Source organism: Spinacia oleracea, chromosome 5 (assembly GCF_020520425.1).
Source record: "Spinacia oleracea cultivar Varoflay chromosome 5, BTI_SOV_V1, whole genome shotgun sequence".
NCBI lineage: Eukaryota > Viridiplantae > Streptophyta > Magnoliopsida > Caryophyllales > Amaranthaceae > Spinacia > Spinacia oleracea.
This window is the reverse complement of record NC_079491.1, coordinates 2,988,159-3,116,235: the sequence shown is the minus strand read 5'-3', so window position 1 is coordinate 3,116,235 and position 128,077 is coordinate 2,988,159. Positions and strand designations below refer to the sequence as shown.

The 128,077-nt window shown below is 34.5% G+C and overlaps 13 protein-coding genes, 1 long non-coding RNA gene and 1 other non-coding gene across 21 annotated transcripts; 5 read left to right on the top strand and 10 right to left on the bottom strand.

Moving 5' to 3' along the window:
- The first annotated feature begins 13,408 nt into the window (after positions 1-13,408).
- On the top strand, positions 13,409-17,845 carry LOC110783788 (auxin-responsive protein IAA14). Its single transcript, XM_021988159.2, has 5 exons — positions 13,409-13,916; positions 15,027-15,268; positions 15,861-15,996; positions 16,138-16,199; positions 17,454-17,845. Exons 1-5 carry the CDS (start codon positions 13,609-13,611, stop codon positions 17,489-17,491), a joined length of 786 nt encoding a protein of 261 aa, XP_021843851.2. The 5' UTR covers positions 13,409-13,608; the 3' UTR covers positions 17,492-17,845.
- A 3,170-nt stretch (positions 17,846-21,015) lies between these two features.
- Positions 21,016-30,451, bottom strand: LOC110783794 (putative uridine kinase C227.14). Of its 2 annotated transcripts, none has more exons than XM_021988171.2 (12): positions 30,300-30,451; positions 29,040-29,167; positions 28,884-28,948; positions 25,095-25,172; positions 24,435-24,627; positions 23,911-23,941; positions 23,768-23,826; positions 23,164-23,237; positions 22,673-22,759; positions 22,093-22,154; positions 21,971-22,002; positions 21,016-21,455 (listed from the first exon to the last, which is right to left on the bottom strand). In XM_021988171.2, the coding sequence occupies exons 1-12, from the start codon at positions 30,361-30,363 to the stop codon at positions 21,366-21,368; spliced, it is 963 nt and encodes a 320-aa protein (XP_021843863.2). In that variant the 5' UTR covers positions 30,364-30,451; the 3' UTR covers positions 21,016-21,365. The 2 variants fall into 2 exon arrangements, with proteins under 2 accessions (XP_021843863.2, XP_056684970.1); XM_056828992.1 differs by having other exon boundaries at positions 28,884-28,927.
- Positions 30,452-31,530: 1,079 nt separating this feature from the next.
- Positions 31,531-43,147, bottom strand: LOC110783805 (DNA-directed RNA polymerase 1B, mitochondrial-like). The gene is made up of 19 exons (XM_021988189.2): positions 42,165-43,147; positions 40,586-40,786; positions 40,346-40,479; positions 39,521-39,590; positions 39,334-39,392; positions 38,896-39,013; positions 38,661-38,774; positions 38,443-38,574; positions 37,921-38,337; positions 37,762-37,812; positions 35,642-35,712; positions 35,060-35,144; positions 34,619-34,771; positions 33,781-33,855; positions 33,467-33,556; positions 33,330-33,377; positions 33,042-33,156; positions 32,843-32,946; positions 31,531-32,395 (listed from the first exon to the last, which is right to left on the bottom strand). Exons 1-19 carry the CDS (start codon positions 42,975-42,977, stop codon positions 32,285-32,287), a joined length of 2,961 nt encoding a protein of 986 aa, XP_021843881.2. The 5' UTR covers positions 42,978-43,147; the 3' UTR covers positions 31,531-32,284.
- A 2,958-nt stretch (positions 43,148-46,105) lies between these two features.
- Positions 46,106-48,135, top strand: LOC110783811 (protein ASPARTIC PROTEASE IN GUARD CELL 1). The gene has a single exon (XM_021988201.2). The coding sequence runs from the start codon at positions 46,273-46,275 to the stop codon at positions 47,803-47,805; it is 1,533 nt and encodes a 510-aa protein (XP_021843893.2). The 5' UTR covers positions 46,106-46,272; the 3' UTR covers positions 47,806-48,135.
- An 8,220-nt stretch (positions 48,136-56,355) lies between these two features.
- LOC110783822 (F-box/LRR-repeat protein 17) lies at positions 56,356-62,135 on the bottom strand. The gene is made up of 11 exons (XM_021988209.2): positions 61,479-62,135; positions 60,232-60,333; positions 59,444-59,588; positions 59,147-59,331; positions 58,905-59,009; positions 58,716-58,813; positions 58,384-58,598; positions 58,230-58,296; positions 58,054-58,139; positions 57,546-57,638; positions 56,356-56,692 (listed from the first exon to the last, which is right to left on the bottom strand). Exons 1-11 carry the CDS (start codon positions 62,060-62,062, stop codon positions 56,627-56,629), a joined length of 1,746 nt encoding a protein of 581 aa, XP_021843901.1. The 5' UTR covers positions 62,063-62,135; the 3' UTR covers positions 56,356-56,626.
- A 2,605-nt stretch (positions 62,136-64,740) lies between these two features.
- Positions 64,741-68,122, bottom strand: LOC110781796 (sugar transport protein 1-like). Of its 2 annotated transcripts, XM_056828659.1 has the most exons (5): positions 67,753-68,122; positions 67,680-67,701; positions 66,836-67,158; positions 65,455-66,084; positions 64,741-65,359 (listed from the first exon to the last, which is right to left on the bottom strand). In XM_056828659.1, the coding sequence occupies exons 1-5, from the start codon at positions 67,813-67,815 to the stop codon at positions 64,904-64,906; spliced, it is 1,494 nt and encodes a 497-aa protein (XP_056684637.1). In that variant the 5' UTR covers positions 67,816-68,122; the 3' UTR covers positions 64,741-64,903. The 2 variants fall into 2 exon arrangements, with proteins under 2 accessions (XP_056684637.1, XP_021841542.1); XM_021985850.2 differs by having other exon boundaries at positions 64,745-65,359; positions 67,680-68,105.
- Positions 68,123-70,742: 2,620 nt separating this feature from the next.
- On the bottom strand, positions 70,743-74,114 carry LOC110781806 (sugar transport protein 1-like). The gene is made up of 4 exons (XM_056828652.1): positions 73,701-74,114; positions 72,857-73,179; positions 71,476-72,105; positions 70,743-71,379 (listed from the first exon to the last, which is right to left on the bottom strand). The coding sequence occupies exons 1-4, from the start codon at positions 73,834-73,836 to the stop codon at positions 70,924-70,926; spliced, it is 1,545 nt and encodes a 514-aa protein (XP_056684630.1). The 5' UTR covers positions 73,837-74,114; the 3' UTR covers positions 70,743-70,923.
- A 2,655-nt stretch (positions 74,115-76,769) lies between these two features.
- On the bottom strand, positions 76,770-79,654 carry LOC110781814 (sugar transport protein 1-like). The gene is made up of 4 exons (XM_021985866.2): positions 79,417-79,654; positions 78,758-79,080; positions 77,503-78,132; positions 76,770-77,406 (listed from the first exon to the last, which is right to left on the bottom strand). The coding sequence occupies exons 1-4, from the start codon at positions 79,550-79,552 to the stop codon at positions 76,951-76,953; spliced, it is 1,545 nt and encodes a 514-aa protein (XP_021841558.2). The 5' UTR covers positions 79,553-79,654; the 3' UTR covers positions 76,770-76,950.
- A 2,810-nt stretch (positions 79,655-82,464) lies between these two features.
- On the top strand, positions 82,465-83,639 carry LOC110782243 (uncharacterized). The gene is made up of 2 exons (XR_002531904.2): positions 82,465-82,977; positions 83,458-83,639. It is a non-coding gene; the product is annotated as an uncharacterized lncRNA (long non-coding RNA).
- Positions 83,640-88,430: 4,791 nt separating this feature from the next.
- LOC110782251 (phospholipase A1-Igamma2, chloroplastic) lies at positions 88,431-97,373 on the top strand. The gene is made up of 2 exons (XM_021986370.2): positions 88,431-89,969; positions 96,752-97,373. The coding sequence occupies exons 1-2, from the start codon at positions 88,636-88,638 to the stop codon at positions 96,987-96,989; spliced, it is 1,572 nt and encodes a 523-aa protein (XP_021842062.2). The 5' UTR covers positions 88,431-88,635; the 3' UTR covers positions 96,990-97,373.
- Positions 97,374-97,572: 199 nt separating this feature from the next.
- LOC110783828 (glutathione reductase, chloroplastic) lies at positions 97,573-106,913 on the bottom strand. Of its 4 annotated transcripts, none has more exons than XM_021988214.2 (11): positions 106,472-106,913; positions 104,329-104,554; positions 103,943-104,221; positions 103,673-103,849; positions 103,453-103,506; positions 103,226-103,374; positions 100,367-100,430; positions 100,125-100,295; positions 99,903-100,037; positions 99,220-99,309; positions 97,573-98,013 (listed from the first exon to the last, which is right to left on the bottom strand). In XM_021988214.2, the coding sequence occupies exons 1-10, from the start codon at positions 106,849-106,851 to the stop codon at positions 99,268-99,270; spliced, it is 1,677 nt and encodes a 558-aa protein (XP_021843906.1). In that variant the 5' UTR covers positions 106,852-106,913; the 3' UTR covers positions 97,573-98,013; positions 99,220-99,267. The 4 variants fall into 4 exon arrangements, with proteins under 4 accessions (XP_021843906.1, XP_021843910.1, XP_021843918.1 ...); XM_021988218.2 differs by having other exon boundaries at positions 97,573-97,959; XM_021988226.2 differs by having other exon boundaries at positions 99,220-99,300.
- Positions 106,914-108,563: 1,650 nt separating this feature from the next.
- On the bottom strand, positions 108,564-111,190 carry LOC110783846 (60S ribosomal protein L35a-3). Its single transcript, XM_021988238.2, has 4 exons — positions 111,027-111,190; positions 110,655-110,883; positions 110,516-110,566; positions 108,564-108,811 (listed from the first exon to the last, which is right to left on the bottom strand). Exons 1-3 carry the CDS (start codon positions 111,092-111,094, stop codon positions 110,525-110,527), a joined length of 339 nt encoding a protein of 112 aa, XP_021843930.1. The 5' UTR covers positions 111,095-111,190; the 3' UTR covers positions 108,564-108,811; positions 110,516-110,524.
- Positions 111,191-111,341: 151 nt separating this feature from the next.
- TRNAG-GCC (transfer RNA glycine (anticodon GCC)) lies at positions 111,342-111,412 on the top strand. The gene has a single exon. It is a non-coding gene; the product is annotated as a tRNA-Gly (tRNA).
- Positions 111,413-111,932: 520 nt separating this feature from the next.
- On the bottom strand, positions 111,933-114,102 carry LOC110783856 (photosystem II reaction center W protein, chloroplastic-like). Its single transcript, NM_001426355.1, has 2 exons — positions 113,745-114,102; positions 111,933-112,620 (listed from the first exon to the last, which is right to left on the bottom strand). The coding sequence occupies exons 1-2, from the start codon at positions 113,839-113,841 to the stop codon at positions 112,304-112,306; spliced, it is 414 nt and encodes a 137-aa protein (NP_001413284.1). The 5' UTR covers positions 113,842-114,102; the 3' UTR covers positions 111,933-112,303.
- A 959-nt stretch (positions 114,103-115,061) lies between these two features.
- Positions 115,062-122,092, bottom strand: LOC110783866 (probable galacturonosyltransferase 6). 2 transcript variants are annotated; one of them, XM_021988252.2, is made up of 9 exons: positions 121,675-122,092; positions 121,561-121,595; positions 121,410-121,457; positions 121,108-121,261; positions 120,917-120,990; positions 119,368-119,639; positions 118,717-119,074; positions 116,761-117,279; positions 115,062-115,858 (listed from the first exon to the last, which is right to left on the bottom strand). In XM_021988252.2, exons 1-9 carry the CDS (start codon positions 121,784-121,786, stop codon positions 115,583-115,585), a joined length of 1,848 nt encoding a protein of 615 aa, XP_021843944.1. In that variant the 5' UTR covers positions 121,787-122,092; the 3' UTR covers positions 115,062-115,582. The 2 variants fall into 2 exon arrangements, with proteins under 2 accessions (XP_021843944.1, XP_021843951.1); XM_021988259.2 differs by having other exon boundaries at positions 121,108-121,156.
- Between the last annotated feature and the right edge of the window lie 5,985 nt (positions 122,093-128,077).

Below are 128,077 nucleotides of genomic sequence, written 5' to 3'. Positions count from 1 at the left end.
GGTTTCAAAAAATGAAAACCGAATTAGTTCGGTTTGGATTCGGTTTCAAAAAATGAAAACCGAATTAGTTCGGTTTGGGCCTTAATCCAAACCGAAAACCGAACTTTCACCCCTAGATATAATCGCGTAAGACTTTGTTCTATTCGTCTTATTTCCTGTTATTTCAGGAAAAACAAGTCCAAATAAGATAAGTTCATGAAAAATGAGGGTAGATCAAGTACATATGATATGATTAGATCAGACCAGTAAATCAGAACAAACCAGACCAAACAAAATAAAAAGCAATGAAAACTCATAGAAATTAAACATTTAGATCAGACAAGACCATACCATATCAAGTGAAAAGAACAAGGTTGTATACAATATGCATGGGGATCAATATTCAATAATTACTTAAAACCAGCAAGCATGCATGCATGCATGCTTAATCCTGTAATTAAGTTATAGGCTGGGTGGTAGTTTATTAAATAAAACTTGCCTAATCACTTACATTAACGAAAATGTGATCACATATGAGCTAGTCATTATCATTATCTATAAGATGTGACTCTTGTATATTGTAATAGAGCTATATGTTCTATTTGACTTATTTTAAACAAAATAAGTTCAGATAATATAAATTCAGGAAAAAAATGTTGAGATATTTTCACATATAAAATAAGTTTTTTTTTTTCAGATAAAATAAGTTCAGAATATGTTCAGATAATATAATTAATTAAGTTTAAACTAAATAAGTCGAATAGAACGCAACCGAAATACTCCGTATATGAATAACATTAAAAGTTGATCGATATACGAACGGAAACTATCTATAAGGCCAGTCATTTTTTTTTTTTTTGATCAATATAAGGCCAGTCATCGAACTAATTTGATTATTTAATAGAATCAGTTGTAGCTTATTGAGTAACACGTATTTTTAATAGTTATTAGTATTCGGGTTCGGGCGATGCCCTAGATTGTTATGTGTATAAGAAATTAACAATTAACTATTACTTCCTCCGTTTCTGAAAGTTCTTTACACTTTGAAATATGTGTCCAAAATATAAAAATTTTGACCGTAAATTCTTACTATTATATACATCAAAACGTTACATGTAAGATCTTGTTAGATTGGTCTCGGTATGTATTTTCAGAATATCAAGTTTTTATAATTTTTCACATACGAATTAAATTAGATATATTAGTAGTTAAATATTGTTTTGGAGTCCGTGCAAATAGTAACTGTAAACAACTTTCTGAAATGGAGGTAGTATATTCTTTAGTGAAATTATGTTTGAATTCTTTTTCACCAGATAATTATTTAATATTATATTAATAATAATTTTACAAAGATAACATGAAAAAGGTTAAAGCTCAATTGAATAAAGCTCTATGTAAACATTTGTAAAAACGCTTTTTAATATAAAGTATAGATATTAATAAAATCAGTTGTAGCGTATTGAGTAACAAGTAGATAACTTAATTTAATTATCAGAACCATTAATACATGGAGTTCTACGTATTTAACTATTTATTAAGTTGAAGTCGTAGAAGCAAGATAACGTACTAGACCTAATTAAGCCGATTTAGCCGACATGATCGCGATTATAAGCTAGCTAATGATAGTTTGAGTTTGTCGTTTTGATGTTAATATTAATGTTTTAACCTAATGTGATTTTAGATTTGGTTATTAACATGAAATCAATCTTGGTAATTACGTTGTTAAATTAAAACTCTTATCGGGATTTCCTTCATTGACATTTGGATAATGGTCCCTATCTATCTAATTATAGACTAGCATTGACAAGCCAACTTTAATTAATTAGCTTAATTACATGATAACTTAATTATATATACCACTCAACTAGTCCACTGTCGATCTTTTGCATATATTATTGAGGATAACGCAGTTATCCTATATGATAGAATATCGAATATACTAGAGTTAGCTTATAACTAAGCTATATGCTATAAGATATAAGTCTATATGAATTAGGAAACCTATGAAGAGTAGGAGATCTAGTTTGTGTTATAAATAGAGGCGTATGCCCACGTTTAACAGAAAATAAACATTTTATTTTCTGTTAAACGTGGGCATACGCCTCTATTTATAACACAAACTAGATCTCCTACTCTTCATAGGTTTCCTAATTCATATAGACTTATATCTTATATCATATAGCCTAATTATAAACTTATAACATAACTCGAGTATATTCGATATTCTATCATATAGGATAACTGCGTTATCCTCAATATATAGAGAAAGAACTGAGCGGTGTAGTGGTTAAGACGCTAGCTTAGCTAAATACGTAGTAGCTAGATTTGAATCACAATTACAACTAATTCATCATTTAATTATAATCATCTCTAACGTACTGTGAAACGATTTTAACAAAATCTCACATTACTATATTGTTTTTTATAGTTAGATTAGTCTATATTGGTAGTCTAAGTTTTTAAAGTATAACCCCAAAAATTACTCCGTACAAATTAATAGGGCAATCTTTAACAGATACGTAGTAGATGAAATATAAAATTTTTGTTTGTCCGCGATCTACTGTATTTTACTGTACATCCAACCTAGCACATAAAAATTGAAAAATAAAACACATTCAAGGTTAAAGTGGCTCAAACCAAAGATAAAAGTGAACTCGACCAACGATATGATATAAGTGACCTTATTCGAAGACTAAAATTACATTTTTTAGGGATAAATGTGACCCTAACCAATGAAAAATGTGACCCTAACAATAAACAATGAAGTGACTGGTACTCTGATCAAGAGTGTTGTGCTTGTTTTTTAACAGAACAAAATACTAAGTTGGATATAAGTGACCAAAGATATGATATAAGCGACCTTATTCGAAGGCTAAAGTTACCTTTTTTTAGGGATAAATATGACCCTAACCAATGAAAAATGTGACCCTAACAATAAATAATGAAGTGACTGGTACCCTGATCAAGAGTGATGTGCTTGCTTTTTAACAGAACAAAATACTCCGTACAAATTAATAGGGCAATCTTTAAAAGACATATGAAATATATACGAAGTATACTGTAGGGGGAATCATGTAATGTGAACAACCACTACTATATACTACTCCCTCCATTTCTTTTTGATGTATCCATTTGGAATTTGGTGTGGTTTTTAAGAAAATTGGAATATTGGTTTGTATGGGTATAAGTGTAATGATTGGGTGGAAGAGAAATGATTGGGTGTAAGAGATTATAATAAATAAAGGAGTGAGAAAATAATAAAAAAAATAAGGTAAGAGAGATGAGTGATAATAATGGGTGATAAAGGAGGTGAGAGAGTGGGTATATGGAAAAGGGAAAAGAATTAAATATTGTGCGTGGGGAAAATTAAGTGAGAATATGGGTAGAATCTTTAGGTATTTTGGTAATTAGATAGAAATGTAAGGGTATTTTAGGATAAAATGTATGTCCAAAAATAGAATAGATTCTAAATGGATACAACAATATGAAACGCTTAAAATGGAAACGGGTACAACAATAAGAAACGGAGGGAGTACTAATTCCGTTTCAAAATGTTTTAATATGTTTCATAATGTTTTTTACATTATGCTCTATTTATTTTTGACATGAAAATTACTTTTTTATCCCCATACTCCACAACATTTACAATTTTTCATTCACTTTTTCTTACATTCACCACGTTTTTACACATTTTTTTTTACTGTATCCATATTCTATTATATTCACCCTTTTAACACACTTCCCTTTTTTTTGTATTAATATTTATACAAATAGTAATTGTAAATATCGATCATTATGAAACGGAGGTGGTAATCTTTAACGAACATATGGAATATATACTTATAATTTATTTGACTACGATACTCGGGTAGTTGGAATTTATTAAAATGTTTTAACTCTATCCAACAAATTAAGTAGATCTTGATTTGCAATAATACCCTTCCCTAACGTTTTCCTTAATTTTTATAAATAAAGTAAAAACAAATTAATTCAATTATTTAACATCATTTCAAGACCATTCATATAAACTTGGAAGTGATAATACATAATTAATTAGTGAAGGAATCTTTGGACCAATGAAATAATGAATAGTATGTGATTAGACATAGTTTTGGTATAAACATAAGAAGTCAAGCACCCTAGTTTAATTAGAAGGTCTACTAGTAGTATAATTAAAGATAAATATAATAATAATAAATTAAAGTAGTATGATTAATAATTAACCTTGTCTAGCAAGTACACAAAAAGGCATGTGAAATTGTGAAAGCCCTTAATTATGTTAACAGCTTGGTGCTCCTCTACTTGAAGCATTGCCCATAATTTGTGTTAGTACTAATAAGTGTCCTTAAATTTTAAGTATATACCCTAAGAATTAACATAGCATGTAAAACATAAGCTAGGTAGGGTCATTACCCAACATCTCACTTTAATTTCATAATTTGCCCTTGTTTTTCCTTAGCTCCTTTTGTACGTAATGGTTTACTAGAGACTCGATCTGTTTCTTTTCCCACTTGAGGTGGTGAAGAAACTTCTAATTGATGGGTACTGGTCATTGGGCCGGGCCGGGTTAGTTGAAAATACATGCCGGGAATCCGGTGGTGCATACCGGATTCCCCAACACCTCGATCTATATAGGGCCGGAACCTAGCCGAACATGCTATATATAAATTGATAATTAATGCGAATTATTGAAAGAACAAAAGTACAAAATTAATTACATGTTACTCCAATGGCTATGTATAGGGACCTAGTCGTGGAAAATACATGTCGAGGAATCGATCAAAGCGTGCATACACGAGACAAATTCCCCAATAAATATACAACTAGAAATATAAATGACCTGTTATATTATATATACACTCTGTATAATGTGTACATTCTCTATCAACCACGGACCATTTAAGATTGACCCTAGCTTTAGCCTTGTTTATTGAAAATACAATATGGGAATCTCGTGGTGCTTACCGAATTCCCCAACACCTCGATCTACATGGGTTTGAAACCTGGCCGACCTTGCTATATATAAATGATTATTAATTATATGCGCGTTGAAAGAACAAAAGTATACAAAATTAATTATATATGTTTCTCCTATGGCCATGTACTGGGACCTAGTCGTTGAAAATACATGTCGAGGAATCCAATCGTGCATACACGAGCCAAATTCTCCAGTTAAGTATATAGATAGAAATATTCATATGACCTATATATTATATATAATCTATGTATTCTCTATCAACCACAAATTAAACCATTTAAGATTGACCCTAGCTAGCTTTATCCTGGATGATAGTCATTGGATTGGGCCTTGTTCGTTGGAAATACATGTCAGAAATCCGATGGTGCAAACCGAATTCCCCAACACCTCGATCTACATGGGTTTGAAACTTGGCCGACCATGCTATATATATAAATTGATAATTCGAATTGAAAGAACAAAAGTACAAAATCAATTAATTATATGTTCTCCAATATCCATGTATCAGGACCTAGTCGATGAAAATACATGTCGAGGAATCCAATCGTGCATACACAAGCCAAATTCTCCGATAAAGTGTACATATAGATAGAAATATAAAATGACTTGTTATATTACATACATATAATACGTATATTCTCTATCAACCACGAACCATAAAAAATGGACCCTTTATTGAATTGTATCATGAAATCTAATCCATAGGAAATAGGATCATGCATGCATGTTGGTGCATGCATTACTACTTGAGAAGACCCACCAATTAAGATGATGTTGAAAGACTAGACTAGTTAAATTGGCATTAACTTAGTTAGTCAATAGCAAGGTATAAGTGAAAGGCACATAGCATGGTATGTTCTTTCTATGTTTAAGTGGTTTGGGAAATATAGATGTGTAAAAGGATGAAAATGAAGTTCCCCATATATGTCATTATATTTTATAAACTTACACAAGAAAAAACAAACCAAAAGTTTGGTGTTGTAAATTGTGACTCCATTGATCTATTATTGTTTTACTTTTGGGTCCATGTCATATTGCCAATTTTATGTGAACCGGTTAGCTAATATTGACATTGTACTTTCGTTATTTCCTTGGTTGAACTCACTAAAAGACAATTTTACCCTTAATTGATGACCTAATCAAATGAAATACTTCACATGATGTTTCTCCTTGCATGCATGCCCTATGAATACGACTATGGACTTAGCTAGGTTTGCTAGGTTATAGACATTGTAACGAATTAAGGCCGTTGCGAGGAAGTTGGTTTGGCGTATGATCTACGTTAAATAATGTACCATGATATTTTTACAAATTTATTTTATGAAAGTAGTTTGCAATTTATTTTTATATAAGTTAAGAATGTATCATGATCTATTTTTTCAAACTAGCTAAATGTTGCATAACTCCTAAAACAACAATTATTTAAAAAACGAAGGGGCGATATGCGTGCCACTATCATGCTCCCTATAACATCTTCACAAATATGAGAAAGATACACACACATCTTATTTAGTATGTACTCCTGTAACAAATAATAGTCAGGTAGGGTCTTGTTAGATACGGTTCGATGTATATGTTTTTGAATTTTTACCTTTTTATAGAATTGGAGATATTTACGTTTTAACGTGTCTTGGAAACCTTGAAAAGTTAAATGAAGCAAACAAAAGGTAGATCGTACATGGTACATTACACAAGCTAATTAAGGCCATAAACTATAAAATTATAAAATATAAAATATAAAATTACTATCTCGATAGATCGTCACAACAAAATTATGCATCAATTAGTGATGGATTATGAGACGGATACAAATATACAATAAACGTCTCAAACTTGAGATGGATACTAAAATTTCGTCTCTAAAATTAAAATTGAGATGGAATTGTATATAGAGACGCCATATTTCCGTCTCAAATCCGACTCTAAGCATCATTTTGAGATGGATTTGGACTATATAGAAACGAAATTACTCGTCTCTATAAAATGATTATTTTGTAGTGCGTACATGGTACATTAAACAAGCTAATTAAAACCTTAAACTTTTAGTAATTTAAGAAGACCAATCAATTCTACAATTTTCTATTGCATTTTAAGTAGCATGTGTATAAAGAGAAGATTACATTTTGAAACTACCCTTGAACAAAATAGAATTAGCATGTAATTAAAGCAGCTAATTAACATGATTATAAGAAACCACAATGTTTATCAATTATCATGATTTAGTAATACAATCAATTAATTACCAGTTAAACCAATGATGTCTTGGCCTAGTGATTAAGACTGAGGGCCTGTGTACAATAGGTCTCAGGTTCGAATCCCCCCGCCCCCATTTGTAATTTATATTGCCCTTGTGGCTCATTCGCACCAAAAAAAAAAAAAAAAAATTAATTACCAGTTAAAAGAGGGGGGAATTTTATGATTAATCTCTTCACAATTATAGATTGAGTATATGTACGTACGGAGTAATAGTTAGTCAATGAATTGAAGAACTTTAGGTGAGTAGCCATGCATGCTGGTAAATGTCCATAGGACTAAATAATTAAATCCTTTATACGCATGTTAAATTTATCATTATAAATCATTCCTCCAAAAATATTTATCATTATAATGATGTGATGCTCATATACTATTATTCATTATTCATCTTGGTTTATACTTCCTTTTGTGATTTGTACATAAGAAAAAATATAGTCGTGTGGGATTTTATTAGATTCGTCTCAATAAATATTTTTTAAATATCAACTTTTTATAAAAATAAATTATCTCTAATAGAAGATATTAATGTTTAAAATCGTGCATTGACAAACGTGCCTATATAATTGTGTCATTTAAAAAAGAATAGAGGAAATATATGCCTTTGTATGTATTCCATTTCCATCACTATGTACGTTACACTAGCTAGTAATTTATTCCTTAAACTAATACGAGTATAGTACTAATCCTTTCTCAGGAATATCTAAGAGCAATTTAGTAAAACAAACGTGAAAAGGTGAAATGTCAGGGGTTTGTTTGGTAAGTTGTACAAACGTTTTCATGGAAAATTATTTTTCCCCTTTTCAATGATTTTATGTTGTTTGGTTTGCGAAGAGAGGGAAAATAATATTCCATAGTTACCTCAAAGGTGGAAAAACATTTTACATTTTACATTTGAAGGAAGGGAAATCACTTTATTTCCATTTGTCCTCCTAACCATATAATCTTCCTTTTTTCCATCAATCTTCACCTATATTCTCCCATTTTTCTTTTTCTATTAATTTTCTTTTAAGAAGCCAAATAATGGAAAGCTAGTTGAAATTGTGTTTTTTCCTTGAAAAAAGTTTTCAATGGAAAATCATTTTTCACCAAAAACGTTTTACGCTAAACCAAACAGAACATAAGCGTTATAATGAAATCAAGAAAAAGATTATAAATAACGTAAATAAAGAACACATAGATTTAACGTGGTTCACTAACAATGTGTTAGCTACGTCCACAGGCAGAGTATATGATATTTTATTGGTCGTGAAGAGTACAAATTACAGAGTACAACTAGGTTATGACTTAGAGAGTTTATAATATAGTACTCCGTAATCTCTAAACAAATGTGAAAAAGCCCAGAAAATCAGCCCAAAGACTTGACCGATTCAAGTCATATTCTAACATTAAAAATAATGTGTAACAAATAAATATACAATTTATACACCCGAGTGCACAGTTAGCAGGCCTCAATCAAAATTGGACTTCTAAAAGCGAAAAAATCACATACGAACGAAGTATTTAGAGTTGAGTGAGTAGTTTAAATCACAATTATTTACATGATGAGACGATGGGTCGCTATCGGATAATTAATAAACTATTTACAAGGCATTACATATATAAAGGTGCATGTTTTTAGAGCATCAATTGTGGCTTACTCTTAGCCCATTCTTAAAGAGAGAGAAAATTTAAGAGTTATCTCTTAAAAAATACTTCCTCCGTCTTTTAATACTTGCAACGTTTGAACTTTTGCCACTATTCATATAATCTACTTTGACTATTCGTAGTGTTTTTTATATAAGATAAAACATAGTCATGTGGGATCTTGTTAGATTCGTCTCAATGTGTATTTTCAAAATATCAACTTTTTATAATTTTTGCATAAAGAGAACTTAAGATATAAATAATCCAAGTTGTGCATCGGCATGCGTGAAACTAACAAACGTTGCGAGTATTAAAAGACGGAGGAAGTAAGAGCTAACTCTTAACTACCTCTTATTTAGAGGTTGATTGTGACTTCCTCTAAATAAGAGGTAGCTCTTAAAAATAAGAGTGGGGTGAGGTGGAAGAATTTGATGTATTTTGGTTGCATTTTATAATAAAAATAAAATTAAAAATATTAAAAATAAAATTAAAAATATTAAAAAACTATATAAGAGGTAGTGTTTAAGAGATAGTCTATTTCTTGGTGTTTTTGGTAATTAACTCTTGTTAAGAGGGAGTGATGAGGTGTACAAGGAGAGATACTAAAAGGGGACAAATTAAGAGTAAGCTTACAATTGATGTTCTTAGTAATTTAGAGCTAATATAACATTGTGAGATACTTCATCTTCCACGTCCTAAACGTACTACAAGTACCAATTAAGTAATTTGGAGTTTCTATGATCTATCCCACATCATGTCCCATCTAATCCAAATCTAACCTAATCTATTAAATCATTTTAGCTCGATGAATCGAGGTCACACAATTAAAGCTATATTATTGATAGCAAAATTAGAATTATTTGAACATTACATGACATTTTTGTATGTGGTATACAAATGACGAATCCTAGCTATATTTATTGTACGGAGTATTAATTACTAATTGTGTTCCATCTCAACTATATTCACATAGTTATAAGTTTTTAAATCAAAAAGTATTATCTTGAGGATATTTTGTCAAACACTACCCCGTCGATCTTAGGCATTGTTTCAGCTGGTTTGATCTGATTTATCTAGTTTCTAGCCTGATACGTTATAATTATAAGAATTTGTATCTTTAACGACAACCTAATTACGACGGGTCAAAAATCCCCCCGACGCAAATTTTTTTTTGCGACGGGGCTAACAACCAAACAAAGACGGGAACAACCGCCGCAAATGTCTTTTACGGCGGGTTAACGACGAGATTTTCCATTAACGATGGCCCCCCTGTTATGACAGGTTTGCGACAGGAAATCCCGTCATTAATCAACGATTATTAACTTTTAGCGACTGGATTTTCCGACGTTAATGGTACAACTTTTTTGTAGTGATATGTCCTGGTCTGATCTGATCTGGTCTGATTTGGTTGCTTCATGTGAGTGCTTTTTGTTTTTTCTGGTCTGATATGATATGATCTAATAAGCAATAAGAATAAGGTGGTAGATTACTTTTCAAATTTAATACGTACGTACTACCTCTGTTTCATAAAGATGTTTGCAGTTACTATTTGCACAAAGATTAAGACAACAATAGAAATGTTGGTTGAATATAATAGAATATAGATAAAGTAAGATAAATATGTAAAAAGGTGGTTGGGTGTAAGAAAAAATGAATTAAGTAAGAGAAAGTGAGTGAAAAATTGTACTTCCTCCGTTTCATAAATATTGCAACACTTTTAATTTTGCTACTATTCATACACCAACTTTGACTATATATTTTTACTAATTTATTCAAAGCAAATGTTATCAAGTAAAATATTGTTGAATTAATTTCATTATTTACTTTCATAATATTAAATTTTAAGATTTTTTTTGACAACGATAATTAGAGATAATTATGGTCAAATTTGTATTTTGGCAAACGTGATATTCAAAGTGTTGCAATTTTTGTGAAACAGAGAAAGTAAATATTGTGGGGTAAGAAGAGTAAGATAATAAATTTTCATGTCAAAAAATAGAATAAAATAAAATATAAAAAATATTATAAAACGGACTAAAACGAAAAGTGTAAAGATCATTTCGAAACGGATGTAGTACTTGTATAAAGTGGAAATTATATCGAATGCATGCACTTACGTAATCAAGCTATGAAAAATGCAAAGTATATTTCTAGAAGCCAAGAGGATCGAGTTGGTTATTGTAAGGCTTAGAAGCACTCAATCGCAAATCCCATGAAATTAAACCATATTGTATAATTTATACACACATCAATTAATTTATTATACTCGAATAATGTAATTTGGAAAGGAAATATACATGAAAAGTGATAAAATTAGAATTACTAATTACGTGTTAAAGAATGGAAAATTCATCCCAAGGTAGAATTGTTAATCCCGTGAATGACAATGAACTTTGTACGAGGATTATAAAAGAAATTCCATATCCCAAAGTCTAACTCTTTATGCACCCTCTAAAATGGCACTAGCCTCCTAATATGGTAACCAATGCCACGTAGATATCGTTTCCACTTAATATGTTAGAAGTATTATTATCCAACTCTTTTTAGTTTTGGCAAAATTTATTATTGCATTGTTTTATTATTAAAGCTAATATTATGCTCCATTCTCTTTACTTTATTAACCCTGATTATATCTGATTGATCTGATCACTATAATAAATTGTACCATTAATGACGAGAAATCTCGTCGCTAAAGGCCAATAATCGTTGATTAATGACAGGATTTTTTGTCGTGAACTCGTCATAAAAGGGGGCCGTTGTTAACCCCTCGGAAAAGACATTTGCGACGGTTGTTCCCGTCTTTGTTTGGTTGTTATCCGTCGCAAAAGCCAAAATTGTACCATTAATGACGGAAAATTCCGTCGCTAAAGGCCAGTAATTGTTGATTAATGACATGACTTTTTGTCGAGAACACGTCATAAAAGAGGGCCGTTGTTAACCGTAAAAGACATTTGCGACGGTTGTTCCCGTTTTTGTTTGGATGTTACCCATCGCAAAAGACTTTTGCGACATGATTTTTGACCCGTTGTTATTAGGTTGTCATAGATACAAATTATTATAGTGGATAAGACCTTAACTGAAATTTTTTCGATCTAATCAGACCTGATTATAAGAGAGTAAATTTATTAGAATAAGCTTATTGAACTTAATTGTAACTTATTAGACATGGTTAAAATTTATTAAAAGCTGGTTGAAAATTAATTAAACCTTATTGCCTAATTGGAAGATTAAAGAGAACCTCTCATAAGTCAAAGTCAAATTGATGTATAAATTTAAAGGTTACATCACTAATTTATACATAAACCATCAAAGTAAGAGTCAAAACTCTAAACATAAATAATTAATTAGATAAATGAAACTTTTTCATTTCAGTGGAAAAGTTGAAGAATTAATAATTCTATGGAGTTGAATCTTTTTAAGTTATTGAATTAAAAAAATGTAGAATATTTGTAATAGCAGACAATGCACCAATCAGGCTATTTATTGCCCACATGGCCCAAAACCCTCACCCTTTCCCTTTTTCCCACAGCTTCCTGTTACATTCTCAATTTAATTATTTTTTTTGTGACACTTATAAGTTAAAACTGTAATAATAAGTAACATTTCAAAACAATATAATCCATAAATTCTTATAAAATAATGAAGTATATTAAAAAGCATATGTAACAACAATCTTATACTTCATCTGTTCCGAAAATATCGCACCATTTGTTTTTTTACACTATTCACACTACGACTTTGGCCATTTTTTGTGATTCGTACGTAATGAAATTTAAGTCACGTGGAGTCATGTTAGATTCGTATCGATATATATTTTCTAAATATTAATTTTTTATAATTTTTACTTGCATACAATTTGAGATAATAAGGGTCAAAGTAATGGTTAGAGGAGTAAAAGTCAACTATGGTGCGATATTTCCGGAACTGAGGAAGTAATAGGATTCGGATATGGAACCTGTCACATGCAAAGTAGATGTCTAATTAACAATTACCATCTTAGCCAACCATGAGATGTTCTCTTTTTTGCACATAAATATGTAAACTTGAAACATCAAATTAAGTAGTCTATTATAACATTTTACGTAATGTTCCTCATGTTTACTATTCATATGCTCAAAGTTTAAAAACTTTGTCACATGCAAATTAATAGTATGATTAAGAGCATAAATGTTAACTTGTGGAATGTGGATATCATTGAATTCGTTTCCATATAAATTTTCTAAATGTCAATTTTTTATAATTTTTACTAATACGATATTAAAATTATTTTAACGGTCAAAGTAGTGCATTGGAGATCGCGCATAATGGAAAAGTGAGGAACATTATAGAATGGAGAGAGTATTACACACCACAGTATGATAATCAAATTCGTAACCCGAATATCACCCGATCCTAAGTAACACTATTTTTTTTTTTTTTTAAAAAAAAAAAAAAAAAAAAACTCCTACAAAACTGGTAGTATAATAATTGTAGGAGCATTATTATCATCCCCTTCCCCCACAATCTATTATCATAATATAGTATTTATATTTATATATTTATACAAATATTATCAAATTACTCTCATAAAAAGAACCAACCAGGAAACAGCATATACAACCCCAACTATAGAGGAGAGAGAAACAGAGTATTATTATACACATCCATTTCATATAAATATAGAGAGAGACCTCACAAAAAAGGGAGTAAACTAAACAAAACAAAACAAAACAAAACTAAACTAAACAAAAAACCCATCAAAATTTATTAATCAAAGAAAGATTTGAGAGAATATGGAAGTTGGTCTGATGAAAATGGAGGAAACAGAGCTGAACCTCGGGCTCGGGCTTGGGCTCGGGCTTCGTGAGAAATTGGCTGATACTAAGAGTAGTATTAGTGGTGTTGGAAATAAAAGAGGATTTTCTGAAACTGTTGAATTGAAACTCAACAATAATTCTGCAACAAAAAAGGAACAATCTGCAACTTCAACTCCTTTGGATCTGATGAAGAACAATACTGATAAATCTGCTGCTAATGCTGTTTCTTCTGCTAATGAGATTTCTTCTAAAGTTGTTGTTGATCCTGTTAAGCCTCCTGCCAAGTAAGTTTTTAAATTTTTTTTTTTAAATAATTTTTTATGAATATAATAATTATCAATGATGATTATGGGTAATGGAAACCAGCACTAATAATTTACTTGTTGTCCCCCCCCCCCCCAAAAAAAATATATTGATCAAGATGAGTGTTATTGAATATTGATCACTCAAAAAAAATCTGAGTTATAACCAACAAAGTCTTGGCGTAGTGGTTAAAATTGGCGTAGTTCTCAGGTCAAATTCCATGTCTCTATTTTATTTATAGCTTATTTGCACCAAAAAAAATTACGTTTAAAATAAAATAAAATCGAGTTACAGTAACATATATGGCGTGGTGATGATCTATAGGTTACGAGTTACGACTAATTGATAAAATTATTATACAAAAAGTATTTCCTCTTTTGGAAAAAATACGCGAGGAGGTAGCCATGTGGTGTTATTCTAAGGAGAAAATGCCTTAAATGATTGTATTCGGTTTAAGTTAATGATAGAGTGAGATAAACTTATATGAATTGCGATATTTTTTTTTTTTAACACAAACTGTCGATATATATTAATTAATTAGGGAAAAATGTACAGATTGACCTTAAATGATACGGAGTACTTTGTATATATTAATTAATTATATATGTGAATTGCGATATTATGTGTAGAATTCATGCATCGATCTTAGATTTATTGAGATATTTGATCATATACTCACGTATATATTAATTAAATCGATATTAATGAACCGAGAAAATAAGAATGATTAAATTACTATATGCACCAAATTAAGGTCTAGGGAAGAAGCAAAATTTCCCTTATCATCCTCCACCAAAAGGGCTGTTTGGTGCTAGAAAATAAATTAATATTATTTCCATATGATTTCTTTTTCATTTTTCCATTTTTATGTTAAGGATTAAAGAAAAACTAATTAAGGTGATCAGTATCATATGCGTAAGTTAGCTCTAGCTAGCTTCGTTAATTACTCATTGTAATCCTGAAATTAATCACGTAATTAATATTGTAATTTTTTTCGCATTAGAAAATAAATACGGAGTAATTACATAACATAATCTAGCTAGATTATATTGTATTGTAACGTAAATTTAATAATAATAATAATAATGTAGGACACAAGTTGTGGGATGGCCACCAGTGCGAGCATACAGAAAGAACATGCTGGCTGTCCAAAAGACCACCGGCGGACCAGATTCCGAGACTGAGAAGCCGATGAACGGCGGCACCGGCGGGGCCCTCGTGAAGGTTAGCATGGATGGTGCACCTTACCTACGTAAGGTGGACTTGAAAATGTACAACAGTTACCAACAACTCTCTGATGCTTTGGGCAAGATGTTCAGTTCTTTCACCATAGGTAACAAATTAATCCAAATTTTATCATAATATTCATTTGTTTTAACTAAAAAGAACAGAGGAAGTATATAATACTGTAATATTAAATTCACAAACTTTTACGCGCTTTCACTTTGAAAGGAGGGGTATGTAGATGAGATTGAACCCGTGACTTTCGTGTCACGTTAGCTCTGATACCATGACAAATGACAGATTTCCACCAAAAGTTTAAGCTGATGGTCAAAGCTAGAGGTGATTAAAATTCGGGACGAGTCGGGCTTTAACACAAAAAGTCATGCCCAAACCCATTTATTTGGTGCGAGCTTTACGGGCCGAAACGGGCTTCTTGGGATGGGCTCGGATTTTGGTATAAAATGCATATTTTAGGCTACCCAAACCCGTATTTTTTCTGGCCGAGCCGGGTCGGGCTATAGTTGGTCAGGTCTAGTCAAAGCTCTAGATGAGAATTGAACCCGTGACTTTCGTTCATACTAGCTCTGATACCATGTAAAAGGACCAACTCGATCAAAAGTTTAAGCTGATGGTCAAAGTCATAAGATTAGTTTAATTTATACTTTATCAGTAATTCACAAAGTTTTTATTAATTAATTTAGGAAACTATGGAGCTCAAGGTATGATTGATTTCATGAATGAGAGCAAGCTGATGGATCTCCTTAATGATTCTGATTACGTTCCAACGTATGAAGACAAGGATGGAGATTGGATGCTCGTTGGTGATGTCCCATGGGAGTAAGTTCTTTAATTATCATAATTAATCCTTAATTACTTAATTGAGTAATTAACATTATATTGCTAGGGTTGAGATTAATTAATTTAAGTAATACTATTGATTATAATTTAATTATGTTTAAATTATTATTAATTAACCAGGATGTTTGTGGGTTCATGCAAACGACTTCGCATTATGAAAGGAAAGGAGGCTGCTGGACTTGGTTAGTAATTACTCCCTCCTAATTAATTATTTTATTCTCTTATCAATTATCAACAATTGATTGCTCAAATTACAAATCATTCACATACATAAATGCATAAAATAATTTATATTATTAAGAATATTAACTAATCAATTAATATCCAAGTTATAATAATAATTATATGTTGCTTGCATAATTGATAAATCAAGTTGTTTTATAGTTTAAGACTTTGAGCATTAATTGAACACCCTAATAGCATGAAATCAAACAAGTCGTAAAATGTTATCTGTATCTGTCTTAATTATCTCATTACTAGTTTAAATTACATTATTAATATGAGTTCGAATAAATTTACTTCAAGTAATGCATCCAATTTAAGTCGGGTCAGATTCTTGAATCGACCGACGTTGATATTGAAACCAACAAGTATGCATCAATATCATCCTACTTTAAACACTGTAGTACTATACCCACTTATTGGGCTTGTAACAATAGGAGTAGGGCCCGATTGAAAATTTATGACATTAAACATCATGGGCTCATGGCCCTAGCACCAATTCATCATATAGTGCAATTTTGTATTATTATGGTAATAAAGCATGTTTAATCTCAATTAAGTACGAATTGTGCTTTAAGATGCAGAATAGTAACAATTCTAATTGTAAAATTTATATTTGTTTTCCTCTAAATTTGTGGTTTACCTATTTATTTTATGACATTAAACACCATGGCCTAGCACCAATTCACTCACCTAGTGCAATTTTGCATATTATGGTAATAAAACATGTTTAATATCAATTCAGTACGAACTGTGATTCGGGAAGCAGAATAATAACAATTTTATTTGTAAAAAATTTGTTTTTTTCTCTAAATTTGTGGTTTAGCTCTCTATTTTATCAATATAGATGTCGTATGACCGGTTATTAATGATATTTTTCTTAAAAATCTTGTTCGGGTCAATGGGTCAGGTTTGGGTTGTGACAAAAATATCAGAAATATTGTAAAACTTAATATTACTACCAAAGTATAATAAATCATGTTTAATCTCAATTCAGTACGAACTGTGTTTCATGAAGCAGAATAATAACAGTTTTGATTGTAAAAGCTATATACGAAGTATATTTTTCTCTGTACTTTATATATATATATATCTATTTTATCGGTATAAATATCGTATGACTGATTATTAATGATATCATTCTTAAAAGTGTTAAGGATTTTTTTTATACATGAATACAAGTTAAGTAAGTTAATGGTGGATGTTTTTTTCAGCTCCAAGAGCTATGGAGAAGTGCAAGAACAGGAGCTAAGCTAGAAAAAAGAATGGTACAGCAGCCTGCTCTTTTGATCTCAAGGGCCACCACCAACAGATGGATTGAGCAGGGTGAATTTGTAATTTCATGTGTACTTGTTTTCTTTTCACCCCTTTTTTTTTTATTTCTTTTATTTTTTGAATTTTCTTGTATTATGATTTTTATATAGAATTATGGATATTATTATTACTACTTTTAAAAGGGAGTTATGTGAGTTGTATTAATTATGGTGCTGAAATTTATGACTAGACATAGAAAAACAGTAACTAAGACCATGTTTGGCCCAAAATGTTTTTAATTGTGTTTATGTTTTTACTTTGTATTAATAATAATTAATTATTTTTGCTTTAATTTAAGAGAAACAATAATTATAGTTTTAATTTAAATCATGATAATGCTTGATATATAAATATTCCTTTTGTTTGTTTAAATTAATAAATTAATTAAAATTATTGTGATTAATTATTTTCATTGGATTCTTTGAACCAAACAATCCCCCCATATTATATGGGGTTTTTATTTAAAATAATTGTTTGTCTGAATAAAAAAATGAAAAAGTGGGGACTGAAATAATGTGCATGTTCCATTAGTTGGCTGAATGAGGGAGCAAGATCATGTGGATGTTGAATGTTTAAATGTTGATGGGAAAGTTGGCATTTATATTTTCTTTGCCTATCTGTTTAATTAGCCCACTCTATATTCTTCAATTATCATGGGAATTGGAAATTATTCCTGATTTCTATTTAATACGGGTTCACGCGATGCGTACGTATATTCATTATCGGGTTCTATATATATAACCAGTGTTCTAACTTTTAATGATTTTTTAAAACAATTTAAGTATTAAGCATTTGTTCATATTTTAGAAGTACACCAAAGTGTTTAAAATTTACTTATATATTAATATTACTACATAACAAAAATAATGTTAATTATGCTTTTGTGTGATCATACTTTTTCTTCTCTATAATTATGTGGAATCACCGTGTTCCTCTTCATTCTCTCTTGGAGAATTTTGCCGTATAACCGGTTATATCCTACAATGTACAACCACTACAAGATAGAAAGAATAGTTACGTACGCTCTTCTTTTATAAGTAGTAAAGAGTTGTGTTTTTGCAAAGAACTACTAGAATTAGTAATGTTTGAGATAATGTTTTGATCATGAAGATTACCAAAAGTAGGTTATAGGTTTGATAATACAAAAAGACTTTATTATACAACTTATACTTAATTTATTAATTTCAATAGCTAGTTTTATCATCGCACACGGCACACTTATTTTGACACCTATCCATTAATAGGCTATACAACTAACAATTATTTCAACAGGTAACAACTATTACAATAGCTAGTCTTTCAAAACATACCTTAAAAGACAGTGAATTCTCATAAGTTTTTCTAAATTGAATTCTCATACTTACGTACGTTTTTATTTTTATTTTTTTATTTTTACAATGTGATAAGTATAGTGTCTACAAAAGAAAAAGAAATGCCTTAATTCATGAATATAGTAGTAAAAAAAAGTCTTGATTTGTACAATCTTCGTACCATCAACTCCAACAAAAATAACCATGTAAGATTCATTAGTAAATCAACAACATCATTGATAATGCTAAGAAAGTTTTAGCTCTTTTCTATTAAGTCAACTTTCACCATTGTTTTTGTAAGGCAAATTTAAGACACAATAATATATTTGACTACGATGTCCGTACTCCTCTTACAACGAAATTATTTCTCGTCGTCTGCAAACACGTTTTTCTTTAAACAGTTTTAACTTTCAATTATCTAACATACTACCTCCGTTCCTAAATGATTTTTACGGTTACTATTTGCACGGTAATTAAGGAATTTTGGTGAACATGTGATGGTGGGGTAACAAATGGAAAATGAGTGGCTATAAATTGTCCAACAATGTGAGTGGGTGGAAACTAATATTAAAGTATTGTGAGTGGGTAAGTTATGGTGGGCCAAATAAGAGTAAAAATGGAATAAAGTAGGAGTGTAAAGAACTTTTAGGAACGGACTAAAACGGAAAGCGTAAAGAACTTTTAGGAACGGAGGTAGTAGAAGATATTTTGGACAAAAGTGGCAAACTAATTGTACCTTAAAGTAACAAAACCATGTACAATTTGCATGCATCAAGGTAATATAAACATGTCATTATCATACAACATTAATAATGGAAGCTTACATCATTATGTTTGGCTTTGACACCAAGTAATAATGCAATCAATTGCACATTTCTATCAATTTGTTCAAACACCGGCAATTTCTGCCAAACAATTTGTACCTTCTTTTTTACTATTTTAGAGATCTCTTAATTACTCTCTAATTCTTAATTAATTAATTAATCTAATTCTTAATTAGTTAACTTAAAAATATATTTAAAAAAATCCAAAGAAACCGACTTTCCGAGACATTGGTTCCATGTTCATAGATCCATCTTTGGGTGGAAGTTTAATTTTCACTCAAATGGCTTTTAAGGTACATTTATTTTGCCAGACGTAGAGGCAACTAGGCAAGAGTTTGTTTAGATCTCTTTATGACTATCAACATCTCCCATTCTAGTATCCAGCTAGACTGGCTAGATACGTGCGGCGGATTCGTTGGCTAACTAGATTGACATTCAAGACTTCTGTCAGTCTGATTTTCTAGTTTTTGATCTAATGCGATTTGGTCTAAATATTTATTCAGGAGTATTTTTTTTCTTTTTCTGATCTGATATATAACAAGAATAAGAATAAGCTAAAGAGAACAAAGTCTTATTCGTATACTTGTATCTTAGAAAAAGAAAAGGATTCTGGAGGTGTGGGCCCATGTGGCACTGTCACGCTTAATTCCTCGCTCATTTGAATTCGAAAGAAAACCAAACTAGCCAAAATTGACTCGTACCTGATAATATATATGATCCAAATCCGAGGCGTATCCAAGACCTTTTTGAGCCTCCAAGTAAAGAGAGCCCGGTCCAAAACAAACTGACTCGAAAACTAATGTGAACCAATCTTTTCATAACAAGCCTAATTAGCCCAATCCATCATAACATGTTAAATAATTAAGAATATACGTGAAAGGGCTGTCAAATCGGGTCATCACCCGTTACACGTCAAGTATAATCTTTTCAGATATAATCGGATGATGTTTTGTACGGGAACATTGTGCACATGCAAATTGAATGTGAGAACATTTTTTCGTGTCACTTCGGTGTTTCTCGGATGTCGGTATGGTCGGAACAGTTTTTGTCAGCCCTAATTTCACCCGACTAGAAACAATGTTTCCGAAAGGCGTACACGGGCTTTTAAGACTATAGAGCAGTGAATAAGTGATGAACTAATATCTGTCCAAGTTTAGTGAATGTCTTCTATGAGTTGATGATAAAAGAGAGACAAAAGACCCTAAATTACAATACATAATCACAATTAACGAGGAGAAATTAAGTGATCCTGCCATGTACGGTTGATCTACTCACTCAGGGAACTGAGTTCAGTGAATCACTGAAAGAGTTCTGTTGACCAAAAAATATCTTGGATCACACATAGCTCAATTTCCCACTTTACCCTTTATGGAAACTATCAAAAGTGTGACATTTTTATGACATATTTATAGCATTTATATTTAGAAATGTTACAATTTTCTACAAATATGACAACTTGACATTTTGAACTTTCTTAGAGAGATCCAAGGATTTAGGAGGAGCAACTTCTAAGTCAAAGTCAAACGCAAAGTCAAAGTCAAAATAGTGGCTACATTTCTAAGTAAACTAGAGCAAAGAACTTATTTCAACCCCTATATGACTTTTTCCCGTGTCTCCGTTTTATTTCCCTGAGTTTATCGAGTGAAGGTCAAAATTATGCTCATGATTGATGATGAGCTTACGAGGTTTCGATTGACCTTATAACCAAGTCTGCGTTTTTCTTCGACTTCATAATCATCTCGGCGTTGGGACGGTCGTTGTACTCGATCTGGAACGCAGATATTGGTTCGCAAGTTAGTAATCAGCGCTAAAAACCATTTCAAATCTTTTTTTTCCTATTTTTTTTGTTTAAATTTAAATGTTCTTAGGCCCTATTCTTTTTGGTTGAATTTCATGAAAATTTAGTTCAGTTCAGTTCAGCTTAGCTCAAAAAGAACAGTGCCTCATAGATGTATCATGTATGTCACCGTTAATCCCCGGTCACTTGTCTGGAAAACGAGTGGCAAAGTGGGATTAGAGGTGATCAAAATTCGGGCCGGGTCGGGTTTTAACACAAAAAAACAATGTCCAAATTTATAAATTTGGTGCGGGCCAAAACAGGATTTCGGGCCGGGCTCGGGTTTTGGTGTAAAAAAATTTAGGCTACCCAAACCCGCACTTTTTGGATCGGGCCAGCGGGCCGGGCTGTATTTGATCAAGTCTAAGTGGGATAGAGGATTTGGTTTTGCTAGAAACAGTCCAACAAAGAACGGAAAAGAAAGAAATGTCGTTCATAAGACTTACCCGCCATTTCGCTTCATCAAGAGACCTCCCAGCTGTAATAATATACAATGAACCAACAGGAAAAATCAGAACTGATGGAAGCAGTTAATCATTGAACCATTTTGTAAAACAAGAATACATACACTTTGACATATGCCGCTTCAGAACCCGTTGCATAGATGAATCAAGGTCAACATCGATGAACCTTCACACATTCACAACAGAAAATTCACTTGAAACTGTCAAAACCTTTGTTATAGTTTTGAGTGCAGATTACTAGAACAATGCAAGCATGTAATAACCATTTGAATTTGCTAAAACCCAATGTTAATATGATTTTTCTTGACTAAACAGAACAGATTTGTGAATTTCTCAGTTTAATTACTTGTTGTTACGGAACCTTTGGTAGAGTTTTACTATCACCCTTCAAAACATCCTGATCAGTTACAGAACTGTGTTTGACAGAAGATTTTTATTTATCTTTTAAGTACACATTGCAGATAAATCTTATGGCTTCATCGATTTCATAATACATCGTGGCCACTGTGATCTTTCAGTATTATTGAACTAAACAAACTGTTTTTTTGGCATGCTAGTTCATTTTTAATCAACAATCAAATAAGAACTTCATCTGAGTGATAAGATGCTGTATGAAATTCTTACTTCACGATAACAGCTTAAACAGAAGCATCATAAGAAAAAAAATCAAACAAGCAGATTTACCATTTTTCGTCAAAGACAGAAGAAATATCGCTCCAAACCCCTTCATCTAGGAGCAAGTAATTTCCTTCTACAATCACAACTTTGTGCCTGCATACAAGAAATTCAAACAGAATTACATAAAAAACAAAATTTAAAGTTGACCTGAAAACAGTCGCCTATCAGGCGCAGATCCAGATAGTTCCATCACGAGTTTATTAAAATTAATCTCAAAGGTTTTTTTAAGTAGAATGAGGACAATACATAAGAAATTCCAAAAAGACCATCGGAACTTGTAGCCCTAACTATATTTGGTGGTCGAAACGCTGAAGGCAGAAAATTGTTGGAATGGAGATAAAACCGTTAAGAAAGCCGAATTATATTGGTAAGCACAATTGGTTAAGTGAGCTTGAATATCTTGAGTCATATGGTAAGGGTTCAATACCAGAAAACATCAGTATCACCAGCAATTTACAAGGGACGTATATAATCTTGTGCAAAGAGCATTTACTTACTGAAGGGAGACGAAGATGTCATCTTCAACAGGATCTCCCACGCCATGATCAAATGATGGTGCACAAACGGATCCCTGGTAAATTGATCATGTATCAGAAGAATAGTGCAAAAACACTAAAATAGTTATACTATCCAACTATTAAGACCCGTCCTCCTTTAGGCTCCATTTGGTAGGGTGTAAAACGTTTTCATGGAAAATGATTTCCCCCTTTTCAATCATTTTACATTGTTTGGTTTGGCAAGGGATGAAAAACAATTTTCCATAACTCACTCAAAGTTAGAAAAACCTTTTCCATTTGAAAGGGAGGGAAACCACTTTTCCACTTTTCCACATTTCCTCCTTACTTCTCATTTCTTCCCCTCAATGTTCACCATCTTCTCCCATTTTCTTTTAAGGAATCAAACAAAGGAAAACTAGTTTGAAATTGTGTTTTCCCTTGGAAAATGTTTTCCATGGAAAATTATTTTACACTGAAAACGTTTTACACCCAACTAAACGGAGCCTTAGTATCCATCTTTTTTCATCATAGTATGTGCTAGCATCATGTTAAGAACTAAAAACAATAATTATCATCTTTCTAAATCAATAGCAGCAGAAGTTACCTGACTCCTCAAACTTTGGAGGCATTTAAGTAACCTTGCCGGATCAAATGTCCACGGAGCTAATGTTACAAAAGGTGAGACTCTATCAGCATTTCAAAGATCAGAATAAACGGCACCGGACTGAAAAAAGTAAAGAGCCTTACCTCCTCTTCTTGCATGAGCCTCTTTGGGATCCTAATAACGATGGTGAAAAAGATAATTGGATTATAAATTAATTTTTTTAAGTAATTGGATAATAAACTTAGCAAAACAAAGTCAACATAGTATTCATCATGTTTCGGACAGGCTAGCTATATTTCTCCTATAGTGAATGACTGAATTTTCTCGTATTTTCTCCTATAAGGCTCTGTTCTGTTCACCTTATTTCCACTTATTCAGGAAAAATAAGTTCAGATAAGATAAGTTTAAGAAAAATAGGGGTTGACCAAGTACAATTTACAACTAAAATAAGTTTTGATAAGTTCAGTTAAGTTCAGATAAAATAAGTTCAGAAAAAGCATGTGAAAATAAGGTGAATAAAACGCACCCTAAGACTTTATCTAACGCTAATTACATGATACCAAATAAAGTATTCATGAAATAACGTGGAGTTGATATATTCTTTCAAATTAAATTCAACATATGCGGTGCAAGCAATGAAATAGAACATCTCAGAGAAAAGACAAACCTCCATCGCATCTAGTTGACTACGATAAAGATGAAATCCATCCATGGGGAGAACAGTAGCAATATCTGGTGATCCTACTTGTTCGTCCATGGAAGGTGATTTTTGGGGCCATAACTTGTTTATCCGCTGAACCACTTCGTGGGCCACCGTACTTTTTCCGGCACCAGGAGGACCAGCCAAGCCGACTATATACCTGCATTTTACTCAACAATCAGCGTATATAGTTTGTTTAGATCTTTTTTTTATATAAAGCAAACACAGCACATAACAGCACTCCCTCTACTCTAAAAACAGCACGGAGTAGACTCCATAAAAAATTTGGTGGTCAAAATTGACCAAGTTTTAGGTTTTGACAGTTAATTGTCAAAAACATAAGAACACCATTGCTAGATTTGTCTTAAAAAGTACATAAGAACACCATTGCTATACATTATGATTTTGCAACTTCATTATAACAGTAAACGAATACAATAGTCAAAGTCAATAAACAACGGGTTGCAGCACATATTGTTCCTAAGAACAAACATTTTCCAAAGAACTATAGGTATAACATAAACTAACAGGAGATCTTCCAAAACTCTGCCAGTTGCACCAGAAGACTTGCGCAATGGTAAGGCAGAAAAAAGAAAAAGAAAAAAAGATAAATGGAACCAAGCTTACTTAAAGTTGGGGTTTGCTGTCACGGCTGCAGTAGGAAGAAGACGGTCCGCCAGAGAATCATACACCTCATCCATAGATCTTAAAATAAAATGTATCAATAATCATGAAAAAACAATGAACACTGTAAATAAATAAGGTTTTAAGCATTATGCATTCACAGCAAAAATCAAGAGACTACATAAACGAGTAATATTCAACAGAATTGTGGTGGATAAGAAAAGTTTTGAGCCTTAGCTTAGACATGTTAACAAAACATATTTCAGAAAGCTTAAAGCCAAGATTGAGAGTTACTTCGTAACACAAGTAAGAATCCCTGACTCCCAAACAGCAACCAAAGATTCCCAAACAACATAATGCTACCTATATCACATAAAGATCATACATGACATCAAACTCCCAATTTGCTCCCAGCAAGTGTTTAAAGGCTCCGAATCTTGTTTGAAATCCAGTCCAAACAACTAATATAGAGTAGTAATAGTAAACATCAATAGGAATAGGAGGGAAGCCTCTTAGAATTGACCAACTTTCATAGAATGTATTACACTAGATCCAACACTGGCTGATAGGAAAAACACCCACCTAAGACGTATAGATGAAATGTGCTAAATTTTTTGGCAGTTTATTAGGTGTCCCAGGGTAATACATCATATGAAGATCTCCAGGGTTACCTAATACGTAGTACGAATATGGAATACGAGGGTTGGTCGAATTGTAATAAGTTTTGAATTATTTTGAAATACGATTTTTGATAACATAATACGAGACTTCATTTAAATTGGAAAAAAAAAATACATAATTACGTTTAATCAAAGTCCTATGTCATCAAAATTCCTTAAAGATATACTTAAAAGAGAAGAGAAAATATAGAAACAAAATACATGATATAGATTAAATACTCCTAGAACATCAGTTCCTCCTTTCTCGTTGCAACATTTCCCTCTTTGAGCTTCGTGACAGATTCTCACACTCAACAACATTCTCACCAGCGTTCTGACCTTCAACAACAGGATCTAGACCAACCCATCTTATACTTCAAGTGATAAGGGTGATTCCTCCAAACAAGAGCTTTTAGGATTGATATCCCACTTTCTCGATGGCCCTTTCTTATCGTTCTTAGTAAACCGAGATATAAGACGAAAGTGAGAGTGTATATAAAACAACTTATCGACTCTTGCGTTTGTTAGTCTATTCCTCTTCAAAGGACGAACTAAGCCATCAGTACTCCAAGTTCTCTCTGCCGATGAACTACTTATTGGTTGAGTTGAGTCAACACTTACTTAGCAACCTCTGCCAAATCAGGAGTTTGTGACCCATAAACTGACCACCAATCAATAGAATCCATAGTGGCAGCATCAGCTTGAGCTTGTACCATAGAGTAAATCCCCTTTTTCAACTGAAATTAAGTAAATAGATCTCGTAATTTGTTTTCTCCATTAGAATCTTATGCTGCTTTTGCAAATACTTCCATACAACCGACAACAACCTCTTTGACTTGATTTGGAGTTCTTCTAGTAAAATACCAAGAGCAGGACCTTCACATAATTTTTGTCATAGAGGTGATAACACAAAGCCTAAACAGTGAAGGGGAATAGTCATTTTATCCCACCTTGTTACGAGTAAGGTTTCCATTCGAGGGAACTCGTGTTTAACTATCATCCATTAAATCGTTTATTTCACCGAACATATTGTCCATTCTTTCATAAATCTCCCCCATCACAATACTTTGGCAATTCGTAAATTGGATAAGTAACTTTAACAATTTCCTAGACTTCAATTCAAAAAAGTATCATAATGAATACTTTCAACCATAAAAAAAAACTCAGAGTTTTAGTAGCTGCATCTTTCTTTGCAACCCAATCTTTATAAACCCTTTAAACAATTGTAGTTTCAAGTGCCTCACTACAGGATAGTAACCTACTCTAGAGACAATAATGTGACCAAACCTTGAATTTGTTATCATTAACAACATTCTAGCTTTCTTTAAACAGTGATAACACTTACTTGTTTACCAAACTTGTATGTGATTTCACTGTTTAAAGAAAACTCAACTAGCTCAACTAGAATGTTTTAATGGTAGCAAAGACAAGGTTTGGTTCACATTATTGCCTCTTGAGTAGGCTACTATCTTGTAAAGAAACACTTAAAACCAAAGTCGTTTTAAGGGCTTATAAAGATAGTATTGCAAAGCAGGATACATATACTAAAACTCTCTCTGAGTTCTTTGGTGGTTAAAAGTATTCATGATGATAATTTTTGGAATGAAGTCGGAGAAATTGTTAGTGTCACTTATATGATTTACTAATTGCTGAAGTATTATGATTGGGATGGGCCGATGGCCATAGGATAGGGGAGATTTATGAAAGAATGGACAATATGCTTGATGAAATAGAAGATGTAATAGATGATAGCAAGTATAAAAACGAATTCCCTCAAATGGAAACCATACTTGTAACTAGGTGGGATAAAATGATTATTCCTCTTCACTGTTTAGGCTTTGCGTTATCACCTTGTTTCTATGATAAACATTATCTTGAAGCACCTACTCCCAGGGGATTTTACTAGAAGAGCTCCAAATCTAGACAGAGAGGTTGGTGTGGGTTGTATGTAAACATTTGCAAAAGTAGCAGAAGACGCTGACGAAGAAAAAAAAATACGAGATCAATTTGCTGATTTTTGGTTGAATAAGGGGATTTACTCTATGGTACAAGCTCAGACTGATTCTGACACTATGTATGTTATAGATTGGTGGTCAGTTTATGGGTCACAAACTCCTGATTTGGCAGAGGTGGCTAAGTAAGTGTTGGTTCAACCAATAAGTAGTTCATCGGCAGAGAAAGCTTGGAGTACTTATGGCTTAGTTCATACTTTGAAGAGGAACAAACTAACAAGAGCAAGAGCAATTAAGTTGTTTTATATACACTCTAACCTTCGTCTTATATTTCGGTTTGCTAAGAACTATAAGAAAGGGCCATCGAGAAAGTGGGATATTAATACTGAAAGCTCCAGGAATCACCCGTAGCACTTGAAGATGTAAGATGGGTTGGTCTAGATCCTGCTATTGAAGGTCAAAACATTGGTGAGAATGTTGTTGAGCGTGATAATCTTCCACAAAACTCAAAGAGGGCAAGGGTGGAAGATATATGTGTTGCGTCAAGAAAAGGAAAGGAAAAAAGGAGGAACTGATGTTCTAGGACTCTAGGAGTATTTAATCTATATTGTGTATTTTTTTTATAGTATTTTCTCTTCTTTTTTAAGTCAGTCTTCAAGGTATTTTGATGATATATAACTTTTGATTAAACGTAATTATGTACTCTTTTTTTTTCAATTTAAATGAAGTACCGTATTCCATATTATGTTATCAAAATTCGTATTTCAAAATACCTCAAAACATATTACAATTCGACTAACCCTTGTATTCAATATTCGTAGCGTATTTGTGCTAAATCATACTACACATTAGGTAACCCTGCCAATGACCAAAAACCTATACGAACTTGCAAAAGTTCAAGACTCCTCTCCTGGTGCGTCTCAGCTCTCGACTCCTTAAAATATTAAGTGTCCAAACTTCAAAATCATGACTAAGCTGACCCTCTAAGTTTCTTTAGCTTCAAATCCCCACTTCCATTACGCAACTCATTTAAAGGAAAACTTTCAGATTTTACAACTGTAACTTAAGCTACTAAACAACAAATTCAAGTCTGTGTGATTCACTTCTCATTAACATGCAGCGATCTTACCATACCTTACTAAACACACTAAGTTGTCTTATATTATATGACTTCATCATACCTGGCTTCCAGTAGAGAAGCTTCATTCTTGCGGCTACATGATACTTGAAACAGGTGGGAAGCAACCTTGAATAAAACTCAAATATTACTCATTTAGTCTACTACATAGTGCATACTACACCAGAGAAGTAAATCATTACCAGTTCAATAGCTGTACCTTTAGAGTGCCTTTATTTTGAAAGTTAGATGTGACGGCATAAAGCAACGGCTGTTTTCTTTTACTAGTCAACGCTACGGATACATAAGCTTGATGCCATGGAGATATCCTTACCCCCTTTAGCAATTCTGAAGAAATTAGCAAAAATAATTGTTATGACTTAAGACACAAATCGGCTATGCTCAAACAATGAGCACGAATTATGAATATAAAGTCAAAGGAAGATTGTTAGATGGCCATATAAGAGTGTGAAGATAGTGATAAAATCGAAATGGTGCGACTATTAAAAAACACTGAGGAAGTACTACGTAAGAGATGGTGGATAGAATAACTCAAATTACTTATGACTTATGAGGCCGAATTGATTGTTCAATCTACTACTTATGATGTATTATGATTAGCATATACTCCATCCATCTCTAATAGATTTTTCATGTTAATTCTTTTACAAATTACAAAGGACTTAATTAATGAAAATACCAACTACAAATCAAACCTTCTAACACAATCTACTAAAATCATGGGATCCGTGTCTTTATAAAACATTTACAACTAAATATCAATCACTCTTATCAAATTGGCCAACTGCACTTTGCTGGTCATACATGCTGATACAATCAGCAAGTAACTATTTTCTTGCTCTTGATAAATGCTAGACAAGATCATAAGATTTATTACTAACATTGAACCAGAAAAATATATCAAATTCCATCCTAGCCCCCATCCCTGTCGTCAACAACAGTGTAAGCGCCTGGGACGGGCCGGGCTGGGCCAGGGCCAAGGTGTATAGATGATCTAGAACCTAGTTTTAGACCTTTGATCTGATTACCATTGCCATGCCATTATAACCACATATTTACCACAAATTTACATTCTTTAATGAATTACACAAATTAAAGCAACCTACTGTTAGCATTATACTAAGAAAAACACAAAGCTGAACACAAACTAACAATCAAATTAGTGAATTATTGTAAACCCATCAATTTTTCCAAAGCCTTAATCTTTAAAAACCATTAATTCCAAGTGAATTCAAGGAAAGCTTCCAACTTTCATACTCTAAAAACCCATTAAGTATGATCGCAATTCACCAACCGATGAAAAGAAACAAAACAATCCGAAAATTAATGTGGAAGAACAATACGAAAGATAAGTTAATGGTTAAAAATCGAAACTTTGAAATACACAAAGAAATTGCAAAAGGCAATAACTTAATACAGAAAGAAAGCAACGGGATGGGAGGAGAGAGAAAGAGAGAACCTGATGAAGAAGGGAAAAGGGAGTGAGTTCCTTTTGATGTGGCTGGAAAACATGAAACCTCCATTGTTGTTTTAACTGAAACAACCTTTGTTTTGTTTGTTCAATTGTTTGTCTTCTCAAATCAGAAAATCTACGGAGTACTTAAAAGAAAGATGCCACGTGTTACCATGTACTCGCGTCTGTTGTTTATTTGATTTATTTTATCTGAATTTATATTATCTAATACGTTAATAACGGTAGTATTAATGTACAATTAGGAATCATTTTGAAACTTATTTTACAGGAGTTTATTTTTTCTTAACAAACTTAAACTTGTTTCCTCAAAGTAAACTAAAATAATACTCGTAACATACTAGAAATTGTTTCAATATTCAACCAAAATAAATTTAGATAAATAATACGAAGTATCATAACTTGTTTTTGTCATAATGTCGTAATTAAAAGAGAATTGGTGAAGCATTAAATAATGAGACTAGGGGTGTTACCATGGTCGATTAACCAGGTCGTTCTATTAAACTAAGCGGTTCGATTACCAATCCATGTTATCCATCAGCAAAAGAAACAAAGAAAATGCATCATCATTTTTATAATTGCACTATTTGGAGTTTTACGTTTGTCAATGCACATCTTTAACCATTAATAGTATTCCCTCCGTTTCTTTTTGTTTGTTACGTTTAGACTTTTGCACGTTTATTAACGTATAATAAAGATTCTTTATCTTTTTTATTAAAAAAATAAACCCAAGCAAAACCTCAATCCATTAATCATTACAACAACCAATAAGATTGTTTTATTTATCAAAATGAACCAAAGCACACAAATTGTTAACTTAACATACTTGGGAAATTATAAAGAAATTTAATGAATTGAAAAAATTGGACCAATTAAAATTAAAAGTTGGCACAAAAAATGACAATATAATAAGTTTATAAAATGAAATATTCTCCCATGTAATAAACATTGTGAAACACCCTAAAAGGAATACGTAACAAACAAAAAGAAACGGAGGGAGTATCAAATTGCAAGTGAAAAACAGAGAAAGTACAAAGCACATTGTCCAATGAATTCATCCTTACACAAAACAAAGTAATATAACACAGGATTTGCAACAAATCAATGAAAGTTCAGACAACCTTCACATTCTTTATTACAGTATACTTCATACAATGTTCATATTCATCCTTGCACTATACAATGTAATAACACAGGATTTGCTATAAATCAATGAAAGTTCAGACAAGACAAACTTCACATTCTTATAACAGGACACTTCTGTGTCAAAAAATGTGTTCCTACAACTTCATTCTACACAATTCATAAGTGCTCAAAGAAGAGAAAAGAACACACGTATACATTAATAACAGTAACGCGTATATGAATCTATGCAGATAACACTCCATATCAATGGATATGCTCGCACTTTGTTCTGTTTTTACTGTCCGAAAAATAAGTAATCACTAATCAATTACAAAAATGCCCCCTCACCATCTTGTTGCTGCTTCTGCATCACCATCATGTACAGCTGCTGTAGAATCTGCTTACTGCAACTGCCATAGAGGATTCGATCCTGTTTCCTTCACAAACTTCTCTCTCTATTTCAATTCTTCGAGGATTCAAGTTCATAAATTTCTCTCTATTTCTCTTCTTTTTCTTCGAGGGTTCAAGTTCACAAATTTCTCTCTATTTCTCTTCTTCTTCGAGGGTTCAAGTTCATAAAGGCAGGTATCCCAACCAATAAAACACGGAGGGAACTCTGATCCAATGTGCAGGCAAATGGCTATGTATTTGCATCATCATAAAATGTGCAGGCAGATGGTCCACACAGAAATTTTTCCTGTTTGCCATCTCCACTTTCGGGAGGGGTAGGAATCCAATGCTTTTCTCACATGCTAATGAACCATGGATACCGAGAAATTATCTTATTGGATCATCTTCTTCTTTTGTGTATGATTAAGTGAAGGCTATATACTAATAATGCAGTCAAACTAATTGAAGAAATAGGTAGACTGCAGAACATCTCGTAAGTCAAAATCTCCACGTTCAGGGAGAGGAGGAAATTGTAATGTCGGGAATGATTCTTGAAAGCTTTCCAACAACTGCACATGTATATCCCGTGTAAGTTAGAGATATGTCACGAATGCAAATAAACTACAGTAAGCTGCAATGAACCAAAGGTGCGTTCTATTCACCTGATTTTCACTTATTTTTCCTGAACTTATCAAAACTTTAGTTATAAATTGTACTTGGTCAACCCTTATTTTTCCTAAACTTATTTTTCCTGAAATAAGTGAAATAAGGTGAGCAAAATAGAGCCTAAAGCTCGGCCTAAGCTCAATTTCAAGGGGTTCATGTGTGTTGAACCCTAATTGTGTAGAGTTTATATTTAGTACAGTACTAAGGCAAGGAAAAAGTTGAGTCTCCAAAAAAGAGACTTTTCCAGCTCAAACAGACCCAAAATAAACGGAGAAAAAGAAACAAAAGGTTTTAGTGGATAAACAAAACTTCATGGACCAAAAGAGTACTCATCATATAAAAATACTTACATTCTCAAGTATTGGTTGTTCATAGAGCTCAACAAACTTCACCCTTAATATCCGGTTCATTTCGTCAACATCACATGCATGTGTCCAATATGAATCATGAACACCTATAGAAGTCAAGTGAGCGGACCAAATAGTTAGAATGAGATAAGCAACAATCCCCTGGAGATAGGATGATCCAAGTTGAGCATACAAAACAGACCTGCAAAGTACATGCCAGCTTGTTTGCAGGCAACGGCAGTCATCATCATGTGGGAACCATCAAGAGAGTGGACAAAATTTGGAGGAAATGCTGTTCTCTGGCGCTTAACCATGATCTGCCACATACACAAAATAAAATCTCAGCCTTGTAACAAAATTTAGAGGAAATGTTGTTTATTATTTATGATTTATGATTTATCAATTTATCATTTACTATAATTCAGTTCAGTTCAGTTCAGCTCAAAAGAATTTGGCCTAAGTTTGCTTCTATAAAGTGGGTAAGGTTTACCTTATCTGTATCACAACGAAGGGTTAAAACCTGAAGAGAAGTCTTGATCTGCAATTATATCAACTGCTTGTTAGGGGAAGAGAAGAAAAACCTTCAGAAAAAGTACAAGCCAAAAGTCTATGAGCTTAGAATGTTACAAGGCGTCTTCCATAATTGCGATAAGGTTGAACAACAGGGAGTCCAAGAGGTGTTGTCCATCGCACGGGCTGGTTTTCGGATGCTATGATCTGTTTTACAGACAAATTTAGACGAACTGCGAGTAAAGAATTTTAAACTACCTACTGCATGCCAAACACTACATATTACAGTGACTTCACATTCTACACATTAACTATTGAAAAGGAAATATTTTTGTTAGTCAGGAAATCAGCAGAATCAAACTTGACGCTCAAAATTACATTAACTTGCATACATGAAATTGTAGCGGACAGGTAGGTCAAAGATCACAAACCTTTGCGCAGTCACCGAGCCAACCCATTATGCGACGTGCTGCTTCAAACATTTCTTCAAGTGCAGTCATGGTGATCTGCTCATGCAAAATAACCAAAGCAAAACAACATGGAAAAAATGTGTAAAAGAATAAGAAAATTACTTACAAACACCATTTTGGTGGTTCGCTGAAAGTATCACATAATAGCAAATAACAATTCAAACATAGTTATACTACTATAAACTGAACAAAGTGTATGTGCAGACTTTAGATGGTAAACCATACTAGAATAAATCTCGACAAAATGTAAAGACCGGTGTAAAAATTGTCTATCAGTGTTTTATACAACTCTTAACTATTTACTCACTTATGACTTGACATACTCTATCTCAGCTTCCTCGGTTATGATAACTGTCGTACAATACTTGGCTTCCTCATTTTTTGATACTTATATTATCTTGCAAAAGGTTGAACAAAAAAAAACAAAAAAAAGTGGCTGAATTCAAACAATATCTACAAGACCCAGAACGAAATTCAAATTCTTGAGCATGGAGGAATTTTACAGGCAACATAATTCTTGAAGTGTTGAAAGAATTAAAACGTCTCAACCATCCCTAAGTCCTTCCTAAGTTCAGAGGAAGATAAGAACGACATAAAGGCGTAGAAAACCTTCTAGGTACTTCTAGATAATTGGATGAACACACTAGGTACCACAGAGGCATAACATCCCCATAAAGAGGTCAAAGTAATGAACAAAAGACACAATGTTCCTGCAAATTAGTTATAGATGACATGTTGCCATCCGTTGACGAAACTTAAAACACAAGAAATATGAAACAAACATGCTGCCAAGACTTACTTTGGCAGCATAGCACGCTGCAGAAAACATCTCATTTTCATCTATAATGATTTCACGTTCTTTCAGTCTCTTCTTAATTTGATCTCGAGCGCCAATGTAAGTGACACCATACACCGAAGTCATTACAGTCTGCTTGACCAGCTTCCTATCCACCTAGATTTTAGCATCAATTTCAGCCAAGTGTTATTCCCAGGCTATCAGCTATGGAAAACAAAATTGACAGGAAGCTATGAAATTAAAAGAAAGAGCAGAACACAAATAATCAGCTCAACTATAAAAAATATATCTACCATAAAACATCAAACATATATTGTCTATAATTGTCATAATCAAACCAAAGATTTAAATATCTAATGGAAAAAACAAAGTTTCACAATAGTCTAACTGACTCCTTTGCTCAAAAAGCCCTTTACCGGAGTAAGAAGTAGAAGAACGAGATACCTGATTCAACAGAAGCTTTGCGTGGAGTGCATTAGGTTCAGTTGAAGGATCTTTCTCAGCATCGCTACGCATAATTTCAGAAACCCTGCATGGAAGCAATTGGGTGGCAATGATGAGAAAAGATGTGACATCTTTACAGAAGTTCACACGACTATAAGGATTAATCAAGCTTGTAATACAGTGAAATCAGATAAATCAATTATTTCCTTTTAAGTTTTAACATCTAAAAAACGAACAAGAACCTAAGACGCATTATGCCAAATATGAAGCACAAACCCTCAACCCAAATACTTGTAAAAAGTCCACTAAATGTTTAATGAACTTGAAAAAATGATCTGTCAGCCACAACAGAGAAAATAACAATTGATTTTGAAGCACGGTAGAAGTCACAACTCGCAACTAGTTTTTAGTTCAGCATAGTTGCACTTACAACATCTCTGGATAGCACCTCATGATGTCTCGTAACACACATTCATTTGACTAAGATTTTTTTTCACTCTTATGAAAGGCCAGTCCACAAAACTTTCCATTTTTCTTTTTTTAAAAATAAAAATGCATTCGTTTGTCAGGAGTTTTGCTTACCGGGCAGCAATGCCAGAGTAAACATCAGCTGGTTTATCCCCTGCAACAAGATTCACGGCCTCTGCTCCAATCTGAACAAATAATGATCATCATTAAGTAGAAAAATACACTAGGTTCGCAGGCATTGCAGTTCCTGGATGTCAAATTGTTTAAAGATAATTGCCTACCCCACTAAGTTAACTACCCAATAATTGGTAGCGACTGAAGAGTGGAGACAGGCCCCATATGATTTAGATGATGAAAGTGTATGCCACAAGGCCCATTCGTCGTCTTTTTGTTCTTCCCTAGTTTATTTTTCTTTTTACTAACTTACCTTACTAATAAAAACATAACAATTAATTCACACTTGAATTATTCCACCATGATTCTGCCTGCTACTTTTTCAGAGCTCTCAGACCTAAATGTAATTTTACTAAACAGTTATAACTTTGCTGTTTGAACACTCAAAAGAAAATTAGAGAAGTAACATTAAATGTCTAATTGCATATCATCAACACATCATAGCAAGGGGTGCTAATCGAGTAGAGAAACTCGAGCCCGGCTCGGACAACGCTTGGTCAAAACTTGATTCAAGTTGGCTCTACTGATACTCGACTCAAAAGCTTAGCAGGCACGAGCTGAGCAAGCTTGTGAGCAAGTCAACAAAAAAATACTTCCTTTGTTCTTATTTATATGACACAATGGAGTTTTAGACACTATTTACACAAACATCTTTGACTTCCTTTTGTGCTTTATACATAAGAAAAAACATAGTCGTGTGGGGTCTTATTAGATTTGTATCAGTAAATATTATTTAAATATCAACCTTTTATAATTTTTTCCGATCCACAATTAGAGATATTAATGTTTGAAATCGTGCATTGGCAAACTTGCCTAAATAATTGTGTCATTTAAAAAAGAACGGAGGAAGTATTAATTATTCTTTTCAATGTCCTAGAAACTTTACAAATACCAAATTGAAACTTAATACTTAAGAGTAGATTAATCCTAACAAGAAATAAAAGAATACCCTACAATGAAAAGAAAAGAAAATATCAAAGAAAAGAAATCTTGTTCTAGAAGCACAAGCAAGTTACTCTTACTCACTAATCTACTGGATGACTAGATATATTTTGCATTGTTTGACAAACTCACCAATAATGATTTACTAATGAACAAAGAAAAACAAGATTATCCCTTCAAAATCACATTTTCAACAATCCTTTATTCGTCCCCTAGCTATTATAATCAGGGTAATAAGGAAGAAGATAAGGAGCATCTCAGAATTGAATCGCCGGTACAATAGAAGACCCTCAGCTTATATTGGGTTTTTAATTTCTTCAATTAATTGTGTATGAAAAAATAGTGAAGGTTCTTGGAGGGAGATTTTCGCTTTCTGGGACATGGCTTGGGAATGAAACTTTTGCCACATATTATAGTGGTACAAGGTGTATGGTAACTTCAATAGTTTGTCCAAGATAGAGAGACGATCGTGAGTTAACTTTGACGGAGTTGAAGAGATAGTTCACCGACAGCTAGAGAGCAGGGATGAAGTGGGAGGAAGTGTAAACTTCAAGTCCAATATCGGACAAAAAGAGAGAGAGTATACAAAGGAGGGAGGCTATAAAACAAAACACATACATAGTCAAGAACTCAAGACTGTCATCCATAAATAACTTAAGCACATTTAAGGCTTGAGTTAGTTTAAATACTCACCCTCTTTTGGGGTTTAAATTAAAAATGGGCTTGAACTCTACAATAGAGCAATAGTTTTACGTATTTTGGGCTGTCATTGGGTTTTAATTAATAAAACCAAATTTAAACGAGCTTTAAGTTGAGTTTTGAGTTGAACAGCAATTTAAATTAGCGAGCACGAGAGGAGCTTAGGCTTAAGTCACGAGTCGAGCAACAATTTAAATTAACGAGCACCAGTTGAGCAACCCTTAACTCGTGATCAACTCACTCGATTAGCACCCCTAATTATATCAAGAAAGATGGTCTTGTGTGCACCTGACCAGCTAAACAAAGATAAACAATCTCCTGATTTTTTTTCTCATAACCTAGCATAAAGTTCATCTATGTTCTGTGCGAAAGCATCCATAAAACAAAATATGAAGACAGGGTAACAGGAGGCACGTTACCTTGTCTCTTCCGATGGCAGCATAATGTTGTAAACCATTACATGAACCATCCTTGCAAAAGAGAAAAAACAAAATACCGGAAAAAGGATGTCAAGTTCTCAATATGTTTTAACCTAAAAAGATTAAAGCAAAATCTTGATATTATATAACATGAAGTACCTGATGGACGGGAATATGTGACAGATAGTCTTCTGGGGATGAGCTTCTTAATGCCTCAGTAAGATTTATACATGCTGCCAGGCACTGGAAAGGATCTTCGGCAGTCAACCACCAGCGTCTACCTTCCAAAGGCCTATCCGCTGAATCGAAAATATCATCTAGACGACTCTCCGTAAATGCTATGCGACTCTCATGGGACAATTTATCAACACCACCAGCATATAAATTTGCCAGATGAATTTTGAGCCAGCAAAGTCCGGACTCTCGAAGTGGGCGTCCCTCTGCAAACTCTAAGATTCCCCGACATACATCATTACCAAGATGATTCAAATGAGGGTGCATGGGGTATGCACGGCCTCGGAAATCCAGATTGTGTGGATAGTAAAACCACTTCTCATCCTTCATCTTTCTGGCCACCTATTTCCACCACACAAAAAAAAAAAAAAAGGCATGAATAATCAAGTAACTACCCATGCTAATATTCAGCATGTCACAAAATCATATCCAAAGAAAGTGCCTCACAGCTAACTTGAGTTCTGTATCACACCGTTGAGAGTGCCTTTCTGCATTTTCTTTCTTGATACCTCTAACTGTCCACCTCCATTTCTTAATTTCCGCTGGATCATCTGTATCTGGTTCTTCTGGTATTGGAATCTGCAACATGACAAACATAAGCAATAATAAAAGCAAACCACCTTCCTTAAAACTTTAAAAGAAAACTTTTTGCCGGATAAACGTACATCTTCGCGGTCAACTAAGTCGGCAATGCACCCACCGCTTGCCCATATTCTGTCTATGACACTAAGCACCTTTGTATTTACCCTCCATTTAGTGCTACCAAGTGTATCAAGAGCCTGAACCACAGTCACATAAACTATAGTTACTTTATAGACGCAAAAAAGATAACAAAGTTGGAATAAACAAGAAAGAACATTCCTTGAAAAAAATAAAGCAACAAATATTAAATATTCAAACCTCATAAACGGTATTTAAATTGTTCTTTGCAACCCTTTTAATCGCTTCTCTTTGCTGTTTAACCCCATGAGTTCGCATAATATAAGATGGAAGAAACAAGTATGCTCCTTTGTCGTACCTAAATTAGCACAAAGGTTCAAAAGGCGGACCAATATGTATGTTCCAAGAAGACAAATCAAGGATGCATTAATCTGAAATTAATCAAAATCCTGCATGATATCCATTTCCTTTCCTCAGGAAACAATTTAGCTATCTACAATAAAAAATCCCTATTCTTGCACATGAAAAAATGGACCTCCTGGCTTAATTAGCAGATGCCATTATCAGCGAAGGAATGCAGGAAAGCTCAAAACAGGTACAGGATTGAGAGAATGGAAAAATAAATAAGAAGGGGTTGCTAATCAAATAATGTACACCACAATTCTAAAAAACGCATACCCAGTCCAGTTCAACGGAGGAACCAACATTGGCATATAAGGAATCACCATGTGCCTAGCCTGATTGAACAGTAAAAAAGTACAGTTATTTTTAAGTACGACAATATAAACAAGGTACAAGTTCAGCCTGTCATATACCAACAAGGCAGAGTGGCAAAGCCAACACTTGGGAACAAGAATATACTCACAGATTTTTCCAAACCCTTGCGGACCAAAGGATCACATTGTATTACTCCATATCTCCTGCGGATTCCTTTTCTGTTCAATAAAAAACCAAAACAATAACTTAGGCTCCATTTGGCATTACTACAGTTTCATAGTGTTCCCATTTTTTATATGAAGATATTCGAAATTATCTAAAAATAAATAAATATTTCGAATTTTCAGTTTGAGTGTCATATACCCAAATAACTCTTTATTTCGAACTTCCGACCTGGTCCTTATTTAATATGAAGATAATCCAAATAATCTAAAAAAAAACATATTTGTAATAATTCTTTCATCCTTTTCATTTTCGATCTAATATGTGGTTGTAGTTTCATGTGAAAACCAAATATTGGGATCATGGTATTATAAAGATTATACTTCGAATACAATTTGAGGTGCCTTTGGGGGTTTGCAATAAGATTTGACATGGATCTATGGAGTTATTGATTTGATGAAAGAGAATAATGAAGGAAATGATGTTGGAAATGGAGCCCTCTGCTTTTGTATACCCTTATTTTCAGATTATGTGCTTTTAATTGTTTGTGAAAGCTTTTTTTTAACTTTTGAATTAAGTGAATCTGCCATTCTCTTTACTTTTTTTAAAAAAATACGGAGTATTAAATCGGCAAAGAAGTTGTTTTGCATTCAAAAAAATAAATGTTTTGATATTAGTTTCGAAAAAATACGAAACCAAAACAAAAATATGTTTTAAGTTTTTTAATAACATAGAACTCAAAATATAAATTGTTACTGAATGAGATTGGAGGGGCATAACATGTTAGAAAATCTTTAAAACTAAATCTTACTGTGCATCTTTACAAATAGTTTGTTGAGTGTGGATAAATGCAGGGCGAATGTCCGGTGGACCATCTGCTAATTGATTTACTGGAGGTTGTATATATGCAGTTTCCATCAGTAGTTGAATTAATTTGCAGCCAACCTGAAACAATAATGCACAAATATGCGGCAAAATCAATAGAAAAGGTAGTCATGATTAAAGTCAACACTTCAACCTCATCAAATAGTCTGTAGGAGGAACTACATACCTTTACTTGGTTGTCCTGGCCCCAAGGTTTTGCATCATCTTGCCCCCTCACTATTTCTCGAACCTGCTGAACTTTTTGCTTCTTCATCAAAGAAGTCACCTTCTTCGCAAGCCTCTGTTGTACTTTTGCTGCATCATCCTCATCCATGTTCTTAGTTGCAGGTTTTTTCTTTGATTTTTCCAAGAATCTTCGAATTTTAGCCTGATACTCAGACATAAAATTTGAGTTAGCCAGATCTAGTTATGTCACATACTCTCACACAAGGAGACCACATATATAACCTGAAAAAGTACTTTTATGAAAACACATATCTATAAGAGCTATACCTGCAGCTACTAGCTTAAGGAAAGAAAATGTGGATTGGCTTATATACATAATACATGAAAAAAACTGCGAGTAGTTTTGCTTAAAATTCACCAAATGGAAGAGTGCAAGTATGCAAAAGGTCACTATACGACCCCTATAAGCTAACTGTAAGACCCGACAACTCAGTTTTGACAGATAATATAGAAGAACCTTCACAATAATAGACCACTTATAGAAGTGGCAACATACACTATAAAGGGACCGTGATATCAGGCTGCAACCATCCTTTAGACCAGCAAATTGCATAAGGCAATTTACAGAAACCTACTTATGCTAGTCAACAAAAAATATAACCACATGTTCAAAATACAATTTGACATTTTTCTCTCTTTAGTAAACATTGCTCTTATGCTAAGTCACTCTACCTCGCAGATACCACGGCTGCCATCATCGCGTTTCAAGACAACCAATAGGCAGCAGGCTTACTATTGCACATCTGATAATGTTTTCCACATAACTTACACTTCAATAGTTTTCCACATTGTTCATCCAAACAATTGAAAGGTGCTAATTTCCACTGATTGCTTTTCTTTAAGGTTTCAATGGTTTTCCACATTGTTCATCCAAAAAATTGAAAAGTACTAATTTCCACTGATTGCTTTTCTTTAGTTATCCTTCATTTAAGGTTTCAATTGATTTCCACATTAAACTAATCCCAAAAACACAGTGTGATGCTCATGCTATGAAATAAATAAACTTGCATTCTTCAAAAGCATTCGAAAAAATATAACAGGATTATGATTTAATAAGTACACCAATAGATGTAAGCTGATCATTACCTCATGTTCAATGGTTTTCCACATTGTTCATCCAAACAATTGAAAAGTACTAATCTCCACTGTTCTCCTTTCTTTAGTTATAGGTTTCAAATGATTTCCACATTAAACTAATCCCAAACACAGTGTGATGCTCATGCTATGAAATAAACAAACTTGCATTCTTCAGAATCATTTGAAAAATGTAACAGGATTATGATTCATTAAAAACACCAATAGATGTGAGCTGATCATTACCTCCTGTTCACTGGTTTTCCACATTGTTCATCCAAACAATTGAAAAGTACTAATTTCCTATCCTTCATTTAAGTTTTCAATTGATTTCCACATTAAACTAATTCCAAACACAATGTGATGCTCATGCTATGAAATAAACAAACTTGCATTCTTCAGAAGCAGTCGAAAAATGTAACAGGATTATGATTTAAAAAGTATACCTCTTGTTCAATAGCTTCACCAACTTGGGACGCAGCTTGGATCACAGTAGTAGTACCATTCATCAACAGAGCAGTCAACTTATGCATAGTGATAACCGCCATCATATCCGCCGGCAATTCATCGAGACAAGGACCATAAATCGGCCTGTTCTTCCCCACCTTTGACATTTCCTGCTCTTTCTTAATTGCATCCCTAAAAGGCTCAAACCAACCCAGAAACAAAGACTTCATGTATGGCAAATTAGGGGCAAGCTTCTGTTCACACATATCAGATAACAACTCCTGATACTCTCTCGCAGCCTCTATCCAAGCTTCAGTCTCCCCCTTCACTTGCCGTTTTCTAAGTGCCTTGTATCTCCCTGCGCTCATTCCGGCAATCACATTACTCGCCGCCTTTTGCGGTGTCGGCTGCGGCGGCGGCGGCAGCTTCACTCCCTGTGGTTTTTTAATTTCTTCCACCAATTCGCGGACTTCGTCGTCTTCTTCAGACGAAGCTGTCACGGTCTCTTCCGCCGCCGCGGTTGCGTAAGAACAACACATGGGTTGGGTGTAGAACCCAGAAATACCAAAAGGGTTTGCTGAGAACATGGAATTAGAACCACCAGTTTCACTCTTTCTACACAATTTATCCCCTTTTCGCCCAATACCGATCAATTGAAACCTGGGATTAACACTGTTTTGCCCTAAAAATTGCTTGCTTTTGGTACAATCTCGTGATGATTCATTCCATCTCGTGACATTTGAGTAAGGTTTTAGCTCACCTGAGCTTTTGATCTTCCTCAAAATCTCCAATTTTGAGGCCTTTCTCCACATTTTTTTTGTTTTTTTCGTAAGATCAAACAGAAGTTGTGCATAAAATTTAAACCCAGAATTAAAAGGAGGAAAAATTAATAATGTATGCTGTAATTGAAATGAGAAAATCGAAGGATGGAGAAAGAATGAAGAAGAAGAAGACCGGCGTTTGGCCGTCAAAAACCCTGCTTAAACCTAAGGTTCTACAATTTACACATCTTTGCACATATTTTCTTCACCGCGACAAAATATTCGACCCGATTCTAAGATAACCCGACCCATTGACCCTAGTTAATACGAATAATACCAACTAGTATTGGACTATTTGATGAGAGTATGAGACCAATGGGCCAATGGCCCAAAACAAATTTGGCATTTGTAAAGGGAAAAAACTGACCACATTATAACATTGGTATAACATAATGGACTTGGAAATACTGGTCCGACTCAAATTATTTGATTCGTGTTAACAATTGGATGACTCAAATTAAGAGTCGGGTTTAACCAATTGTTTGTTGGTTCAGTGATGATTGAGGCTGAACTTGGTAGGGAGAACTCGTGTTCGATCCCCCGTAATAAAATTGGGATGGGACTGGAACATATCCACCCAAAACTCGCCCCGAATCCGGATTAGCCTTAAAGGTGAACCGGGGGCTACACCAAAATAGATTAGGAGTCGGGTTTAAGTTGATCATATCGTATTAGTATTCGTATTAGTAAATACTAATACGGAGTTTGGTTGGGATGACCCGAGTCATCCAACAAGTATCAGGTGAGACTCACCTGAAAATGGCATGTCCGAAAGTGACTCACACCCAGCCTGAACATGTTAAAACAGATACAATAAATAATACGGAGTAATCTATAAACAATACAAAGAACATGAAATTTGGCGTAGTTTGCTAATAATGAGTTAGCTAGGTCTAAAAGTAGAGAAGGGGAAAACTTTATTGGTCTAGATGAAGACATATTATTTAATGCTGCTAGGTTATGGCCAGGAGATATTTTTGTTATTATTAAACGTCGGGCGGTAATATGACTAAAGTATCAAGACCCGCCCAAAGTTGTGGAACTTTGCGGGAAGTTGTCTAACCAAAGAAATTCAAAGCCACTAGCATTCCATCTCGCTACAAGATGTGTCAATGTATTATTTGCCCTCCGAACACGGGGAAACTAAAAGAAATAAACCCTACTTTCATACGAAGTATTAGTTATATTGTCATAAAACAACATTAATAGGGTAAAACCTTTCTACCATTTAAATAATGTGAAAATAAGCATGAAAAATAGGCTCAAATAAACGACCACAACCTCATATCTGTAAGTTTTGAAAGAGACTTAACTAACTAAAGCATTTTCTAACATCTCACTCTTTTTTGAAAGGGACTCGTGCTATATTGTTCGAAGATGACATAGTCAATTAAAGGCATATTCTAACAAAAATATGATGAATTTCCCCATCTTTTAATTGGTGTATGAAGATTGCTTTTGCATATCAACTCAAAATATTGTGTCAAAACTATTGAATTCAAACCATTAAAAAGAAAGCATGTTAGATGTTACCCAACCAAGGGCCCACTTTTAGCACTAGACCAAGAGAAAAACCAAACTAAGACTAAATGTTTGATTCAACTTATTGTGATTGAAATTATTTTGTAAGAAAGCACTTATATTTGTTTTACTAGAACCAATTGTTTTGAACTCATTTTGTGTATAAAAATATCTAAAAAAATAATTTTGTCGTCCGAACTTATTTAAACTTTTGTCTCAAATCAAATTATACTTTATACTAATAGATAGACCATAACACAAAAACCAACCGATTAGCATTTTAATTCTCCAAAATACTTCATCTTTTAAACCCGTTAATTTCAATTAAATCTCCCACATTTCGTAAAAAAAAAAACTAACTAAAAATTAATGTTATTAATGTAGTAACCTGAAACATCGCCCGGGCACAAAAATTAGCAACTAATTAAATAGATGTGGAATGGGCATAAAAAGGTCAAAATAAAAGCCCACAATAATATACTTCGTACTTCGTATCCGGTAGGTTTCAAAAGGGACTTAACTAATTAAAGCATCTGCTAACATCTCACTCGTTACAAAGGGATCGCGTGCTATGTTATTTATAGAGGACTTAATCAATTCAAGACATATTCTAACAGAAACGTAATGAGTTTTTTTTTATCTTTTAATTGGTATATGAGGATTGCTTTTGCAAATCAAATCAAAATATTGTAGCAAAACTATTGAATTCAAACCATTAAAAGAAAGCTAGTACTCGTAAATAGTAACCCATGTTACCCATCTAAGGCCCCACTATTAACACTAAACTAAGAAAAAAACCAAACTAACACTATGTTTGATTTAACTTATGTTGATTGACATCATTTTTTGTATAAAAGTACTTATATTTATTTTATTAGAATTAGGAGTGATCGTTTTGAACTTATTTCGTTTGAAATATCTAAAAACAATAATTTTATTGTCCGAATTTATTTAAAATTTTCCTTCTCAAAATAAAGTATAATAAATTGACCATAACACAAAAATCAATCAATTTAACATTTGAAGTCTTCAAATACTTCATCTTCTAAATACGTTAATTTTAATTAAGTCTCCTACATTTCATTACTCTATCGCCATATAAAATAATAATCCCAATAACATCTTGGCCTATATTTTTTTTGGTGTATTACCCGGTTCACCCTTAGGGTTAATCCGGATTCGGGGAGAGTTTTGAGTGGATGTGTTCCAGGCCCCTCCCAGTTGTTGTTGTGGACTTGTGGGGTATCGAACACAGGTCCTCCCTACCAAGTTCATCCTCAATCACCACTAAACCAACAAGCAATTTGTAACATCTTGACCTATATTAATTAAAACTGAAGGTTTATATACGATAATTTATATTGTTGCGTGTAATTTATTTACACCATTTTTTTAATAATAATAATCCTTTTTTTTTTTTTTTGACGGGAATAATAATCCTTAATACTATAGAAAAACACTAATTTATTATGATTTGATAAGAAAAGAAACTACAATAATTTCTTCCAACCGATAGACTTTGAAAAGGGACCTACTTTGCATTTTAGTTTTCCAAAATAAATAAATAAATAAATTGTTTCTTTCTTTCTTTTCATTTCTTTCTTTCTTTGCATTCATCTCCACCTTCCCCTCTTTTTTGTATTCTTCCCCAACAATTATGACGTGACTTTCTCCCTCCTCCTTCAATATAATCTTCCTCACTCACTACTCTCTTCCTCACTCTTTTTCTTTCTTTTCTGTAAAAAGAAAAAAGAAAGAAACAAAAATGGCTGAAAATACCAAATTTTCCAGAATTCTTCATCTTCTTCACTACACTATCTTCACACTCTCTCTCTTTCTCTTCTTCATCTTCCCATCTCTTTCTATTTCCATTTCCAGTTCCACCCCTTTTACTTACAACTCTCTCGACATCTCCTCCTCTATTCAGTCAACTCTCAGCCTCTTCTCCGCCGACAACCACCAACTCCCACCCCAGCACCACCACCACCACCACAAACACAGCAACCATGTCTCTGTCTCTGGTTCAGGTTCACTCTCTGTTGAAGTTCACCCGCGTATCTCCCTCCACGCGGCGCACCACTACACTAACTACAAAGCCATGACCGAGTCCCGCCTTGCTCGTGACTCAGCCCGAGTCAAATCGCTCATTTCCAAGGCGGAGCTAAAACTCCGAGGAATCTCACGGGCGGACCTTATGCCGAAAGTAAACGACGACACCATCCTCACGGCGGAGGATTTAGAAGCGCCGGTGTCTTCCGGGACCAGCCAAGGCTCCGGCGAGTACTTCTCACGCGTTGGTGTGGGGTCCCCTTCGAAGGAGTACTACATGGTTATCGACACAGGAAGTGACGTCAGCTGGCTCCAATGTCAGCCTTGCTCCGACTGTTACCAGCAGACTGACCCGCTCTACACTCCGTCGTCTTCCGCCACCTACTCCCCGCTCACGTGCAGCGCACGTGAATGCTCCACCCTCGAAGTCAGCGCGTGCCGTAACAGCGCGTGTCTTTACCAGGTTTCCTACGGGGATGGGTCCTACACGGTGGGGGAGTTCGTCACCGAAACGGTGTCGTTTGGTTCCTCCGGTAGTGTTCCGAAAGTTGCTATTGGTTGTGGGCATGATAATGAAGGGCTTTTCGTCGGTGCTGCCGGGCTTCTCGGGCTTGGCGGCGGGCCCTTATCGTTACCGTCGCAAATAAAAGCGAGTTCGTTTTCATACTGTTTAGTAGACCGTGACTCGCCTAAATCGTCGTCGCTTGAGTTCAACTCAGTCCAACCCGCCGCCGGGTACGTCACCGCTCCCCTCTTAAAAAACAACAAGCTCAACACGTTCTACTACGTCGGTCTCGCCGGATTCAGCGTCGGCGGCCAACAAATCTCCATCCCACCCACCCTCTTCGAAATGGACGAGTCAGGTTCCGGCGGAGTAATCGTCGACTCAGGAACCGCCGTAACTCGCCTCCCAACTCAAGCCTACAACTCCCTCCGAAACGCCTTCACTCGGTTAACCCCACACCTAAAGTCAACCACAGGGGTCGCCCTCTTCGACACGTGTTACGATTTCTCATCAATGAGCAGTGTCAAAGTCCCTACGGTGGCGTTCCACTTCGCCGGCGGCCAATCCCTCGATTTACCGGCGAAAAACTACCTAATCCCGGTAGACTCATCGGGAACTTACTGCTTTGCATTCGCTGAAACGACGTCGTCTATGTCGATTATAGGGAATGTGCAACAACAAGGGATACGTGTCCACTACGATCTTGCTAGATCTCAACTTGCTTTTTCGCCGAATAATTGCTAACGTCTTTATTTATAAAAATTTAGAAAATGTAATGTAATGTAATAATAATATTAATTTTTATTTAATAATTTGAAAAGGAAAATGAAGATGTACAATTACGATTGTATCCTTTGTACTAGTAGTAGTAATAGTGGGGAGTGTTGAAATTACAAATATAGGGTTAGATTTTGAAAGAATTAGATTCCCTTGTGGTTGGGTAAGTGTTGTAAAAGTAGTGTGGGCCCACTTGAAATAAGTTTATTTTTTTCGTAGTTATGTTTGTGGGTCCCACTCCCTTGCATGGATTTTGACGGGTTTGTTGTTAATGTTGATTTAACAAGTACTGTACCACTCGTGTAGTAATTGTCCATTATACTATCTAGGGTTATTTTTTTGCTATTTAGTTTTTTATTGTTGTAATACTTTACTAGTAATTTGAATGATTTATTAAAAAGATTTGGTACTAACTTTCATGTGATTTTCCCATGGTTTCGTGTTAGTCATTTGGGATCTTGTTTTGAAAATATGCAAATTATAACAAATACTCTCTCTAATTTTTTTATAGCCGCAACATACTCATCTATACGGTATTTAAAAAGTGGTACTTGAGTGAGATCACAATCATTTTAATCACATAACCAACATAAGTTGGTGGAGTTGGTGGAGAACTCACCTTGTGACTTGGAGGTCACAAGTTCGAGCCCCATCAACTGCAAAATGCTTGGGAGTGGCTCAAGCGATGACATGCGGAGGTGGACTGGTTAACCTGTGTTAGGCGCTGGTTCAGTTAGGGTCCCTTCTTCTTACCTATTAAAAAAAAAATCATTTTAATCACATAACTTATTTCTTAGGTGTAAAATTGTAACTTTCGGTGAGAAATGTTTACATTTTAGGTGTGTTGCAACTATTGTGAAATTTCCATTTTAGGGAAGTATTGCAACTATATAGAAATGGAAGAAGTATATTAGTATCTATTTGATTACTTTTCATAACAAATTATAACTCCTTTTGTGATGTAGTTACGAAATACAATCAAAGTTGACAAGTTTGACTATATAAAGTCAAATGCGGTACTTAAAATTAATTGAAGAAGTGTAAATTATGTAACGAGTTAGGTGAAAGTTACTCCCTCAGTTTCTTTTTGTTGGTTACTTTTGAACTTTTGCACGTTTATTAACGTATAATAAAGATTCTTTTACTTTTTTATTAAAAAATAAACTCAACTAAAACCCCAATCCACTAATCATTACAACAACCAATAAGATTGTTTTATTTATCAAAATGAACCAGTAATGCAAAAACACATAGATTGCTAACTTAACATACTTGGAAATTGTAAAGAAATTTAATGAGTTGAAAAAATTGGACCAATTAAAATTAAAAGTTGGCACAAAAAATGATAGTATAATAAGTTTATAAAATAAAATATTCTCCCACATAACAAACATTGTGAAACACCCTAAAAAGAATACGTAACAAACAAAAAGAAACGGAAAAAGTAATTGGCAGAGATATATGAAAGCCTGTCATTTTCTAGCATTTAAAAGAACCAACTAATCGAACTAATTAATGATGTACTCTTTTCACTGGTCAATTAAATATAGATTTATCAGAACTCAGAAGTGCACTTATATGAGTTTATAAGACTCGCTTGAAGTTAAAAGACCTCGTATAAATTTGGTACTAACTTTCATGTGATTCTTCCACGGTTTAGTGTAAGTTATTTGGTATATTATTTTGAAAATATGCAAATTATAACAAATAAAGAGTACGAATTAGTATATCAGTATATATTTGATGACTTTTCTGATGTAGTTATAAAATACAATCAAAGTTGACAAGTTTTGACTGTAGAAAGTCAAATACGTTACTTAAATTTTGGACGGAATTGAAGAAGTATTTTCATTTAGGACTATAAGCTATAAATTATGTAACGATTTAGGCAAAAGTTAATCGTCAAATATATATAGAAACATGTCATTTTCTAGCATTTAAAAGAACCAACTAATCGAACTAATTAATGATGTACTCTCTTCACTAGTAAATGAGATTTGGACTTATCAGAAATGTATACAATTATATGAATTTTCGAGACCTGATAGAAACTTATTAAACCTTTAAATTTATATTTTAAGACGAGAGAATCTAGATGTTATATTTTTGAAAGCCGTGATTAATGCAAGGGTAATCACATTAGCTTGACGTAAATAATCGAAAGCAAAAAGAGATTGATTGTTGTAAAACTTTTACTCCGTACTTAAGAAGGTAGTTTGCAATTAAAAAAGGCATAAAATGATATTCCCAACAAAGTACTTTATATGCCAAACATAATGGGGCATTCCCTCTCTTTTTACTGATTAAATTGAAGTAGTAATTGATTTTTATTTTTTTTGGACTCAAAAGTAGTACGAAGTACGGAGTACTATCTTTGTTTCAAAAGCAGTACTATCCAATTCTGTACGATAAAAATTTTATAAAAATTTGATATTTATAAAATAAATTTTGAGACGAATCTAACAAGATATCTCATGAAATTTTTTGATAGATATAATAGTGAGAATTTACGGTCAAAATTTTAATTATTGGACACATTTTTCAAAGTGTAAGAACTTAATGAAACAGAGGTAGTAATTGATTAAAAAAAGAGTCCATTATTAAATGTTACTCGTACTTTTCTTTTCATATAGAGTTACTTTTTTGTTAGTCCCTTTTGAAAAAAAATCTTATTTGTCCAATATTTATTACCATGATACCCTATAAATATCTAAATGATTCACTTGTTACTACTTACTAGTCCAAATAAACCTTTATCTCTATTAAACCGTTTAACTATTTCTTTTTCTTACCCACATGGGTTAAATTCTAATGAGATTGGAGTATGTTTAAGTGTACTTATGTTGGATTGTTTTAGATTTTAAAAGAGACAAAGATTTATTCTCATCGACTTATTCTTATTCTTATTAAATCGGATCAGAAAAATCAGATCAGAGTAGAACAACAAAAAGCAAAAAATACTCCCATAAACCAATCTGACAAGTTTTGTGTAAGACCGCCTTACCGAAAAGACCGTTTTGATTGCTTAACTAATTGATTCCATTTACAAAATACCAATGTAATCTTTTGTATATATATGAACACCTTATATAAAAATTTATAAAAATAATCAGACCAGACCAGACCAAACTAGGAAAAAATTATACTAAGAAATTTCAAAACAATCCCCTTGATTGGCATATTAAGTGGCATTCTCGTAATTATAATAAAAAAATATACAATCTAAAAAGTGCGATGTGCAATATATTTGATATTTTATAAAAATAAAAATAAAAGAAAATAATTTTAATAATAGAAAGAGATTGTATATTTAAATATATAAATTGTATATTTTGATAATTTATTTACGAAAATAATTTTTAATATATTTCACTCGCCAATTATGGAGATTGACTAGGCGGAGCTCAAAGTGGTTAGAACTTAGAACCTAACATTAAGAAGATAGTGTAAAATGGTTGGACCTAGAAAAGTTAATTTGTTGACAAAATAAGCACAATGTAAAAAGTAAAAGAGAGTGGTGGGAAGTTATCTTGGGCTCCAGGCTACCAGCCCTAAAAGGTCCACACTCACCCAATTTATTACATTGATTGGCGGAGACTACATTTACTCCATTGGCCAGCCTGTGATCAGATAAGGATCATTGATTCATTTATCTTGAAATAAGGTGTGATTTTTATAACTTATCACTTGGTTGTAGATTTTTATATTACTCTCTCGTCCCACATTACTTGTTATAACGTATCTTTATATAAAGTTTTATGTGATAAATAGTTATTTGATTGCGATTCTTGAAATTTTGACAGGGTACTTGTTGTGCTCACTCTTACTTAAAACTGAAGTCTATGACAATAATGAAAGTAAGCGATTAAGAAACCGTTTTGTTTGGTGTAAAACTTTTCAATGAAAAATAATTTTCCAATGGAAAACATTTTTCATAAGAAAACACAATTTTAAAATATATAATTTTCCTTTGGAAATTTTGGTATTTACTACCTTTAAAATACACCACTTTTGTATTTACTACCTTATTAAATTTTTATTTTAAATTACTACCTTAAACTTCCAGATTTTTTTTATTTACTACCACTTTACAGTTTTTTCATTTTAAAATTAAGATATCTCTTTCGTTTCTTAATCGTTTAAAGTAATTCGAAGTTCATTATTTTCCTTTTTCTATAGGGATTTCATTGAGAATGTCATTTCAAAAAAATTCGTTTGATAATTCATAAACATTTTAAAATTTTAAAAATAATATTTAATTTGTTTAAACTTTTACGAAATGTTAAAAGGTAAGATCCCTATGGAATCCTTACATATAAATGAGAAGAATGGGCTTTGAATCACTTAAAATGATTAAGAAACGAAAGAGATATCTCAATTTTAAAATGGAAAAATTGTAAAATGGTAGTGAATACAAAAAAAATGGAACTTAAAGGTAGTAATTTAAAATAAAATTTTCATAAGGAAGTAAATACAAAATTGGTGTATTTTTAAGGTAGTAAATACCAAAAAATCATTTTCCTTTGTTTGGTTCCTTACAAGAAAAGTAATAGAAAAAGGAAAATGGGTGAAAATTGATGGGAAAAAGAAAGATGGATGTAAGGAGGAAATATGGCAAAGTGGTTTCCATTACTTTCAGATGGAAAATGTTATTCCTCTTATGAGAGAGTTATAGAAAATTATTTTTCATCCTTTGTCAAACCAAACAACGTAAAAGATTTAAAAGGGGAAAATCGTTTTCTATGTAAACGTTTTACACCCTATCATACGTAGCCTAACTACTTATTCAATTACGCGGACATCGATCTCTCTTCTTTTATCAATGTGAAGTACTCACACGTGTTGTTTTGTTTGACAAGGAAAAATCAATTTCCATAAAAACGTTTTACACCCTACTAGCCTAACTGCTTAGCCAATTACACGAACATCTATCTGTTTTCTTTTATCAATGTGAGATACTCACACGTGTTATTTAGAAAACAATTTAGGAAGACAATGGTTTAACGCGCGAGTAACCTTGGCCCTCAAATGCATAATATCATCTTGGCATGACTGCTGAAAGCCTAAAATGCCGAAGATTAAAAAAAGTTAATGAACCAAATTAGCACTTTAGTTGGTTAAATAATTAGGTTAAAGTTAGTGGTAGACGACTGGTTATGTTGCCATCAATCACGGCCTAATAATGCATGCCACTCTTCTTCTAACCTTTCTTCTTTCTTTTGTTTGGTAGGTAACTGGTTTTTAATAACAAGTCTACTGTCTACATTACAAACGGGGGGAGAAGAGATAATTAATACTTCCTCCGTCTTTTAATACTCGCAACGTTTGTTATTTTCACGCATGTCGATGCACAACTTTGATTATTTATATCTTAAATTATCTTTATGCAAAAATTATAAAAAGTTGATATTTTGAAAATACACATTGAGACGAATCTAACAAGATCCCATATGACTATGTTTTATCTTATATAGCAAACACTACGAATAGTCAAAGTAGATTATATGAATAGTGACAAAACTCCAAACGTTGCGAGTATTAAAAGACGGAGGAAGTACAAACTTAGCTATTGTGACCTATTATACACATTCCCTCGATTTTAATCATGTCAATTAGGAAATCAAATCACTGGTGAATAAATGAGTTTGTACTTTAGAGTTTTGATTTTATTTAAAGAGTAAGGAGAAAAGAAAAAGAGGTACGAGACTCTCTTCGATCACGAGGGAAACTCCCGTTGTTGGTTTTGTTTTATGTCATCTTTAACTTTTACAAGGATCAGTCCATCGATTTCTGTAGAATAGCGTTGAAGTTCCTAAATATTTCGCCAATCCAATTGGTTGTTTACTTAACCGTCAATTCAATTGATGGTTTATAAATTATGTGATGAACATTATTTCCACTTTACTTGCCATGCGTAGTATTTGTGAAAACCAAGGAAAACCGTCAACCGAATTGGTGGTTTTGTCATAGACCGCCTATTCAGTTGACGTCTCAATTTTGAATCTGGGGGAAATTTTATTTTTTTAAGACAACTAATGACGTGTATGATAGATTGAGAATTATGTTAAAAAAAATACTTGTATATTGAAAATATCGACAATTTTAAACATTTTCTACGAAAATCGTTGCGATTAGTCCGTATTTATAAGCAAATTAAAAACGGTAACTTTCGTGTAAGACCGTCTTACCGGAAAGACCACTTTTATTGCTTAACTAATTGGTTTCATTGCTTAACTAATTGGTTTCAGTGCTTAACTAATTAGTTCTAGTGCTTTACTAATTAGTTTCATTGATTAACTAATTGGTTTCAGTGTTTAACTAATTAGTCCCAGTACCAATTGCATGTTGGTTCATTGGTGATTGGGCCTGAACTTGGTAGGGAGAACTCGTGTTCGATCCTCCGCAACAACAATTGGGAGGGGACTGAAATCTATCCACCCAGAACTCGCCCCGAATTCTGATTAGCCCTAAGGGTGAACCGGGTGCTAACACACACAAAAAGAAAAACTAATTAGTTCCAGTGGTTTAAGTAATTGATTTCACTGCTTAATTTGTATGACACCAATGTGATTTTATTGTGTAAGACCGGATTATATAAAAGTTTGTAAATTAAAAAACAAAGAAGAGTACAAGAGTCCGTGAATGAAATCATGTGGACGGACATTCTTCCCTGTTTGATCCGTGTATATAACAAGAGTACACTCTCAATTTTTGTTTTTATTTTTATTTTTATTTTTGTTTTTATGTTTATTTTTGTTTTTATATTTATTTTTGTTTTGTACGGAGGAGTGTGAACTCAAGTGATGGTGAGGAATCGAATGAATTCTATACTCCTTCAATTGTGTGTCCAATTCAAACACGACAACATTACACATAATTGTTATTTGTTACCAACAAAGTATTAATAAGTATTGTCTTATTATATTGTAACTAGTTATTCAATAAATAATATCTTACGAGATTCTATAATGATCCAATAGTTTATAAATGTTCCCTAAAAAAAAAAAAAGTTTATAAATGTAATTAACCATTTAAATATTAAGTAGTATTATAATCATTTTAGGTGGATACTAAAATATTCAAGAATTGGCTTTTAATAGAGAAAATATTAGATGGATTTTCAATTATCTGATTAATTCGGTCTTATTAACTGAGTATGTAATTTCATCAATTTCTTTTTAAACTTTACCTTGTTTAAAGTGATTTTATTGCTATACGTAAATAAAAGAATTAATATGGACTATACACTGAGACAAATTATTAAGATCCGACACGATATTATTTTCCATAGTACGGAGTATAAATCATAAAAATAGTCAAATTAGAGTATGCAACTAGCTGGTGTTGAAGTGCAACTGAAAAAATCCGAGGTAATACTCATATATGTTCAGTTTTAGTGTGAATTTTTAATATATAATATTCATCTATAGATCCACTTGTGTCATCTGTGGATAAGCATATCAACATATGGATGCGGGTAAAGAGTTAGATCCCCTTAAAAGTGAAGTACCAATGAGGTTTTGGCCTAGTGGTTAAGACCGAGAGTCTTTGTACTATATGTTTCAGGTTCGATTCCCCGCCCCATTTGTAATTTGTATTGCCCTTGTGGCTCATTATATAAGTTGAAGACTTCACATTTCCTGGATTAATGAGCCTTTTACAGTAATTTAGCACGACAATTGTAGTGTTTCGGGTGTAAACTATTCCTATGTAGGTATTATGCAGAAGATCACAAACTTGGGCTTCAGATTCAGACGTGGACTTGCGGTAAAAAAGAGAGGTGAACTTGTCCTGGGTGTTTTCTAGGAAAACCGCTCTGATGCCTAAGTTAGTCGATATAGAATAGATAATCAATCTTTAATATTGTAGGTGAGTGTGACTAATATAATGAAGGATGGTTTGTATATAAAGTGGCATTAATTGCCCTCAATCTGACCGTTGGGCCATAGGCTTGACCCATCCATAATCCTTGTGGAGCTTTATCTAAGCAAACCGAATTCTCTACTGGTGGTGGGCCGTTGTGCTAGCAGGGCCCAAGGAGCCAATAAGCCCAAAGTGGGGGAGCTACAAACACATTGGGCCTGTTTGACAATTGACTGTTGGCCAGTAGCTGTTCCACTTGCTTGTTTTTCCGGCGATTTGTGTTAGCTTTTTATGTTGGCTGTTTGACTGTATATTTTCTAAAAACATGTTCGGTAAATTTGGATGTTGGCTACTAGCTGTTTCATACAAAAGAGATAAAGATGTAATTACTAAATGAAAAGCCAACAACCAATCCAAAAAGCTACTCTTACTGTAGCTTTTGAGTTTTGGCGGAAAAACTGGTTTTTTAACCAAGAAAAGTCATTTACCAAACATGTATATTGGCCGCTTGACCACATAACAAAAGCCAAAAACCAATGAAAAAGGCAACAAAAAGTCAGTTACCAAACAGACCATAGCACTAATGAAAAAATCATTCTATGCAGAGAGATACAGCTTCAAATTTCCAGTTATCAGATCTGAGAAACTGGAGAATAACACACTAATGGAATTTTCATTAAACAATTTGTCACTTAACTTACAATTTCTGTTTTATTAGTAAAGAATTACAGAGTAACTTCAACACCTTTGTTCATACAATGCTTTCCTCCTACACTAGAATCTAACTTAGAGAACAACAGAAGGTGTTTTGTCAACAAAGGGGATAAGGAGCCAATTACTCCCCAGATCAAACAATGATCTGTGACCCCAGTATGTAATACAAGGAACCTTCAATGATTTACATATATAATCACAATTTTAGGGTTCATCCCATAAATACAACACATCTTCGTTTGGGAGCTCGGTATTGCTTGGAATCATCAGAAGAAGGCTGCATCAACCAAAATTAAACATTTAGCTCAATTTTAACAGCCAAGAAAAAGATATGGTAACAAAAGTTGACTCTGGTGTAGTAGTGTTTAGGGTTTAGGGTGCATCATCAACCAAAATTAAACATTTAGTTCACTTTCTTGTGACATGTTAATGCATGAAATATCATGGGCAGAATTGGTAGCTCGAGAGCAACAAACACCAGCTTACTTAAAAGACTAGGGCAAGGATAGGGAGATCATATTATCAGAACAAGCAGATATTTTGGAAGTATCATACATAAGGCATTCTTATGTCAAACATAGCCAAACCGGACTAAGGCTTCGTTTGGTTTAGCTTAAGACATTTTCAGTGAAAAATGATTTTCCATGGACTAGTTTTCCTTTTTTTGGTTCCTTTTTCATTGGTAATAGACAAAGGAAAATGGGAGAATATGGGTGAATATTCATGGGAAGAAGGGAGAAGGAAGTAAGGAGGAAAGGTGGAAAAGTGGGTTTCCCTTCCATTCAAATGGAAAATGTTTTTCCACCTTTGAGGGAGTTAAGGAAATAGTTTTTCATCCCTTGCCAAACCAAACAACTGAAAAGGGGAAAATCCTTTTCCATGAAAAGGGTTTACACCCTACCAAACAGAGCCTGAGACGAATAGTCTAGAAAACGAATCATAGGAAATCAAATTTGAGATTTATGACAAATGGGGAAAAGACAGTGTGCTAGTTCTGGTCTGTGCTCAAAGTTCAGTGATCAAAGTTTAAGGCAACATTGAACAGAAGGACTTTAGGAACCAATGCACCAGTAATTTAAACATAAAATCACCAAGTAATTTAGTATGTTCTGCAAGAGTATAATATGTACCTGTTGGCTGAGAATGTGAGGAACTCTAACTCTCTTGGATCCATCAGCCATGCGCTTGCTTAGATATTGGCTTTCTAGTGGAGCATTTTCAATCTGCGAGAATTTCATAATGAATGTCAAACAGGTTGATTTTTTCAATTCCAGGGTTCTTTTGAACACAATACTAACTTCATTTAAGTATATCCCACATAATTAATGAACTCCCAAAATCACTTTCATAAGTTTCACTCTTGAGTCTTGAGTATGATTTTGCTTTTGATGATTGTGTAACTTCAGACCAAATTATCCACTAAAGTTCTTTAATAAGGGCTACTAAGGCATTGATCATTCAGCTTAAACTTTACAGGCAGAATTCTTAATGCATAAAGTTTCAATGGAATTCTATATTGAAACACTATAATAAAAGTTTAATGCTAAACTTCATAATCAACAAGATGAAACAACACTGAGATGAGCATGGTCAGGGGAATGTTTATCATTGAACTTGTACGAGGGAATTGATATATACCTGAGTTTCAATAACCTCACGTAGCGAATTTTCACAGTCAGCAGCATGAACACTTTCCAAATTGGAACACTGAAGTAGCAACCTCTCTAAATAAAGCAAAGAACCTCATTAGAAACCTTAACTAACAGTATTTACCAAAATCATCAATTGTAAATTAGACATTCCAAAATACAAACCTGGCTGCAAATTTTTACAGGAAGTAAGGTTCAGGTCTCTGAGTTCTGGACAGTTTAAGCAAATAGCCTGCATTTTGTTTAACTTCCCAAGTCAGAAACAAGTTCACATATAAAAAGTCTATTAAGCCTATCTGTGCATAGCAAAGGGACTCACATCTAAGCCAGAACAACCCCACAAGCTAAGTTTCTTCAGTCGATTATGCTTAATGATAAGCTTCTGATACATATGATGCAACTTGCTACTTTTCTGTGGTTCATTATCATTGCTTTCTTTCACAGAAACATCATCCACGTTTGGATCACAAATTGACATACCACAGTCCATTAGCTCCAGACAAGGCAATTGTGCTGTGGCAAATTGAATCCCACCTAATCATAAACAGGAAGGAAGTTAGTTCCTTTAAAATCAATATAGATCTTCCAAATGAAACCCAAATAGAGATAGTGGTGAAATACTTGAAAAAAAGGTAGGAAATAGGAAATTACTTGAAGTGATATTAGGGCAAAGAGCTAGCAACAATCTTGACAAAGTTCGGGAGAACACGTTACATATCATTCCAATGCCACTATCAGTGATGCCAGACCTGAATCAACAATAAAAACAATATAAGATTCATGCAGAAAAACAGTATACTGGAAACAAAGCAATAAAAACAACTGAAGCTGAGGCATTACCCACTCAAGTCAAGGAGCTCTAACTTTGAAAAGCTGTAGGCAATGGCAGCAACAGAAGCATCTGTGATGCCAGAACCCAACACTAATGAGAGCATTCTCAATCCCCTGAATATGAAGAAACATCAACCATTAGAGTTTATTAAACCTCATCATCATCATATCTAATTGTAGGCTTGATTAAAAAAGAGTATAATGCTTTCTCTTCTTGTAATAAGAAACAAAAACCAACACAGCTTACTGACCTCAAATTTGCTGATGAGAGAGCAAGAACAGTAGCATGAGACAATTTAGGTGATGCAACATGAATGTTCTGCAATTTTGGGCAGAATCTTCCCAAGTTGTCCATCATGGTTGTGAGATCAGTAATATCATTTTCTTGATGAGAAAAGTTCAAAGAAACCTCCTTCAAATTAGGGCAGTTGATAATCTGCGATAATGAGACCCAAATAAGCACAAACAGAAAAAGGGAAGGCAAAAAGATACAACAGGTATAAGTTAAGACCTAAAAAAAATTCAATGAAAAGGATAAGAGTAATCACCGTCTTAGATAGAGAATGAAGATCAGAAAGCCAGAGAGTAGAAAGACTACTTGAAGAAATAACAATTGATCCTAGATTAGAGCACCCTTCAATCTTAAGGCTAGTGAGACACCGTCTATCAGCAACAAAACGACCAAGTTCATCTCTACAGTACAAGTAAAACAGTGTCAATGACTACTTGAGTATTAGCAGAGCTAAGAAAAAGCACATTCAACAATTCAAGACTTGCACTATGGGATTCATACTAAAATTAATGAACTTCTATAAAACAAACAATCCACTCCCCAAAAGTTTATCAGACATCATTGTTTACAATTTGGCAAGTGACATGTTGATGCTACCATAAAACAATCAATAACCAGTTATTTTTCCAGTAGAGCAAAGCAATCAATTTACCAGTTGGTGTGCTGAAACCATTACAAACAATAACCAGCCTTACAAAGTCATTTGAAATGAAGAGTGGCATGAATTGTTCCCTGCATTACATGATCGAGTTCCCCAAACACTAGGATTTATCTAGAGTTTGAATCAACTATCCTTTTACATATTTAACACAATCCCCAAAATTTTGGTGTCAAATGTTTAAAACCATGTTCATATCCAATAATCCATTTCCACAAAGATAATGACAGGAAAAAGGGGAGCTCATTTCACAAATAAGTCATAAGTGAGCCGCGTTCTTAAATATCAAAGCATTATGGTTTTGTATGTGACGATACTGAAGACCTTAATTGGAGAATTTCCCAATAAAATGTTAGAAAAACAAAGAGGGAGCATAATATGTATACCCAGTTATCCGGTTAACTGACAACTCTGAGGTAGAGATCTCCATGGACTCCAGATTCGGGCAAGAGAACGCAATGCAAGCTAGTAGTGTCGCATCCACATCACTGCAACAAATAAAAAAGTTGATGAATATAATTCAACAATAGAAATGCCAGTAAAACAAACACATTATGTTTTAAATGTAACACAAAGTAAAACCATTTATCTCCTTTTCATTGTAGATTTACAGCCACAACAATGCTGAAGTTATGTCAACTAAGATTCCTCTCATACATAGCAACACAGCAAAGTCTTGAACTAGAAATATTACTTGAACTTCACATTTAAACTTGGAGTCTTGTACCAAAGAAATCACAACAATGTAGGTCCATAAACAATTTCATTTCATTCATAGATCAAAACCCCTATATTCATTCATTCGAAACAAACAATAACCTTGTCCATTTTTAAGTTGGGTGATAAATCACATAATACTATGACTTATGGATCATTTCAAGTTTCCATGTTTTGTTCTTTGTTGAGTAACACATCTCATCACTTATTGGATCGAGGAACAATCATCAATATCCTTTCTCTTATCACAAAAGATAGTCTCAAGCATTGGAGTGTCATTTGTGTATATTTCATCAATACCTTTATTCTTTTTGCTAACCACTTAAGATCTCCAAAACCCTAGATCTAATAATCAAATAACACATCTTTTATAGAAATCCAAAAGTAACCAAAATCCAATTGGAACTATGAAGGTTCAGTCAGTTGTTTTTCAACTAGGGTAAGGTAAATCCTTGGTATTCATTATTCATTAAGAACATTTTCATTCCAACCTCATCAATGAAACCCTAAATTTCTCTCATTTAACACAAATTAACTCAATTTGCGCATACCTATCTGATCTTATACTTTCACTTGATTAAATTCAAATCAAACCCCTCAAAATCCCAGATCCTACTCAACAACACATGATTAAACAAAACAGAAATCAAAAGATCCAAGATATTAGAACACCAAAATCAAATCATATCTCAAAAAGAAAAATGCAGGTCCAATTATCACCCCATATAATTCTTGATTCATCAACTTTAATGTAAACCTAACCAGTCATCACACCGTTTTTAATTTCAACATCATAATCATCATCATCTTATAAATTCCGCCCCATTTCATCCAGATCAAACATAAAACCCTAGATCTAATCCAACCGAACAAAATCAATCAACTAACAAAATAAAATAAAAATCCAGAACCAAACCTATCCATCCGAAGAGAGATCCTAACAAGAGATGCACAACACTTCTTCAAAACCGACCCGACAAACCCAACTGACCCATTCACCGGAACCCTAACCCGTAACTCTTCAGTAGCTTTCCAAACCCGACCCGCTATACCTCTCCATCCTTTACAAACCCCAGAAGCCAACAACACCGATGAAGGAGGCAACCTCTTCATCACCTCCCACATACAACCGGCAGGCAACCCACCGGAAACAATCTCATCGGCATCGAAGAAGTTCTCGTCTTCCTCCTCATCGATTGCTCCCAAACCAACCGCCGTCTCGTTATCGGACGAATCCCCGACGTCCACGTCGTCAAAGGATAACGCCCGCTGTGTCCGAAGCGGTGGAAGGCGGGGAGTCGACGGAGTATCAGTGGCGGAGTTGACGATATAGTTGTTGGTGGTGGTGGTGGTGGTGCCGTCGCAGACGTGGCCTTTTTTGGGAAGACCACATCGGCCACAGTTGTAACTCCCACGCCTTTTCGCCCGTTTAGAAGGATCTAGATACGGGGTAGCGGGTGTTGTTGGGGTGGATGAAGCGGCGGCGATGTGGTGGCGCATTTTGGGAGGAGAGAGAAAATGTGGGATGTTGAGATTTGATGAATTAGAGGTGGCGGGAGGTGAAAATGAAAATGAAAGAGAGGTTTTAATAGTGAAGGGAAGGAGGCGCGCGAGGGAGAGAGTTTTGGCGCCCTTATTTTTAAAGCTTTTTAAATTATGAAAGAGCGTTTTTGGGTGAAATGACGGAAATAGGGCTTGGATTTGAAATTGGGTGGTTTAGGTTGGAGGGTAGTTTGGGGATTTTAAAGGAAATGAATTTTAAAGCTTTTTAAATTACGAGGAGTTTTTTGGGAAATGACGGAAATAGGGGTTGGATTTTGAAATTGGGTGGTTTAGGTTGGAGGGTAGTTTGGGGAATTTAAAGAAAATGAGATTTGTTTTGAAGGTTTGATTCTTTTTTATGGAGGTGGGAGAATCATTAAAGATTTTTAATTTTCGAATATATTTTTACCATTTATATGTTGATAGGCTTTTTGGGTGGTGTTGGTGTGAAAGAGATGGATCATGAAGTTTGGGCATAAAATTGGAGGGTATTTGTACGTCACTTATTTGGATGCATTGAATTTTAAAGTTGAATATTATAATAGTGGGTTAATCCTTTAATCGTAATGAAAGATACATTGTGTTAAGTTATTTGATCGTTAAATTAAAAGAAAACAAATAAAAAAAACTAGCTATATGCTGGTAATTTTTAATATAGAATCGGTATAATCAAGATTTATTCTGCTCATTATGAGCAAACGGGAGGGGGGGGGGGGGGGGACAAACCGTTGTATCATGTATTAGCTCATACTTTTTAGTATAACGCACAAGAAGTGGTTTTCTACATAGTCTTATTAGTTAGCGAGTTACATAGAAATTCACGAAACTTTGCTTATTCCACCACACCATGACCTATTTAATTAAGACAATATCCAATAACATCCTATTTATATTATATTAGTGACTAAAGTCAAGGGGAATCAATGTAGGATGCTTATGTATACAATTTACTATGGATTGTTCAATGCAATACTCGAAATTTGTCAATAGTACATAGGTTGATAGGGAGTTTATTAATTACTAACTACATCGTTAAAAGTTGTCAATCTCTACCTACCTTTCTAACCAATTGATGTCAATTGCTACATTAGTCCATATTCCAACTGATTAGTGAGCTAATGACATCATAATTAAGCAAATTTTATTGTACAGCCGGAATAACCAAAAGGTCCAAGAACTTTATTTGCTCACTGAATTATTTGGTTTCCAAATGAGCAAATGAGGGGGAGAAAAGACACAACAAGTTATATCCTGCATAAGCTTATAATTTATAGTATAACGTACAAAAAGTTGCTTTTGTACATAGTGTTCTAATGTTCTCTATTGAAAAGTTACATTGAAATTCACGAAACTTTGCTTCAAGTCCTCAACAATAAACAGACAACGAGACATGATTATCAACAACAAAATGATGTACTCCGTATTGAGTATTGACGTCTACACTCTCGATTAATTGAACCTTGGATACAAAGAAGTGTTTGGGCCTTTGATGGGCCGTTGGAGGGAGATTCCTGCAAAGATTGGGCCAAGCCTGCTACGATGCCTTTGGACCTTTAACCTTTTTTTTGACGGGCCTTTGGACCTTTAACTTTGATCCATTCTCAAAGTGGAGTATGCTTGATGGTGTCATGGCAAATTGGCAACCAATTGGACCTTTTTTTTTTTAATTTTTTTTTTTTTAATAATGTATTGTTTTTTGGTTTCATTATATCATTTGTGAAATGTATTTCATTATTCTCTTGCTATCCAACTTTGATCATGTTCAATTTTGATTGGAATATTTTAACCTATAGACTTGCAACATGTTTTGGTTCAAGGTATCTTTTTCATGTTAAAGATTTAAATAAATAATTTTATTACAAGAAATTAATACATGGTTTGAGGTTTGATTATTTTATAGTTTCTTAAATTATAATTCTATATTTATATTATTGAACAACAAGTCTATGTCCGTGCTAATGCACGAGATTTCTATAAAAAAGGAAGCTAATAAAAAAGAGCATTAATTTTAGTTTCCTTCTTTATTCATGTTATTATTTGAATTAACTAAAATTGTACATATTTTCTTTTTTTGTTAGTACTCCGTAACTTTTTTCCCTTTGTTGATATTTTAATGTCATGCTTTGATAGTTTTCTATTTGATTCAGCTAAATTCAAGGGAATTAAGGGTGATGACGTGGAGTAGTCGTGGTTTCAGAATCGGGGTTTTGGAGGCCTTTTATTAGTCACCACTCTACTTTAATAATATAGATGAGTTAAAATTATAATTCTATATTGTTCCGGCATCAAATTTTGGGAATTCAATATTAGAAGTTAGTATTATTTCATCTGTAGGTTTTTATTTAGTGATTAAGTAATGAGAAAAATATATAGGAAGTACCTAGGAGTATACCTCAACCATTGCAGTTGCACAAATAAAGAACGAGTGATTCAAACAATAACGGGAGAGGCCTAGTTGGTTATAGAATATGTTAATATATAGTCAAAAAATATTTGTACATCAGAATATTGTTGTGTAAATATCTTAATTAGGATGGTATACGTTGTGATCAATGGGAATCAATTATAATTAATTAGTCAAAATTAAGATATTTATTTATAAACACATGATAAAATTAGTGCATAATAATAAACAAATAAATAACTCCTTGTGAAAATTCTCAACGTACAAATTTATTATAACTTCATAATAGTTAGTGACTGGATGAATTAAACACGTCTATCTAGTAAATCCTGGCATATATAATACTTTAGTACTTATTGATCTTTAAAAAGATAAAATATATAAAAAAAAACTAATTACGCCTTAAGCACGGGCATCTCTGGAGTAACTACATCATCTGGAATGAAATGACCCCAGAATTTGTGGTTCTTCCAAACAAGATTCATCTCTTCAATAGGCACGTTCTTGGTCTCAGGCAACAAGAAGTAGATGAATATTGTCATAACTACCACGAAGAAGGCGAAAAAGATGAAGAGTCCAAACTTCATGGCACATAACATTGGGAGGAAAGCTTGAGCGATAATAAAGGTGAAGATCATGTTGACTGATACATTGATGCTCTGTGCAGCTGATCGAACTTCAAGAGGGAAGATTTCACTTGGTACTAGCCATCCCAGAGGTCCCCATGACCAAGCGAATCCAGCTACGTAGATGCATATAAACAATACAACTACAATCGCATACCATTCTGGCAAATTTGCTGCATCTCCTGTCACCCCAAATTTCCATCCGATGAATGATGCCACCAGTATCTGACAATACATAGATATATTATAAGTCGTTAATCAACCAAATTATTCTAATGATTTCAGTAAAATAAGAAGATCAATTGAAAAAGATGGATTACCTGAAAAATGAGCATTTGGCTGCCACCTTGAAGGAAAAGAGAGCGCCTTCCCCATTTATCAACACCATAAATAGAAACCAAAGTAGCAACAACGTTAACCCCACCAGTAATAACCGCTGACATAAGGGAGGCATCGTCTGCAAATCCGATTGTTTTAAATAAAACAGGTGCATAGAACATGATCACATTGATCCCAGTAAGTTGTTGAAACATTGGGATTACAAAGGCGAATATAAGAGGGGGTCTATATTGTCGGTCCTTAAATAGGCTTTTCCAAGGGTCTTTCACCTTCTCGGAGGCTTCACTAGCTGTAACTAGGTCTTCGAATTCGGCATCAACATTTTCTACCCCTCGGATTTTTAACAATTGTTTCTTAGCTTCATCGGGTTTGCCTCTTTCAATGAGGGAGTTGGGGGTTTCGGGAAGGATTAAAGAACCAAAAAGGATAATGAGAGCAGGAACCATAGCTCCTCCGAGACTCAACCTCCACCCAATGTGGTCAACTTTGGCAAATACGTAGTTAAGGAGATTGGCTATGAGGATTCCTATTGTGATTGTGAGTTGGAACATCATGTTTAGCGCACCACGATGCTTGTAAGGTGCCATCTCTGACAGAAACACAGGTACTGACTGCAAAATATAATTATTCAACAATAATTACTTGAATTGGTTGATTACTAAGTACTCATTAATCAACAAGTTAATATGCTAGACGCTATGTTCCAATACCAGAACAAGTAGCACACTTTAAAAAATTAAGTAAAATAGGAAGTTATATTTAAAAGTAGCAAAAAGTTGATTAAAGAACATGCAGAATACAATATTAGAATATTAATGTAAAATCCTAACATGTTTAGAAAATTTATTGTATATAATTGTAATTATGCAAAAATCAAGTTAAGAAAAAGTTTAACAAAAATGCTTGTAGGACGACTTTAACAAGTGTTCATAGGGTAACAAGAGTGAGATTGGCTATCTACTGAAACCAGGCACGTCTCATTTGCAATTACTTTTTGCTCTAATAATTAGTAGTTGTATTACTTATATACTTGTATTTACTGCCAAATTTAATTTTCAATTTTTTTTGAAGATTTTTGTTTCTTAAAAAAACAAAATAGGGTAGACAACCCTTTGTACAACGTAGATCCCCTTTGATTATAGATAATAATATTATTTCAACGTATTCTAGATTGATTTTATAAACATCTCATACTGTAACTCTATTTTGTTCGACATATATTATAGTTAATATAAGTTCAGAAAAAATAAGTTTTTTTTCAGAAATTTTCACACACAAATAAGTTTATTCTTGATAAAAGTTCAATTAAGTTCAGATAAGTTTCAGTTTAGTCAAAGTAAGTCAGATAGAAAGAAGTTATACCTGATTAGCGAAGCCGATGCCAAAACCAAGAAGTATACGACCGATGATAAGCATGGCAACGTTTTGAGCAGCTGCATTAATAGCACCACCAGCCAGGAAGAGGAGGCCTCCAACAAACATGGATCGCTTGCGGCCCCACTTTCGAGTGACAGTTGATGCCACGATAGAAGCTACTAATGCAGCCAAGTATAAAGAGGACGTGAACATAGTTAACTTGACGCTATTGAATTTACAGTACTGGTTCGTCCCTGAGTCCGCCATCTGTTGTCTATACACTGATGGGAAGAATTTCTCCAAAAACATCGGCATTGATGTAACTCCACCTACATATCATTATATTTATATCAATTGATGTATCTAATAAGAAGCGTACGATTAATACTCATAATTAATTAGCATGTATATATGAGATTTACTAATTATAATTATATCAATTGATGTATCCGTCAAAAAAAGTTAAAAAAAATTGATGTATCTAATAAGAAGCGTACAATTAATACTCTTAATTAATTAGCATGTATATATGAGATTTACTAATTAAGAGAATCACTATCTAATAAGAAACGTACGATTAATACTCTTAATTAATTAGCATGATTTATGAAATTTACGAAGTACTAATTAAGAAAATCACTAGCTAGATCAATTAAATCAATTCAAGCCAATCACTTGCTAATCAGAAACGCACGATTAATACTCTTTAATTAATTAGCATGTATATATGAGATTTACTACTCCGTAATCAAGAGAATCACTAGCTAGCTAGATGAATTAATTCAATTCAAGAAATAAGAATTAAATTAAACCTTGAGATAAAATATAATTCGATTAATAAAATATATACCTGAAATCCCGATGTCATAACCGAATATCAATCCTCCAGCAGCCGCAAGAAGGCAACTCAAAAACACGTAACCAGTTAGTTTTCCTGGATACTCTTTACCAACCTTTCCACCATCAATAATTATTCCACCCGCCATTATTTTGTTTAATTCTCTAACTTTGATCTATAGAATATGGATGAATAAAATAGCTAGAAGTGTCAACGTATTTATAATACAATAGTTTCCTAATCCTACTCGACATTAAAACTAATAACGGGAACATAGAATAATTAAAAAGCTTAACATGAATATAACTCTAACTTTCCTAATTCTATCGTAAAAAGAAGTAAAACTGGATTCACAAGGACCACAACCAAGAGTTTTAGTCAATATACAATTGTACTACTTATGTATTAATTGCACGTTTATAAAATAATTAACTTTATCCTTATTGGGGTTTTTTTTTTTTTTGTTTGTGTGTGGGTGTGTGTTTGGATTTTGTGTTGTGTTACCTACAGTGGCGGACCTTGAACGGTTTTACGAGGGGGGTCGGTAGAAAAAAATTGAGCAATATACTATGTAATTATACAATTATACACAAATTTTAGTGGGGGCCGTAACTAAAAATACACTACAAAATTTTTCGGCGGGGGGCCAGGCCCACCCCAGCCACAACAAAGATCCGCCATTGGTTACCTATATATGTGTTTGGATAACTGTACAACACTGAAAATTGATTTTAAAACTGTAATTATTTTTTTGTATTGGTTATATAAATTATTATTTATTATTAGTACAAGTAGTAGCGTATCCATAATTTTTCGGGTCCCAAAAGTAATAAATATTCATATTGCAATTAAATACCTACAAAATTATTATAATTATTTGTTAAGGGTTTAAATAACTGGGCTTGTAGTTTTAAAGTATGCGCCGAAGGTGTATTATTCAAAAACTTAAGAGACCAGACTGTTTTGGGACTGCTCTATTAGGTTTGATTAAGAATTTAGCAGCCCCTTCCGGTCTCTTATGTGTCGGGGGGGGGGGGCTGGGGGGTTTATTATTACCCAAGAGATCAGTTTTCAGATATACCAGGTCTCTTAGATCCCATTTTTTACTTTCTTTTTCCTTTTCAAAATTTCACTGGGTCACGTGACCCACCAGGACCCTCTGTAGTTCCGCCACTGAGTACAAGCTGGATAATATTATCGATTAAAATACTGGAATTAGTTATGATATTTTCATTATATTTCATTATCATTATTATGCTTATTTGTATTCCTACAATTTACTAAGGAGTTTTCAAGGCAATACTCGGAAAATTTGTCAATATTACTGAGGTTGATAGGGAGTTTGTCTATTAGAATACTTACTATATTGTTAAAAGTTTTCAATTTCTATCTACCATTCTAACAATTGATATCAATTGTTACCTTAGTTCATATTCCGACCAATTAGTCAACTAATGACATCATAATTAAGCAATTTTTTTATTATGCTGCATGTATAACCAAGAACTTTACTTGCCCATTGAATTCGTTGGTTTCCAAATGAGCAAATAAGAGGAAGAAGAAGGCACACCCATTATATCATGCATAAAGTCACCATTTTTAGTTAAGAAGTTGTTTCCGTATAGTATTTTTTACTTCCTCCGTTTCGCAATAGATACATCATTTCTTTTTTCACGTATCCCAACATGCTTATTTGAACATTAATATCTCTAATTGCCTGATAGTAAAAATTATAAATAATTGATATTTGGAATCCTCACATTGATACGAATTTAACAAGATCTGACTTGACTATGTTGGTTTTTACATAATGTAAAAGAATAATTGTCAAATTTAGTTAATGAACAGTGTCCAAAAGAGAAACGATACATCTATTGCAGAACGGTGTCCAAGTATTATATAGTTACATAAAGCTTAGCTTATTCCACCATACCATTGCCTGTTTAATTAAGACAACACTTAACAACATCCTATATGTATATCAGTGATTAAAGTCAAGTTGTATTCAATCTAGAGTAATTGAACCTTGGAAACAAAGAAGTATTTGGGCCTATAGTGGGCCGTTGGAGGGAGAATCCTGCAAAGACTGGGCTAGGCCTGCTACGATGCCTTTGGACCTTTGGCTTAAATAGAGTGGTGGCCCAATGTTTTGGTAACTAGTAATTTTTTTTGTAATGTACGGGGTAATAGTTTTTTGTTTCATTATATCATTTGTGAAATGTATTTCATTATTTTCTTGCTATCCAAGTTTGAGCATGTTTAATTTTGATTAGAATATTTTAACGTACAGACTTACAATATGTTATGGTACAGGATATTCTTTTCATGTTAAAGATTCAAATAAATTATTTTATTAAATAAAAGCTTTTGTGTGACGTGAGACCGTCTAACGGTTAGACCATGTTTTTTGGTACTAACTAAACTAGTGTAAAACATAAATATAAGTAATAAAATCATAACTAATTGAATAACAAAATAGTTAAGGTATAAAGACAAATAGTTAAATTTATGAGTCGAATAATTATTATTTTCGAACAACCTTATTAATAACTAAAACTCATAAAATCTTAATTAATTGATCCTAATTAGTTCGGTTGCATAACTAATTGGTTTCGTTGATTAACTAATTGAATTTCAAACTTAACTAATTGGTTTAGCGGTTAACTAATTAGTTAAAGTGCATGCGTAAAAGTGGTCTAACTGCTATACCGTCTTTCTTAAAAGTTTGTATTTATTAAATTAATATATGATTTCAGCTTTGATTATTTTAAAATTTATACTTAAATTTAATTCGCTTATTTATATTATTAAACAATGAGCTTAACAGTTTCAATGTTTGTTCCAGTATCAAATGTTGGAAACTCGATATTAGAAGTTAGTATTATTTAATCGTGTAGATTTTATTTAGTGATTAAGTACTCATTTTCCACAAAACTGTAGTCCATGAAGTATATCTCAACCATTGCAATTGCACAAATAAATACGGAGTAACGAGTGATTCAAACAAAAATTGCCAACTACCGGAAACGACCATACATGGTATGATAATTATTTATAAACACATGACAAAATTAGTGCATAATAATAAATAAATAACTCCTTATGAAAATTCTCAACGTACAAGTTTATTATAACTTCATAAGAGTTAATGAATGAACGAATTAAACACGACTATCTACTAAAACATATCATATATAATACTTGATCGAGTACTTAATAATCTTAAAAAGGATAAAATACTAAAAAAGAGAATTAATTAAGCCTTAAGCACGGGCATCTCTGGAGTAACTACGTCATCTGGAATGAAATGACCCCAGAACTTGTGGTTCTTCCAAACAAGATTCATCTCTTCAATAGGCACATTCTTGGTCTCAGGCAACAAGAAGTAGATGAATATTGTCATAACTACCACGAAGAAGGCGAAAAAGATAAAGAGTCCAAACTTCATGGCACATAACATTGGGAGGAAAGCTTGGGCAATTATAAAGGTGAATATCATGTTAACTGATACATTGATGCTCTGTGCAGCAGATCGAACTTCAAGAGGGAAGATTTCACTTGGTACTAGCCATCCTAGAGGTCCCCATGACCATGCGAATCCAGCTACGTAGATGCATATAAACAATACAACTACAATTGCATACCATTCTGGCAAATTTGCTGCATCTCCTGTCACCCCAAATTTCCATCCGATGAATGATGCTACCAGTATCTGACAATACATAGATATATTATAAGTCGTTAATCAACCAAATTATTCTAATGATTTCAGTAAAATAAGAAGATCAATTGAAAAAAGATGGATTACCTGAAAAATGAGCATTTGGCTGCCACCTTGAAGGAAAAGAGAGCGCCTTCCCCATTTATCAACACCATAAATAGAAACTAAAGTAGCAACAACGTTAACCCCACCAGTAATAACTGCTGACATAAGGGAGGCATCATCTGCAAATCCGATTGTTTTAAATAGAACAGGTGCGTAGAACATGATCACATTGATCCCAGTAAGTTGTTGAAACATTGGGATTACAAAGGCGAATATAAGAGGGGGTCTATATTGTCTGTCCTTAAAGAGGCTTTTCCAAGGGTCTTTCACCTTCTCGGAGGCTTCACTAGCTGTAACTAGGTCTTCGAATTCGGCATCAACATTTTCTACCCCTCGAATTTTCAACAGTTGTTTCTTAGCTTCATCGGGTTTGCCTCTTTCAATGAGGGAGTTGGGGGTTTCGGGAAGGATTAAAGAACCAAAAAGGATAATGAGAGCAGGAACCATAGCTCCTCCGAGACTCAACCTCCACCCAATGTGGTCAACTTTGGCAAATACGTAGTTAAGGAGATTGGCTATGAGGATTCCTATTGTGATTGTGAGTTGGAACATCATGTTTAGCGCACCACGATGCTTGTAAGGTGCCATCTCTGACAGAAACACAGGTACTGACTGCAAAATATAATTATTCAACAATAATTACTTGAATTGGTTGATTACTAAGTACTCATTAATCAACAAGTTAATATGCTAGACGCTATGTTCCAATACCAGAACAAGTAGCACACTTTAAAAAATTAAGTAAAATAGGAAGTTATATTTAAAAGTAGCAAAAAGTTGATTAAAGAACATGCAGAATACAATATTAGAATATTAATGTAAAATCCTAACATGTTTAGAAAATTTATTGTATATAATTGTAATTATGCAAAAATCAAGTTAAGAAAAAGTTTAACAAAAATGCTTGTAGGACGACTTTAACAAGTGTTCATAGGGTAACAAGAGTGAGATTGGCTATCTACTGAAACCAGGCACGTCTCATTTGCAATTACTTTTTGCTCTAATAATTAGTAGTTGTATTACTTATATACTTGTATTTACTGCCAAATTTAATTTTCAATTTTTTTTGAAGATTTTTGTTTCTTAAAAAAACAAAATAGGGTAGACAACCCTTTGTACAACGTAGATCCCCTTTGATTATAGATAATAATATTATTTCAACGTATTCTAGATTGATTTTATAAACATCTCATACTGTAACTCTATTTTGTTCGACATATATTATAGTTAATATAAGTTCAGAAAAAATAAGTTTTTTTTCAGAAATTTTCACACACAAATAAGTTTATTCTTGATAAAAGTTCAATTAAGTTCAGATAAGTTTCAGTTTAGTCAAAGTAAGTCAGATAGAAAGAAGTTATACCTGATTAGCGAAGCCGATGCCAAAACCAAGAAGTATACGACCGATGATAAGCATGGCAACGTTTTGAGCAGCTGCATTAATAGCACCACCAGCCAGGAAGAGGAGGCCTCCAACAAACATGGATCGCTTGCGGCCCCACTTTCGAGTGACAGTTGATGCCACGATAGAAGCTACTAATGCAGCCAAGTATAAAGAGGACGTGAACATAGTTAACTTGACGCTATTGAATTTACAGTACTGGTTCGTCCCTGAGTCCGCCATCTGTTGTCTATACACTGATGGGAAGAATTTCTCCAAAAACATCGGCATTGATGTAACTCCACCTACATATCATTATATTTATATCAATTGATGTATCTAATAAGAAGCGTACGATTAATACTCATAATTAATTAGCATGTATATATGAGATTTACTAATTATAATTATATCAATTGATGTATCCGTCAAAAAAAGTTAAAAAAAATTGATGTATCTAATAAGAAGCGTACAATTAATACTCTTAATTAATTAGCATGTATATATGAGATTTACTAATTAAGAGAATCACTATCTAATAAGAAACGTACGATTAATACTCTTAATTAATTAGCATGATTTATGAAATTTACGAAGTACTAATTAAGAAAATCACTAGCTAGATCAATTAAATCAATTCAAGCCAATCACTTGCTAATCAGAAACGCACGATTAATACTCTTTAATTAATTAGCATGTATATATGAGATTTACTACTCCGTAATCAAGAGAATCACTAGCTAGCTAGATGAATTAATTCAATTCAAGAAATAAGAATTAAATTAAACCTTGAGATAAAATATAATTCGATTAATAAAATATATACCTGAAATCCCGATGTCATAACCGAATATCAATCCTCCAGCAGCCGCAAGAAGGCAACTCAAAAACACGTAACCAGTTAGTTTTCCTGGATACTCTTTACCAACCTTTCCACCATCAATAATTATTCCACCCGCCATTATTTTGTTTAATTCTCTAACTTTGATCTATAGAATATGGATGAATAAAATAGCTAGAAGTGTCAACGTATTTATAATACAATAGTTTCCTAATCCTACTCGACATTAAAACTAATAACGGGAACATAGAATAATTAAAAAGCTTAACATGAATATAACTCTAACTTTCCTAATTCTATCGTAAAAAGAAGTAAAACTGGATTCACAAGGACCACAACCAAGAGTTTTAGTCAATATACAATTGTACTACTTATGTATTAATTGCACGTTTATAAAATAATTAACTTTATCCTTATTGGGGTTTTTTTTTTTTTTGTTTGTGTGTGGGTGTGTGTTTGGATTTTGTGTTGTGTTACCTACAGTGGCGGACCTTGAACGGTTTTACGAGGGGGGTCGGTAGAAAAAAATTGAGCAATATACTATGTAATTATACAATTATACACAAATTTTAGTGGGGGCCGTAACTAAAAATACACTACAAAATTTTTCGGCGGGGGGCCAGGCCCACCCCAGCCACAACAAAGATCCGCCATTGGTTACCTATATATGTGTTTGGATAACTGTACAACACTGAAAATTGATTTTAAAACTGTAATTATTTTTTTGTATTGGTTATATAAATTATTATTTATTATTAGTACAAGTAGTAGCGTATCCATAATTTTTCGGGTCCCAAAAGTAATAAATATTCATATTGCAATTAAATACCTACAAAATTATTATAATTATTTGTTAAGGGTTTAAATAACTGGGCTTGTAGTTTTAAAGTATGCGCCGAAGGTGTATTATTCAAAAACTTAAGAGACCAGACTGTTTTGGGACTGCTCTATTAGGTTTGATTAAGAATTTAGCAGCCCCTTCCGGTCTCTTATGTGTCGGGGGGGGGGGGGGGGGGCTGGGGGGTTTATTATTACCCAAGAGATCAGTTTTCAGATATACCAGGTCTCTTAGATCCCATTTTTTACTTTCTTTTTCCTTTTCAAAATTTCACTGGGTCACGTGACCCACCAGGACCCTCTGTAGTTCCGCCACTGAGTACAAGCTGGATAATATTATCGATTAAAATACTGGAATTAGTTATGATATTTTCATTATATTTCATTATCATTATTATGCTTATTTGTATTCCTACAAGTTACTAAGGAGTTTTCAAGGCAATACTCGGAAAATTTGTCAATATTACTGAGGTTGATAGGGAGTTTGTCTATTAGAATACTTACTATATTGTTAAAAGTTTTCAATTTCTATCTACCATTCTAACAATTGATATCAATTGTTACCTTAGTTCATATTCCGACCAATTAGTCAACTAATGACATCATAATTAAGCAATTTTTTTATTATGCTGCATGTATAACCAAGAACTTTACTTGCCCATTGAATTCGTTGGTTTCCAAATGAGCAAATAAGAGGAAGAAGAAGGCACACCCATTATATCATGCATAAAGTCACCATTTTTAGTTAAGAAGTTGTTTCCGTATAGTATTTTTTACTTCCTCCGTTTCGCAATAGATACATCATTTCTTTTTTCACGTATCCCAACATGCTTATTTGAACATTAATATCTCTAATTGCCTGATAGTAAAAATTATAAATAATTGATATTTGGAATCCTCACATTGATACGAATTTAACAAGATCTGACTTGACTATGTTGGTTTTTACATAATGTAAAAGAATAATTGTCAAATTTAGTTAATGAACAGTGTCCAAAAGAGAAACGATACATCTATTGCAGAACGGTGTCCAAGTATTATATAGTTACATAAAGCTTAGCTTATTCCACCATACCATTGCCTGTTTAATTAAGACAACACTTAACAACATCCTATATGTATATCAGTGATTAAAGTCAAGTTGTATTCAATCTAGAGTAATTGAACCTTGGAAACAAAGAAGTATTTGGGCCTATAGTGGGCCGTTGGAGGGAGAATCCTGCAAAGACTGGGCTAGGCCTGCTACGATGCCTTTGGACCTTTGGCTTAAATAGAGTGGTGGCCCAATGTTTTGGTAACTAGTAATTTTTTTTGTAATGTACGGGGTAATAGTTTTTTGTTTCATTATATCATTTGTGAAATGTATTTCATTATTTTCTTGCTATCCAAGTTTGAGCATGTTTAATTTTGATTAGAATATTTTAACGTACAGACTTACAATATGTTATGGTACAGGATATTCTTTTCATGTTAAAGATTCAAATAAATTATTTTATTAAATAAAAGCTTTTGTGTGACGTGAGACCGTCTAACGGTTAGACCATGTTTTTTGGTACTAACTAAACTAGTGTAAAACATAAATATAAGTAATAAAATCATAACTAATTGAATAACAAAATAGTTAAGGTATAAAGACAAATAGTTAAATTTATGAGTCGAATAATTATTATTTTCGAACAACCTTATTAATAACTAAAACTCATAAAATCTTAATTAATTGATCCTAATTAGTTCGGTTGCATAACTAATTGGTTTCGTTGATTAACTAATTGAATTTCAAACTTAACTAATTGGTTTAGCGGTTAACTAATTAGTTAAAGTGCATGCGTAAAAGTGGTCTAACTGCTATACCGTCTTTCTTAAAAGTTTGTATTTATTAAATTAATATATGATTTCAGCTTTGATTATTTTAAAATTTATACTTAAATTTAATTCGCTTATTTATATTATTAAACAATGAGCTTAACAGTTTCAATGTTTGTTCCAGTATCAAATGTTGGAAACTCGATATTAGAAGTTAGTATTATTTAATCGTGTAGATTTTATTTAGTGATTAAGTACTCATTTTCCACAAAACTGTAGTCCATGAAGTATATCTCAACCATTGCAATTGCACAAATAAATACGGAGTAACGAGTGATTCAAACAAAAATTGCCAACTACCGGAAACGACCATACATGGTATGATAATTATTTATAAACACATGACAAAATTAGTGCATAATAATAAATAAATAACTCCTTATGAAAATTCTCAACGTACAAGTTTATTATAACTTCATAAGAGTTAATGAATGAACGAATTAAACACGACTATCTACTAAAACATATCATATATAATACTTGATCGAGTACTTAATAATCTTAAAAAGGATAAAATACTAAAAAAGAGAATTAATTAAGCCTTAAGCACGGGCATCTCTGGAGTAACTACGTCATCTGGAATGAAATGACCCCAGAACTTGTGGTTCTTCCAAACAAGATTCATCTCTTCAATAGGCACATTCTTGGTCTCAGGCAACAAGAAGTAGATGAATATTGTCATAACTACCACGAAGAAGGCGAAAAAGATAAAGAGTCCAAACTTCATGGCACATAACATTGGGAGGAAAGCTTGGGCAATTATAAAGGTGAATATCATGTTAACTGATACATTGATGCTCTGTGCAGCAGATCGAACTTCAAGAGGGAAGATTTCACTTGGTACTAGCCATCCTAGAGGTCCCCATGACCATGCGAATCCAGCTACGTAGATGCATATAAACAATACAACTACAATTGCATACCATTCTGGCAAATTTGCTGCATCTCCTGTCACCCCAAATTTCCATCCGATGAATGATGCCACCAGTATCTGACAATACATAGATATATTATAAGTCGTTAATCAACCAAATTATTCTAATGATTTCAGTAAAATAAGAAGATCAATTGAAAAAAGATGGATTACCTGAAAAATGAGCATTTGGCTGCCACCTTGAAGGAAAAGAGAGCGCCTTCCCCATTTATCAACACCATAAATAGAAACTAAAGTAGCAACAACGTTAACCCCACCAGTAATAACTGCTGACATAAGGGAGGCATCATCTGCAAATCCGATTGTTTTAAATAGAACAGGTGCGTAGAACATGATCACATTGATCCCAGTAAGTTGTTGAAACATTGGGATTACAAAGGCGAATATAAGAGGGGGTCTATATTGTCTGTCCTTAAAGAGGCTTTTCCAAGGGTCTTTCACCTTCTCGGAGGCTTCACTAGCTGTAACTAGGTCTTCGAATTCGGCATCAACATTTTCTACCCCTCGAATTTTCAACAGTTGTTTCTTAGCTTCATCGGGTTTGCCTCTTTCAATGAGGGAGTTGGGGGTTTCGGGAAGGATTAAAGAACCAAAAAGGATAATGAGAGCAGGAACCATAGCTCCTCCGAGACTCAACCTCCACCCAATGTGGTCAACTTTGGCAAATACGTAGTTAAGGAGATTGGCTATGAGGATTCCTATTGTGATTGTGAGTTGGAACATCATGTTTAGCGCACCACGATGCTTGTAAGGTGCCATCTCTGACAGAAACACAGGTACTGACTGCAAAATATAATTATTCAACAATTAATTAACTTGAATTGATTTATTACTAAGTAATCAACAAATTAATATGCAGTAGCACACTTTAAAAAACTAAGTAAAATACGAAGTTATATTTAACAGTAGCATAAAGTTGATTAAAGAACATGCAAAATATATACAATATTAGAATATTAATGCAAAATCCTAATATGTTTAGAAAATCTATTGTGTATAATTTTAATTATGCAAAAATCAAGTAAAGAAAAAGTTTAACAAAAAGTGCTTGTAGGACATTGGCTATCTACTGAAACCAGGCACGTCTCATTTGCAATTACTTTTAGAGCTAACAATTAGTAGTAGTTGTGTTCTTGTATTTACTGCCAGATTGGTTTTTCGATTATTTTTGAAGATTTTTATTTTTTTTTAAAAACAACATAGGGTATGTAGACAATCTATGTACAACGTACATCCCCTCTTATCAAATAATATTATTGCAACGTACTCTTGATTGATTATATAAATAAAAAGTTCAGATAATATAAGTTTAGAAAAAATAAGTTTTTCAGACATTTTCATATATAAATAAGTTTATTAAAATAAGTTCAAAGTCAGTCAAAGTAAATCGAATAGAAAGAAGTTATACCTGATTAGCGAAGCCAATGCCAAAACCCAGAAGTATACGACCGATGATCAACATGGCAACGTTTTGAGCAGCGGCATTAATAGCACCACCAGCCAGGAAGAGGAGGCCTCCAACAAACATGGATCGCTTACGACCCCACTTTCTAGTGACAGTCGATGCCACAATAGAAGCTACTAGTGCAGCCAAGTACAAAGAGGATGTGAACATAGTTAACTTGACGCTATTGAATTTGCAGTATTGGTTCGTTCCCGAGTCCGCCATCTGTTGTCTATAAACTGATGGAAAAAATTTCTCCAAAAACATGGGCATTGATGTAACTCCACCTACATATCATTATAATTATATCAATTGATGTATCTAATAAGAAGCGTACAATTAATACTCTTAATTAATTACTTAGCACGTATATATGAGATTTACTAATTAATAGAATCACTAGCTAATAAGAAACGTACGATTAATACTCTTAATAAATTAGCATGTATATATGAGATTTACGAAGTACGGAGTACTAATTAAGAGAATCACTATCTAGATCAATTAATTCAATTCAAGCCAATCACTAGCTAATAAGAAACGTAAGATTAATACTCTGAATCACTAGCTAGATCAATTAATTCAATTCAAGCCCGATATAACTCAATTAATAAAATATATACCTGAAATCCCGATGTCATAACCGAATATCAAACCTCCAGCCGCTGCAAGAAGGCAACTCAAAAAGACATAACCTGTTAATTTTCCTGGATACTCTTTACCAACCTTTCCACCATCAATAATTACTCCACCCGCCATAGTTTTGTTCAATTCTCTAACTTTGATCGATTTTTGAAAATATGGATGAATAAATAGCTAGAAGTGTCGACGTATATATATAGTACAATAGTCCTAATCCTATTCGATATATTTTTAAAAAAACTAGATAAATAATAGGAAACTAATAACTGGAAAATATATAATAATTAAAAAGCTTAACATAAATATAACTCAAACTCTCCTAATTCTATCGTAACAAGAAGTAAATCTGAATTTACAAGGACCACAACCAAGAGTTTTAGTCATTATAGTCTCCCTAAAATCAATCGATTTTATGTTATAATTAATTTACACGTTTATAAGATAACTAACTTCATCCTTATTGGGTTTCTTTTGTTTTTTGTGTGATTTATTTTTAATTTTTTTGTGTTTGGAGTTTGTGTTGTGTCACCTATGTACGTGTTTGGATAACGGTATAACACTGAAAATTGATTTTAAAGCTGTAAATATTTTTTTTATATTGATTACTCCAATATATTTTATTATTTATTATAATTACAACCTGGATAATATCGAATTATCGATTAAAATACGTGAATTAGGTATGATATTTTAATTATATATACTTTTAAAATTAGTTATGCTTATGTATACAATTTACTCAGGAGTGTTCAATGCAATACTCGATAAAGTTGTCAATATTACGAGGTTGATAGGCTTTTTATAAATTACTAACTACATTGTTTATTTTTTTTTAATTTCTACCTTTATACCTTTCTAACAATTGATGTCAACTGCTACATTAATTCATATTCCGATCAATTAGTCCACTAATAACATCATAATTAAGCAAGTTTTATGATACTATCGGTATAACCAAGATCTTTATTTGCTCATTGAATAATTTGGTTTCCAAATAAGCAAATGAGGCCCATGAGGGAAAAAGAAGGGTATCAACATAATTTCTAGCACAATGTACAAGAAGTTGCTTTTGTACATAGTCTTTTCTACTTCGTATTAGATAGTTGCATAGAAATTAGTAAATTACCTTAGAAACAAAGAAGTGTTTGGGCCTATAGTGGGCCGTTGGAGGGAGAATCCTCCAAATATTGGGCCAAGCCTGCTACGATCCCGTTGGACCTTTAACTTTGACCCGTTCTAAAAGTACCGCATGAGTATGTTTGATGAGTGGGCTGGGCCTCATACAGTCATACTTAAGGTTACAGTCTGATAGTCTCTTCGCCTGATTTGCTCTAAATTTTTTAATTTTTGATTAGATTTGGTCCTAATTTTCTATTACATTGAAATTAGGATAGTATTCTCACAAGATTATATCCTAATTTATTTAAGGTAATAAATTATAAAAATTTACTACCAAGTCAATGATCAATATTTTGGTTTGTCGTAATGTAGTGACAAAATGCCATTACATAGTCTACTGCTCGATTAGCTTCCCGATAAAAATGACACAAAGTGTAACTGTCAAAAGGTGTAAGTAGTTGTCTGATATGATTCATAAGCATTTGGATTTTCCATGGACAATGAGCACGTCTCTGTAAAACCTTAACAATTAGTAAATTATCTCCCTCATAAAATCTGTTTATATTACTTACGATTGCTAATAGTAATCCTTTGCGAAGGGCTACAACTTATGCAAGAAAAGGGGGTGTGGCTCCCAGATTATAGGAGCGACTAGCAACATTGTTTCTTAGATGATCCCTGATGACTGCTCCTGCTGCACCAGAATTATATCGAACATAACCATCAGAGTCCAGTTTTTGGGTGTCAGGGGTCGGGGGTGTCAAAGCAACCTTAATACACCGTTGTGTATCTTTAGAAGTGTTAATAACTGTATGCATATCTAGAGAGTCAAACTTACTTCACACATTCCATACATTAAATTTTTTAAATGTTCTAGTGTAAAGTATAGCGGCAGAAAAGAGGGTTTGTACCTTTAAAAATAGTTGCGTTTCTCGTTTTCTAGATGGTCTATAATAAGTTATAATTTTTTAATAGATAAGTCAACATTTTGGTCATGTTTAATTGTTTTGTATGAATGACTTTCATTTTCACCGGTCTAATCTAGTAGTTCTCTAATCTAAATTATTTTATTGGCTATACAATTTAGATCATGTTGAATGGTAAATACGTAACAACTATGTAGTTGCCGTTTTAATCAAATTAAGATAAACTATCTCCGTTTCTGAAAGTTCTTTACGGTTTGGAAAACTTGTCCAAGGTATAAAAACTTTGACCGTAAATTCTCACTATTATATACATAAAAACGTTACATGTAAGATCTTGTTAGATTGGTCTTGATATGTATTTTTAGAATATCAAATTTCTATAATTTTTTCACATACGAAATTGGATATATTAGTAGTTAAATATTGCATTGGGGTTCTTGCAAATAATAACTGTAAAGATCTTTTTGAAATGAAGGTACGTAGTACGTAGTAAGAAGTAATTTTTGCTTCTTAAGCTCTGTTCTGTTCGACTTATTTTGACTTATTTAAGACAAAATAAGTTCAGCTAAATTCAGTTAAGTTCAGTTAAGTTTAGATAAGTTCAGCAAAATTCAATTAAGTTCAGTCAAGTTTAGATAAGTTCAGATAAGTTCAATTAAGTTCAGATCACTACAAGAAAACAGTGATTTAGCGACTGAATTTTCCGACCACAAGAAAAGTAGTCGGTAAAATACAATTTTACCGACTAATAAAATGGTAGTCGTTAATATTATTTTTTACCGACCAATATTAAGTGGTCGGTATTTTACGACCACTTTGCAGGTAAACTACGACTACATAATAGTCGTGACTTAAGTCCACCAAAACTAATGTTCGAAAAAACTTACTGACTACTTTTACCGATTAAATATTAAATTTACAGTTTTACCGACTACTTTGAAGTTGGTCGTTAATTTAACGACTACAATAGTAGTCGGTAAAATATCGATAAAAAAAAATCCCAAAACTTTCCAAAAAAGTATTTCACCGACCAATTATGTAGTCGATATTTTTAAAAAAAATAATAAAAGTGATTACCGACTACTAAATTAGTCGGAAATGACAAAGAATACCGACTAATTTAGTAGTCGGTGTGTTTTTTAATTAAAAACAGTTGGTGCTTTGGGCTTTCACGCATAAGACCTAACCCTACTCCTTCTCTCTCTCTTCATTTCAGCCGTTTTCCCCCTAACTCTACTCCTTCTCTCTCTCTTCATTTTAGCCGTTCTCTCTCCCTCTCCATTCTCTCTCCTCCCTCTTCATCTCCTATCTCCTTTCTAAGAATGAGGAATTGATCTCTCATTCCTCTCTTCTTCATCATCATCCTCGTAGATGATCATCACCATCACCATCACCGTAGATAATATTCATCGTCACCAATCTCCTTCATCATCAACCTCCTTCATCACCATCAACTCCGACTTCATCATCGATCTCCTTCATCATCGACAAAAATTGGTGAGTTTTTTTTTTTATTTGGTTTTTTTAATTTGATTTTCGTGATTTTTAATTAGTATCTGATTCGTTTTTTTAATTTTAATTTCTTGATTTTTTTAATTTGATTTCGTTTTAAATTTGATTTTCTTTTTTTAATTTGATTTTCGTTTTTAAATTTGATTTTCGTTTTTAAAACTGGTTTTGTTTTTCTAATTTAATTTTTGTTTTTTTTTTGTTTTTTAATTTGATTTGATTTTCGTTTTTTAATTTAGTTTCGTTTTCTAATTTTATTTGATTTGATTTGATTTTTCATTTTTTAATTTATTTTCGTTTTCTAATTTAATTTGATTTTCGTTTTGTAAACTGGTTTTGTTTTTAAACTGGTTTTTTAAAATCGGTTTTGTTATTTTCTTTCGTTTTTTTTATTTTCGTTTTTTAATCTATTTTAATTTTCGGTTTTTAATTTGATATTTCGGAATTTTATTTTTTATGTGGTTGTAGGTGATAGAAGATCTCAAGCAAATCTTTGAAGTGAGGAGCTCCAACAAAATATTGTCTTATAATTTTTGTTTTAGATTAGATTAGTATTATAATTTTTTTGACTCTATTAGATCTAAGTTGTTGGTACAAATATTGTTATTTTTGTAATAACTCTTGATGATATAAGTTTGGGTTTTATTTTCTTTGTTGATTAATAATATAAAAAGTTATTTTGATTAAAAAATTTGCATTTTTGTTCGGTTGGAAATGGAAGATTGTCAAACATGAAACTGGCAACTGGAATGTCCAGTTATTGGTTATTTTATTTTATTTTTTAAAAATTGTTTTACCGACTACTATTATAGTCGGAAAATTGCCGACTAACAAAGTGGTAGGTAATTTTCCGACTACTAAAAAGGTAGTCGGTAATTTTCCGACTAAAGTAGTAGTCGGAATATTACCGACCACTTTTTTAGTCGGTAATTTTCCGACTAAAATAGTAGTCGGTAATTTTCCGACTACAATAGTAGTCGGGAATTTTCCGACTATAAATAGTCGGAAATGTAGTCGTAAGTTTATTCCGACTACTTTTTAGTCGGAATTTGGCCAAACTCCGACCAGGAAATCACCGACAACCTTTTCCGACTACTTTTGGTTGGAAAAATTTTTTCCGACGAAAAACGCTCTTTTTCCGACTACTTTTGGCGGTCGGAAATTCGCCTTTTTCTTGTAGTGGATAATATAAGTTCAGCAAAAATAAGTTTTTTCTGTCATTTTTACACACAAATAAGTTTATTTTCAGATAAATTCAGTTAAGTTCAAATAATTTCAGATGAATTCAGATAATATAAGTTCAGCCAAAATAAGTGTAATAAAACGAATCATTAATGACGACCGACATACCTAATTAAGTACTAATCGGGACCTCGGGTTGGATGTTGATAGTCGTATCACTCGTATGAAAGAGTATGATCTCATGCAGTGACCCACAGTATACATTATTAATACTATATACAACTTGATGATGAATGTTTTACTCTAAATATACAAATGTTTAGATAATGACGTAATTAACTCGGTAATTAATAAATTTGGTAAAAGATGCAGAAATATAGTGAAACCAAGTCACTAGTCCATGTAATCGGTGTATGATTTTTCATCAATAAATTAATTTGATTATATATATAAAAAAATCATTATCTACATTTTTTAATCAAAGAACATAGTTTTCCTAATTGCACAAAAAGATTCCCAAATGATTCTTATATATATTAATCATCACTAAGTTACAATATTGCAAGATCCAATAAAAAGACACAAGTTGTATATGCATAACTTGGCTAATTTCATTAAAAATGCATCCAATATTGCAAGATCCAATAAAAAGACACAAGAAATTAGCCAAGTTATGCATTTTATGCATTTTTTTACATCAATTGAAATTTGTATAAAATTATAAGCATTAATTTATAATTAATTTGTTTAGCTCGATCCTCAAGAAATCAAAATTTGTAGTCCGTAGTTTTTACGTGAGTTCCTGTTTTCACATGCATGTATCATATATTCATACTACGTGCATACTTCGATTTCTACGCTGCTACGCATATATATAGTACGAATAAAAACCGTATCGCATTTTATTATTATTCAAATATAATTTTAATTATAAAAAAGATATATCAAATCATCTAAGGGTCTGTTTGGTAAGCACTTTCAGTCACCTTAAATTATTAGTTGCTAATATGATAAGTCACCTTAAACAATTAGGAGTGTTTGACAGGTAGCTGAAATAAGATATAAGGTGAATAAAGTGACTGGTATTAAAACGTTAATCTGGTTAACGTTTGAGTTTCAGCTCCTGGAATTATTTTTTTCTTTAAAAAAAACATTGATAATAGAATGGTTGAAAGAGAATATTATTCGGATGTATAGCGCGTAGGAGAGTTGTCTTATCTTATCAGTTTCAGTTGCCTTTCAATTACTTTTGCCAAACAGAGCCTAAGTTATTTTTTATCGCACTTCACGTCTTCGAACCACTTTGACTCCTGTACATGATAAATTGATAACTTATCAACATCATCATCAATCATCATCATCATCTAATTTAGTCATGATCTTCTGTAGACAACAGTGGCGGTGCTAGTAATGGTTCAGTGGGTTCAACTGAATCCTTACTAACGGAAAAAAAATCAGGCCGATTTTGTAAAAACAAAAAAAAAGGTTAAGTAATAGAGAAAGCGCAATATGACACAAACAACATAGGCGCTACAACGGTTTTTTCTTTAGTTATCAAAGCAAAGGTCAGGGGTTCGACTCCCTTTTTTCGAACCCTTAATGAGAAAATCCTGGCACCGCCACTGGTAGACAAATAATAATAATCCACTAATTTCAAAACATATCTACCTACAATGTCAATATATCACATGTTTTTCGTTTCCCCCTAGTATCTTAAATTGCGTATGAGATTACGTAGTACGACCTATAAAATTGTTCATATACAAATGTGATAGTGCACTTGTTACATCTTTTTCCATAACAATCGCAAATTTCAAAACTTGTTGTCTTCGTTCCGTGTTGCTAGAATGTCAATATCTCTTTCCGTGTTGTCTTCGTTCCTAGCATCTCTGTTTCCATGACTCAGAAGAAAATTATCTCTCAACCTGCTGTCTGCTGAAGTGACATCTGTCACAGTTCAAGAACGAGCTACAACATTGGCTATGATGTTTCAAAATACTGGTATCATTACAAGAGGAATTGAGGAGGAAGAATACCGCCTCTGCTATAACAGATCTACAAACTGCATCGTTCCTACCAAAACTCGCAAACGTCATTCTTTGCCCTTGATTCCTAAAGTGCTACTACGTATATCTTAAAGTGCGCACAAGATTACAACAGTACAACCAATAAAATTGTTCATGTACAAATGTGATAGTGCACTTGTTACATCTTTTTCCATAACAATCGCAAATTTCAAAACTTGTTGTCTTCGTTCCGTGTTGCTAGAATGTCAATATCTCTTTCCGTGTTGTCTTCGTTCCTAGCATCTCTGTTTCCATGACTCAGAAGAAAATTATCTCTCAACCTGCTGCCTGTTGAAGTGACATCTGTCACAGTTCAAGAACGAGCTACAACATTGGCTATGATGTTTCAAAATACTGGTATCATTACAAGAGGAATTGAGGAGGAAGAATACCGCCTCTGCTATAACAGATCTACAAACTTCATCGTTCCTACCAAAACTCGCAAACGTCATTCTTTGCCCTTGATTCCTAAAGTGCTACTACGTATATCTTAAAGTGCGCACAAGATTACAACAGTACAACCAATAAAAAATTGTTCATGTACAGACGTGATAGTGCACTTCTTTCATTGAATTTTCTTTGATAAAGAGTGGTGTAAATAGGAGATAATATTGCAAGTATGCAATTTAGTTTTCTAATGTTTTTTTTATTTTGTAATAAAAAAATAAGATCGAACCAAATAAATTAGGGGAACTGCACTTTAGATTCCATATCATGGGGTGATGATAAAGGTCGCAAGTTGCGACAATATTTAGTTGTCGCAATCTTACGTGTCGCAGTTTAATTGGTACATATAGGCGACACGTAGGCTATGAGTCATAATAATATTTTTACTATCAATGCAATATTTTTACTATGAAAATATGTAAATAAGGTAGTCGATATAAATAAGGAAACAAATTAGAATATTAAGATTTTCCTAGCTTTTTTTGAAACATTTAAAGTAGGATATATAAATTAAATATTTTAGTTTCCAACTTAATCATGACACATAAACATGTCATGTCATCATTGTAACAAGGCTTAAAGGTCGCATGTTGCGACCTTTATCATTTTCGCATTGATAATATCTTCTTGTTAGTCTTGTTGCAGTCTTACATATAATGGTTATGCAATCAATGATCATATATCGACAAAAGATTAAATTACACTAGTTGATTAATTAGCAAGTTTGCCAACTCATTCACACTATTTTGATAGCATCGTGGGTCGTGGCCTTGACTTATTGACCTTGTACGTCTAACTACTAAACACAACATTAAACTACACAACTTGATTACATACTTCATAATTCAATACCCCCACCTTCCAAGAAATCATAATATTCATACAGTGGCAGACTCAAAATTTGGTTTTATCCATTTTTTACCTAACCGATTGAAATCGTTGTATTTTCAGTAATAAATGAGATTATGATGAATTTTAAACAAAATAAACACGTTGTTAGTACTGTTGTTGGGTGTAATATGATTTTGATTTGAAATATACCTCATTTTATGGTTGCATTTGTCTAAATATAAATTTATGTACTTCCTCCGTCTTTTAATACTCGCAACGTTTGGACTTTTGCCACTATTCATATAATCTACTTTGACTATTCGTAGTGTTTTTTATATAAGATAAAACATAGTCATGTGGGATCTTGTTAGATTCGTCTCAATGTGTATTTTCAAAATATCAACTTTTTATAATTTTTGCATAGAGAGAATTTAAGATATAAACGATCAAAGTTGTGCATTGGCATGCGTGAAACTAACAAACGTTGCGAGTATTAAAAGACGGAGGAAGTATTAAATTTATTAATTTGTGCGCATATTTTGTGTATTTATCACCAAAAATAATGAAAATATAATACGCGTTTTAATATATCTCAAGCCAAACCCAAAAGTTTGAATCTTGAACAAGGATTTGCTGACCCGAATTCAAAAGTGACCGATCCGAATTAACTCGAATCACATACATTTTTTTAAAACCCGACCCAACCGACCGTTTGACAGATCTATTAACAACCCCTTAGTCTTAGTCTCACTCGTACTTTTTTTTTTTTTTTTTTTTTTTTTTTACAATTTTTTATCAACGTGAGAACTTACATGCTATATTTTATGAGACTACGTGGAGCCAAAACTCCCCCTATGTACATTCAAATATAAAAAGGGATATCATATCGCATTGTAAGGGATTCATATCGCATTGTATTATTGGAAGTACATAAAAGATCGATATGCCAGAATGGCTATCCCATGCTTTTGTTTATTTATTTGTATATTTAATTTTGTTATCTTGATTCATGTGTTTGAATTAATTTTATCACTTTGTCGTATCCCACTAGCTTTTTTTTTATTAGTCCTATATATTCATATCATAATCACTAACATCATTTTCCTTACATATCTCTATAATGTCAATTTCTCTCTCAAATATGCAAGCTCTTCCCTTCACCACAAACCATAATAATAATCTTTCCATTCGGCCCGAAAACCCATTTCCGGTGACGCTTTCGACCCAAAAATACCCGTCCGGGAGGCCCGAAGATGCAATCCTTACCACTAAACCAAGTTCGGTTGTGCAAGTTTTATCAAGAACAAATGATGCATTGTCCTATACAATGATTGAGCCTTGGAGAGAAACAGGAGTGGAATATGGAAGGGAAGTGTATGGGCCTGGGCCTGGGCCTGTAATGAAGGAAAGGGCTGATAATGAGTTAGTGGGCCGTTGGAGGGAGATTCATGGAGAGAATGATTGGGCCGGGCTACTTGATCCAATGGATTCTCTCTTACGGGCCGAACTTATCCGGTATGGGGAAATGGCCCAAGCCTGCTACGATGCGTTTGATTTTGATCCATTTTCAAAATATTGTGGGAGTTGTAGGTATTCAAGGCACATGTTCTTTAAAGGTCTTGAAATGGAGGATTATGGGTATGATGTAACAAGATACTTGTATGCTACATCCAATATTAACTTACCTAACTTTTTTAGGAACTCTAGATGGCCCAAAGTTTGGTCCAAGAATGCTAATTGGATCGGGTACGTGGCGGTATCCAACGACGAGAGGTCCAAACAATTGGGCCGTAGGGATATAAGTATTTCTTGGAGGGGTACGGTGACCCGTCGTGAGTGGGTCCATGATCTTATGGACTTCCTTAGGCCCGTATCCGACGAGAAAATCCCGTGCCCGGACCAAAATGTCAAGGCCGAATCCGGGTTCTTGGACCTTTACGCCGATAAAGACCCAGATTGCCGGTATTGCAAGTTCTCGGCCCGAGAACAAATATTAACCGAGGTGAAACGACTTTTAGAGTTGTACCACGACGAAGAAGTGAGTATAACTATAACGGGCCATAGCTTGGGTAGTGCCCTAGCCATTTTAAGTGCCTATGATATAGCCGAGACGGGTATCCACATCGGGTCAAGCAACCGGGCTACACCGATAAGCGTGATCTCGTTCTCGGGCCCGCGGGTCGGGAACTTAAGGTTTAAGGAGAGGTTGGAGGAGCTAGGGGTGAAAGTGCTTAGGGTGGTAAATGTGCATGATATGGTTCCTAAAGCACCAGGATTAGTAATAAATGAAAAATTACCATCGGGTTATTTAAAATTGGCCCAATGGTCACCTTGGAGTTATTGTCATGTAGGCGTGGAGCTTGCTTTGGATCATAAGAATTCTCTATTTCTTAAAGACACCAACGACCCAACTTGTTCACACAATTTGGAGGCCCACTTACATCTACTTGATGGGTAAGTCTATTTTTAATTATATCCTTTTCTTGTTTTTGCTCTTTTTTCCCTACAATAATGCATGGATAAATAATTAATTGGAGTATTATTCATAAAGTAGGTCTTATATAACGGTATGACTGTTTATGCCAAATTTCGTATGGACGACCTTTGGTTGGGACATAGACAACTAGATTAAATATAGCAAATGAATGACAGGAAATAAAGGGCAGAAAATAAAGAGAGATGAGACAAGAGATGGTGACGCGGAAAACCCGAAAGGGATAAAAACCGCGGGTGGCAATGAGTCCACCAATCTACTATGTTGCGGGCGTAAAAAGCCTAGTTGAGTACAAATACAATGTTTATTTGCGTGTATCTATAAATGTAGCTGATATAACCCATAAGTAAAAGGTCGTATAGGATCGTAGGTAGATTGGGATAATACCGCTCGTAATACGATAGAAGCTAGGTAATCCGAGGCATGAAGTATATATCAGGAAGAAAGTATTTGGTTAGTACGTATTTTCCATCCAAGGGACTTAGGCAGTGATGATTAGGAGAATGGTGGGAATAAAATATAGTAGCTAATGTATGGAAAGTGATGGTGGAATGCTTATGTGGAGGTAATAGAAACAAGCTCCTTCTTGTTAATTGTCAGAGCTACGGGAGAAGGAGCATTAGGGGAATAGTGTGATGATAATGCCCCCTCCTCCCTAGGGAGGTATCCGGTTGGTCTTTATATAAGACTTTAGGTGCGGTATTTGTTGAGAGAGTTGTGCTAGTAGTGCTCCTTGAATTGCTCAACTGACTCCTTGATCTCCTCCAACCGTTTGCTTTATCTTTGCTAACCTCTTTGACCTTGTCCAACAAGTCTTCCATGACTCAGCTACAACTGCTCCTTAAACACAGGAACCGACCACGAAACGCGCGGTACGAAACGACCCATAACAGTAGCCCCCATTTTTCTAATTGTAGCGAGCCGAAAGTTAGAAAAATAATATTCAAAGCCTATCACCGCGTTCATTTGTTGTCGATGCTAATCTGTCATTGTCTTCGTCCTGTCCGTCGTCTTCCATACTTAATCATGATCAATGGCGTCGCCACTTGGAGTCATCCATGGTTTCTGACACTTGATGTCGTCATGCGTATATTGGCGTCTTCATGTCGACGTTGGTGTCATCAACTTTGATGTAAACCTGACATCTTGTGAAAGGATCGTTTTGCTTAACGAACATAAGACAACAAAATGTAATTCTTAAGAAGCCTGCTCGGAAACACGTTAAGATGTAACTTTAGTTAGGTATCTGGCGTCATGGCCAGCTTCGTGTCTTCGTCCGTCATCTAATGCTTACGAGCGTCATGGCCAATTGTTGTATCTTGGTTTGTACTCTGATGTTAACAGGCGTCATGGCCAACTGTCGTATCTTAGTCTGTCGTCTGATGTTAACATGTGTCATGGCCAACTGTTGTATCTTGGTTTGTACTCTGGTGTTAACAGGCGTCATGGCCGACTATTGTATCTTAGTCTGTCGTCTGGTATTTACGAGCGCCATGGACGAATGTTGTATCTTAGTTGGCCGTTTGATGTTTACAGGCGTGCCTCTATTGTCGCTGTTGTGTGACATCCATTGTATGCAGGAGATATAATCCTCTTCGTTTGTTCGTAGTCATGTGAAGAATTTGAAGAGGGAAGTCGCGTCGAGTGGGCATAAGGTCGAATTATTTTAGTCGGAAGTAATGTCGTGTGAGGGTAGGTGGCAGGCGATTAAGTTGAGGTTACAGGTGAATGAAGTGGATGGTTCGAAGCAGCCATATGACGAATGTCAGGAAGAGTCGAAGGCTTGCAAGGTTTTCTATAACACGAGGACAAGGGATAAGATGTTTTGATGGTGTAGTCTATGGCATAAGACTTTAGCCTATGGGATTCTTAGAACAGCAATTTAAGTAGGTTTTGAGCATTTTGGGCTTGCTTTGTTTTTGGTCAGTGTTGAGGGGGAAAGATGTGTGTTTTTCTATTTTGTATTTGGCGATTGGTTAGGCGTTTGGACAAGCGTCGGGGGTGCATACATGTCGGTAGCTTTTACGCTGTCTCTGTTGTTCGCTGTGGAATAGATGTCACCTGTGAGGTACTCAAAGAACGAAGTTATGTGCGCATAAATAGTACCTGGGTCGTCTGTAGTATTCGCGCTTAGAAGCGACATGTCATCGTTGGGATCCAATTAGTTTAAGGGTCGTGACCATGGAGACGTTGTCGCTTGTAGTTGATAGCGTCGTTCGTTGATGTCGTCTTCTGATGATGTCGTTCGTTGCTGTTGTCGTTGGTGATATCGTCAACAAGTGATCTGTAGAGAATAGAAAAGGTAGAGGTGGACGTTCGCTTGATGCGATGTTAGCGTTGATTTTCAAATAAATAAGATGAAACATAAATATAATATAATTGCGTTTGGAAAGATATATTCAATGCGACAGATAACAAAAACTGAAATTGAACTTTAATCGTAGTGTCTTGAAAAATGTAATAAATTAATTAACGCACGAAGTAAGTGTTAGATATTACTTAATATGGGCTCTGTTACGAAATTACGTCGTGTCGCTGACTGTCCCTTGATGACGATTCTACAATCAGCAGCATTGTCCTGATGTCGTGACACCTCTCGTCGACGATCTTGTTTTCGTTCCTGAGATCATTGTCATCGCTTGTACCACCGTCGTCACATCTGGCGTCGTCCCGTCACGTTGAATGAGGCCGACACATCGCTGGTCTTGACACTGTCCATTCTAACGTTGGTCGACTTATTGGTTGATCCTTTCTTGTTAATCGGTTGACGTCCTATCACTTGTCGTCTTTGGGAAACCCAATGACTTCTCTTTATCCGCCTATTTCGACATGTGATAGTGGTTGAGCCCCCAATGTTTGTACATTTGTCTTAGCGTCGTACCTGTTACCAAAATCTCACGACAAGATCACCATGAAAATAAATTGTATCACATCGTTAGTTAAATTTCAAAGTTGTAACAAGTATATTAAATTGAACTGGAGTATGTATTATCTTGCCCCCCTGTGGCGGCTTTAGGAAGATATCATGACTGAAGTCGGCCACATATATGATGACGTTTGTATATATTTGACGTCGTACATGCGTGCCAGCATGATGCAACCTCTAAACGTCCTGTCAAGTCAAATTACCTCGAAACAATTTGATAAAATGATTTAGTCATTAGAGAAATCGAGATATTCATGGTGCGATGCAATAGTTTATTAGTTAACTTGATGAATGTTGAATACGAGACATATTAATACAAGAGAACAACAATGAATGAATTGAAATGAGAAACTGTGTGAAAAATAGTTTAGAAGTTACTCATGTGTCATCATGGTCATTGATGATGATTATTCGACATTCCGATTTCCTTAGCTTTCTCAGTAGAGGCTGGTGGCGTCGTGTCATCGGTCATTGCCATCTCGTGGCGTCGGGGCGTACCGTCATGATCAAGGTAATTTGTTGTCATACATACATGTTTAACGACAAGAAACTTCTTGTCGTCATGGGGGTAACCGGAATGGTCGTGTCCTGCTGTCGTGACTTGCTGCCGTGGCGTCATGTTGTGCCGTCGTGACCTCATGTCGTGTCGTGACCTCGTGTAACACTATCACCAAAGAAATTAAAAATGTTAGATATTTATTTCTATGTGTCATACTTGATGCCAAATGATTTCTTATCTTCTTGTGTGGCTGATCGCGTCCTGCTGTCGTGACATGTTGTTGTAACAACGCGTTATGATGTGCTGATGAAGAACTTGGTGATGAGGACATGGGAAAAGGACACGTCGTTGCGTTTATGATGTCAAGTAGTTTGATGTTGGTGTGGGGTGAAAATATGATGACATGGAAAGTGTGATGGCGAAAGGTTAATTTTTCGAGAGGTGATTGTGTTGTAGGCTTGGCAATGTTGATGTGGGAAGTCACTTTGAGGTGTTATGTTTTTTGGGTCCGGTTGTGTGAATAGCCATTTGATGTTGAGCCCCCGATGTCATGTACCTGGTATATTCTCACGGCCTTCTAACGTTGGTCGCCTGCTTTACTCACGACCTTGCCAAGTGACACGTCAGTACCTGTAGAGAAGACAATGCTTGGCGACACGACATGATCAAACGACAAGTGGTGACGACGTTAGTACAAAAAGTGGGATAACAACGTATAGCATATATTTCAAAGTGCTTTTGGAAATTAAAACAAGCAAAGTATACTATCTAAAAAGCAAATCAAGTAAAGTATACTATATGAAAATTAAATGAGATAGAGTATACTATATGCTCCCCTGTGGCGACTTCAGGACAACTACAAATTCTCCAATTTGATACTTGGACTGAAGTTAGCCACAAAATCTAGTATTGCCGACAATTTGTTGTTGAATCTCCATTTGTCGCCTTCGTTTTTGGAGACGTCGTCGACTGATGTGGAGGTGACGTCGGACGAAACTATGTTGACGTCATGTCATTGGTGGATGACGTCACGTGTTCGCATCTGTTTTAGTGACAACAAGGACTAGAAATAATATTAGTTTAAATTAAAATCACTGGGGTTGAGTTTTATACCATACTTCTCGCGACGTCAAGTGATCAAATCGTCTCGAGATCTTATCAAGGTACGAGACAACTCATATTGTATCTTGTTTGTGATGACATCTGCACGATGGTCCGTGACGTCTAGACCGAAACCTGTCACGTATTCGAAAACGAGGCCAAACGATTAGAGTTGAATATTATAAATATTAGTACCTATTTTCGATGTCATCAAGTGTTGGTGTTGTTGTTGTCACGATATGCATCATCTAGGTTGAATTCGACCACTGCAACGCATCACTTCTAGCGATGACACCTGCTGATGTCGACACCTGATCTGGCGACGACATGTACCCTGACGTCATACCATATTCCATCGACCAACGAGCCTGGCGACGACACCTGACCTGCCGACGACACTTGACCCGTCGACGACGCCTGACTGTCGACGACACCTGATCCGTCGGCGACACCTGACCCGTCGGCGACGCCTGACCCGTCGACGACGCCTGACCCGTCGACGACGCCTGACCCGTCGACGACGCCTGACCCATCGACGACACCTAACCCGTCGACGACACCTGACCCGCCGACGACACCTGACCCGCGACGACACCTGACCCGTCGACGACACCTGTCATGTCGACGACATGTGCCCTGACGCAGCTCCATTTCATGGTGGCGACACAGTATGACAACAATCCCTCGCCTGGCGGTAACTTTATTGGTGAGCCCCAGTGGGTCGAATATTGTGTTTGAGAGGATATTTGTGGATATGTGTTTGAAGATAAATCTAGCCATCTCCCCACAGACGGCGCCAAACTGTTTATGCCAAATTTCGTATGGACGACCTTTGGTTGGGACATAGACAACTAGATTAAATATAGCAAATGAATGACAGGAAATAAAGGGCAGAAAATAAAGAGAGATGAGACAAGAGATGGTGACGCGGAAAACCCGAAAGGGATAAAAACCGCGGGTGGCAATGAGTCCACCAATCTACTATGTTGCGGGCGTAAAAAGCCTAGTTGAGTACAAATACAATGTTTATTTGCGTGTATCTATAAATGTAGCTGATATAACCCATAAGTAAAAGGTCGTATAGGATCGTAGGTAGATTGGGATAATACCGCTCGTAATACGATAGAAGCTAGGTAATCCGAGGCATGAAGTATATATCAGGAAGAAAGTATTTGGTTAGTACGTATTTTCCATCCAAGGGACTTAGGCAGTGATGATTAGGAGAATGGTGGGAATAAAATATAGTAGCTAATGTATGGAAAGTGATGGTGGAATGCTTATGTGGAGGTAATAGAAACAAGCTCCTTCTTGTTAATTGTCAGAGCTACGGGAGAAGGAGCATTAGGGGAATAGTGTGATGATAATGCCCCCTCCTCCCTAGGGAGGTATCCGGTTGGTCTTTATATAAGACTTTAGGTGCGGTATTTGTTGAGAGAGTTGTGCTAGTAGTGCTCCTTGAATTGCTCAACTGACTCCTTGATCTCCTCCAACCGTTTGCTTTATCTTTGCTAACCTCTTTGACCTTGTCCAACAAGTCTTCCATGACTCAGCTACAACTGCTCCTTAAACACAGGAACCGACCACGAAACGCGCGGTACGAAACGACCCATAACAATGACCAAATGTTATGGACAGATATGTTAGCCTCTTATTTTCATCAAGTCTACAATATGTTTAACTAATGCTTGATCTAACGAATAAGAATCCATTGTACCGTCCTTAAACAGATAATATCAAAAACTGCTATGTGTTGGTAAAAACATAACATGACTATTCTGTAAATATATTGAACTTTCAATGGTATCAAAAATGAAAAATGGTACTCCGTATAAAAAAGAACAATGGTATAAAGAATAATAGTATTAAAAAAAAACAATGGTATATCGTACCCCTGTTAGGTGTTTATAAACACATAACGGTTAGCCGCCTCTCCGTTCTCAGATATGTTGTGTTAGCCTTTAATTTTCATTAACTCTACGTATGTTTAACTAATACTTGGTTTGACGAATAAGAATTCACCCTACCGTCTTTTATGGATAGATATCATATGAGACCCTTTTGCTTTCATCAACTCTTGATTAACTAATACTTGATCTGTCGAATAAGAATCCATCATACCGTCTTTTATAAGAATTCCCCATATTTGAAGATATGATATTATTCCCTCCAATCCAAAAATATATCCATATTGATGTGATGTTATATTTGTAATGCAGGTACCATGGAAAAGGGAAAAGATTCCATCTAACAATGGGAAGAGACATTGCATTAGTGAACAAATCTTGTGATTTTTTGAAAGATCATTACCAAATCCCTCCTTATTGGAGACAGGATCAAAATAGAGGGATGATCAGGAGTAAAGATGGCCGTTGGATCCAGGAAGAGCGTCATATTCTTGATGATCATCCTGATTGTACTCATCACCATCTTAAACAACTTGGACTTACACACTAGTACTCATTCCCATGTTCAACGGGCCGGGTTAGGGCCGGACCAGGCCGACTTATACGGCTTTTAAAAAAATGGGTTGGATACGGGTTTTACTGCCCCCCAGCCCACTTAACAGGTATAATTCCAATAGTCGGGGTTGTATGATATGATTTGAGATCGAATCCCGTAAATATCACTAACTGACCTCTATCATGTACAAGCTCAGCTGTAGATCACGCCATCACGGAGTTTCGATATCCATAGGTGTCAATTAGTGAGTACGAGGTACAAAGTGTGAATGATAAACGTTTGTATATGTAGTTGTGTACTCTTGTAATAAGGCTCTATTTGGTTTGTCGTAAAACGTTTTCACGAAAAAAAAATCAAGGAAAAACCACAATTCCAAACAATTTTCCCTTACAACAAAATTAATAGAAAGACGACAATTGGGGGAAATGGGTGAAGATTGATGGAAGAAGAAAGATGGAGGTAAGAAGGAAAGATAGAAAAGTGATTTCCGTTCGTTTCAAATGGAAAATGTTTTTCCACCTTTGAGGAAGTTATGGAAATTTATATTTCATACATTACCAAACCAAACAACGTAAAATGATTGAAAAGTGGAAAATTGTTTTCCAGAAAAACGTTTTACACCCACCCAAATGAAGCCCAAGTTACAATAATATCATGCTTCTGAATACATGGTCAAGCCTTCAACAGGTTGAGGCTGAAAGAAGCACACTGAACAAACTGGATAATTAACTCAACTTTATTGCCTAATCAAAATCTACAAACTTATATCTGAACAATTTCCAGATAAAGGATGATGTATACAGCAGAACAATCAACCTTTCAGTAAGCGCAAATGTGCAGTTATATGCACATTACTCATAATTACAACAAATAAACTCCATTATTGTACAGGTTTTCTGGTTGAAGACTTCGGCATTGGCAAGCATTAAGCTTCAATGTTCATGCTCGGGGAGAACTAATCACCCTACGAATGAGGCAAAATTGGCTTGAGAGGTTCGTTATAGCAAGGATCTTGTTACTGTTGCAAATATAGGAATAAAATATAGGAATCATTATAGGAGTAGGATGAGGGGTAAACCAGACTAAACTTGAACATAAGGAATGTAGCAAATTGACAAGATACATTCATACATGAACATGTTGTTCATTCAATTCTAGGAGCAAAATCTTTGTCCATTTGTTCATAATTATTTCCTAAATATTTTTCCATGAAGTTTATGTTTCTCACAGGACACCCAGAATTCAAAGCCTAGTAGTATTCTCCTTCGGGTTTTGAATTCATTGAAATTCACATAATCATTACAGGAGTACGGTGATGGGAAAACCAGATTAAACCAGGCTAAGCTTGAAGAAAACAGCAGCGTAAGGAATGTAGCAAATTGACAACCCTATGACAAGAAACATCAATATGTCGTTTCTTTAATTCCAGGCGCAAAATGTTTGTCCATAATTATTTCCTAAAAATTCTCCCATTCAAAGGTTGTGATTTTTCCCAGGACACCAAGAACTAAAAGCCTAGTAGTATTCCCCTAAGGGTTTTGAATTCATTGAAATTCATATGAGCAATGTGGTCAAACATGCTGAAACAGCATTACTTTTTAAGCTCCATAAGATAACAAAGCGAGCTACAGGTTCCTGACAAAGCATGGATGCACAAAGAGTTTGATAAATTTGAATGCGGATTGTAGCTAAGGTTACAAACCTTGCTATCCCTCAGTTGTATAATAAATATCAATCTAACAAATCGTATGTTCTCTCAGAAAAAAACACTGATTGGGTGTTTGTTAGGGGGAGAAGGGATGGATACGGATAACCCCCCATCATCCCACTAATTTGATGTGGTGTAAGGATTTAGGGAATAGAAGACAACTTTACCCTTAATGAAAAGGAGGGAGGGAGGAGAGAGGGAGAGAGTGGTAGTTTAGTAACTTTTTCCACTTATAAAAAAAGGGAAATCCTCATCCTTATCCCACTCACGAGTCACGAATTCCTTATCCCACCCTCTTATTCTTATCTTTCATACCAAACGCCCCATGAAAGGAAGAATGTTCCTTCTTTGGCCAATTGTGCCATTAATGAAGAACCTAGATGGCAAGGGGTATCTTTGCATAAAACTAGAGTTGAACACTTAACTTCTACATTTTTTTTCTGAAGTAAATTAATTGTCTGCTTAATGATACAAAATCAACTTGAAAAAAAAAATACATGAATGTAGACTTTGTACCTTGCTAAGAGTTACAGTTCTGATTCCCAATGCAGCCCGTACATGAACCTAAACTGCTGCAGCAGGTTGAGGCTCGGAATCCTTTTTGCCCTGAACAGGGAAGATATCAAAGCTCTATTTGAAAAATGAAATGGTCTAACACATGGATTTCACTATCTATCTGATTATTACACAATATGTATCTTGAAAATAAAACTAGAGGTCTTAGGATCATACAATGACCAATGAGATAGCATATATTCATAGCAGATACGGAGTACTAGATTATTATTTCATGACAATTAAGCATAAACCGGCAGCAGTGCATAACCACATCAGTACATATTAGCATAATCATAACCAAGGCTCCGTTTGGTAGGGTCTAAAACGTTTTCATGGAAAACTATTTTCCCTCTTTCAACCATTTTACGTTGTTTGGTTTGGCAATGGATGGAAAGCAATTTTCCATAACTCCCTCAAAGGTGGAAAAACCTTTTCCATTTGAAAGGGAGAGAAACCACTTTTCCAATTTTCCACCTTTCCTCCTCAACTCCCTCTCCCTTCTTCCCCTCAATATTCACCATCGACCAAACAGAGGAAAACTAGTTTGGAATTGTATTTTCCCTTGAAAAATGTTTTCCTTGGAGAATCATTTTACACTTAAAACGTTTTACATCAAACCAAACGGAGCCCAAGTGTCTGACCTTTGGTGGGCCATTGCGAATTTGGCGTGTAGGTGTCCTCATTGTAACAAATTCTTCTGCTGCTGTAGGATGAATGCCAATTGTGGCATCAAAGTCTGCCTTTGTCAACCCAGCTTTCACTGCAACTGCAAACCCCTGAGATTTTAAAAATACCAGTTAAATTACAGATACTTACATAATTAAATTATTGCTACGTAACCTAAAGACAGGTTATGCATAAACCTGCACTATCTCTGGTGCATCATCTCCGCACATATGCAATCCAAGGACTTTGCCAGTCTTCGCAGAGACTAGAAGTTTCATGTAAACACGATCTGGAAGACCAGATAAAGTGGCCTTTAAAGGCCTAAAGTTTGAAGTGTAAACATCAACGTCACCGTATGTTTCTACGGCCTGCATAACACAGCAATTTTAAGTTAACTGATCAACAATGACTAATAATCGAGTGGTAGATAAGTTCTTACTTGCTCCTCTGTTAAGCCAACTTGGCCGAGAGGTGGCTGAGAAAACACGGCAGAAGGTATAGCTCTGCACAGAGGGGGAACATATAATCAGGCATCGGACATTTGTAATCCAATTTAAAGAATCAGACTTAATATCAGGAATCAGACACCTTCAACAATTATCTATCTGTTACAACGTTTTTCACCAGATTTTTACTTTGTAGGTGTGTCTTGTTTCAATTAGGCACACTGAGCTGTGCTTAAGGCGCAGGGAAATCTCTATCACCTTGGTTCACCTCGAGCCTTTTTATACATTGTATACGACTATTCAAAATGAACCCATTTAAAAAAAAGTACCTATCAAATTAGTGTTGGGGGTTTGTGTGTGGACTTAGCTCGACCCAAGCACCAACGGAGGCACAAGGAACGAGGCACCAGGGAAGCCGGGAGCGTGTTCTCACTTGCCTGATGTCCCCTGTCCGTGGGAGGAGTGGAGGAAGATAACAAGATTTTCTCTGTGGAATATGAGTAAACCACAAACCACCAAACTCCTATAATATAATCCTAACCGAAAAATTCTTCATTTGTAAGTCAAGGAGTAGGTCTAGAAACTGGAAAAGACCCTTCACAAATTGTGAAGTCAAGTGATACTTATCACGTCTTCAAGATTTCTATAATCTTGGCTTCTTATGCACTAGGTAAGTTGCTAGGAACAGTCATTGGTAATAGGCTTTGTGATGGTCTTTGCTATGGGCCATGCCCCAGTGCAGTCTATCTATGTTTGACCAACAAGAACAGGGCATTGCTGCCACTTGGCACCATAAGTCTCCAATTTCTGTTAAGAACGGCTCAGCAGTGAGTTTCTGGAACGGGCAAGGTACATCATGAGTTTAGTGATATTCATGGTCCTGAACACCGTTAAGACCCAAGGCCCTCTATGAAGTATTTGTTCCAAATATATGTCAAAGTTTACCATTACCATGGCCTCAAGAAAGCTTATTTGTTAAATCCTCTAGGATGGTTTGACAAAATAATATGAGGCCTTTTGTTAAAAATTTGACAGATCTAACAAACAAGAGATGTCCATAACTCAGTACTCCATATAGAATGGAAAGTGAGTTTTAAGTGTTCCAAATATGACCTTCTGATACCCGATTAACCCAAAAATTTCTCCAATATTTTCCACCATGACCTTGGGGGCACAAGTATAATTGCGGCCTTCTTGACAGGCCTCTTCTTGAAGGCTTGAAGTATCAACTAGACGCATGAAATAACTTATGGCCAATTTGAATCTTGATCCAATTTATGATGAGATTAGCCACCAAGTTCACTAGGTACAAGACATGGTGCGGGCTTTGCCTTGCAACAAGTGAATTTAAGTTGTGGCTTACAAACCAATAAGGACTCAAGTAAAAAAAAAGGTCCAAAATTTCCATATAGGTCCTAAGGGTCTTACATGGCAGAGTCAGAGATTAATAAATGCGCTTGTATACAGAAATATGGACCGGACAGTACTGAAACAATTACGAAATAGAAAGACTTCCTTCCAAGGTCCAATTTGTGCCAAGGTTCGCCACTGATTGATTTTGTAATAAGCCATGCCAATGAGATCCCCTAGTCTTGCCACTTATTATCTAACTTTCATCCAACCACTAAGGTGGGCTTATCGGCACGGATGGCATCCATTCTGCTGGTCAAAATCTATGTCCCAAACTCCCACTAAAATTGGCCAGTAAAAAGGGAAAGCATACCTGCGTAACTATATACTCTACAGCCTGATATATTCATGATCTTTTGAGAGTATTTAAAAATTAAAAGGGTCTTCAGGGCATGACCCTATGATCCTATCTATCAGTCTTTCTACAGTAGCAGAGGTCATATGACCTTAAGAGGTTTCTCTCTGACTTACATGGCCTGGTAAGGATTTCATGATTTAAAATGAGCTTCCACGAGGTGAAGAGTGATCCTTGCCTGATGCAATCTGTGATGAAGGTTGCTTGGGAACCTTGAGAATGGCCTGAGTCAGGCTGGGGGGTTGGTGCTTAACTGCTCAACATTGAATAACACTAATAATCTGGTAGCTAGTACTTTGAGGTCCCAATCAGCCCTTCCTCACCCCCACTGGATTTCAAAAGGTTGCTTGATAGACTTCTCTTCATCTATTTTCAAGATTCATCAGCCTATGTTTATAGCTTTCATGACCTAATGGCCCTCGTCAGTCTTAATGGGGTTTGGTATTATACAAGGCCCCTTCATAGTCATCAAACAGCATATTGGTAGATCTTGTTGGCCCCAAGAAAGATTTTTGAAGGTTCAACCATCAAAATGAGCCTGAGAGTTCCAACTTATGATTTTCAGTGCAGTGCCATATAATAAGTCCAAAGTGGACACCGAAGGACCTTGAAAGGTTACTTGAATCCCCTACGGCTTTCCACCGTCTATGTTCAAGATAGTATAGCAAATAGCAATAAAGGGCATCGTCATTTATGGCTATCATGGGCTAAGTTCCAGTGTAATCTAAGGCCCATTTAGCAACCAACCAAAACTAAAATTCTCCCCTTTTATTTATTTAAGTTGGGTTCCCATCAGCATATCATAGCTTAACAGTTCGAAAATACACCTTACGGATACAATTTGGGCCACGTGTCACCTGACTAAAATGGATCCCACTGGACCATGGTAGGTTTTCCATTGTCTCTAAGAATACTAAGGGGGCATCTTCTTAGTCATCTCATATTCAACGCTCTGGCTCTAGTTCAATTTTACCAGAAAAAAATAGTATTTGAAAGCAATAGATTAACAAATACCAACAGCAGCAAGACTTTACAGTATCATAAATATCGTATTACTACCATCTGTTGTAAAGGTTGAAAAAATTACCGGTAATCAGGTTTTGTTGGCTCATTTGCAAACAGTGTCTTTGCTAATGCTCCTCCCTCCATCAACGCAACAGGGGTCAAATTCACTCTATCAGTGACGTCACCCACTGCCCATATAGAAGGAACAGATGACTGAGAATACTCATTGACCTGCAGCAACACTACAATGAGCAACAAACAAGAGTATTGTGAAATAATTAGAAACATCATTGATGTTAAAGTTTATACCTCTATGGCTCCATTCTTGTCCATCTTTACCCCCACAGCTTCCAGCCCCAAGTTCTGCAGCTTAGATGAACTCATAATATAAGTAATGCAGTATGCACGGGTGTCAGAAAGATAGCACGTAATTGGTGAAACTCTGACTACTAGCCACTACCATTGTTCATATTAATGACCAATATAATGGGTAAAAGCCAATGTCTGAAGAAAGGCAAGGAAAGATGACCTTAGTATTTGGCCTTCTACCTGTGGCAAACATAATATGTGAAAAACCATCAATAGTTTCCTTGTTGGTCTTTAATGATAAAGTGCCATCTGCAGATTTTGTGATAGCTTGGGGAGATTCTTCTGCGTGGAACTCAATTCCTCTCACGGCCATCTGTTCGGCAAGAAAATCTCTGATCTGCAGAGCAGGAAAAGTAATGAGAATTAAAAAAACAATCCCATATCTGATATGAAAGTATCCAACAGCTGTGCATCATAGGCATAACAGTACCTCTTCATCAAAGCCTCTAAGAATCTTCTTTTGACGAATGAAAACATGAACATCACTTCCCAAACCATTAAAGATACCAGCAAATTCTAAACCAATGTATCCACCCCCGATGATTGCAATTTTCTTGGGCTTCTCTGGGAGATCAAGAGCAGCATCAGAATCAATAACATACTCGCTGCCAGGAATATCAGGGATAAATGGACGGCCCCCAACAGAAATCAAAATGTGTCTCGCAGAGTAAAGTTTTCCATCCACGTCAACTGTGTGTGGATCCACAATCTGTTTTAAATGACAAAAACATGATGTTATGCCGGTGAGACATCAAAGAAGAGAAACAACTTACCAAGTTTAAACTACTAAGTACTAACATAACATAGTCATCCAACCTTTCCACGACCTTCAATAAGCGTGACACCTGAATTACTCAAGATATTCTTGTAGATGCCTGTGAGGCGCTGAAGTTCAGCATTCTTGTTAGCAATCAAGGTGCTCCAATCATGCTTGGGTTCAGCATCATAACTCCATCCAAAACCATGACTGTCCTCAAATTCATGAGAATATTTAGAAGAATAGACAAGTAGCTTCTTTGGCACACATCCACGAAGCACACATCTGCATAAAGTCACAAAAAAAAAACATCAGACTACAGTCTCTGATACAACCTCAAAGGCATGGTTTTCAAGCTCCAGCTTCAAAAATATTACAGCATCATACATTCATACATCCTCAGAATCTTTCTTAGTTCTACTCCACCAAAGAAGACGAATCAGTACGTCAAGTGGTCAACGGGGTACAAAAAAGTTGTCAAAGAGGTTTATCAAGAAATGCAGATTAATGCGTAGTATAATGAACATGAGGTTCTCTCTCAACATTATGAAGTTCCTAACTAGGGTGAGTTTACGATAGGCTCTCCATACCAAACTATCCAGATCCTTTGGATACGGTAGACACTTGAGACTCCATATTTTAACTGACACAAGAAGTTACTTACGAGCTACCCAAGTTGACTGACTCAAGAATTTAGCAAGTCGGTTGGTATCAAATAGACTAGAGAACTTGGACATGTTCTTTATTTTTGTTTGTTATTATTATTATTATTATTTTTGTAAGAAGTCGTATTTCTTAATGCCTTTAATCCTTTTTTTGAATTGATTTACTTTCTTTATTATATAAATATCTATTTTCCATATTCAAATACAATTAGATTGTAACAGGTTAAAATGGATTTCACACTTTTCAATACTTCCATAGTTCTACTTCCTTCATACAGATACCTATGAGGCTTATAGCATTCTTGCCCCTAAAATTTCCAAAAAGAGGCTATGCAATATGGAGTATAGCAATTGGAGTAATTGAAACTAAAGTCAAGCTATGAGTCTAGTTGAGATTTGTAAGTTCAAGAGGCAGCCTTGAGATTTCAGGGTCGCTTATCGTAGAGTCAAGTCGAGCTCAAATCTGAGCTTTCCTAGTTTAAGTTAAGCTTACCAAACTCGATTTAACCCATCTCATGACCAATATCACTGTTATACCACCCAACAGCCATGTCTATTCCTGCTCTCAACACCCACAATCAGCATAGGTATATATCAAACCAAGCCACTCCTTTCAATAAATCGTTAGAGAACACAACCTAGTATAATTATCCTTTCAATGGGCCCGGGTAAGGGGAGAAAATGCACCTCCACAATAGTTCATAAGAACATAGGATAATAGATTGGTCGAGGACATCGCGGAGGAGAATTTCTATGATAATCTTTCCCGTACCATCATCAAACGCCTCCTTGAGATTTTCCACAATATACTGCTCTCTCATTCATTCTATTCCTTTACTAAAAGCACCTTTCGACACACTAAGAGCATAATTTTTCAAGTGTAAGAAATGGAATCAATTAACTAATTTCATTACCTATTGTATGGTATGAGAGATGGATAACAGTCATAACACATTCCATTTCCGGTAACCATTACCACAAATTTGTTACCATTCCTAACCTTGTGGTAACAAAGTATTACCCTCCTCAATCCCTAATTTGATACAAAACATTGCTTTCCTCAGGTATACCATATACCAAATAACAAATAATGGTAACACTTAACATTACCGTTTCTCCTTCTTAAATATTTCCAATCCATTTCTTTTCCTAAATTCATACCAAACATGCACTAACCGTATTAAAAAAACTTGGTCTTTTTTTACTAGCCAAAAGCTTAACATCATTCTAATTTCTAATCACAACTTCACAGAATGCAACGATTCCAAACCTTGGTCTATTTTACTAGCCAGAGCTTAACATCATTCTAATTGCTAATCACAATTTCACAGAATGCAACGATTCCAATAAGAAGCTGACATTGACATGATCATCAACAAAAACAACTATAAATCCATCAAATTCCACGAGCTAAAAAAAATCATGATCGCAATCACCAAAATAACAACAAAAAACATCAATAATTAATTACTAAATGAAAACGCAATCCAAAACAAAAATTAAAGTTCAATTAACTAACAAGAGATATAGAAATTACGTTCCACCAACACCGCCAGCAGTCTCAGACGAGATAGTACTGAAAGGAAGCTCACAAACAGCGGAAGAAGCGCCAAAATTGGCAGCGAAACGCGAAGCTCTCACTCCGCCGCTTCCAGCACCAATAGTAAATAGGTCGAAATCGTACTTAGCGCCATTGTCGGAAGAAGAAGAAGAGGAAGATTCAGCTCGGATTGAGAAGTTTCGGCGGAGACGAAGGTGGCGATGAGGAGATAGAAAGTGTAGGATTTTGGGAGAACGAGAGGAGGACAATGAGGAGAGAGAGAGGAAGCGAGGGCGAGGAAATCGTTTGCAGAGAGATTGAAGAGCTTTTGAGGAAGACGATGATGAGAAGGTGGTGTTGCTTAAGCAAGTCGCCATTTTTGTTTTTCTGGAGATTGAAGAATGTGTGTTTCAGGGTTATTCGTTTTTTTTTTTATATGTTTTGGGTTGGGCCTTTATATTAAACAGGGTCTATGTGGGGTTAATGCTTTGAACAACACTAGTTTCTCAAGTTAAGAATTGTCGACTGCCGACTAGTCGACTGTTGAGACAATTTAGTTGACAGGACATAAAAAAGGGGACGTGAAAGTTAAAATGGAGTAATTATTTTAAAACGGAAAAATGTTTCGTGTGAAAGATTATTCCTTTTTTATCGACTCTTGAAGAGTCTCACTTGAAGTTTAATTCTCTTAAAATAGTTAAAAGAAAATTATTTTATTGTTTTTATAAATACAAAAAGGAAAATAAATAAAATATCATGCATACTAAGTACAAGTATATAAAGTATGTTTTATTTTGTTGGGTGTAGTCGTGTAGAGAGAGCCACAAATGGCAAGTCGACGAATGATGTAAACCAGATTCGATTTCAGGGTTTAGGAGTATTTCCCTCAAGACTCTACCAACTAAATTAATTGATATCCACTAAGTGCTTATACATGTGATTATGCTACACTGAACATCATTTGACAACAAAGTTGAAAACTAATGTGATTATACAAGTTCGAGTACTAGGGTTGGGTTTGGGTCGGGCGATGTAAAGCCTCGAACCAAGTTCAATTTGTGTCAGATTGGATTGTTTATCCTCCCGGGTCCAGGTCGAATATAAATGGAGTGATATTCAAGTTGGGTTCAAATTTGGGTTGGGTTTCTCCTTAATCAGGCTCAGTTCTAATTTGTGACAAATAATTTCGGGTTTATTTAGGTTTAGATTGAATAATATTGAAAACTCTGAACGCATTTGTATGAACTCGTTCCCCCAAGCGTTACAAAACTTGGTGGAATTAGATTTGATTTAATAATATTGCTGCTCAATCTTTCCCTCAAAAAATATTGAGACGTATCACTATACTTACGCCCCACATTTAATGGCATTTTCATAATGAAATTGACATTTGATTGGGAGAAAATTTCCAATCTTTTTTTATTAACTCGGAAGCCCTTCTTTAACAACCCATTAAACATCGACTCTTTAAGAGCCCAACCCATTTATAATAATAAAGGCCCAACCCGTTTTAAAACAGGTTAGACCCAGCTTTTAATGCGCCCCAGGCCCGTTGAATAGGACTGCAAGCTTAAGAAAGCATCAAAATTCATCTTCAACTTTCATGTGCAAGTAATCAGATCCATTTGCTAATACATACTTCCTCCATTTTTTTTTAATTGCACCATCTGAGATTTCACGCTTGCCAATGCATTATTTTAACCACTAATATCTCTCATTATACATTTTGAAAAATTATAAAATTTGATAATTTAAAAATATATTTCGAGACGAATCTAACAAGATCCCACATAAATATATTTTTCCTTGCATATAAATCATAAAAAAAAACTATATAAAAATATGTGAATAGTGCTAAAATCAAGATGGTGCAATTATTAAAAAATGAAGGAAGTATAACATTCTAAAAATGGTAATGTGAGCAAGCACAGAAATTTGAAACTATTATCTTTATATTATTGACGAGAATAATTGGCTAATGACGCCAATTTCAATAAGGAATGAGTGGTAATTAGAAGGTGTCCTCAAACACAATTTACTCATTATAAGATGAACGATAATGCCTTCCAAAACAGATAGAAAACCATGATTACTTTGAGCAAAAAAACTCTTCTAACTTTAGACAAAACAAGCAGTATACTCATCATACAAAATTGAATCCTAAATTTCAGGTTCAGAACCAAATAAAATCATCCAAATTCGAACATAATGGCCAAAATACAGAACTATCTTATGGAGTACTATCTAAGATAAGATAACTGAATATTAGTTGTGAATTTCAGGTGAATAGCTCCTCCTCCGATGATTCCTCAGTTGACCATTTTGTATTTCTAGCTTCTGCAATAAAATTAGGGGAAATCAGTCCATCAATTTGGAAATCCAGTCATAACAAAAGAATACCACTGTCTAATCGTTGTTCTTTTAACAAAACCACCAGCTGGAAAATTATACAAAAGCAGAAGATTGGAATCATGAGATAATATTAGCTCAAGAAAGAAATTTGGGTGATATGACAAACAAATATACCATCAAGGGAATTAGGGAAATTTATACAGCTAGAAAAACCCAAGTATACTGCTTAAACAGAAAACAAAGATTACTTCTATGTTTGTCACCATAAAACAGCATGATAAAAAGACCATACAATGTCACGAAGGATTTCATAAGCATTCATCCTCAAGTTCAAACAACAGCAAAGACTACCAGTTTACCACAGACTCGGGAAAGGTAGAATGTTAATCTTTCCACAGATAAGACTAAAAAGAGTAAAAAACACATATAATTTCGGGCACTTCAACTACAAAGGACAAAGTCAGCCTAGTAAAAATTCAATCAAGGGCAATTAGAAACCTTATAACATAGTCACATGCTCCCTCCGGCCCTTTAAGATTGCCCTATAGAACATAGAACACAGGACTGAAAGCATAATTTTGTTTCCTATGGGTTAGGTTCATCACTGACATTGTTGGTGAAGCATATTCGCAGAAGGCAGAGTATCGTAGATCGATCATTTTCAAAACCAGATACATTCCTACTAATCATAAAGAGAATCAAGAAAGTGAATTCATGATTCGAGTGAAGGGCAGGTATCAATGGACAATAAAAATAATCTGGCAATGTGTTGTGAGTTTTTCTTGCTTACTCCAACACTAATAAATTTAGTACAAATCCCTTATAAAAGAATATAGGTATCCAGATATAACACAAAAGGCCAATCTTAGAATGTGATCTTGACAATTAGCCACCTGAATTAGTCAATAGATTAATTGCGAGCACACGAAGTCCAAAGCTCTACCTTTACACTAATCTCACCCATCCGACTTACATAAACATCTAGTCTTTCTGCCTTTTCTTACTAAGAGGGAAGAAGGTAAATTATGGTAAACCAACTAACCATAGAAACAGCTCCAACCATGAATCAAAAGCCAACAAACAGTTCGCGAATCAAAAGCCACCAAACAACTATCTTTTTTTGGGATGTTGCAGAAGCTTATTACATTTGGACTATTTCTTAAATATTCCAAACCTTAAGATAATGTCTAGTCTTTACTCCCCCTCTTATAAGAAGGTAAATTATGGTAACCAACCAACCATAGAAACAGCTCCAATCATGAATCAAAAGCCACCCAACAATTCCCGAATCAACACCAAACAACTATCTTTTTTTGGGATATTTGAAGAAGCTTACTATAATTGGACTATTTCTTACATTTTTCAAACCTTAAGATAATGTGTTCATAGTGCTGCCCTATACTACTACCTCTTTCGCTTCCTAACCAAAGTTACCTATTCAATTAGGGATGGAGTAGTACAAACTTTTGTTTTCTCTTCTCACAGAACATGGTGTATACAAAATAGATCAATACAGCTTTTGTAACCATGGAAAACTGAACTGTGCAAACAAACATTCAATACAATTACAATCTAACAACCCAGGAAAATGCATACAAAATAGATCAATACAGCTTAATGATACCCAATTAACAACACTTGACAAAAATCAAAATTAATCATTCAAACGAAAAAAACCAAATTAAATACCTTCTTAGATTAGATGTTGCTGGGATACATCATAACCCTAACCTTGTCACCCTGCAACAAAACATAAATAATCAAATCAAACATTCCAACACTCAAAACCCCAATTAAATTGAAAAAACAGAGAGATTATGAATAATACCATAGATTTAGGAGGGAGGTTGGAGGTGAACTTAGCACGAACAACACCACTGTTACCATGAGGCCTGCAAACCTTTCCCCAAATACAACGATAGTGGGACCCATTCTTCTTAGTCTCAGCCTTGTAAATGTAAGCAATCCTCTTTCCCAAATACCATGCTACTTCTTCTTGAGTATTCACTCCTTCGATCTGAACCAAAGATGTGTTTGGGTACTGGTTCACTTTCGACCTAATTTTCATTCCAAACATAATAACAATCAAAACCCCATTTCCAATTACAAAGATTTAAGCAAACCAAACAATACCAGAACTCGAATTTAAGCAAACCAAACAATACCCAGAACTCGATTAAAAAGGTTTTTGGGTTATTACCTCTTGTAGCCTTGGATTGATCCTCGGACGTAGAGTCTGACGCGCTCACCTTGACGACCTTTCACCATTTTTGCGGTTTCTGAAGGTGTGAAGGAGGAGATGGCGAATGACTGAGGAAGAAGGAGAGGGCGAAAATGCAAGGAGAGAGAGGAGATGATAGATGCTAAAGCCTAAAACCCTAATTTTGTGAGGGAAAAGTGGTTTTTTAATCCGGGTATGGGCCGAAAATCCGGGTATGGGCTAGAAACTCATTTCTATTTGTGCGTCTTGTTATTATTGATAAGTATAAAGTAAGAGTAGATTCCTCAACAAAGCGCACCAGTGGTCTAGTGGTAGAATAGTACCCTGCCACGGTACAGACCCGGGTTCGATTCCCGGCTGGTGCAACTATTTTTTAGCTGTTGAGCATTTTTGCTTTTCATATTTTATTGTTGATATGAAGAAAATGTTCTATTTTCTTTGGTTATGAGTGATGAGGTATTGATTCATACGACTAAATGAGGTGCAAAATTAACTTCTCATCATAGTAGTGAAGGCATTTTCGGACCATTTCGCGTCTAGGGAATAAGAGTTTGAGGATTCGAAGTGGGATTGGGATGATGATTAAATTATATGCAAACTACTTGATTATAACAGTGTTCAAATTTCAACTTAAAAGTCTGTCATTTATAGCTAAATTCTAAAATGCTAGTCATAAAACGAGAATTGTGATTTGATTTACTGCAAATTAGTCTTCCCCGATCAACTTGAGTCCTCAACGCTGGTACTAAAAACTTGGAAATCGAGGCTTCTTTCCATTTCCATTCCCATGCCCAATTTTTATTTCATTCTCATTAGAAAAACATGGAACTTGGATTTTTAATACGAAATGTTACAAATCTCATTCCGAACCAGCGAGGTCTTGGCCTAGTGGTTAAGAATAAGGTCAATGTACAATAATTCTCATGTTTGAATTCTCCCGCCCTCATTTATACTTTGTATTGCCCGTGTGGCTCCTTAGCAAACAAAAAACAGATCCCCGTTCTGACCATAGGATTCCTAGAAGACAAACATGTAACTCTCAAATCCTCAATAGAAGAACAATAGTACTATATGAACAAGCCAAAAGCTAATAATCTTACAACAAACTTGATAAAACCATAATAATCTCAATCTTGTCATTTCTACATCCAACATTTTACATAAAAAAGTTTACCAAATTCCATAAGATGACATTCACATCAAATTACATTTGGTTGAGAGGAGAGGAGTTTTGTTCATTAAGTAATAATTAAGACTTAAAGGGACAATCCAGATTCCTCATCCTCTTCAAGACCAGAAGCATAGACAAAGTAAAGAGCCCAAATGAGACCAAATACACCAAAAAGGATCCAACCAAGAAGGTTGTTGCTTAAACCAAAGGGTAATCCAGTTCCTTCTGTGCTCATTCTCTCATCAACAAGAGCCATTGCTGGGTTTGAAATGGTTGCGGCCGCAGCGGCGGCTAGCAATGATGCACCCATGCTCTTGTTTGTTGTGGTGGTGGTCTCTGTGGTTGATGGCTTGTTCTCAATTGAACATGTTACTTTGCTCCTCTTTGTCATTGATGGCAATCCTGAAAAACATATTGTACTAGTTTAGTTTAGTTTGCAATAGACCTGATCAATTATAGTTCGGCCAGCTTACCCGACCCGACCCAAAAAGTACGGGTTTGGGTATTTAGACCAAAATCCGAGCCCGGCCAACAAAAGGATGTCAGGTCCACAAAGACCGCACTAAATTTATGGGTTTGGGCATGATTTTTGTGTGTTAAGGACCGGCCAGGCCGGAATTTTGATCACCTCTAGTGGTTAAGACTGAGAGTCTGTCTATAATAAGTATCAGGTTCAAACCCCCATCCCCATTTGTAATTTATATTTCCCTTGTAGCTCATTTGCGCGAAAAAATAAAAAAAACATTCCATGAGATTCTTTTCAAGGTTTAATGAAATTTATGCATATTGATCAGCAAATCATCAAGAACTTTTCAATGGTTTTATGACTCATTTACAACCAAAAAAATAAAAACAAGAATTTTTCGGTTTAGTATCTCCATCATGTATGTTTAAGGACAAGTTACAAGATAAGTATGTTCCCAATTGATTACATCATCATCATCTTTTAATTAAAAAAAATGCACATAGCAAAGGAAACTTACAACTAAATTTTGAAAAATAGGTCAAACTACATTACATTTGGATCCTTTTGCATTTGGGCCAATTTGAATATAGGTCATGTTGTAGTTGCTAATTGACATGTTATTGGGTTGTTGTGTTAGATATTGGTAACCCTTGTTACTTGTGTAAACAATTGAACATGAAATTCAATATTCTCATACCATGAAGTAAGATCTATGTTACATAACCTTCGAGATTCGAGACTGGATATAAAATAAACCACAACATGATCCAACAACAAAACTTGAAAAGTGATTAGGAGAGAATCAAACCCTCGACCTCTTATAATTAGGAGATCGATTTACGTCATCGGCCTACTATAATACAAATTCATTTCCAAGGATTAGAAATTATTTCAACCAAGTTGGATCAAAAATCAAAGTGAAATATGATGCTCATTATCAAAGAAGTCCAAATTCATAAGCACAAATATTATTTGCAAACACAAAACAATACTCAATTCATTCAATAATAATTAATAAGTAAATAAAAAAAAAGCTAGTAATTAAGGTGAGGTGACAAACCAAGAATAGGTGAAGATGAAACTCCAACCCTAGAGTTGTGCACGAGACTAGCACGTGCAACCAAAGAAGCTGAAGAGCTAGCTGTGATGGTGGCCATTGTTAATATTATTCCACTGCAAAGCTAGTTTTTTGTGCAACTTCTGAATTTGCTGAAATGAGTGTGGAAGCCAAGTTCTTAGTTGTGTTGTACTACAAATTAATATTTGATGAACTAAAATTATGTGGCACCTAAACAACGTACCGTGGATAGATTCACGGCCCTAATTTCATATCCTTTATCTTTTACCAACCAACCAATCTTCTCCACGTGTCTTATCATCCATTTTTAGATATTTTTTTTTGTTAATCCTATGTGGCACTAAATGTTTGAGGGACTTGTGTGAAGAAACCAAATTAAGATGTGAAAATTCTTACCCTTAGCTTGGTTTGTTGGGAGTCATTGGGAACTCATACATGTACAAACAAATTTTATTCGTCTCGGGTGAGAGTTTGACCACATATAAATAAATAAACTGATATTGGCACACCACTACGTGGAAATTACACCAGAAGTGGAGAAATTGTGCTCATATAGCGGGCATTCCAAAATCACTGTTTGGAGGAGGAATGTTAAGCCTCAAGTGACTTGTGTCCATATGGACACAAGTGACACAAATACAACTATTTTTAGTACCAACACAACATATGTCAGTATCAGTAACATAAATAATTTGTATTGGTACTTCTTAGCAATGTATTGGTATACCAATTACAAGCCACTTGTGTCCATATGGACACAAGCCACTTGAGGCCAAGACTTCCTCCTGTTTGGAGTGTCATCATTACTTCCTTATACAAACTCACGTGTGAGGTTTATTCTCTTCACCTGATCTGGTCTAATCAAATTTGATTTTGATTTGACTGTTTATAGTGTTTTTTTTTTCCTGGTCTGATATGATCTGATTTTTCTGGTCTAATCTAATACAGAGTAAGTAATAAGAATAACGTGAAGAGAACAGTTAGAACTAAGTTAATTCAAAACCAGATTTTGAATAGAATAACACTTTCTCAGCTAATTGGCTTCCACATGCTCACATTTTTATGTTTGATACTTTGATGGCCAAAACAACAACAATGTGCAGATTTATCATTTATCAATGATTGACCCAACTCACATGCAGTTAGCTGTAAGATTACAAAAAACTCATCTCTAATCTCCAGCTAAATTGCAGTTAGCTGTAATGCTGTAATGAAGCCAGTATGTCATCCATAATATAGAAGTGGGTCGGGTCCTGAATTCATTGCCATCCCTTATTATTCACCACTACAACAACAAACTTCCAATAATAAAGTCAATATAACAACAATACCAATTTTCAATTTTCAGAATAAATTTCTCAGATAATAATGCTGCAACAGCTTCTGATCGAGTTATATACAAGTAAATCAACTTCCACTACAAAAACTCTGCAAAAAAAATTCTCATTCTGCTCTCACTATTGCTATAAGCTGGCTCAGATCAGCTATTCCTAGAATACTCTGAGCAGGATAACTGAAACAGGAAAGAATCATATCAGTCCAATTTACATGAATTTAATTAGTCAGAAAGAATGAACTATTTCTTGTATATGTTTCTGTATATGACTTCAAAGAGCAGTTAAACAACCATGCCAAATTTGGCAAAAAGAATATACTGTGAGTTTCCGCTGTTGGTAACTGAATTTCCCGATCCTGATGTATCTGCAAGTCCCCCGACAATGGCGACAAACCTTCTATTTAAGGAAAGGAGTGTCTTCTTCGCCTTCACGGGGGGTCTTGACGGACGTGTGTGAGCCAATTTATACTTTTGTATTATTAATTTACCCGTGAAGATTACATTGTTGCATGTAGGGATGATCATAATTCGCGTATTTGTTCCAGTATGATTTGTACTTCTTTATCCCGATATCTAACCAAGGTTTCATGATTCCGTCGTAGTGTATAACTGCTGCTTGTTCAATGTCTTCTAACCTCAACACTGAATCGAACCCTAACCCTAAAAGATGCCATCTCTGGTCCAAAGGTAATGTTCGATTATAGAAAGTGATCCAACCTAGAGGTAAACTTCCTGCTTTCCAAAGAGGTCTTCCATTGCCCTGCAACCAGGTTTAAAGAGATTAAAAGTCATGCAGTAGTGATGCAGAAAAAACTGTGAGGAAGATGACCCTTACGGCCAGTTTGGTAGCCGGTAATAAATGGTGGCAATGAGAATAAATTTTAGTGTTATTTGACAAGAAAATAACATCATGATGTCCACAGTAATGAATTTTAGTCTAAAACTGGGTTTTTCTTCATAAATTTGAATTCACACATAATACCACTCCCCAAATGGTAATGGAAATTAATAAAGAAAAAGAGATAATTTTGAGTGAACTAGTATTACTATGGGAAATTGGGAATGGATATTGATTTTCCTTACAAATTTACATACAGAATTCATTCCCATTGACATTATTTATGGCCAACTACCAAACGGGCCGTTAGGGTTAACCCTCATGAGAAAGAGATAGAGAGAATTCTGTCAAAATGCAATAGTTTAGAGAGAGAGAGAGAATGCCATAAAAAAGATACTGAATCCATTGACCACGACACTTTCACCTTCTCACATTTCTCATGAGAATTGCAAACTCTAGGGTTAATGAATCAATCTCCTAGTCTTAGCAGAATGGCAGAATCACATCAAAGAAGTGACATTTTCTAGTGTAATTTATAGCCAACTCCAACTCTTAGCCATATGTCATTTGATACTAACGACTTAACGAGTGACACAAAGAGCTTCGAACTTAAACCTGACGTTCGGGATAAGATGAAGGAAATACAGACACAGGGACTCGGAAGGGGAAGGAAAGGAAAACGAAAACAGGTAGAGATGTAGAATGCACAAAAACATAATAAAGGATGAACCCAAATGCAACAAGTGAACAACATTGACCAATGAAGTAGTACAAAGCGTGAAAGCGGGAAGGAAATTATGGTGAGAAAAATTAAACTAATTTACCTTTAGTAGGAATCTACGGTAGCTTGAGGTCAAATCATGATGCCTCCACTGTCTTAGGTCAAACAAGTTCATCCCAAACGCCCACGTACATGTATTGGCATCAAACTTCCGGGCCACAAGTGGATCTGAAAAATTGATGAACCTTGCCATTTGCCTGAACGAAGACTTGTCTTCTTGGCATGTCTCTACTGCTCCGTTAACTTTCCCCTTCATATCAATGGTCAAGAGACCACTTAGATCTTTCTGAACCACCACATCGTGGTCGAGAAATACTATCTTACCGAGCTGCGGGAAAATTTCAGGAAGGTAAAAGCGTAGGTGATTGAGTAGAGATGAATATCTAGGATCACTAGAACTTTGCTTCTCCTGTGATGATTCAAACATATTCCACCATTGAAAATCTTGCATATTTAAGACCTGGATGGTGGCTTTTCCAGGAGGATTTAACAAAAACCACATAGAGATTGTGGGGAAGTTAAGAGAATCTGTCACTACGTGAAAGACGACTCTCTCGGGTTCCTGCAAGCAATATGAATGAATGTCACATTCAAGTGATAATCTGAGAGCACATTTAAATATATTTGAGTAGGCAGCCACATATCATACTGAAACACAAATGCCAGTCCTTCTATTCCCTCGTACGTAAATAAGCTTAAACCTAACTCTTATGTAAATGTAAGTGAGGCTTGACACTATGACGAGCATCATCATGTATAAGTAATTCACATATCTATCCGGAAGAAAATACCCTATGTACCTCAACCAAATTTACCCAAACCTCATGAAGTCATACTATACAATCTAGCAACAGCAATAACTTTGCTAACCTTCTCTAAAACAGGAATAACAAAGATTTCTCTTGTAAGCTACATATTACACTTTATCAAGATCTATCAGTTTCACCAGCTTAGGACTTTGATACTGGGTGTATTTTGAGTAGTGCAGAAATTAATAGAACAAATTTCAGCACTAACTATAATAGTATAATGCTGATTGCATTTATTTACACTAGGGTCATCACAAAGGGGCCATTGTGAAGTGGAACAGGTTTGTAGACACTACATTGCTCAGAGCTCCAAACTCTTTTAGTTTCTTCTAGTATAGTTAGATCAAGATATGAAACATTTGAAAAACGACCTAATTCCATTTCTCAACAATCAGATGATTTTCCAGCCAACAATGTGCCTGTGTCGGGATACACCAAGGACAGTATAATCTATCTAGTTTCGCATATAAGGGATACGCCACAATCTTCTAAACATCTTGCCAAGCTAACCCAATAAAAAATTGCACAATTGCCACATTCTTCTAATGATCTAATCTGATGCTCCTAGCTTCCTCTGAATCTCCATATATCTTATTAGAAGTAAGACTTGCAAAAGAAATCATTATTGTCCGGTCCCAGGGTCTTTCCAGAGCTAAGCTAACATATCCCATGTTTGTTGTCCATCTATGAACAACCTGGCTTAAAAAGGTCAAGATGTACAGTCCTAAAAACTAAAAAGTAAAGACATGCAGTCCATTTCAGTATTTTCACTGCAGATGCTGATATCACTGAGATATCAGAGCTCCAAGCCACAAGACCAATCCATAAAAACACTAAACAGTTAAAGTTTACCAGTTTAAAATGCCTTGTGAAGTTAGAAGCTTCTTAAAGTAGATATCCTGTCAGAAAATAAAAATTCAGACAGAGGGGGGAATAGGCATACAAGTGACATGACAGATAATAGAAAAATCGTGAGTAAACACTATTAAACAGCACAAAGGGAAGGGGCTTTCCCCCACCACAGGAACATTATTATTCTAGACATGAACTAAGAGAAAATGAAAAGAAAAATAAAGGTAGAACCATAGAAGTGATAAAACAATAGGGTCATGGTTTCTCATGGTTCTGTTACTGCTGTAGTATCGAAGAAAAAAATTATAGGAATAACCAAGTGTAAGTTAGGAAATTACCATGGCATTGGAGACTGTGGAGTTCACAACCACTGCAGCAGCCAAGACATTATCAGAGAAAGTAACATAATGATGAAAATCTGGGTTGTTAACATTTTGCTGATTGGGAAGCATCTGTTTTTCAGGCTGCAACATAAAGTAATCTGTAGTGAGCCTCATAGAGAGACAATGAAGGCCTTTTGGGGTTGTTCTTCCTGCAAGCTCAGTAAGAAATGTTGTCTGCTTCCTCTGTGACTGGACTTGTTCTTCAGCACTGTGTGTCATTGCACGGAGCTTATTAACCATATTTGAGCAATCTGGGTATACATGACTTGCTTTTGACAAGGTGCTCTCCATATATTTCATTTTCTGCAAGCGACTGCAAACATACAAAATTTGCAACAGAAATCAGAATACATCTCCACAACTGTTTAATGACCAAATTTACGGAAATGCAGTACTATTTTTAAACATATAACTCTCTTAGAGATATAACATTAGCCACCAAAAAGAAACTATTAATGTAGACCACCTGCCCTTAAGTCAACAACTTTTGTTGCCTTTATCCCCAATTAGATAACAAAGAAGAAGAGCTAAGTAAAGATGACTAGCAGGAAATTCTTTTTAAAAAACATGTAACAACACGCAAGCTTGTACAATCTGACATATTACCCTCTCGATAATTCTGAATCTTTTCTGGCTTCCCCCATTGCTCGTTCAACTTCTTTTATACGTAGCTTCAACTCTTTCACTAAATGGGTATTACCTGCAGTCGTAGCAAAACTCAAGTATGCCCTGGCCCTAACTACCTGATCTTTCATTTGCTTCACCTTCTCATCTGTAGCCTTCCGTGTCTCGTTGCGTGAATTGTTGCTATGATGAACTGTTAGACGAGGGGCTCGGACTCCATGATCATGTTGACTAGAAATTTGATCTGAGTGGTCCTGACATGAAAAAGTAGTTGAGCAAATATATTAAGTGAAGTGAGGCGAGGACAATAGTTACATTATCTATGATGTTTAACTGATAGTCTAAGCTACCCATACTAAAAGAAGTTACTTAGAAAAAGACATGTGGTAATATACTCCATAGTCCATACTAGAGCACATGATAAAATCTCGAAGACCTACCAAATAATTTAAGTGTATGCATTTGTAAACAAATTGGTTCCCTTGCGTTTTGAGCCATGAACACTCAGAACGCTGTATCTTATGGATACTCACAACAGAAGTGATCACATTAATCTTGTAACTCGTGAGCACCGTAGAGGATAAAAGTTAACCAGCGGGAGAAGAAAAACGGATAGGACAATTGGCTTGAAGATGCCCATTCTACCTATTACTACTCGCTCAAGCTGTTTTAGGAAAAGACTATATGACTCTTTGTCAATATCAAAAGTGAAAGTCACGAGCAGCTGCTGTGAGCTAGCCACCTGATATTGCATCAATTTTCTGAGAATGTGGTTTCAATGATTCACCCTCATGCATTATCATTATCATTACCCCATTGCCTCAAAGAGGCTCCTACAAGAAGCGGGGTAAGGGGGGGTTGTTTCCAATTATGATTCACCCTCATCCATATCTAAATTGACTACTGATAAATACAGGATTTGAGACCATCTGTAAGGTAGTTTTGAATTTATTAGTCATGACGTGATCTATTAGGTGCTCAAACTAACGCAAAACAGCCTCGGTATCATGTCAGCACCAATTGATGGTGTAGATTGATTTTCTGATTCCAATTTTTAATAATGCTAAGAACTACTATTAAACATCATTTAAATAGCAGATAAGTGGTCAGATTTCCATGTCCAATCAGGGGTCTAACGGGCCAAGACGTCACAGGAATAAGAAACAAAACATCTCAAGAATATGGTTACAACATTGTATATTTGACAACAATGGCCCAGAAAATTCAACTAGCTGCAACATCTGAGCCCTACTAACTACCAAGTAAACACAATTGCTGGTAAAGTGATTCTATCATTGGACTATTGCACAGTACGATATTGACTACTATAAAGGTCATTACTTAGGTCTATCCTCACATCCCATAACTCCACAGACTAAATAGGCAAAAAATAAGCTAAAATGTAAACCAATGATTACTTTTTAGCTGTTTCCTATAAATAAACCTTCACTTTAACAACAGATATTATGATCATCATGTGAAGGTTCGTTAGAAATGCGTTTTAAAACAAAATCCCTGATATCACAAGTACCTTGGTTTTTACAGTTACGAGTTCTTCCCTTGGCTTAATTGGCTTGACTTCTTCTCCAACAAGTTGCTGAGTTCCTAAAAATACGAAATCAGTAACAACATTAACAATCCTCCCATCATCATCATAATCATAATCATCACCTAATCATCAAATCACAATTCACAGAGCAAAATACAGTCAATAATACTAACCCCTTCTTTCTGATCCAGACTCCACCTTGACGTCACTCGTCCTCGAACCCTGCACCGTCGAATCCCCACCCTGATTCTGATTAAAATTAACTACAGAGTAATTCTGATCTCTATAAACTTCTGGTCTAGGCTCTTTCACACCCTCTCTTGCTTCCTATTTTAGTAAAAATGAAAAATCAAAATACTTTTCACTAAATCAAGCTCAACTCAAATCAGTTTCTGATGCAGGCTCAACTTAAATTAATAAATCATAATAACAGTAATAACAAAATTACACAATATAATTAATTGCACTTAAATACCTGTCCAACTGCACTTAGTAGTATTACATCTGACTTATATTGCTGCATCTACAACAAAAAAACAAAAAGAACAAATCATCAATTTCTCAACAAAAATGGAAATAAATTCAATTAATTGGACTAATTGGAGTGAGAAAGAGGAGAAACATACAATACTCGGTAAATCTTCGACGAATTTGTTTTTCCCTATAAACAAACATTCAATCAGAAACATAAAATTATCAACAATATCAAAACAATTAAGATCAACGAACATAGAAATCACCTTCAGAAGTAAGAGTTTTGAGTCTAATGGAGACTAAAACCAGGGGAGCAAATACAGAAAGTGAGAGAAGAAAGAGGATGAAGATCCTCTGCCATCTCCGAAACCGCTTCATCAATCAATTTAATCGAATAAAAACCAAAATCAAATCAATCAAACGAACAAAATCAGTATAATTGATTGATTAACACGAAAGAACGCGATCAGACGAATTTGCAGGCGTAAACGATTCAACAATGTATGCGAAGAATTAAGAACGGAATTCGAGAGGAGAGAGATAAACAGTTGGTGATTGAATTCTAGGGTTTCCTAAAAAATAGGGGTTTGAAAAAAAATAAAAATTGAAAGAGGGAAATTGTTGATCAGGATAGAGAGAAGAGGAGGAGGAGAGAGAGAGCTTCCATGTTAGCGCTGAATGTATGGTAAGGTATCTTATTATTAAAGCGACTGCTTTAATTAAAAAATTAAAATTAATTTAATTAGTTTTAATTTGGGTTAATTAAGTGAGGAGAGTGTTTACTTTTAAGTCATTAAAGTGGGCCCACACGGTATATGATGATGGTGATTAGTAGAAATAGTACTGGTTTATTTTTATTTTATTAAAAAAGAGAAAATTAATTTGACACTTTTTCAACAGTTTTCCGGAGAAAAATACCTGCCAATGTGTTTAGAATAGAAACCGCGGTACGAAATACTCCACTCGTCTAGTTGTTCATTGATGATATTTCTTGAATTTTCTCTATCATATGTGTACATGTTGACATATAAGGTGACTAGTATATTTAATACGGAGTAATATTTTTATATTTGTCGATGATTTTTCTTGAATTTTCTTAGTATATGTGTACATGTTGACATATAAGGTAACTAGTATATTTAATAATATTTTTATATTTGTCGATGATTTTCTTGAATTTTCTCATCATATGTGTACATGTTGACATATAAGGTGACTAGTATATTTAATAATATTTTTATATTTATCGATGATATTTTCTTGAATTTATCGATGATTTTTTCTTGAATTTTCTCATTATATGTATACATGTTGACATATAAGATGACTAGTACATTTAATAATATTTTTATATTTATCAATGATTTTTCTTGAATTTTCTCCTCATATGTGTACATGTTGATATATAAGATAAACAGTATATTTAATGATATTTTTATGTCCATTGATGATATTTCTTGTATTTTCTCCTCATATGCTTTGTTTGTGCGAATGAGCCATAAGGGCGTGGATGAAAATCGATCACAAGATCACCTGAAATCGAGATGAAAGCTCTAACCAACTGAGATATTCATCACTCCCATATGTGTACATGTTGACATATAAGGTGAAAATGTAAGATGGTACACGGTGCAGCTCGGATGCACGTCACCTTAAATGTGTTGTTAGTCGGTATTGTCAACGTATCGTACAACCGGTTGTACTTTATACATAGGTTTAGACACAAGCAAAGTTATTTTGAAACATATGAGTTTATAAATCTAAGCGTGTGACAAAGAAAAAACCTTGATTGTACTATGTTCATAGCTTGTACCTAGAAAATTGTCCTGTAAATTAAAGTAAACAATTGGGCAGATCTTGCAATATTTCGAGTCTACTTTGTACTATTTTATATCATTGCTTGGATTTCTTGTCTTTATTGAGACATTTTAAGTGGAGTAACTATTTTTCTCCTCTCAAAACTATTTTTCTAAAACTCCAATTGTATATGTGACTCAAAATGTATTTTTAATTTTAGGAACTCAAATGTCAAATAGTGAGATTCTCGTTTAAGTTTCAGTAACTAATTCAAAACACGTGTACTATGTATTTAGTGAGAGAAAAAATTCCATTTAAAATTATTGATAAAAATACGTATTGCTTTTTTGAATGGAAATAAAGTTATCAAATTTGCTAAATCATACTTTTATAGTTTTGACAACTCCTTATTCTCTCAACTTGAACAGTTGAACCCCTATATATTTGAGCCTCATATATTAAACTATCATCCATCCGATACATTAAATTAGGGATTGGTAATAATAAATCAATATTTTCATTATAGAAAGTTAGTAAGATGATAATCTACAATTTGGATAAATGAAGATTTTTTCCAACAAAATACCATTTTAGATGTACTCCATGAGTAACGGCTAATTAATTAGTGCACTAATCTTGTATTGCAATGATGGTAAAAGGAGAAAATAAATAAAAAAAGTGGATGCTGACACGTGTCATACAATGAACAATGGAGTATGGTTTTTCAAGATAGCAAAATAAATGCATTATTGAAGTTTGTGACATTCTTAATTACAATCTTGATATGCATTACTAAAATAATAATCCGTATTCCGTAAATATGAAGCTCATTTCATAAGTACACAAATTATTGTTTAGACTTGGAGTCATAGTTGTTGAAATTTTGTTAAACAAATGTTTCACATAGAATTAACAAAAAATTATTTTAATCGAAGGTGATTAGACAAGCGTCTTTTACTTTATTAATTTTGTATATTGCCTTTTTTTTTTAAGGAAAAGGCCCAACGGCCAAATTAATTCATTAAATCAAGCTTCGCAAGGGCAGTTAAGAAAGCCATACAGGAAAGAATTTAGAAATACATGTTCAACCCCATTTGGAGGTATTAATCTTGTCGTTATGTGAGCTGAGATACGGAATTCCCGACTCTACAAACATGATCACAAGAAAAAAAATTAAACATACAGCTTAAGAAACATAGATTTTCAAGAATTAAATCTAAAGAAGATCTCAATGTGTTCTTATATATTACTATTAATAAAATACTCCGTGCACTTTACTTTTAAGAGTAAACATAAAGATCGTTTGCATGAATTAATTTACCGATATGATTATGGTTAATTATTGCACTTATAATTAACAACACTAACAAGCACCTAAAACAAGATTTCCATAATTAGAAACCATGTGTTATCTGTAATATAAAAGGAGCATGATAAATAATTATGGGTTGGAAAATTGACAAAGTTATCGTTATTGCATTGAATGCTTGAGCCTCTATATAAGGCATAGTTTGCATAAATGGTTCTTTGCTTTAACAATAGGATAGTAAATTAATTAGTAACTGTATTTGCCCCCCAAAAGTGCAGAAAGCTTAATAATAATAATTCTGATTCCTTTTCTTCTTTTAGAATTTAGACCATTTAATTTTTGGACAAAATGTCCGCTTTCTAAACGAATTACCGGTCAATAAAGTTCTTCTTGTCATTTACTAACACATACTAGGAGTAATAGAATCAAGAAATTTATGCATGGGATTTGGGATGGAATATAAAAGTTGTAAATTCACAAGTGTAGCTTTATTAGCCTATTGACTTAGACGGATTTTGAATAATTTAACTTGGTATGCCAGTAGAAGAATGACCAATATAGTACTCCTTATAAGATTTATACAATTATACTTAAATTTTAAAGGTGTCAGAACTAAAAATACGCTATAAAATTGTCCGCCTGAGGGGTCAGGTCCCAAGCCATAAGGTAGATCAATTAGCGCATTGCTCGTTTAGTTGATTAAAACTAAAAGGGCCCAACACAACACGAAAAATATACGGCTTGACACGAACACGGAGTCGAAGCATGGTCTGGGTACGTAGCATTTTTTCGGCAAAAAACACAACACGACATAACCCGACACGACAAAACATACTAAATTAAGTAAAATTAGGGTTAGACACGACGGCCCAGTCCAACCCGACACGAGGGCACGTGAGTCTAAGCCACAATTTTTAATTGTTCAGATCGGCCCATACCAACACATTACAAGTGGGCTTGGTGTGTGACAGACCCGGTCAAGTCCACGACCTGTAGACTCGACCTGATGCACGACACGCACGACCAAGCCCACAACCATGTTTAATTTAAATCATTATGGGCGATATAAAATATACTTCGTATATATTTATGATTTAGCCGATTAAAACCATAGAAAGTGGTACTTATGGGCTATAGCATGTGATCGAATCTTGTCTAATGACTTTCTTAAAATAAAATATAAAAAAGTATATACTTTCTCCGTTCCACAATAGATGCATCATTTCTCATTTGCGCACTATTCATCAATCAACTTTGACAACCTTTCTCACTGTTGTGTAAGAAAAAACATAGTCAAGTGAGATCTTGTTAAATTCGTATTAATGCAAGGATTCCAAATATCAACTTTTTATAATTTTTACTTATACTCATTTAGAGATATTAATTTTCAAATAAGCGCGTTGACATACGTGCAATGGGAAATGATGCATCTATTGTGGAACGGAGGAAATATATTGTTACATGCATGCTAATGTTTTTCCTTAACATAGCTACTTTTAAAAAAAATATATACCATCATATAAAATACTAAAATTAGGAAAAATATTAACAACACAGACAATAAAACCTTGATACAAGTAATAAGTTCCAAAATAAATCAAAACAATATTAGTACTATAAATGTTTATTTTATACTCCTAATTATATCTGGGTTAAGGACTTATAAGTTTTTTTTTTCTTCTCATTGGGCCACTCAGAGCTCACATGGAGACCATTGGAGGGAGATACATAGTTTTAAAATCTGCCAGAATGCAGTCCACCTTAAATGATGGATCAGAGTCTCAAATAGACTAGAGTGGACTGTATATATAATTAAGTTTGACATACTAACGTTAACTAATTTTTAATTCCTATTAAACTTTTATTTTAATTTTTGCAGTGTATATAGTGTAGCAACTTTAAATTTTTGTTTAGGGTAACGGCGGAAAAAGGCATGAATTAGGGGTGTGAAAAAATTGGTCCGGACCCAAAAAATGTACCGGAGTGGACCGACTCATACCGAATCGGATCGGACTGAAGGCAATCGGTTCGGTCTTCGAGTCGAGAAATATCAATTTCCGGTCTTCGGTCTGGTCAGGTCCAGTCGAGCGGACCGATTTTTCCTTAATAAAATATAATATAACCTATTTAAAAATTTAATTCTCTCTTTTAATATGTTGTAAATATTACTATATTGTGATATATTTTATTTTAGCTTCCAAGAAAGGCTTCAAACAAATAGTTTTTTTTACATATTTTTTTTTCTTTTTTACAATAATTTTTATAAAAAATAAAATTTATATAGAAATAGGTCTATAACCGGTCCAAATCGGTCCGGTCCGGGTTTTGGACCGAGTTTTTCGGTCCGGTCCGAATTCGGTCCAAGCATAATCGGTCCGGTCTTGGGGTCTTGAATTATCGAAATTTCGATTTTCGATCCGGTCCGGTCCGGGTTTGGATCGATGAACACCCCTAAATGGTATTTTAGTTCACTATTTACAAGCGAGACACTTGAGATCAAGTAGGCGAGAAAACTAAGATAATCCTCACTTCAAGCACCCTCACTTGGTAAGACTACTCCCTCCACATCGTCACTCAGTACAATTTAAACTCTAGTTGTTTGTTACACTACTACAAACAGTACAACAGAGCAGACACATCATTACAAAGTTGGTCTTTCTCACACTGGATTGCAGTCCATGTAACAATTGTTACATGGTTTGCTACTTGCCATCTAGTTTATTGCACAGATTGTTAGAGCATGAATAAGGAGAGTCTCTTAGATGACTCTTAAGGAAAGAGAAAAAATAAGAGCTAGCTCTTAGGTGTGTAATGGGAGTCTCTTATTTGGAGATTGTAAGAGAAATTTCTGAAATAAGAGCTAGCTCTTATAAATAAGAGCTAGTGCCACATCATTGTTTTTGTATAAAAATAAAATAAAATAAAAGAGGGCAAGAGAGTATAAGAGCTAGTGTTAAGAGTTGGTCCATTTCCACAATTTTTGGGAGGGGCTCTTATTTAGAGTTGAAGCTTATGTGGACATAGGAGAGAGACTAAGAGTCACCAAAATAAGAGTCTCTCTTTATTGATGCTCTTAGAGCCATATGATTCACCATTGTTTACTCAATGCTCTCTAATTGGTTGTGCCAGCAAAGCAATCAAGAGTATACTCCCTCCGTTCTGGAATACTCGCAACGGTTTGACTTTTTGTACTATTTACATAATTCACTTTGACAGTACCCAATTTTATTTATAGTATATGAAAATAAGTGTTAGCATATAATATATTGTTGGTTTTATCTTAATATATATTTTCAAAATATTAATATTTTATAAGTTTTTATAAGATATAATTGAAGATATTGATGGTCAAAGTTGTGCATTGGCAAGCGTGTCCAGTCAAACCGTTGCGAGTATTCCGGGACAGAGGGAGTAGCTGCGTTGTAATAAAGTTTAATACAGAGTAGAATATAATTCTTAGCTTGTAATTGAAGCTTTCTCCTTGATCTAAAACCTCTATATGTCTGTTCATACTGCAAGAGGTCCAAAATCTCTGTGGTTGTTTCTAAATTTTGATCCAGTTT

Coding starts and splice junctions, on each gene's coding strand:
- LOC110781814 (XM_021985866.2), bottom strand. CDS start 79,552: ATGGCGGGTGGAGTAATTATTGATGGTGGAAAGGTTGGTAAAGAGTAT. Junction 79,081..79,416: donor TTATGACATCGGGATTTCAG/GTATATATTTTA, acceptor AATGATATGTAG/GTGGAGTTACATCAATGCCC. Junction 78,133..78,757: donor GCATTGGCTTCGCTAATCAG/GTATAACTTCTT, acceptor TATATTTTGCAG/TCAGTACCTGTGTTTCTGTC.
- LOC110781796 (XM_021985850.2), bottom strand. CDS start 67,815: ATGGCGGGTGGAATAATTATTGATGGTGGAAAGGTTGGTAAAGAGTAT. Junction 67,159..67,679: donor TTATGACATCGGGATTTCAG/GTATATATTTTA, acceptor AATGATATGTAG/GTGGAGTTACATCAATGCCG. Junction 66,085..66,835: donor GCATCGGCTTCGCTAATCAG/GTATAACTTCTT, acceptor TATATTTTGCAG/TCAGTACCTGTGTTTCTGTC.
- LOC110783846 (XM_021988238.2), bottom strand. CDS start 111,094: ATGGTGAAAGGTCGTCAAGGTGAGCGCGTCAGACTCTACGTCCGAGGA. Junction 110,884..111,026: donor TCAATCCAAGGCTACAAGAG/GTAATAACCCAA, acceptor AATGAAAATTAG/GTCGAAAGTGAACCAGTACC. Junction 110,567..110,654: donor ACCTCCCTCCTAAATCTATG/GTATTATTCATA, acceptor GTTTTGTTGCAG/GGTGACAAGGTTAGGGTTAT.
- LOC110783822 (XM_021988209.2), bottom strand. CDS start 62,062: ATGCGCCACCACATCGCCGCCGCTTCATCCACCCCAACAACACCCGCT. Junction 59,589..60,231: donor TCAGTTAACCGGATAACTGG/GTATACATATTA, acceptor CTTGTACTGTAG/AGATGAACTTGGTCGTTTTG. Junction 58,140..58,229: donor CTGTAAAAATTTGCAGCCAG/GTTTGTATTTTG, acceptor TGCTTTATTTAG/AGAGGTTGCTACTTCAGTGT.
- LOC110783805 (XM_021988189.2), bottom strand. CDS start 42,977: ATGTGGAGAAAGGCCTCAAAATTGGAGATTTTGAGGAAGATCAAAAGC. Junction 38,575..38,660: donor ACTTAGTTGACCGCGAAGAT/GTACGTTTATCC, acceptor GTCATGTTGCAG/ATTCCAATACCAGAAGAACC. Junction 33,157..33,329: donor TTCGTTGTGATACAGATAAG/GTAAACCTTACC, acceptor TGTATGTGGCAG/ATCATGGTTAAGCGCCAGAG.
- LOC110781806 (XM_056828652.1), bottom strand. CDS start 73,836: ATGGCGGGTGGAATAATTATTGATGGTGGAAAGGTTGGTAAAGAGTAT. Junction 72,106..72,856: donor GCATCGGCTTCGCTAATCAG/GTATAACTTCTT, acceptor TATATTTTGCAG/TCAGTACCTGTGTTTCTGTC. Junction 71,380..71,475: donor GCCAAATGCTCATTTTTCAG/GTAATCCATCTT, acceptor ATGTATTGTCAG/ATACTGGTAGCATCATTCAT.
- LOC110783788 (XM_021988159.2), top strand. CDS start 13,609: ATGGAAGTTGGTCTGATGAAAATGGAGGAAACAGAGCTGAACCTCGGG. Junction 13,917..15,026: donor CCTGTTAAGCCTCCTGCCAA/GTAAGTTTTTAA, acceptor ATAATAATGTAG/GACACAAGTTGTGGGATGGC. Junction 15,269..15,860: donor GTTCAGTTCTTTCACCATAG/GTAACAAATTAA, acceptor TAATTAATTTAG/GAAACTATGGAGCTCAAGGT.
- LOC110783866 (XM_021988252.2), bottom strand. CDS start 121,786: ATGAAGCGGTTTCGGAGATGGCAGAGGATCTTCATCCTCTTTCTTCTC. Junction 121,458..121,560: donor TCGAAGATTTACCGAGTATT/GTATGTTTCTCC, acceptor TTTTTGTTGTAG/ATGCAGCAATATAAGTCAGA. Junction 115,859..116,760: donor ACCGTAGATTCCTACTAAAG/GTAAATTAGTTT, acceptor ACCTGGTTGCAG/GGCAATGGAAGACCTCTTTG.
- LOC110783811 (XM_021988201.2), top strand. CDS start 46,273: ATGGCTGAAAATACCAAATTTTCCAGAATTCTTCATCTTCTTCACTAC.
- LOC110782251 (XM_021986370.2), top strand. CDS start 88,636: ATGTCAATTTCTCTCTCAAATATGCAAGCTCTTCCCTTCACCACAAAC. Junction 89,970..96,751: donor CACTTACATCTACTTGATGG/GTAAGTCTATTT, acceptor TTTGTAATGCAG/GTACCATGGAAAAGGGAAAA.
- LOC110783794 (XM_021988171.2), bottom strand. CDS start 30,363: ATGGAGGTTTCATGTTTTCCAGCCACATCAAAAGGAACTCACTCCCTT. Junction 29,168..30,299: donor CCTTTTCCCTTCTTCATCAG/GTTCTCTCTTTC, acceptor TAATTTCTTCAG/AATTGCTAAAGGGGGTAAGG. Junction 22,155..22,672: donor TCTGTCTTTGACGAAAAATG/GTAAATCTGCTT, acceptor GAATGTGTGAAG/GTTCATCGATGTTGACCTTG.
- LOC110783828 (XM_021988214.2), bottom strand. CDS start 106,851: ATGGCGACTTGCTTAAGCAACACCACCTTCTCATCATCGTCTTCCTCA. Junction 103,375..103,452: donor ACAAGAATGGAGCCATAGAG/GTATAAACTTTA, acceptor GTGTTGCTGCAG/GTCAATGAGTATTCTCAGTC. Junction 100,296..100,366: donor TTGGCTTAACAGAGGAGCAA/GTAAGAACTTAT, acceptor TGTGTTATGCAG/GCCGTAGAAACATACGGTGA.
- LOC110783856 (NM_001426355.1), bottom strand. CDS start 113,841: ATGGCCACCATCACAGCTAGCTCTTCAGCTTCTTTGGTTGCACGTGCT. Junction 112,621..113,744: donor TTCATCTTCACCTATTCTTG/GTTTGTCACCTC, acceptor TATGTTTTTCAG/GATTGCCATCAATGACAAAG.